Raw genomic sequence first — 144179 nt, 5'->3', positions numbered from 1 at the left:
AGTGTAAACAGCCCCCCTGTGCTCAGTGTAAACAGCCCCCCTGTGCTCAGTGTAAACAGCCCCCCTGTGCTCAGTGTAAACAGCCCCCCCTGTGCTCAGTGTAAACAGCCCCCTGTGCTCAGTGTAAACAACTCCCTGTGCTCAGTGTAAACAGCCCCCTGTGCTCAGTGTAAACAGCCCCCCCTGTGCTCAGTGTAAACAGCCCCCTGTGCTCAGTGTAAACAGCCCCCCTGTGCTCAGTGTAAACAGCCCCCCTGTGCTCAGTGTAAACAGCCCCCCCTGTGCTCAGTGTAAACAGCCCCCTGTGCTCAGTGTAAACAGCCCCCCTGTGCTCAGTGTAAACAGCCCCCCCTGTGCTCAGTGTAAACAGCCCCCTGTGCTCAGTGTAGACAGCCCCCCCTGTGCTCAGTGTAAACAGCCCCCCTGTGCTCAGTGTAAACAGCCCCTCTGTGCTCAGTGTAAACAGCCCCGTGCTCAGTGTAAACAGCCCCCCTGTGCTCAGTGTAAACAGCCCCCCTGTGCTCAGTGTAAACAGCCCCCCTGTGCTCAGTGTAAACAGCCCCCTGTGCTCAGTGTAAACAGCCCCCCTGTGCTCAGTGTAAACAGCCCCCCTGTGCTCAGTGTAAACAGCCCCCTGTGCTCAGGGTAAACAGCCCCCCTGTGCTCAGTGTAAACAGCCCCCCTGTGCTCAGTGTAAACAGCCCCCCCTGTGCTCGGTGTAAACAGCCCCCCTGTGCTCAGTGTAAACAGCCCCCCTGTGCTCAGTGTAAACAGCCCCCCCTGTGCTCAGTGTAAACAGCCCCCTGTGCTCAGTGTAAACAGCCCCCCCTGTGCTCAGTGTAAACAGCCCCCCTGTGCTCAGTGTAAACAGCCCCTCTGTGCTCAGTGTAAACAGCCCCGTGCTCAGTGTAAACAGCCCCCCTGTGCTCAGTGTAAACAGTCCCCCCTGTGCTCAGTGTAAACAGTCCCCCATGTGCTCAGTGTAAACAGCCCCCTGCGCTCAGTGTAAACAGCCCCCCTGTGCTCAGTGTAAACAGCCCCCCTGTGCTCAGTGTAAACAGTCCCCCCTGTGCTCAGTGTAAACAGTCCCCCCTGTGCTCAGTGTAAACAGACCCCCCTGTGCTCAGTGTAAACAGCCCCCCTGCGCTCAGTGTAAACAGCCCCCTGTGCTCAGTGTAAACAGCCCTGCTGTGCTCAGTGTAAACAGACCCCCTGCGCTCAGTGTAAACAGCCCCCAGTGCTCAGTGTAAACAGCCCCCCTGTGCTCAGTGTAAACAGCCCCCTGTGCTCAGTGTAAACAGCCCCCCTGTGCTCAGTGTAAACAGCCCCTCTGTGCTCAGTGTAAACAGCCCCCCTGTGCTCAGTGTAAACAGCCCCCCTGTGCTCAGTGTAAACAGCCCCCCCTGGGCTCAGTGTAAACAGCCCCCCTGTGCTCAGTGTAAACAGCCCCCCCTGTGCTCAGTGTAAACAGCCCCCTGTGCTCAGTGTAAACAGCCCCCCTGTGCTCAGGGTAAACAGCCCCCCTGTGCTCAGTGTAAACAGCCCCCCAGTGCTCAGTGTAAACAGCCCCCCCTGTGCTCAGTGTAAACAGCCCCCTGTGCTCAGTGTAAACAGCCCCCCTGTGCTCAGTGTAAACAGCCCCCCCTGTGCTCAGTGTAAACAGCCCCCCCTGGGCTCAGTGTAAACAGCCCCCCCTGTGCTCAGTGTAAACAGCCCCCCTGTGCTCAGTGTAAACAGCCCCCCTGTGCTCAGTGTAAACAGCCCCCCCTGGGCTCAGTGTAAACAGCCCCCCTGTGCTCAGTGTAAACAGCCCCCCCTGTGCTCAGTGTAAACAGCCCCCTGTGCTCAGTGTAAACAGCCCCCCTGTGCTCAGGGTAAACAGCCCCCCTGTGCTCAGTGTAAACAGCCCCCCAGTGCTCAGTGTTAGCAGCCCCCCCTGTGCTCAGTGTAAACAGCCCCCTGTGCTCAGTGTAAACAGCCCCCTCTGTTTTCAGTGTAAACAGCCCCCCTGTGCTCAGTGTAAACAGCCCCCCAGTGCTCAGTGTAAACAGCCCCCCTGTGCTCAGTGTAAACAGCCCCCCTGTGCTCAGTGTAAACAGCCCCCCTGTTCTCAATGTAAACAGCCCCCCCTGTGCTCAGTGTAAACAGCCCCCCTGTGCTCAGTGTAAACAGCCCCCCTGTGCTCAGTGTAAACAGCCCCCCTGTGCTCAGTGTAAACAGCCCCCCTGTGCTCAGTGTAAACAGCCCCCCTGTTCTCAATGTAAACAGCCCCCTGTGCTCAGTGTAAACAGCCCCCCTGTGCTCAGTGTAAACAGCCCCCCTGTGCTCAGTGTAAACAGCCCCCCCTGTGCTCAGTGTAAACAGCCCCCCTGTTCTCAATGTAAACAGCCCCCCCTGTGCTCAGTGTAAACAGCCCCCCTGTGCTCAGTGTAAACAGCCCCCCTGTGCTCAGTGTAAACAGCCCCCCTGTGCTCAGTGTAAACAGCCCCCCTGTGCTCAGTGTAAACAGCCCCCCTGTTCTCAATGTAAACAGCCCCCCCTGTGCTCAGTGTAAACAGCCCCCCTGTGCTCAGTGTAAACAGCCCCCCAGTGCTCAGTGTAAACAGCCCCCCTGTGCTCAGTGTCAACAGCCCCCCTGTGCTCAGTGTAAACAGACCCCCTGTGCTCAGTGTAAACAGCCCCCCTGTGCTCAGTGTAAACAGCCCCCTGTGCTCAGTGTAAACAGCCCCCCTGTGCTCAGTGTAAACAGCCCCCTGTGCTCAGTGTAAACAGCCCCCCTGTGCTCAGTGTAAACAGCCCCCCTGTGCTCAGTGTAAACAGCCCCCCTGTGCTCAGTGTAAACAGACCCCCTGTGCTCAGTGTAAACAGCCCCCTGTGCTCAGTGTAAACAGCCCCCCTGTTCTCAATGTAAACAGCCCCCCTGTGCTCAGTGTAAACAGCCCCCCAGTGCTCAGTGTAAACAGCCCCCCTGTGCTCAGTGTAAACAGCCCCCCCTGGGCTCAGTGTAAACAGCCCCCCCTGTGCTCAATGTAAACAGCCCCTCTGTGCTCAGTGTAAACAGCCCCCCTGTTCTCAATGTAAACAGCCCCTCTGTGCTCAGTGTAAACAGCCCCCCTGTTCTCAATGTAAACAGCCCCTCTGTGCTCAGTGTAAACAGCCCCCCCTGTGCTCAGTGTAAACAGCCCCCTGTGCTCAGTGTAAACAGCCCCCCTGTGCTCAGGGTAAACAGCCCCCCTGTGCTCAGTGTAAACAGCCCCCCAGTGCTCAGTGTAAACAGCCCCCCCTGTGCTCAGTGTAAACAGCCCCCTGTGCTCAGTGTAAACAGCCCCCTCTGTTTTCAGTGTAAACAGCCCCCCAGTGCTCAGTGTAAACAGCCCCCCTGTGCTCAGTGTAAACAGCCCCCCTGTGCTCAGTGTAAACAGCCCCCCCTGGGCTCAGTGTAAACAGCCCCCCTGTGCTCAGTGTAAACAGCCCCCCCTGTGCTCAGTGTAAACAGCCCCCTGTGCTCAGTGTAAACAGCCCCCCTGTGCTCAGGGTAAACAGCCCCCCCTGTGCTCAGTGTAAACAGCCCCCCAGTGCTCAGTGTAAACAGCCCCCCCTGTGCTCAGTGTAAACAGCCCCCTGTGCTCAGTGTAAACAGCCCCCTCTGTTTTCAGTGTAAACAGCCCCCCTGTGCTCAGTGTAAACAGCCCCCCAGTGCTCAGTGTAAACAGCCCCCCTGTGCTCAGTGTAAACAGCCCCCCTGTGCTCAGTGTAAACAGCCCCCCTGTGCTCAGTGTAAACAGCCCCCCTGTTCTCAATGTAAACAGCCCCCCCAGTGCTGAGTGTAAACAGACCCCCTGTGCTCAGTGTAAACAGCCCCGTGCTCAGTGTAAACAGCCCCCCTGTGCTCAGTGTAAACAGCCCCCCTGTGCTCAGTGTAAACAGCCCCCCTGTGCTCAGTGTAAACAGCCCCCCCTGTGCTCAGTGTAAACAGCCCCCTGTGCTCAGTGTAAACAGCCCCCCCTGTGCTCAGTGTAAACAGCCCCCTGTGCTCAGTGTAAACAGCCCCCCTGTGCTCAGTGTAAACAGCCCCCCTGTGCTCAGTGTAAACAGCCCACCCTGTGCTCAGTGTAAACAGCCCCCTGTGCTCAGTGTAAACAGCCCCCCTGTGCTCAGTGTAAACAGCCCCCCCTGTGCTCAGTGTAAACAGCCCCCTGTGCTCAGTGTAGACAGCCCCCCCTGTGCTCAGTGTAAACAGCCCCCCTGTGCTCAGTGTAAACAGCCCCTCTGTGCTCAGTGTAAACAGCCCCGTGCTCAGTGTAAACAGCCCCCCTGTGCTCAGTGTAAACAGTCCCCCCTGTGCTCAGTGTAAACAGCCCCCTGTGCTCAGTGTAAACAGCCCCCCTGTGCTCAGTGTAAACAGCCCCCCTGTGCTCCGTGTAAACAGTCCCCCCTGTGCTCAGTGTAAACAGTCCCCCCTGTGCTCAGTGTAAACAGACCCCCTGTGCTCAGTGTAAACAGGCCCCTGTGCTCAGTGTAAACAGCCCCCTGTGCTCAGTGTAAACAGCCCCCCTGTGCTCAGTGTAAACAGCCCCCCCTGTGCTCAGTGTAAACAGCCCCCCTGTGCTCAGTGTAAACAGCCCCTCTGTGCTCAGTGTAAACAGCCCCGTGCTCAGTGTAAACAGCCCCCCTGTGCTCAGTGTAAACAGTCCCCCCTGTGCTCAGTGTAAACAGTCCCCCATGTGCTCAGTGTAAACAGCCCCCTGCGCTCAGTGTAAACAGCCCCCCTGTGCTCAGTGTAAACAGCCCCCCTGTGCTCAGTGTAAACAGTCCCCCCTGTGCTCAGTGTAAACAGTCCCCCCCTGTGCTCAGTGTAAACAGACCCCCCTGTGCTCAGTGTAAACAGCCCCCCTGCGCTCAGTGTAAACAGCCCCCTGTGCTCAGTGTAAACAGCCCTCCTGTGCTCAGTGTAAACAGACCCCCTGCGCTCAGTGTAAACAGCCCCCAGTGCTCAGTGTAAACAGCCCCCCTGTGCTCAGTGTAAACAGCCCCCTGTGCTCAGTGTAAACAGCCCCCCTGTGCTCAGTGTAAACAGCCCCCCTGTGCTCAGTGTAAACAGCCCCCCTGTGCTCAGTGTAAACAGCCCCCAGTGCTCAGTGTAAACAGCCCCTCTGTGCTCAGTGTAAACAGCCCCCCTGTGCTCAGTGTAAACAGCCCCCCTGTGCTCAGTGTAAACAGCCCCCCCTGGGCTCAGTGTAAACAGCCCCCCTGTGCTCAGTGTAAACAGCCCCCCCTGTGCTCAGTGTAAACAGCCCCCTGTGCTCAGTGTAAACAGCCCCCCTGTGCTCAGGGTAAACAGCCCCCCTGTGCTCAGTGTAAACAGCCCCCCAGTGCTCAGTGTAAACAGCCCCCCCTGTGCTCAGTGTAAACAGCCCCCTGTGCTCAGTGTAAACAGCCCCCCTGTGCTCAGTGTAAACAGCCCCCCCTGTGCTCAGTGTAAACAGCCCCCCCTGGGCTCAGTGTAAACAGCCCCCCCTGTGCTCAGTGTAAACAGCCCCCCTGTGCTCAGTGTAAACAGCCCCCCTGTGCTCAGTGTAAACAGCCCCCCCTGGGCTCAGTGTAAACAGCCCCCCTGTGCTCAGTGTAAACAGCCCCCCCTGTGCTCAGTGTAAACAGCCCCCTGTGCTCAGTGTAAACAGCCCCCCTGTGCTCAGGGTAAACAGCCCCCCTGTGCTCAGTGTAAACAGCCCCCCAGTGCTCAGTGTAAACAGCCCCCCTGTGCTCAGTGTAAACAGCCCCCTGTGCTCAGTGTAAACAGCCCCCTCTGTTTTCAGTGTAAACAGCCCCCCTGTGCTCAGTGTAAACAGCCCCCTCTGTTTTCAGTGTAAACAGCCCCCCTGTGCTCAGTGTAAACAGCCCCCCAGTGCTCAGTGTAAACAGCCCCCCTGTGCTCAGTGTAAACAGCCCCCCTGTGCTCAGTGTAAACAGCCCCCCTGTTCTCAATGTAAACAGCCCCCCCTGTGCTCTGTGTAAACAGCCCCCCTGTGCTCAGTGTAAACAGCCCCCCTGTGCTCAGTGTAAACAGCCCCCCTGTGCTCAGTGTAAACAGCCCCCCTGTGCTCAGTGTAAACAGCCCCCCTGTTCTCAATGTAAACAGCCCCCCCTGTGCTCAGTGTAAACAGCCCCCCTGTGCTCAGTGTAAACAGCCCCCCAGTGCTCAGTGTAAACAGCCCCCCTATGCTCAGTGTAAACAGCCCCCCTGTGCTCAGTGTAAACAGACCCCCTGTGCTCAGTGTAAACAGCCCCCCTGTGCTCAGTGTAAACAGCCCCCTGTGCTCAGTGTAAACAGCCCCCCTGTGCTCAGTGTAAACAGCCCCCTGTGCTCAGTGTAAACAGCCCCCCTGTGCTCAGTGTAAACAGCCCCCTCTGTTTTCAGTGTAAACAGCCCCCCAGTGCTCAGTGTAAACAGCCCCCCTGTGCTCAGTGTAAACAGCCCCCCTGTGCTCAGTGTAAACAGCCCCCCTGTGCTCAGTGTAAACAGCCCCCTCTGTTTTCAGTGTAAACAGCCCCCCAGTGCTCAGTGTAAACAGCCCCCCTGTGCTCAGTGTAAACAGCCCCCCTGTGCTCAGTGTAAACAGCCCCCTGTGCTCAGTGTAAACAGCCCCCCTGTGCTCAGTGTAAACAGCCCCCCTGTGCTCAGTATAAACAGCCCCCCTGTGCTCAGTGTAAACAGCCCCCGTGCTCAGTGTAAACAGCCCCCCTGTGCTCAGTGTAAACAGCCCCCCCTGTGCTCAGTGTAAACAGCCCCCCCTGTGCTCAGTGTAAACAGCCCCCTGTGCTCAGTGTAAACAGCCCCCCCTGTGCTCAGTGTAAACAGCCCCCCTGTGCTCAGTGTAAACAGCCCCTCTGTGCTCAGTGTAAACAGCCCCGTGCTCAGTGTAAACAGCCCCCCTGTGCTCAGTGTAAACAGTCCCCCCTGTGCTCAGTGTAAACAGTCCCCCCTGTGCTCAGTGTAAACAGCCCACTGCGCTCAGTGTAAACAGCCCCCCTGTGCTCAGTGTAAACAGCCCCCCTGTGCTCAGTGTAAACAGCCCCCCCTGTGCTCAGTGTAAACAGCCCCCTGTGCTCAGTGTAAACAGCCCCCCTGTGCTCAGTGTAAACAGCCCCCCTGTGCTCAGTGTAAACAGCCCCCTGTGCTCAGTGTAAACAGCCCCCCTGTGCTCAGTGTAAACAGCCCCCCCTGTGCTCAGTGTAAACAGCCCCCCTGTGCTCAGTGTAAACAGCCCCCCTGTGCTCAGTGTAAACAGCCCCCCTGTGCTCAGTGTAAACAGCCCCGTGCTCAGTGTAAACAGCCCCCCTGTGCTCAGTGTAAACAGCCCCCCTGTGCTCAGTGTAAACAGCCCCCCTGTGCTCAGTGTAAACAGCCCCCCTGTGCTCAGTGTAAACAGCCCCCCTGTGCTCAGGGTAAACAGCCCCCCTGTGCTCAGTGTAAACAGCCCCCCAGTGCTCAGTGTAAACAGCCCCCCTGCGCTCAGTGTAAACAGCCCCCCTGTGCTCAGTGTAAACAGCCCCCCCTGTGCTCAGTGTAAACAGCCCCCCTGTGCTCAGTGTAAACAGCCCCCCTGTGCTCAGTGTAAACAGCCCCCTCTGTTTTCAGTGTAAACAGCCCCCCAGTGCTCAGTGTAAACAGCCCCCCTGTGCTCAGTGTAAACAGCCCCCCTGTGCTCAGTGTAAACAGCCCCCCTGTTCTCAATGTAAACAGCCCCCTGTGCTCAGTGTAAACAGCCCCCCTGTTTTCAGTGTAAACAGCCCTCCTGTGCTCAGTGTAAACAGCCCTCCTGTGCTCAGTGTAAACAGCCCCCCAGTGCTCAGTGTAAACAGCCCCCCTGTGCTCAGTGTAAACAGCCCCCCTGTGCTCAGTGTAAACAGCCCCCCCTGTGCTCAGTGTAAACCGCCCCCCTGTTCTCAATGTAAACAGCCCCCCTGTGCTCAGTGTAAACAGCCCCCTGTGCTCAGTGTAAACAGCCCTCCTGTGCTCAGTGTAAACAGCCCCCCTGTGCTCAGTGTAAACAGCCCCCCTGTTCTCAATGTAAACAGCCCCCTGTGCTCAGTGTAAACAGCCCCCCAGTGCTCAGTGTAAACAGCCCCCCTGTGCTCAGTGTAAACAGCCCCCCTGTGCTCAGTGTAAACAGACCCCCTGTGCTCAGTGTAAACAGCCCCCTGTGCTCAGTGTAAACAGCCCCCCTGTGCTCAGTGTAAACAGCCCCCTCTGTTTTCAGTGTAAACAGCCCCCCTGTGCTCAGTGTAAACAGCCCCCCTGTGCTCAGTGTAAACAGCCCCCCTGTGCTCAGTGTAAACCGCCCCACGTGCTCAGTGTAAACAGCCCCCAAGTGCTCAGTGTAAACAGCCCCCTCTGTTTTCAGTGTAAACAGCCCCCCTGTGCTCAGTGTAAACAGCCCCCTCTGTTTTCAGTGTAAACAGCCCCCTGTGCTCAGTGTAAACAGCCCCCCTGTGCTCAGTGTAAACAGCCCCCTCTGTTTTCAGTGTAAACAGCCCCCCTGTGCTCAGTGTAAACAGCCCCCCTGTGCTCAGTGTAAACAGCCCCCCTGTGCTCAGTGTAAACAGCCCCCCTGTGCTCAGTGTAAACAGCCCCCCAGTGCTCAGTGTAAACAGCCCCCTCTGTTTTCAGTGTAAACAGCCCCCCAGTGCTCAGTGTAAACAGCCCCCTGTGCTCAGTGTAAACAGCCCCCCTGTGCTCAGTGTAAACAGCCCCCCTGTGCTCAGTGTAAACAGCCCCCCTGTGCTCAGTGTAAACAGCCCCCCTGTGCTCAGTGTAAACAGCCCCCCTGTGCTCAGTGTAAACAGCCCCCCTGTGCTCTGTGTAAACAGCCCCCTGTGCTCAGTGTAAACAGCCCCCCTGTGTTCAGTGTAAACAGTCCCCCCTGTGCTCAGTGTAAACAGCCCCCCTGTGCTCAGTGTAAACAGCCCCCTGTGCTCAGTGTAAACAGCCCCCCTGTGTTCAGTGTAAACAGCCCCCCTGTGTTCAGTGTAAACAGCCCCCCTGTGCTCAGTGTAAACAGCCCCCCTGTGCTCAGTGTAAACAGTCCCCCCTGTGCTCAGTGTAAACAGCCCCCTGTGCTCAGTGTAAACAGCCCCCCTGTGCTCAGTGTAAACAGCCCCCCTGTGCTCAGTGTAAACAGCCCCCTGTGCTCAGTGTAAACAGCCCCCCTGTGCTCAGTGTAAACAGCCCCCCCTGTGCTCAGTGTAAACAGCCCCCTGTGCTCAGTGTAAACAGCCCCCCCTGTGCTCAGTGTAAACAGCCCCCCTGTGCTCAGTGTAAACAGCCCCTCTGTGCTCAGTGTAAACAGCCCCGTGCTCAGTGTAAACAGCCCCCCTGTGCTCAGTGTAAACAGCCCCCCTGTGCTCAGTGTAAACAGCCCCCCTGTGCTCAGTTTAAACAGTCCCCCCTGTGCTCAGTGTAAACAGTCCCCCCTGTGCTCAGTGTAAACAGACCCCCCTGTGCTCAGTGTAAACAGCCCCCCTGTGCTCAGTGTAAACAGCCCCCCTTTGCTCAGTGTAAACAGCCCCCCTGTGCTCAGTGTAAACAGCCCCCTGTGCTCAGTGTAAACAGCCCCCCTGTGCTCAGTGTAAACAGCCCCCTGTGCTCAGTGTAAACAGCCCCCTGTGTTCAGTGTAAACAGCCCCCTGTGCTCAGTGTAAACAGCCCCCCTGTGCTCAGTTTAAACAGTCCCCCCTGTGCTCAGTGTAAACAGTCCCCCCTGTGCTCAGTGTAAACAGACCCCCCTGTGCTCAGTGTAAACAGCCCCCCTGTGCTCAGTGTAAACAGCCCCCCTTTGCTCAGTGTAAACAGCCCCCCTGTGCTCAGTGTAAACAGCCCCCTGTGCTCAGTGTAAACAGCCCCCCTGTGCTCAGTGTAAACAGCCCCCTGTGCTCAGTGTAAACAGCCCCCCCTGTGCTCAGTGTAAACAGCCCCCCTGTGCTCAGTGTAAACAGCCCCCCTTTGCTCAGTGTAAACAGCCCCCCTGTGCTCAGTGTAAACAGCCCCCTGTGCTCAGTGTAAACAGCCCCCCTGTGCTCAGTGTAAACAGCCCCCTGTGCTCAGTGTAAACAGCCCCCTGTGTTCAGTGTAAACAGCCCCCTGTGCTCAGTGTAAACAGCCCCCCCTGTGCTCAGTGTAAACAGCCCCCCTGTGCTCAGTGTAAACAGCCCCCCTGTGCTCAGTGTAAACAGCCCCCCTGTGCTCAGTGTAAACAGCCCCCCTGTGCTCAGTGTAAACAGCCCCCCTGTGCTCAGTGTAAACAGCCCCCCCTGTGCTCAGTGTAAACAGCCCCGCTGTGCTCAGTGTAAACAGCCCCGTGCTCAGTGTAAACAGCCCCCCTGTGCTCAGTGTAAACAGCCCCCCCTGTGCTCAGTGTAAACAGCCCCCTGTGCTCAGTGTAAACAGCCCCCCTGTGCTCAGTGTAAACAGCCCCCCTGTGCTCAGTGTAAACAGCCCCCCTGTGCTCAGTGTAAACAGCCCCCCTGTGCTCAGTGTAAACAGCCCCCCTGTGCTCAGTGTAAACAGCCCCCCAGTGCTCAGTGTAAACAGCCCCCCTGTGCTCAGTGTAAACAGCCCCCCCTGTGCTCAGTGTAAACAGCCCCCCTGTGCTCAGTGTAAACAGCCCCCCCTGGGCTCAGTGTAAACAGCCCCCCTGTGCTCAGTGTAAACAGCCCCCCCTGTGCTCAGTGTAAACAGCCCCCTGTGCTCAGTGTAAACAGCCCCCCTGTGCTCAGGGTAAACAGCCCCCCTGTGCTCAGTGTAAACAGCCCCCCAGTGCTCAGTGTAAACAGCCCCCCCTGTGCTCAGTGTAAACAGCCCCCTGTGCTCAGTGTAAACAGCCCCCTCTGTTTTCAGTGTAAACAGCCCCCCTGTGCTCAGTGTAAACAGCCCCCCAGTGCTCAGTGTAAACAGCCCCCCTGTGCTCAGTGTAAACAGCCCCCCTGTGCTCAGTGTAAACAGCCCCCCTGTTCTCAATGTAAACAGCCCCCCCTGTGCTCAGTGTAAACAGCCCCCCTGTGCTCAGTGTAAACAGCCCCCCTGTGCTCAGTGTAAACAGCCCCCCTGTGCTCAGTGTAAACAGCCCCCCTGTGCTCAGTGTAAACAGCCCCCCAGTGCTCAGTGTAAACAGCCCCCCTGTGCTCAGTGTAAACAGCCCCCCTGTGCTCAGTGAAAACAGACCCCCTGTGCTCAGTGTAAACAGCCCCCCTGTGCTCAGTGTAAACAGCCCCCTGTGCTCAGTGTAAACAGCCCCCCTGTGCTCAGTGTAAACAGCCCCCCTGTGCTCAGTATAAACAGCCCCCCTGTGCTCAGTGTAAACAGCCCCCGTGCTCAGTGTAAACAGCCCCCCTGTGCTCAGTGTAAACAGCCCCCCCTGTGCTCAGTGTAAACAGCCCCCCCTGTGCTCAGTGTAAACAGCCCCCTGTGCTCAGTGTAAACAGCCCCCCCTGTGCTCAGTGTAAACAGCCCCCCTGTGCTCAGTGTAAACAGCCCCTCTGTGCTCAGTGTAAACAGCCCCGTGCTCAGTGTAAACAGCCCCCCTGTGCTCAGTGTAAACAGTCCCCCCTGTGCTCAGTGTAAACAGCCCCCCTGTGCTCAGTGTAAACAGCCCCACTGTGCTCAGTGTTAACAGCCCCCCTGTGCTCAGTGTAAACAGCCCCCTGTGCTCAGTGTAAACAGCCCCCCCTGTGCTCAGTGTAAACAGCCCCCTGTGCTCAGTGTAAACAGCCCCCCTGTGCTCAGTGTAAACAGCCCCCCTGTGCTCAGTGTAAACAGCCCCCTGTGCTCAGTGTAAACAGCCCCCCTGTGCTCAGTGTAAACAGCCCCCCTGTGCTCAGTGTAAACAGCCCCGTGCTCAGTGTAAACAGCCCCCCTGTGCTCAGTGTAAACAGCCCCCCTGTGCTCAGTGTAAACAGCCCCCCTGTGCTCAGTGTAAACAGCCCCCCTGTGCTCAGTGTAAACAGCCCCCCTGTGCTCAGGGTAAACAGCCCCCCTGTGCTCAGTGTAAACAGCCCCCCAGTGCTCAGTGTAAACAGCCCCCCTGCGCTCAGTGTAAACAGCCCCCCTGTGCTCAGTGTAAACAGCCCCCCCTGTGCTCAGTGTAAACAGCCCCCCTGTGCTCAGTGTAAACAGCCCCCCTGTGCTCAGTGTAAACAGCCCCCTCTGTTTTCAGTGTAAACAGCCCCCCAGTGCTCAGTGTAAACAGCCCCCCTGTGCTCAGTGTAAACAGCCCCCCTGTGCTCAGTGTAAACAGCCCCCCTGTTCTCAATGTAAACAGCCCCCTGTGCTCAGTGTAAACAGCCCCCCTGTTTTCAGTGTAAACAGCCCTCCTGTGCTCAGTGTAAACAGCCCCCCAGTGCTCAGTGTAAACAGTCCCCCTGTGCTCAGTGTAAACAGCCCCCCTGTGCTCAGTGTAAACAGCCCCCCTGTTTTCAGTGTAAACAGCCCTCCTGTGCTCAGTGTAAACAGCCCCCCAGTGCTCAGTGTAAACAGCCCTCCTGTGCTCAGTGTAAACAGCCCCCCTGTGCTCAGTGTAAACAGCCCCCCTGTGCTCAGTGTAAACAGCCCCCCTGTGCTCAGTGTAAACAGCCCCCCCTGTGCTCAGTGTAAACAGCCCCCCTGTTCTCAATGTAAACAGCCCCCCCTGTGCTCAGTGTAAACAGCCCCCCTGTGCTCAGTGTAAACAGCCCCCCTGTGCTCAGTGTAAACAGCCCCCCTGTTCTCAATGTAAACAGCCCCCTGTGCTCAGTGTAAACAGCCCCCCAGTGCTCAGTGTAAACAGCCCCCCTGTGCTCAGTGTAAACAGCCCCCCTGTGCTCAGTGTAAACAGACCCCCTGTGCTCAGTGTAAACAGCCCCCTGTGCTCAGTGTAAACAGCCCCCTGTGCTCAGTGTAAACAGCCCCCTCTGTTTTCAGTGTAAACAGCCCCCCTGTGCTCAGTGTAAACAGCCCCCCTGTGCTCAGTGTAAACAGCCCCCCTGTGCTCAGTGTAAACAGCCCCCCAGTGCTCAGTGTAAACAGCCCCCTCTGTTTTCAGTGTAAACAGCCCCCCTGTGCTCAGTGTAAACAGCCCCCTCTGTTTTCAGTGTAAACAGCCCCCTGTGCTCAGTGTAAACAGCCCCCCTGTGCTCAGTGTAAACAGCCCCCCTGTGCTCAGTGTAAACAGCCCCCTGTGCTCAGTGTAAACAGCCCCCCTGTGCTCAGTGTAAACAGCCCCCTTGTGCTCAGTGTAAACAGCCCCCCCTGTGCTCAGTGTAAACAGCCCCCCTGTGCTCAGTGTAAACAGCCCCCCTGTGCTCAGTGTAAACAGCCCCCCAGTGCTCAGTGTAAACAGCCCCCTCTGTTTTCAGTGTAAACAGCCCCCCAGTGCTCAGTGTAAACAGCCCCCTGTGCTCAGTGTAAACAGCCCCCCTGTGCTCAGTGTAAACAGCCCCCCTGTGCTCAGTGTAAACAGCCCCCCTGTGCTCAGTGTAAACAGCCCCCCTGTGCTCAGTGTAAACAGCCCCCCTGTGCTCAGTGTAAACAGCCCCCTGTGCTCAGTGTAAACAGCCCCCCTGTGCTCTGTGTAAACAGCCCCCCTGTGCTCAGTGTAAACAGCCCCCTGTGCTCAGTGTAAACAGCCCCCCTGTGCTCAGTGTAAACAGCCCCCCCTGTGCTCAGTGTAAACAGCCCCCTGTGCTCAGTGTAAACAGCCCCCCCTGTGCTCAGTGTAAACAGCCCCCCTGTGCTCAGTGTAAACAGCCCCTCTGTGCTCAGTGTAAACAGCCCCGTGCTCAGTGTAAACAGCCCCCCTGTGCTCAGTGTAAACAGCCCCCCTGTGCTCAGTGTAAACAGCCCCCCTGTGCTCAGTGTAAACAGTCCCCCCTGTGCTCAGTGTAAACAGTCCCCCCTGTGCTCAGTGTAAACAGACCCCCCTGTGCTCAGTGTAAACAGCCCCCCTGCGCTCAGTGTAAACAGCCCCCTGTGCTCAGTGTAAACAGCCCCCTGTGCTCAGTGTAAACAGCCCCCCTGTGCTCAGTGTAAACAGCCCTCCTGTGCTCAGTGTAAACAGCCCCCTGTGCTCAGTGTAAACAGCCCCCCTGTGCTCAGTGTAAACAGCCCTCCTGTGCTCAGTGTAAACAGCCCCGTGCTCAGTGTAAACAGCCCCCCTGTGCTCAGTGTAAACTGCCCCCCTGTGCTCAGTGTAAACAGCCCCCTGTGCTCAGTGTAAACAGCCCCCCTGTGCTCAGTGTAAACAGCCCCCCCTGTGCTCAGTGTAAACAGCCCCCCTGTGCTCAGTGTAAACAGCCCCCCTGTGCTCAGTGTAAACAGCCCCCCTGTGCTCAGTGTAAACAGTCCCCCCTGTGCTCAGTGTAAACAGTCCCCCCTGTGCTCAGTGTAAACAGCCCCCTGCGCTCAGTGTAAACAGCCCCCCTGTGCTCAGTGTAAACAGTCCCCCCTGTGCTCAGTGTAAACAGTCCCCCCTGTGCTCAGTGTAAACAGACCCCCCTGTGCTCAGTGTAAACAGCCCCCCCTGTGCTCAGTGTAAACAGCCCCCCTGCGCTCAGTGTAAACAGCCCCGTGCTCAGTGTAAACAGCCCTCCTGTGCTCAGTGTAAACAGCCCCCTGTGCTCAGTGTAAACAGCCCCCCTGTGCTCAGTGTAAACAGCCCCCCGTGCTCAGTGTAAACAGCCCCCTGTGCTCAGTGTAAACAGCCCCCTGTGCTCAGTGTAAACAGCCCCCCTGTGCTCAGTGTAAACAGCCCCGTGCTCAGTGTAAACAGCCCCCCTGTGCTCAATGTAAACAGCCCCCTGTGCTCAGTGTAAACAGCCCCCCCTGTGCTCAGTGTAAACAGCCCCCCTGTGCTCAGTGTAAACAGCCCCCCTGTGCTCAGTGTAAACAGCCCCCCTGTGCTCAGTGTAAACAGCCCCCTGTGCTCAGTGTAAACAGCCCCCCTGTGCTCAGTGTAAACAGCCCCCCTGTGCTCAGTGTAAACAGCCCCCTGTGCTCAGTGTAAACAGCCCCCCTGTGCTCAGTGTAAACAGCCCCCCTGTGCTCAGTGTAAACAGCCCCCTGTGCTCAGTGTAAACAGCCCCCTGTGCTCAGTGTAAACAGCCCCCCTGTGCTCAGTGTAAACAGCCCCCCAGTGCTCAGTGTAAACAGCCCCCGTGCTCAGTGTAAACAGCCCCCCTGTGCTCAGTGTAAACAGCCCCCCTGTGCTCAGTGTAAACAGCCCCCTGTGCTCAGTGTAAACAGCCCCCCTGTGCTCAGGGTAAACAGCCCCCCTGTGCTCAGTGTAAACAGCCCCCCGTGCTCAGTGTAAACAGCCCCCCCTGTGCTCAGTGTAAACAGCCCCCCTGTGCTCAGTGTAAACAGCCCCCCTGTGCTCAGTGTAAACAGCCCCCTCTGTTTTCAGTGTAAACAGCCCCCTGTGCTCAGTGTAAACAGCCCCCCCTGTGCTCAGTGTAAACAGCCCCCCTGTGCTCAGTGTAAACAGCCCCCCTGTGCTCAGTGTAAACAGCCCCCCTGTGCTCAGTGTAAACAGCCCCCCTGTGCTCAGTGTAAACAGCCCCGTGCTCAGTGTAAACAGCCCCCCTGTGCTCAGTGTAAACAGCCCCCCCTGTGCTCAGTGTAAACAGCCCCCTGTGCTCAGTGTAAACAGCCCCGTGCTCAGTGTAAACAGCCCCCCTGTGCTCAGTGTAAACAGCCCCCCCTGTGCTCAGTGTAAACAGCCCCCTGTGCTCAGTGTAAACAGCCCCCCTGTGCTCAGTGTAAACAGCCCCCCCTGTGCTCAGTGTAAACAGCCCCCTGTGCTCAGTGTAAACAGCCCCCCTGTGCTCAGTGTAAACAGCCCCCCCTGTGCTCAGTGTAAACAGCCCCCCTGTGCTCAGTGTAAACAGCCCCCCCTGTGCTCAGTGTAAACAGCCCCCCTGTGCTCAGTGTAAACAGCCCCCCTGTGCTCAGTGTAAACAGCCCCACTGTGCTCAGTGTTAACAGCCCCCCTGTGCTCAGTGTAAACAGCCCCGTGCTCAGTGTAAACAGCCCCCCTGTGCTCAGTGTAAACAGCCCCCCCTGTGCTCAGTGTAAACAGCCCCCTGTGCTCAGTGTAAACAGCCCCCCTGTGCTCAGTGTAAACAGCCCCCCTGTGCTCAGTGTAAACAGCCCCCCTGTGCTCAGTGTAAACAGCCCCCCTGTGCTCAGTGTAAACAGCCCCCCAGTGCTCAGTGTAAACAGCCCCCCTGTGCTCAGTGTAAACAGCCCCCCCTGTGCTCAGTGTAAACAGCCCCCTCTGTTTTCAGTGTAAACAGCCCCCTGTGCTCAGTGTAAACAGCCCCCCTGTGCTCAGTGTAAACAGCCCCCTCTGTTTTCAGTGTAAACAGCCCCCCTGTGCTCAGTGTAAACAGCCCCCCTGTGCTCAGTGTAAACAGCCCCCCTGTGCTCAGTGTAAACAGCCCCCTGTGCTCAGTGTAAACAGCCCCCCTGTGCTCAGTGTAAACAGCCCCCCTGTGCTCAGTGTAAACAGCCCCCCCTGTGCTCAGTGTAAACAGCCCCCCTGTGCTCAGTGTAAACAGCCCCCCTGTGCTCAGTGTAAACAGCCCCCCAGTGCTCAGTGTAAACAGCCCCCTCTGTTTTCAGTGTAAACAGCCCCCCAGTGCTCAGTGTAAACAGCCCCCTGTGCTCAGTGTAAACAGCCCCCCTGTGCTCAGTGTAAACAGCCCCCCTGTGCTCAGTGTAAACAGCCCCCCTGTGCTCAGTGTAAACAGCCCCCCTGTGCTCAGTGTAAACAGCCCCCCTGTGCTCAGTGTAAACAGCCCCCCTGTGCTCAGTGTAAACAGCCCCCTGTGCTCAGTGTAAACAGCCCCCCTGTGCTCAGTGTAAACAGCCCCCCTGTGCTCAGTGTAAACAGCCCCCTGTGCTCAGTGTAAACAGCCCCCCTGTGCTCAGTGTAAACAGCCCCCCCTGTGCTCAGTGTAAACAGCCCCCTGTGCTCAGTGTAAACAGCCCCCCCTGTGCTCAGTGTAAACAGCCCCCCTGTGCTCAGTGTAAACAGCCCCTCTGTGCTCAGTGTAAACAGCCCCGTGCTCAGTGTAAACAGCCCCCCTGTGCTCAGTGTAAACAGCCCCCCTGTGCTCAGTGTAAACAGCCCCCCTGTGCTCAGTGTAAACAGTCCCCCCTGTGCTCAGTGTAAACAGTCCCCCCTGTGCTCAGTGTAAACAGACCCCCCTGTGCTCAGTGTAAACAGCCCCCCTGCGCTCAGTGTAAACAGCCCCCTGTGCTCAGTGTAAACAGCCCCCTGTGCTCAGTGTAAACAGCCCCCCTGTGCTCAGTGTAAACAGCCCTCCTGTGCTCAGTGTAAACAGCCCCCTGTGCTCAGTGTAAACAGCCCCCCTGTGCTCAGTGTAAACAGCCCTCCTGTGCTCAGTGTAAACAGCCCCGTGCTCAGTGTAAACAGCCCCCCTGTGCTCAGTGTAAACTGCCCCCCTGTGCTCAGTGTAAACAGCCCCCTGTGCTCAGTGTAAACAGCCCCCCTGTGCTCAGTGTAAACAGCCCCCCCTGTGCTCAGTGTAAACAGCCCCCCTGTGCTCAGTGTAAACAGCCCCCCTGTGCTCAGTGTAAACAGCCCCCCTGTGCTCAGTGTAAACAGTCCCCCCTGTGCTCAGTGTAAACAGTCCCCCCTGTGCTCAGTGTAAACAGCCCCCTGCGCTCAGTGTAAACAGCCCCCCTGTGCTCAGTGTAAACAGTCCCCCCTGTGCTCAGTGTAAACAGTCCCCCCTGTGCTCAGTGTAAACAGACCCCCCTGTGCTCAGTGTAAACAGCCCCCCCTGTGCTCAGTGTAAACAGCCCCCCTGCGCTCAGTGTAAACAGCCCCCTGTGCTCAGTGTAAACAGCCCTCCTGTGCTCAGTGTAAACAGCCCCCTGTGCTCAGTGTAAACAGCCCCCCTGTGCTCAGTGTAAACAGCCCCCCGTGCTCAGTGTAAACAGCCCCCTGTGCTCAGTGTAAACAGCCCCCTGTGCTCAGTGTAAACAGCCCCCTGTGCTCAGTGTAAACAGCCCCCCTGTGCTCAGTGTAAACAGCCCCGTGCTCAGTGTAAACAGCCCCCCTGTGCTCAGTGTAAACAGCCCCCCTGTGCTCAGTGTAAACAGCCCCCCCTGTGCTCAGTGTAAACAGCCCCCCTGTGCTCAATGTAAACAGCCCCCTGTGCTCAGTGTAAACAGCCCCCCCTGTGCTCAGTGTAAACAGCCCCCCTGTGCTCAGTGTAAACAGCCCCCCTGTGCTCAGTGTAAACAGCCCCCCTGTGCTCAGTGTAAACAGCCCCCTGTGCTCAGTGTAAACAGCCCCCCTGTGCTCAGTGTAAACAGCCCCCCTGTGCTCAGTGTAAACAGCCCCCTGTGCTCAGTGTAAACAGCCCCCCTGTGCTCAGTGTAAACAGCCCCCCCTGTGCTCAGTGTAAACAGCCCCCCTGTTCTCAATGTAAACAGCCCCCCTGTGCTCAGTGTAAACAGCCCCCCAGTGCTCAGTGTAAACAGCCCCCGTGCTCAGTGTAAACAGCCCCCCTGTGCTCAGTGTAAACAGCCCCCCTGTGCTCAGTGTAAACAGCCCCCTGTGCTCAGTGTAAACAGCCCCCCTGTGCTCAGGGTAAACAGCCCCCCTGTGCTCAGTGTAAACAGCCCCCCGTGCTCAGTGTAAACAGCCCCCCCTGTGCTCAGTGTAAACAGCCCCCCTGTGCTCAGTGTAAACAGCCCCCCTGTGCTCAGTGTAAACAGCCCCCCTGTGCTCAGTGTAAACAGCCCCCCTGTGCTCAGTGTAAACAGCCCCCTCTGTTTTCAGTGTAAACAGCCCCCCTGTGCTCAGTGTAAACAGCCCCGTGCTCAGTGTAAACAGCCCCCCTGTGCTCAGTGTAAACAGCCCCCCCTGTGCTCAGTGTAAACAGCCCCCTGTGCTCAGTGTAAACAGCCCCGTGCTCAGTGTAAACAGCCCCCCTGTGCTCAGTGTAAACAGCCCCCCCTGTGCTCAGTGTAAACAGCCCCCTGTGCTCAGTGTAAACAGCCCCCCTGTGCTCAGTGTAAACAGCCCCCCCTGTGCTCAGTGTAAACAGCCCCCTGTGCTCAGTGTAAACAGCCCCCCTGTGCTCAGTGTAAACAGCCCCCCCTGTGCTCAGTGTAAACAGCCCCCCTGTGCTCAGTGTAAACAGCCCCCCCTGTGCTCAGTGTAAACAGCCCCCCTGTGCTCAGTGTAAACAGCCCCCCTGTGCTCAGTGTAAACAGCCCCACTGTGCTCAGTGTTAACAGCCCCCCTGTGCTCAGTGTAAACAGCCCCGTGCTCAGTGTAAACAGCCCCCCTGTGCTCAGTGTAAACAGCCCCCCCTGTGCTCAGTGTAAACAGCCCCCTGTGCTCAGTGTAAACAGCCCCCCTGTGCTCAGTGTAAACAGCCCCCCTGTGCTCAGTGTAAACAGCCCCCCTGTGCTCAGTGTAAACAGCCCCCCTGTGCTCAGTGTAAACAGCCCCCCAGTGCTCAGTGTAAACAGCCCCCCTGTGCTCAGTGTAAACAGCCCCCCCTGTGCTCAGTGTAAACAGCCGCCCTGTTTTCACTGAGCACGGGGCTGTTTACACTGAGCACAGGGGGGCTGTTTACACTGAGCACAGGGGGGCTGTTTACACTGAGCACAGGGGGGCTGTTTACACTGAGCACAGGGGGGCTGTTTACACTGAGCACTGGGGGGCTGTTTACACTGAGCACAGGGGGGCTGTTTACACTGAGCACAGGGGGGCTGTTTACACTGAGCACTGGGGGGCTGTTTACACTGAGCACAGGGGGGCTGTTTACACTGAGCACAGGGGGCTGTTTACACTGAGCACAGGGGTCTGTTTACACTGAGCACAGGGGGAGCTGTTTACACTGAGCACAGGGGGGCTGTTTACACTGAGCACAGGGGGGCTGTTTACACTGAGCACAGGGGGAGCTGTTTACACTGAGCACAGGGGGGCTGTTTACACTGAGCACAGGGGGGCTGTTTACACTGAGCACAGGGGGGCTGTTTACACTGAGCACAGGGGGGCTGTTTACACTGAGCACGGGGCTGTTTACACCGAGCACAGGGGGGCTGTTTACACTGAGCACAGGGGGGGCTGTTTACACTGAGCACAGGGGGCTGTTTACACTGAGCACAGGGGGGCTGTTTACACTGAGCACAGGGGGGGCTGTTTACACTGAGCACAGGGGGCTGTTTACACTGAGCACAGGGGTCTGTTTACACTGAGCACAGGGGGTCTGTTTACACTGAGCACAGGGGGGGCTGTTTACACTGATCACAGGGGGCTGTTTACACTGAGCACAGGGGTCTGTTTACACTGAGCACAGGGGGGCTGTTTACACTGAGCACAGGGGGGGCTGTTTACACTGAGCACAGGGGGGCTGTTTACACTGAGCACAGGGGGCTGTTTACACTGAGCACAGGGGGTTGATTGCACTGAGCACAGGGGGGCCTGTTTACACTGAGCACAGGGGGCTGTTTACACTGAGCACAGGGGGGGCTGTTTACACTGAGCACAGGGGGCTGTTTACACTGAGCACAGGGGGGGCTGTTTACACTGAGCACAGGGGGCTGTTTACACTGAGCACAGGGGGGCTGTTTACACTGAGCACAGGGGGCTGTTTACACTGAGCACAGGGGGGCTGTTTACACTGAGCACAGGGCTGTTTACACTGAGCGCAGGGGGGCTGTTTACACTGAGCACAGTGGGGGCTGTTTACACTGAGCAGAGGGGGGGCTGTTTACACTGAGCCCAGGGGGGCTGTTTACACTGAGCACAGGGGGGCTGTTTACACTGAGCACAGGGGGGCTGTTTACACTGAGCACAGGGGGGCTGTTTACACTGAGCACAGGGGGGCTGTTTACACTGAGCACAGTGGGGGCTGTTTACACTGAGCAGAGGGGGGGCTGTTTACACTGAGCACAGGGGGGGCTGTTTACACTGAGCACAGGGGGGCTGTTTACACTGAGCACAGGGGGGCTGTTTACACTGAGCACAGGGGGGCTGTTTACACTGAGCACAGGGGGGCTGTTTACACTGAGCACAGGGGGGCTGTTTACACTGAGCACATAGGTGAGAGGCAGCAGACAATGGTTTCCCTGGGTAAATTACAACCTAGAAGCGCAAACACTAAATTCTGGGAAGAATTAGACACAATCTGGGTCGGACACCTATTACCCCTGAGAGACGTACACCAGCTGGTCAGAGCAGCCTGTCCAGCGGGTAAGTGGAGGCAGGTAGCAGGTGGACCTGCCGCTCCTCCAGCACAGGATTATAGTGGGGGACGGTGGACACATGTAGTTGCCCTAACATCAGAGATAGATGCCCAACAGACACCCTTCACCCAGTTTAAGGTAGAAATTCAGAGAGTGGTAGGGAATGCTCCCACTAACTGGAGCAGAATGACCACAATGAAACAGTTAAAAGGGGAAGGAGCTTCTGAATGTTGGGGATGTTAGAACATAGAACATAGAACATAGAACATTACAGTGCAGAACAGGCCCTTCGGCCCACGATGTTGCACCGACCAGTTAAAAAAAAACTGTGACCCTCCAACCTAAACCAATATCTTTTCGTCCATGAACCTATCTACGGATCTCTTAAACGCCCCCAAACTAGGCGCATTTACTACTGATGCTGGCAGGGCATTCCAATCCCTCACCACCCTCTGGGTAAAGAACCTACCCCTGACATCGGTTCTATAACTACCCCCCCTCAATTTAAAGCCATGCCCCCTCGTGCTGGATTTCTCCATCAGAGGAAAAAGGCTATCACTATCCACCCTATCTAAACCTCTAATCATCTTATATGTTTCAATAAGATCCCCTCTTAGCCGCCGCCTTTCCAGCGAAAACAATCCCAAATCCCTCAGCCTCTCCTCATAGGATCTCCCCTCCATACCAGGCAACATCCTGGTAAACCTCCTCTGCACCCTCTCCAAAGCCTCCACATCCTTCCTGTAATGTGGGGACCAGAACTGCACACAGTACTCTAAGTGCGGCCGCACCAGAGTTGTGTACAGTTGCAACATAACGCTACGACTCCTAAATTCAATCCCCCTACCAATAAACGCCAAGACACCATATGCCTTCTTAACAACCTTATCTACTTGATTCCCAACTTTCAGGGATCTATGCACACATACACCTAGATCCCTCTGCTCCTCCACACTATTCAAAGTCCTCCCGTTAGCCCTATACTCAACACATCTGTTATTCCTACCAAAGTGAATTACCTCACACTTCTCCGCATTAAACTCCATCCGCCACCTCTCGGCCCAACTTTGCAACCTGTCTAAGTCTTCCTGCAAACTACGACACCCTTCCTCACTGTCTACCACACCACCGACTTTGGTGTCATCAGCAAATTTGCTAATCCACCCAACTATACCCTCATCCAGATCATTAATAAATATTACAAACAGCAGTGGCCCCAAAACAGATCCCTGAGGTACACCACTTGTAACCGCACTCCATGATGAATATTTACTATCAACCACCACCCTCTGTTTCCTATCCGCTAGCCAATTCCTGATCCAATTTCCTAGATCACCCCCAATCCCATACATCTGCATTTTCTGCAGAAGCCTACCATGGTGAACCTTATCAAACGCCTTACTAAAATCCATATATACCACGTCCACTGCCTTGCCCCCATCCACCTCCTTGGTCACTTTCTCAAAAAACTCAATAAGGTTAGTAAGGCACGACCTACCTGCCACAAAACCATGCTGACTATCACCTATCAATTCATTACTCTCCAAATAACTATAAATCCTATCCCTTATAATTTTGTTCCAGGTATATCAGTAGTGCTGAGGGCAAGGAAACCCAGGTCGAGGAGATCGAGCATTCATCCAGGCTTTTAACAAGAACAAAGAACAAAGAACAATACAGCACAGGAACAGGCCCTTCGGCCCTCCAAGCCCGCGCCTCTCCCCGGTCCAGGATTGAATCCTGAATCCAGGATTCCCGCCCAATTTTCCAGCCTATCTACATCCTAATATCCTATCCACCGAGCTGTCCCTCACAGCTACGATGCTTTGTTCATCACAACCTATTAACTCACCCCCACCCCCCCATTCCAGACCATGTGATCTCCAGGGAGAGGCGAAAACCCAGAGTGAAAACCCCAGGGCCAATATGGGGAAAAAAAAAAATCTGGGAAATTCCTCTCCGACCCCCTGAGGCGATCGAAACGAGTCCAGGAGATCACACTGGCCCTGATCAGAAAATGCTTCCCAACCCTATTCATTTCCACTTCTGCTTTACGAACACCATCTGAATTCCCTGCCCCCGAGACAGGTTACCAACTATCCGCAGTCTCGCTCTGTACTGGCACCAGCAAGATGATCATAGAATGGAGCCTTGAAACGAGAAACAAAGAACAATTAGCCCGCACCGCTCCCTGGTCCAAACTAGACCACTCTTTTGTATCCCTCCATTCCCACTCCGTTCATATAGCTGTCTAGATAAGTCTTAAACGTTCCCAGTGTGTCCGCCTCCACCACCTTGCCCGGCAACACATTCCAGGCCCCCACGACCCTCTGTGTAAAATATGTCCTTCTGATATCTGTGTTAAACCTCCCCCCCTTCACCTTGAACCTATGACCCCTCGTGAACGTCACCACCGACCCGGGGAAAAGCTTCCCACCGTTCATCCTATTTATGCCTTTCATAATTTTATACACCTCTATTAAGTTTTAAGGATGAATTCTTTAGCGTTCACCAAAAAATCCTTAAAATGGGAATTCTCAGTACCCCGAACTATGATGAGTTGGTAGAATGGGCTAATGGCATACCTGGAGGTGGGTAGGAGAGATCTTAGTTTTTGTATTTCAGTGTGTTTGTGTGATCTGGTTTCTAGTCGAATGTAGGTGGTTGTTGTATTATATTGAGAGCAGGAATTGTTGAAGCCTTTGTTTGTTCTTGTGGAGTGTTTAATGCGGGTAATAAATGACCTTAGTTTTGCCTCAGGAGAGCTGGGGAGGTGTTAAGACTGTTAAAGATTAAAGTGATAAGATTTCTTGAATTTCCTTCTGTTTTGAGTTTTAATTACAGTTTGGAAGAAAGAAGAATAAAAGTGACTGTCTTAATCCAAGTTCTGTATTCTTTTAAATGTTTTACTTACATCTCAGTTTAAGATGTTAAGTTTGAATGAGTGTTGGAAGCTTCCATGTGTGTCTATGTGTGTTTACAAAGTTGTTCGCTTTGTTGTGATCTTACAACAGTGGGTTTGATACAGAGTTTAGATAAAATTAGAAGGTAAATTGAAATTTCAAAATCGAAGTACACAAATTGAAGTTGGAAATAGCCAAGTTGAATTTTGATTAAACCTGTGTTTGAACTTTGTTATGAAAGGATTTAAACCTTGGAGGGAACCATGTGCTCTCTCCTTTGTCTTGAAGTGAAGATTATGAGAGAGTTAGTTGAGAAATTGGGAGAAGAAATTAAGTAATTTTATGGAAAAGTAGATAAGCAAGAACAAAATGAGGTAAATGTACTGTCTATGAGTCAGTTTAAAATATTTTAAGTTAGTGAAATGAATTGTAATTCTGCTTATTTCAAGTTCCAGCAGGAGATTAATCAATTAAATCTTAGTTGCCAATGCAAATTGCCCTTACAAATGTCTGATAGTTTAATATTCTGTAACTGGTTAAAATTATGTACTGCCGTTGGAATTTTATGTGCTATCTATTGTTCAAAGTTTGCCAAATATTGAGCACTGTTAAGCTTAAAATCTAGCCAGTTAAAATCAAACCAAAATGTTTCTGATTAATTAACTAGTATGTATTGTACCTACTTTGGTTTTGATTTGGTGCCTGTTGTTTTCCTCGAGCGGGGGGTGGGGGGTTGATCTGGAGCTCAGTTTAAAATTGGAAACGGCTTGAATTAAAAGGGTTTGGATATCACAGTTATGATGTGTAAAGTGGCATGATACAACTGCCGCTTGATTATTTTTATTATACAGTATAGCACTGCTATATAGACCCGAGAATAAAATAAAATCCTGAAAAGCCTTCACCAATTTTGTATAATATAGTTATATATTATATGTTGTGTATGGATAAAACATAATTCTGTAGGAGCTTCCTGTTTTCCTTGCCATACAAATGATTAAATTAGAGATAATGTCGGGGTACATTATATAAAGATTGGAGCTGTATGGCATGTGATTTAATGGGGAATGCGATGTCTTTTGATTAGATTAAATACAAATGAATGGATGTCCAACTGCAGCTAAAAACCAGTGTAAAGTGTTATTTAATTCACACTAAGCTTTCTATGGAAGGGGGGTGTGTAGTTAAATGTATAATGTACTAGCTAAAGCCATACCGATATCGGGAAATTGTGGACAGAGATATTGCCCACTATACTGATGAGGCTAAGAGTTACCACAAACCGGACAACCGGATTAACCCTTTATGAATTAATGACAGAATGGGCGATGATGTAGATTCACTAAAAAATGGATTCAGGGAATATGTTTTGGAACTAAGCACCCAACTAAAAGGGATGCGCAAATTGGTCAAAGACAATCCGGAACAAAGAGACACAAAGAGAGAGAGAGCTTGAAATGCTCCCTGATGGGCGGGAAGTTGCGTCCTAGTAAAAGCACTACTTGACAAACCTGGGTTCGCCCCTAAATGGGAGGGCCCCGATGAGGTTAAAATTGTGTAGTATGCTTAATTCACAGATATGCGAGACGGTTGACCTCCAAGCAAGCTGAACGGGTACGCGGGCAGTGGCGCGCGGGCGGTATAGCCTTTGGACCATTGTATAACGGTCGCGCGGGTTATTAGTTAAGTGATAGGATGATTTTCTTGCTGCTTCTCACGACCCTTGCCCTGCTAGTTACGGAGGGGAAGTATAGGTGGAATTGTGTAGACTTGTGGATCAGCGGAGGGCTCGGAAGGATCTGTACATTAACACGCGATTTGGTTGATCCAAGTGATCATTGTACCAATCCTCTAAAATCCGACCCTATCACATGAACACTTTCATGTATATGTCTCACTTGTATGTATTGCAGTCAAAATTTTGAGCAAGTGCTGGGTCTGCTTACATATTCCCATGCACGAAAGGAAGGGCGGGGGCGGAAGTCCTTTATTCCCTATCCCTTTGTCAACTCCGGGAATGGTAGAGGGGATTTCGAATCAGAATGGAACCCAAGATGGGACAAGGAAAGTGACATTTGAAACCCCATCAGGCATGTTGTGAAAACCCAACAAGGGGGGATCTATCTGCTTGGTAAGAAACGGAACCATACTTGTTGGCCGTAGCTACTGCACCCAGCAGATTAATGTCACCAGTGGTGCCTGGGCTTTGGCGCAACAGATTACAATCCATTGCCCCACTGCTGATGTCCTGGTCAGCCTCTCCTCTACTTATATGAGCAGCATGACTGCATATAATGGTACCTGTTGTATCTGTGGAAACAATGCCGACCCATGGCTTCCTTGGGATTGGGTAGGATCGTGTTATTTAGTATATGTGGTACCCTATATTCACCATTAGTGAGACAGAACGGTTCTTTATGATAGCTTTCCCACTTTATGGGACAGCAAAAGCAGCTCAGGAACTTATTATACATATGGACTCGACCTTGGAGAGAATTGCGAATGAAACTAGAGACAGGTTTGAGGAGGTGAGCACAGCCTTCTCTGAAGTATCAGCCGAGGTTGTAGCTATCCGGACTGTTGCTTTACAGAACCGATTGACACTTGATTATGTGTTGGCTTTCCAGGGAGGAACGTGCGCTGTAATTGAATCCGAATGCTGCACGTATATCCCAGATGATTAAAATATAACTCGTTTGGCAGATTATATCAAACGAGTAGTGAAGACAATACAAGATGAAGGGAGCCAATATCATAATTATAACCCTCCGGGATGGCTGGGGCAATGGTTTGGGTCGTGGGGATCATACCTGATGCACGGGTTAATTGTATTAATTGTCATTGTTATCGCATGTTGTATTTGTATGGCATTATTGAACGTTGTTGTAAAACGGTAACAGCCTGGATTATGCCGAGTGCAAGTGTACAGGCAGAAAGGGCAGACTTCCTGACGAAGGGGGTAGGCCCATATGCTGGTAACATTTGGCTCTAAATTGGTCATGAGGCCATGTTTGCACTTGGCCTCTGACCAAAAGGGGGGATTGAAGAAGGGGAAGGGTTAATGTTTTTTTTTGTACTCAATGTATTTTGTACCCAAAAGGTTGAACTTTGTACCTGGAATATATCACAAACATAACCCTTCCTTATGGCTAGTCTCCCCTTTGTTCATATTGCTCCTGGTAGTAGTATAAGCCATTTGTTCATGTCTTTCATCTTTAACTTTTAGTAATGTAAGCCATTTGTTCATGGTTCCCTTGCTTGTTTATATCATTCTGATAAAACGGACAGTTAAATGTAGATGTTGGGTTGTAAGTCTTGCTTTTCCGTAGGCTTGTGTATGATTTAAACAAAGGAAGCAGCTACCAAATGGTAGAGTGCGAGAATGGCCATTTGAAGGAGGACTCCCACTGGGACAGCTGCAATCGCACACAGTTACTTCAAAGGAAAGGCCGCGGGAAGAGCGGGGGACCAGAGGTTGCATCTTGACTACAACGACCAGGAGAATTGTGCTTTATGACCCAAGGATACCAGATGGTCTCTAACCATAAACCAGAGTGTATCAGAAGCTGTTAAAGGAACTATAATTTATGATCAAGGACTGTTAACTGGACTTTGCTTCATGACTTGTATTGGGAACCCTGATGTATAAAGGTCCACGCTTCTTGTGTTCAGGGAGAACTTTGGCTTCCGCTTTCAAGGGGTCAGGTTCTCCCGCAAGCTTGTGAGAATAAAGCCTTATTCTATTTTGACTCATACCAGCCTCAGAAGTATTTTTACCTACTTCAGCAAGTAATTAGGAAAGCTAATCTATGAGGGGAATTGAATGCAAAATTCAATGAGGGAGGTTATGCTTCAGTTGTACAGGGCACTGGTGGGACCAGATCTAGAGTATTGTGCACAGTAATGGTCTCTTTATTTAAGGATGGATGTAAATGCATTAACCGCTCAGAAGTTTACTAGACTAATACCAGGAATGGGTGGGTTGCCTGATGAGGAATGGATGGACAGGTTGGACTTGTATTCACTGGAGTTTAGAAGAGCAAGAAGTGACTTTTGAAACATATCAGATCCTGAGGGGTATTGACATGATGGATGTGGAGTGGATGTTTCCTCTTGTGGGAGAAGCTAGAATTTGGGGTTACTGTTTAAAAGTAAGGGGTTACCCAGTTAAAATGGAGATTAGGTAATTCTTTTCTCCGAGGGTTGAGAGTCCGTGGAACTCTCTTCCTGAAAATACACTGGAAGCAGAGTCTGGATATTTTAAGGTAGAGCTAGACAGATTCTTGGTAAACAAAGCGGGGGGTGTCGGGGGGTGGGGGGAGGGGGGGGGGGAAGCAGTGGAGAGATGAGTGTTCGGGGTAGGCGGGATATGGATTTGAGGTTACAATCAAATCAGCCATGATCTTATTAAATGGCGGAGCAGGCTAGAGGGGCTGAGTGGCCACTCCTGCTCCTTGTTTGTGTTAATATAAAGAGGTGATTAAGAACATATAGCAGCCAGCTCATCTCCATGATATAGATTAGGTGAAAGAAGTAAAATGCCAGTCACCGTAACGAAGGGAGTTATTGGAGACAGGCAATGGACTCCAAAGGAAATGCAGTCACTGTTCATGTCAGATACATAGTAACAGTTTTAACAACACCAGGTTAAAGTCCAACAGGTTTATTTGGTAGCAAATACCATTAGCTTTCGGAGCGCTGCTCCTTCGTCAGATGGAGTGGAAATGTGCTCTCAAACAGTGCACAGACACAAAATCAAGGTACAGAATACTGATTAGAATGCGAATCCCTACAGCCAACCAGATCTTAAAGATACAGACAATGTGGGTGGAGGGAGCATTAAGCACAGGTTAAAGAAATGTGTATTGTCTCCAGACAGGAGCTACCAAATAAACCTGTTGGACTTTAACCTGGTGTTGTTAAAACTGTTACTGTGTTCACCCCAGTCCAACGCTGGCATCTCCACATCATGTCAGATACACACAGCAGCCAATTAACACAGCAAGATCCCACAAACAACAAATGAATTAAATGACCAGTCATTTCATTAAACTACCCAACTTCAACACTAGCAGCAGACTGGTTAGAAATATCTTTAATTTGTGTCTCGACATCAGGAAGTGTGGACAATAAATATGATCGTTGTTTTGCTGAACATCACCAACAACCTCAGTGCAATATATGTGGATGTTGTTTGCAAACTGCAATGGTTGACAAGGTCTCCTACATTTCCAACCAGACATAGATAATAAAACAGTGTGTATATATATATATATATAAATATAAATGCAATTAATGCTACATAAGTACAGAGAATGGTCAGCAAACTAAACATGCATACTGAATATTGTTAGTGGGAGGAATTTGATGCATTTAACATTCATTATAAAGGTACAGTCACATAAAAGTGGTTACAATCAACACATTCAACAGGGGCAAAGGTCAACGCATCCAGTGGATGAACACTGTAGCAATTACTTTCTCTTCTTCGTTAGATTTTGCATACATCAATGGGAGGGACTTTGGTGGGGAACTAATTGTTGTTGAATTTGGGAACCATTGTCATTACCAAGCAATTCCAGGTGAAACTGAATGGAGTAAAACCCCTTTCGCACATCTTCATCAGCCCAATCTGCCATCTAAGTGAGATGACAAATTCCTCCCAAATTAGGCAGGTTTTGTGTAATAACCTAATGTCCAATCCCATCTCCATGTGTTAACCTTACAATCTTCAGATAGTCTATACATTAGCATGCATATGGGATTGGTTCCATTGACATTTCTAATGTCAGTTGCATTGGATTGTGTTGTATGGGAATATAAACTACACCCAAAAAATCTGAGCAAATGATAAAGAAAATTAAAATGCAAAAATCTAGTGCAAAACCTACATCTAAAATGTCATATATATTATATTTACCAAATGCACACTCGCTGGTACAGTATTTATTAATTTGTATATAAGGATTCATACCGATATAATACCTGTTATAATAAAAAAGGTTTGAACAAAATAACATTCTGCCTAAGACAGCAAAACATTTTCTTTCAAATGATCAGAAAATATCCCTCCAAATATTTGGGTGTTAGATTTTCATGAGATGAGAGGTCACACGACACTAGATTACCGTCCAACAGGTTTATGTGAAATCACAAGCTTTCGGAGAGATGCTCCTTCGTCAGGTGATTTCAAATAAACCTGTTGGACTATAATCTGATGTTGCATGCCCTCTCATCTTGTCCACCCCAATCCAACACCGGCATCTCCACATCATAGATTTTAATGGAAAGATCTGTTTAAAAGTGCAGTATTTTATGTTGACCCACTTTGGACAAGTCAAGAATCCGGTGTTCTCCATCCATGAGGAATAATCAGAGAACAGTTTCATTCTGATACTGATAGAAATGAGGAAAATGTCCTGGTGGCCTTTGCTGGGGGAGCAGAGAACTGATGTGGTTCGAAAGTCCAGATGTGCACCTTCTTTCTCACACACGTAAACTCCTACTCAGGTGGATCGAAGAAATCCTAACTCAGAGCGGCATTTCCTATTAGTTTGTTAAGCTATTGTAAACACGTGTTTAAGATTGGCAATTTCCTGAGATTGTCACCAGGACATTTTCTCAGCTGATACTGATTCAGCATTTATCTGGACCTCCTCTTGCTTTTAGCCTGAGTATTTGTAAAGTTTACCATTTGTATTTGGTTGTATTTTCATGATACTTTTTAAATTAAGTTTTGTTTGTTAGTGAAGCCAAACTGTCCATTGCATGAGGATTCTTTCGCGCTCTCTCTCTGTTTTATGCAGAGGATGAGGCAGGTAAACAAGCCTGGGCCACAGACACTGTCAATGTCAGGATCAGGATGACATACATGGCTAGGAATGTCTGCAGATACCTGCTCCCCAGGCTGTACGTCACTCTAGCCAGTCTCAATGTTATTAGGTGTATTTCTGCAGTAGGACCCCCTAAACCCCCAACATTAAACATGAGAATAAATTCCAATGGGCCTTTGTGAAGAATTCATTATTTTCTCTGCACTGCCTGCTCTGGTGAACTGTAGCTCTGAACACTGCTCCTGCTTGGTGGGTTTTCTGACTCTTGGTCATCTGCAGTCTAGTCAGAATTGGGGGCAGAGGTTACATTAGAAATTCGAGCTCTGCCTGCACTGCCCCCCCCCCCCCCCCCATCCCCCATCCCTCCACCCCTACTAAGCATTTAAGTGGACCCATGAGTTGGGGTAACAGAAGCCCATTCTTGTAGGGTTTTGGAAACTAGAACCTTCGCTCTATCTTTTGCAAGTGCAAGTACATTTTTAATTGTTTGAATTTTAGTCTGATTATTTGGTTACAACTCCTTATGTGGGTGGCACAGTGGTTAGCATTGCTACTGCACAGCTCCAGGGACCTGTGTTCGATTCCGGCCTTGGGTGACAGTCTGTGTGGAGTTTGCGTGTTCTCCCCATGCCTGCATTTCCTCCGGGTGCTCTGGTTTCCTCCCACACTCCAAAGATGTTTGGTTAGGTGGATTGGCCATGCTAAATTTCTCCTTAGTGTCCAAAGACATACATAGGTTATGAGGATTAGTGGGTTATGGGGATAGGGCCTAGGTAAGAGTGGGTGCAGACTCGATGGACCAAATGGCCTCCTACTGCACTGTAGGATTCTGTGCCTCATTACTATTAATTAAGCAGGAGGCTGGTGGCTGTGATAACAGTGTGACCCACTTAAAGGAATGCGATCTGTCAGTGATTTCTGAAGAAGCCAAGAAAAGGGTCTTTGATCGAGTTAGTCTATCAAAATCCAAAACATCCATTTGGACAGCTGGTCTGCTGATCAACTATGTTGTACATCACACTGTCCTAACGCCTCCATCAACACAGCAGAGGCTGAGAATTCTCTTGTGAATAGGTTGAAGATTTATTTTAGTGTTTATGTGTAATGTGAAGATATTCCAAACAGATTTGATGTAATTTAAACACAATGAACAGGGTATTTCTCAGCAGCCCACACCATTCTCCCTCACCACATCATCTAAGGGTGTTTAACAAATAGCTAAAACCAGTTACGATGATAGGACACACAGGAGAATTTATAAATGAGATCAACAGCTTCCAGTGCTGTTTTATTCATAGAACTTTATAGCTCACAGCTCCTGCCCTCCTCCTGAAACAGTCAGTTAAAAGTCAGCTATTCTGGAACACTTCTTTGATACATGAATGTTTAGGACAAAAAACTTAATGGCAAATCAGAGAATAAAGGGTCCATTAGCATCCGGGAGAAGGGATGACCTCATGTTTAAGACATGGAGCTGTCATGGAATCTGGAACTTTTGGTGAAATGTTAACTACTCTGCTCCCACCATAGATAGTAACCGGCCCACTGAGTATTAACAACATTTTCTGCTGTTTGCAGATTTCCAGCATCTGCTTTTTGAATTTCTTAAGAAGACAATTCAATGGGGTCTCTCAAGTCAATGTGGGCCAACCAAGGCTGCACCTTTAACAAACTATTTCCCTCGAGTATCTCCAGCCTGTGTCCTTCCTGCCTCTAGTTCTGCTTCCGTTCCTGGCCAGTCAGCAGTGTAGAGAGAGTACGATGCAATTGTCTTTCCCTCTTGACCTTTTCATTTGAAAGCAAGGCTTCAAATCCTGACCCAGACTCCAGTGTTGTGGGAGTGCTTGTCTCTGCAAAGATAGCATCGAGTAAGTTCTGAGACAATACTAATCAGTTCCATGGGTTGCAATGTGGATGGGCAGGCTGTTTATTTCCAATATTATTTGTTTCAATTTAAAATTGACCCATTTGACATCCTCTTCCCATCTTGTGTGGGTCTATTCATCACAGAGTATAGACTCCGGCAATGTCCATTCCCAGACTGTACAATAAACACTTTGGGCAAGATGTTCATAGAGTCATACAGTACAGAAGAGGCCCTTCAGCCTATCGAGGCTGCACTGACAAAACTTCACTAAATTTACACTAATCCCACTTTCCAGCACTTGGCCCAAAGCCGTGAACATTTTGATTTTTCAACTGCTCTTCCGTGTACTTTTTAAAGGTTGTGAGGTTTCCTACCTCTACTACCCTCTCAGGCAGTGCACTTCAGACTCCCACCACCCTCTGAGTGAAAAAAAAATTCCCCTCCCCTCTAAACCTCCTTCCCCTCACCTTAAAATTATGCCCCCTCGTTATTGACCCTTCAAATAAGGGGAACATCTGCTTCCTATCCACCCTGCCCACACCTCTCATAATCTTAAATTGTCAGATGAATTATAATGTGGGGAAATTGTGAACTTGTCCTCTCTGACAGGAAAAGCTGCATGTTATTTAAATGGAGAGAGACTGCACAACTCTGAGCTACAGAGGGATCTAGGTGTCCTGGTATATGAATACAGGTAGTGTTGAGGAAGCAGGGGGGGGGCTGCAGAAGGACTGAGACAGGTTAGGGGAGTGGGTAAAGAAGTGGCAGATGGAATACAATGTGGAAAAGTGTGAGGTTAAGCACTTTGGAAGGAGGAATAGAGACATAGACTATTTTCTAAATGGGAAAATGCTTAAGAAATCAGAAACACAAAGGGACTTGGGGGTCCTTGTTCAAGATTCTCTTAAGGTTAAAGTGCAGGTTCAGTTGACAGTTAGGAAGGCAAATGTAATGTTAGCTTCATGTCGAGAGGGCTAGAATACAAGAGCAGGGATGTACTTCTGAGGCTGTATAAGACTCTGGTCAGACCCCATTTGGAGTATTATGAGCAGTTTTGGGCCCCATATCTAAGGAAAGATGTGCTGGCCTTAGAAAGGGTCCAGAGGAGGTTCATAAGAATGATCCCTGGAATGAACAGCTTGTCATATGAGGAACAATTGAGGACTCTGGGTCTGTGCTCATTGGAGTTTAGAAGGATGAGGGGGGATCTTATTGAAACTTACAGGATACTGCGAGGCCTGGATACAGTGGGCGTGGAGAGGATGTTCCCACTAGTAGGAAAAACTAGAACCAGAGGGCAAAACCTCAGGCTAAAGGGACGATCCTTTAAAACAGAGATGAGGAGGAATTTCTTCAGCCAGAGAGTGGTGAATCTGGAACTCTTTGTCGCAGAAGGCTGTGGAGGCCAGGTCATTGAGTGTCTTTAAGAGAGATAGGGGATAGGCTCTTGATTAATAAGGGGATCAGGGGTAATGGGGAAAAGGCAGAAGAATGATGATGAGGGAAAAACATCAGCCATGATTGAATGGCGGAACAGACTCAATAGGCCGAGTGGCCTAATTCTGCTCCTATGTCTTATGGTCTTATGGAATCACAAAAAGTTAGTCTGCAGGTATGGCAAGTAATTAGGAAGGCAAATGGAATATTGGTGTTTATTCAAGGGGATTGAGCAAGAACATTTTGCTACCATTACAAAGGCATTGGAGACCACATTTGAAGCATTGTGCATAGTTTTCTCTCCTTGCTTAAGAAAAGATATAATTGCATTAGGAGCAGCTTAGAGAAGGATCACTCAACTGATTCCTGGGATGGAGGGGGATTATCTTATGAGGAAAGGCTGGACAGGTTGGACCTGTATCCATTGGAGTTTAGAAGAATGAGAGGTGATCTTATTGAAACATACACAATCCTGAGGGGGAATTGACAGGGTGGATGTTGAAAGAATGTTTCTCCTAGTGGGAGAGACTAGATGGAAATGAGAAGAAAGTTTATTTGAACAGATTGTTAGTCTGGAATTCTCTTCCTCAGAAAGTAATAGTGGCTGGGTCAATGAATATTCTTAAGGTTGAGTTAGAGACATTGTTGATTGACAAAAGAGTCAAATAGTGTCAGGGGTAAACAGGAAGATGGAGTTGACAGTCAGATCAGCAATGATCAGCAAATGGTGGAGCAGGCTCGAGGGGCCAAATGGCCTACTCCTTCTAATCTGTATGTAGCAGAATATCTCGATAGGAATGGAAATAGAGAGCAGGATTCTCTGCACCCCACCCCGCACCATGTCTCTTGGTGGCGGGAGGCGGTCCTACTTTAGCCAGCGGTGGAATCGTTTGTCACACCGCTGTCAATGGGATTTCCTATTGAATCCAGTCCCTGTCGCTGGGAAACCTGTGGCGGGGGTGAGCCAGCCATAGGAACAGGAAGATCCTGCTGGCAGGAAAGGCTATGAAGAGAGGCTGGATAGGCACAGGTTTGTTTTCTTTTGAGCAGAGAAGGCTGAGGGGAGAAGAGATTGAGGTGTATGAGATTATTAGGGGTATGGACAGGGTGAAAAGGCAGCAGCTGTTCCCCTTGGCTGAGGGGTCAATAACGAGGGGGCATCATTTTAAGGTGAGAGGCAGGAGGTTTAGAGGGAATTTGAAAATGTTTTTCACCCAGTGGGTGGTGGGAGTCTGGAACATGCTGCCTGGGAGGGTAGTAGAGGCGGGAGACCTCACAACGTTTAAAACGTATGTGGATCAGGACTTGAAATACATTCAAGGCTATGGGCCAAGTGCTGGAAAGTGGGATTAATGTAGATTTAGTGTAGTTTTGTTGGTGCAGACTCAGTGGGTTGAAAGGCCTCCTTCTGTGCTCTATCACTCTAAATAACATAGAAGAAAATGTTGGGCAACACAGGGTTTAGTAGGAGTGAGGAACTGAAGGAGACCAATATTAGTAGAGAAATGGTATGGGGAAAAATGATGGGATTGAAGCCTGATAAATCTCCAGGACCTGATAATCTACATCCCTGAGTATTTAAGGAAGCGGCCCGAGAAATAGTGGATGCATTGGTGGTCATCTTCCAAAATTTTATAATCTCTGGAACAGTTCCTACAGACTGGAGGGTAGCTAATGTAACCCCACTATTTAGAAAGAGAGGTAGAGAGAAGGCAGGGAATTATAGATCAGTCATTGGTACATTGGTAATGGGGAAAATTCTGGAATCCATTATCAAAGATTGTTCAGCCAAATACTTTGAAAATAGAGTCGGACAGAGTCAGCATGGATTTATGAAGGGAAATCATGTTTGACAAATCTATTGGAGTTCTTTGAGGATGTAACTAGTAGAGCTGATGAGGGGGAGCCAGTGGATGTGGTTTATTTGCACTTTCAGAAGACTTTTGACCAGTCCCACATGGGAGATTAGTGTAAAATTAAAGCACTTAGAATTGGGTGTAGTGTATTGAGATTAATAGAAAACTGGTTGGCAGACAGGAAACCAAGTGTAGGAATAAATGGGTCTTTTTCTGATTGACAGGCAGTGACTAGTGGGGTATCACTGGGATCAGTACTGGGACCCCACCTATTCACATTGATTTCGATGAGGGAACCAAATGTAATAACTCCAAATTTGCAGATAACACAAAGCTGGGTGGGAGGGTGAACTGTAAGGGGGATGCAGAGATGCTTCAGTGTGATTTGGACAGGCTACGTGAGTGGGCAAATGATTGGCAGATGCAGTATAGTGTGGATAAATGTGAGGTTATCCATTTGGGTAGCAAAAACAGGAAAGCAGGTTATTATTTGAATGGCCATAAATTAAAAGAGGAGAAGGTGTAATGAGACCTGGGTATCCTCGTACACCAATCGCTGAAGGTAAGCATGTAGGTGCAGCAGGTGGTAAAAAAGCCAAAGGGTATGTTGGCCTTCAAAGCGAGAGGGTTTGAGTACAGGAGCAGGGATGTCTTGCTGCAATTATACAGGGCCTTGGTGAGGCCACACTGGAATATTTTGTGCAGTTTTGTTCTCCTTATCTGAGGAAGGATGTTCTTGCGATAGAGTGAGTGCAGAAATGTTTACCAGACTGATTCCTTGGATGGCAGGACTACATACGAGGAGAGGTCGAGTCGGTTAGGATTACATTCACTGGAGTTTAGAAGAATGATGGGGGATCTCATAGAAACCTATAAAATTCTAACAGGATTGGACAGGGTAGATTCAGAAAGAATGTTCCCAATGGTGGGCAAGTCCAGGGGTCACAGTCTAAGGATACGGGATAAACCATTTAGGACTGAGATGAGGAGAAATTCCTTCACCCAGAGAATAGTGAACCTTTGGAATTTGTTACCATACAAAGCAGTTGAGACCAAAACACTATGTTTTCAAGGAGTTAGATCTAGTTCTTGGAGCCAAGGGGATTGAAGGATATGGGGGTAAATGTGGGAATATGTTATTGAGTTGCACGGTCAACCATGATCATAATGAATGGCGGAGCAGGCTTGAAGGGGCAAATGGCCTCCTCCTGCTCCTATTTCTATGTTTCTATGCTTCTAATGCATAGTGTGTGTACCTACACCTCAGGGATTGCAGCAATTCAAGAAGGTGGCTCATCAGCAACTTCTCAAGAGCGATTCGGGATGGGCAATAAATACTGGCCTAGCCAGTGATAGGGGGGTGGGGGACAATTATCTATCTCATCATCAACCTCCTGAGAATGGGTGATAAACAGCTCAGGAAATGTCATCAATTACATTCAATTTAATAAGGCGAGCAGTTGTACATTTTCTCTGGACCATATCGAGTTAACCTGTTACAATTTGTAGACAAATCATATCCATGAATTGTAGCGAGAGCCCGACATTGCATCCAGTGTGACCAACAATGACGAAAATCTCAACTATTTACCCTTACACTCACTCACCATGGATTCCAATCATGTGTTCCAAAATCAAAACTCTTTCAGCTAATATCTTCAGGGCCTCTCGAAGCTGCTGAATGCCTTCTCTCTGTTGAGAAACAGAAAGAGTGGGAGAAATTGACAAAGGGTCATCTGGACTTGAAACGTCAGCTCTTTTCTCTTCTCACAGATGCTGCCAGAACCGCTGAGATTTTCCAGCATTTTCTCTTTTGGTTAAACATGTACAGTATCTTTGAAATCATTAGTACAAATATATCCACTTACATTTTATATTTTCATATATCTGCATTTTAGGGGTATAGGTTGAAAATAAACTTTTCATAGGTAAGTGGTGTCAGCAGGAGGGGACAGACCACTGGTCAAGGAAGGACTGGAAGCTGGAGCTCGGGAACCCAGAGGAGCAGTCACACTGTAATCCAGTTGGATTTGTTTTACATCTATATAATTACTCTGTTGGCAATAAAGCCTTTATTGTTAAAACTGCATCGAGTAGCCCTCGATCTATTACATTGGCAATTAGGCAAACATCAAAGTCGTCGAAGTCTGCAGTATCTAGCTGGGGGGGGAGCGTTGAGAATGCGATGAAATGAGGTACACTCACTTAGCAATGCCTATTATAGGAAAGATCGAGCCATTTGATCCTGAGATCGATGACTGGGAACGATACGTAGAAAGACTGCGATATTACTTTGTTGCAAATGAAATAACCGCAGAAGACAAGAGGAAGGTTATTTTGCTGACAGTCTGTGGCTCACAGACACAGAACATTACAGGGCAGTACAGACCCTTCGGCCCTCAATGTTGCGCCGACCTGTGAAACCAATCTAAAGCCCATCTCATAGAAATCATAGAAACCCTACAGTACAGAAAGAGGCCATTCGGCCCATCGAGTCTGCACCGACCACAATCCCACCCAGGCCCTACCCCCATATATTTTACCCACTAATCCCTCTAATCTATGCATCCCAGGACACTAAGGGGCAATTTTAGCATAGCCAATCAACCTAACCCGCACATCTTTGGATTGTGGGAGGAAACCGGAGCTCCCGGAAGAAACCCACGCAGACACGAGGAGAATGTGCAAACTCCACATAGACAGTGACCCAAGCCGGGAATCGAACCCACGTCCCAGGAGCTGTGAAGCAGCAGTGCTAACCACTGTGCTACCGTGCTGCCAACCTACACTATTCCAATATCATCCATATGTTTATCCAATGACCCTTTAAATGCCCTTAATGTTGGCGAGTCCACTACTGCTGCAGGCAGGGCATTCCACACCCTTACTACTCTCTGAGTAAAGAACCTACCTCTGACATCTGTCCTATATCTATCACCCCTCAATTTAAAGCTATGTCCCCTCGTGCTAGCCATCACCATCCGAGGAAAAAGGCTCTCACTGTCCACCCTATCTAATCCTCTGATCATCTTGTATGCCTCTATTAAGTCACCTCTTAACCTTCTCTCTAACGAAAACAGCCTCAAGTCACTCAGCCTTTCCTCATAAGACCTTCCCAGCAACATCCTGGTAAATCTCCTCTGCACCGTTTCAATGCTTCCACATCCTTCCTATAATGCGGCGACCAGAACTGTACGCAATACTCCAAGTGCAGTCGCACCAGAGTTTTGTACAGCTGCAACATGACATCATGGCTCCGAAACTCAATCCCTCTACCAATAAAAGCTAACACACTGTGCGCCTTCTTAACAACCCTATCAACCTGGGTGCCAACTTTCAGGGATCTATGCACATGTACACCGAGATCTTTCTGCTCATCCACACTACCAAGTATCTTACCAACAAAGAACAATACAGCACAGGAACAGGCCCTTCGGCCCTCCAAGCCCGTGCCGCTCCCTGGTCCAAACTAGACCATTCTTTTGTATCCCTCCATTCCCACTCCGTTCATATGGCTGTCTAGATAAGTCTTAAACGTTCCCAGTGTGTCCGCCTCCACCACCTTGCCTGGCAGCGCATTCCAGGCCCCCACCACCCTCTGTGTAAAATATGTCCTTCTGATATCTGTGTTAAACCTCCCCTCCTTCACCTTGAACCTATGGCCCCTCGTGAACGTCACCACCGACCTGGGGAAAAGTCTCCCACCGTTCACCCTATCTATGCCTTTCATCATTTTATACACCTCTATTAAGTCTCCCCTCATCCTCCGTCTTTCCAGAGAGAACAATCCCAGTTTACCCAATCTCTCCTCATAACTAAGCCCCTCCATACCAGGTAACATCCTGGTAAACCTCCTCTGTACTCTCTCCAAAGCCTCCACGTCCTTCTGGTAGTGTGACGACCAGAACTGGACGCAGTATTCCAAATGCGGCCGAACCAACGTTCTATACATCTGCAACATCAGACCCCAACTTTTATACTCTATGCCCGTCCTATAAAGGCAAGCATGCCATATGCCTTCTTCACCACCTTCTCCACCTGTGACGTCACCTTCAAGGATCTGTGGACTTGCACACCCAGGTCCCTCTGCGTATCTACACCCTTTATGGTTCTGCCTTTTATCGTATAGCTCCTCCCTACATTATTTCTACCAAAATGCATCACTTCGCATTTATCAGGATTGAACTCCATCTGCCATTTCTTTGCCCAAATTTCCAGCCTATCTATATCCTTCTGTAGCTTCTGACAATGCTCCTCACTATCTGCAAGTCCTGCCCATTTTGTGTCGTCCGCAAACTTACTGATCACCCCAGTTACACCTTCTTCCAGATCATTTATACAAATCACAAACAGCAGAGGTCCCAATACAGAGCCCTGCGGAACACCACTAGTCACAGGCCTCCAGCCGGAAAAAGACCCTTCCACTACCACCCTCTGTCTTCTGTGACCAAGCCAGTTCTCCACCCATCTAGCCACCTCCCCCTTTATCCCATGAGATCCAACCTTTTTCACCAGCCTACCATGAGGGACTTTGTCAAACGCTTTACTAAAGTCCATATAGACGACATCCACGGCCCTTCCCTCGTCAACCATTAGCCCAGTACTCTGTATTCTTGTTACTCCTTCCAAAGTGAATCACCTCACACTTTTCCGCATTAAACTCCATTTGCCACCACTCAGCCCAGCTCTGCAGCTTATCTATGTCCCTCTGTAACCTGCAACATCCTTCCGCACTGTCCACAACTCCACGACTTTAGTGTCATCCGCAAGGTTACTAACCCATCCTTCTACGCCCTCATCCAGGTCATTTATAAAAATGACAAACAGCAGTGGCCCCAAAACAGATCCTTGCGGTACACCACTAGTAACTGAACTCCAGGATGAACATTTCCCATCAACCACCACCCTCTGTCTTCTTACAGCTAGCCAATTCCTGATCCAAACCGCTAAATCACCCTCAATCCCATCCCTCCGTATTTTCTGCAATAGCCTACCGTGGGGAACCTTATCAAAAGGTTATCAGATGTACAGCTTAGTGAGAACATTAACATCACCAGACACCCCAGACACAAAGTAATTTGTCCAGTTCAAAAGTCATTTAAACTGCCATCCCTCAATCACTATGCTGAGGTACAAACTTCATACGGAAATCCGTGAGTCAGGGAAGACAGTCTCAGGCTTCATGGTAAGACTTAGGGGACTGGCAGAACTGCAAATTCATCCTAGTACCAACTGAAATGTTAAGGGACAGAATGGTCTGTGTATAAACAGCTCATTAATTCAAAAGAAGGTTCCTGGCAAAGACAAAAATTACCTTCGAAAAAGGTATGGAGTTGGCCCAGGCAACTGAATGCACGGAGCAGGGCAGCCGGGTTCGAATATCACCAATAGGGAAAACAAAATCTGGCATTCAAAGTCTAATACTGACCATGAAATCATTGTCGATTGTTGTAAAAACCCATCTGGGGTCACTAATGTCCTTCAGGGAAGGAAATCTGCTGTCCTTACCTGGTCTGGCCTACAGGTGATTCCAGAGCCACAGCAATGTGGTTGACTCTTAATTGCCCTCTGAAATGGATGAGCGAGACACTCAGTTCAAGAGCAATTAGGGATGGACTACAAATGTTGGCACAGCCAGCGATGCACATATTCTATGAATGATCTCGAGGGAACAAAGGTATGAATGAAGGTTTCAGCAGCAGATGAGCTGAGGCAGGGATGGGGTTAGGAGATGTTGAGGAGGTAGAAATAAGTGCAGGTGCCCTGTATGTGATTGTAAGCAATCTGTTTCAGTGTCCAGACCTGACTGAGAGAAAAGCACACAGTCTGATGTCCTCACATAGTCCGATGTCCTACTGAAATGAATGAGGACAGTTTCGTAATGAATGAGATCCCTCACCTCTGAATCTTTATCACAGCATTCACCTTTCTGACCTGGTTTACCCTGGAAACAAAGAGAAGCATCAATCAGCCATTGCTTTGACCATCTAGGTATCATTGATTCTCACAACAGTTGTAGAGATTAAACCAGGATATTATAAGCTGTTTAAGAACATATGAACATAAGAAATAGGAGCAGGAGTAGGCCATCTAGCCCCTCGAGCCTGCCCCGCCATTGAACAAGATCATGGCTGATCTGAAGCGAATCAGTTCCACTTACCCGCCTGCTCCCCATAACCCTTAATTCCCCTACTGATCAGAAATCCATCAATCCGTGATTTAAACATATTCAACGAGGTAGCCTCCACCACTTCAATGGGCAGAGAATTCCAGAGATTCACCACCCTCTGAGAGAAGAAGTTCCCCCTCAACTCTGTTCTGAACCGGCCCCCACTTATTTTGAGGCTGTGCCCTCTAGTTCTGGTTTCCCTTCTAAGTGGAAAGAATCTCTCCACCTCTACCCTATCCAGCCCCTTCATTATCTTATATGTCTCTATAAGATCACCCCTCAGCCTTCTAAACTCCAACGAGTACAGGCCCAATCTGTTCAATCTCTCCTCATAAGCTACACCCCTCATCTCCGGTATCAACCTGGTGAACCTTCTCTGCACTCCCTCCAAGGCCAATATATCCTTTCGCAAATAAGAGGACCAAAACTGCACACAGTACTCCAGTTGCGGCCTCACCAGTGCCTTGTATAGTTGCAGCAAGACCTCCCTGCTTTTATATTCTATCCCCCTCGCGATAAAGGCCAACATTCCATTCGCCTTCTTGATCACCTGCTGCACCTGCAGACTGAGTTTTTGCGATTCGTGCACAAGGACCCCCAGGTCCCTCTGCACAGTAGCATTATGTAATTTTTCTCCATTTAAATAATATTCCAATTTACTATTATTTCTTCCAAAGTGGATAACCTCACATTTGCCAACGTTATATTCCATCTGCCAGATCCTCGCCCACTCGCTCAGCCTATCCAAATCTCTCTGCAGACTTTCCTCGTCCTCCACGCAATTCGCTTTCCCACTCATCTTCGTGTCATCAGCAAACTTTGATACCCTACACTCAGTCCCCTCCTCCAGATCATCTATGTAAATGGTAAACAGTTGAGGCCCCAGCACCGATCCCTGCGGCACGCCACAGGTCACCAACTGCCAACCAGAAAAACACCCATTTATTCCAACTTTCTGCTTCCTGTTAGATAGCCAATCCCCAATCCACGCCAACACCTTACCCCCAACTCCGTGTACCCCAATCTTCTGTAGCAACCTTTTGTGAGGCACCTTATCGAATGCCTTCTGGAAATCTAAAAACACCACATCCACCGGTTCCCCTCTGTCAACCGCACTAGTCACATCTTCATAAAAATCCAGTAAATTCGTCAAACACGACTTTTCCTTCATGAATCCATGCTGCGTCTGCTTGATCGAACCATTCTTATTCAGGTGCTCTGCTATTTCCTCTTTAATGATGGACTCCAGTATCTTTCCAACTACGGACATTAAGCTAACCGGCCTGTAGTTACCCGCCTTTTGTCTACTTCCTTTTTTAAACAGCGGCGTAACAGTAGCTGTTTTCCAATCAGCCGGCACTACCCCAGAGTCCAGTTTAACAGCAAATGTCTTTGCGTCTCCTTCCATTCAGCTAAATTTTCTCGGATTATAAAACAAGTTGCAGATAGAATGAAGCTCTATTTACTCACCTCTCAGGACTTTGGTCCATTTTACAGCAGCTCCTTGACAGAACAACCATAGAATCCCCACAGTGCAGGAGGAAGCCATTTGGCCCATCCGTTCTGCACCAATCCTCCTCTTGTAGTAAATGATAGCATTCCATTAACCTTCTTAATTACTTGCTGTACCTGCATACTAACATTTTGTGACTCATTCACTAGAGTACCTAGATCCCTCTGCACCTCGAAATTCTGCAGTCATTCCACAGTCAATTAATATTCTGCTTTTTTATTCTTCCTAGCAAAATGAACAGCTTCACATTTTTCCACACTATGCTCCATCTGCCAGATTTTTGCCATCTCATTCAATCTATCTATATCCATCTGCAACCTCCTTTTGTTCTCTTCACAACATACTCTGCTACTCATCTTTGTGTCAATTGAGCTACCATGCCTTCACTTCCCCTTATTGAGGTCATAGATAAAAATTGTAAAAAGCTATGGCCTCAGCACTGACCCCTGGAGGACTCCGCTTGTCACAATCCTGCCAATCAGAACAAGACATATTTATGCATACTCTCTGCTTTCTGTCAGTCAGCCAATCCTCAATCCATGCTAATATTTTACCCCTATACCATGAGCTGCAATAACTTCTGCAATAATATTCTGCATGGGTTTGCTCCGGTTTCCTCCCAAAGATCCATTCATAGAACATAGAACATAGAACAGTACAGCACAATTCAGGCCCTCGATGTTGTGCCGAGCTTCGAACGAAACCAAGATCAAGCTATCCCTCTCCCTATCATTCTGGTGTGCTCCATGTGCCTATCCAGTAACCGCTTGAAAGTTCCTAAAGTGTCTGACTCCACTATCACAGCAGGCAGTCCATTCCACACCCCAACCACTCTCTGCGTAAAGAACCTACCTCTGATATCCTTCCTATATCTCCCACCATGAAGCCTATAGTTATGCCCCCTAGTAATAGCTCCATCCACCCGAGGAAATAGTGAATTCATTCACTATTTAAGTAATTAATTAATTCACCGTGGTGAATGGGTGGGATTACTGGGATAGGATCTGAATGAGATGCTCTGTCAATAGTGAGTGCAGACTCGATGGGCCGAATGGCCTCTTCTGCACTGTAGGGATTCTATGACATCTACAGGTTCTCCTTTAGATGGTACACATTGCTGTCACTTTGCATTGATGATGGAGTGACTGAACGTTTAAGGTGGTGGCTAGGGTGTTAATCAAGTGGGTTGATTTGTCCTGGATGGTGCTGAGCTGAAAGTCCTGTGGTGAGTAAGTCATTCCCTAACATCCCAAATCCAGTCCATTGTCTACAAGGCACAAGTTAGGAATGTAATGGAATACTCTCTATTTGCCTGGATGGGTGCAGCTCCAACAACACTCAAGAAGCTCGACACCATCCAGGACAAAGCAGTCCTTTTGACTGGCTCCCTATCCGTAACCATACACATTCACTCCTTCCACCACTGATGCACATTTGTAGCAGTGTGTACTATCTACAAAACGTACTTCAGCAACTCACTAAGGCTCCTTCAGCAGCACCTTCCAAACCCCCAATAGTACTACCTAGAAGGCCAAGGGCCACAGACACATGGCAATGCCACCACTACAGGCCGTCCTCCAACCTGACTTGCATATATATCACCATTCCTTCACTGTTACAGGGTCAAAATCCTGGGACTCCCTCTCTAACAGCATGGTGGGTGTACCTACACCACATGGACTGCAGCGGTTCAAAGCAGCTCACCACCATCTTCTTAAGGGCAATTAAAGATGGACAATAAATGCTGGCCTAGCCAGTGACACACACATGCCATGAAATAATTTTTATAAACTCCTGCGGGGACTGGCAAAAAGCAGAGTGGGAGTGGTGACATTTCCCATTCCCACATCAGGATTGGACACCCACCGGTGAAGTTCTGTCCATTTTCCCTCTCAGAGTTTCGCAAGGATCTTTGCTTCTCCACTCTATCTATATGCTGCTTCTTGCTGACGTTAACCTCGGACTAATACATTTCTCAATCGGTTAATAATTATAAGCAGAGAAGAACTGACCGGTAATCCTCTGAAGCCACTCTCTCCGCTCAGGCCTGGTTGGCCCTATTAGAACATAATAACAGATTAGTGAAATAGGTTTGCTATCAGAGATACCAGCCAGTGACAGAAGAATTTACTAATTTCACCTTTTCAAAGGTCACTCAACATTTTACAAGAAGCAATGTTGTCCAATAACTAACCAGTTAAGGGGACCTTGTGACTGAGAAGATTCTGGGAAGGTGCAACAGGATGGAACACTGAGAATAAGGTAAAGATGTTCAAACATTTTCTCTCTTTTTCAAAAACCAGTTGAACGTTGCGATTGACTGTCTTCAAGCAGGTTGTGAATTATTCGGTTCTTTAATAAGCGTCTATGTAGTTCAGAATTTATTTTGTGTCACATTGTCTTTTGTATCACTCTATCTGGCTCTGTACACTCTTTGGTGGGTGCATACTGACGAGTGGCTCCCAGACCCTCATAATATCTGGGATACTATAATCTGTCAGAAGCTTGTTAAAAAGACTATTGGGATAATGGTAATATTCTCAGGGAGGGCTGCTTTACTTTGTGGAAAGATGGATCACTCCCTGAGACCCATTTAGCATCTTTGGGATCTGTCTTTCTCAGTCTAAAGTTGAGAGGAATCATTGGAGAGGTACAGCTGATGTGGGATTGTCCCAAAAACGTTGCTAGGATTATAATCCACCATATAGGTTCACATGGACTAGATTGTACCTGAAGCTTGATACTTGATGGCGTCACCGTGATGCAATGGTTAGCACTGCTGCCTCACAATGCCAGGGACCCGGGTTCGATTCCTGGCTTGGGTCACTGTCTGTGCGGAGTCTGCACTCTTCCTGTGTCTGTGTGGGTTTCCTCCGGGTGCTCTAGTTTCCTCCCTCACTCCAAAGATGTGCGGGTTAGGTGGATTAGCCGTACTAAATTACCCCATAGTGTCTGGGGGACTAGCTAGGGTAAATGCATGGGGTTATGGGGATAGGACCTGGGTGGGTTTGTGGTTGGTGCAGACTCGATGGGCTGAATGGCCTCCTTCTGCACTGTAGGATTCTATGATATATTACGGAATATTGAGGTGGATATAGAACACAGTTCCATCACTAATGAATTTTACCTAAAGAATTAAATGTGGTCACTTGTTTTACTGAAATCAGTGTACACTGCAAAGGTATGTCACTGACTGTGAAGTGACAGTGTCCAGGGGTGGTGAGAGACTAAATCGACTGTTTCTTTTTTAAACAATGGGAAATATCCACAATTGAGAAAGCTTTTCTCTGGTCACTAGCAGCAGTGGAATTAAACAAGAATTTGTAAAGAGATGTATCTTCCCCTCAGTATTTGATCATTTTCTGGAGAACACAGAACCAAGCAGCAGCTAATCAGGAGCTTGTACTTACTTTGTCACCTGGATCGCCTTTCGGACCAGGAAAGCCGGAGCTCCCCGGGCTGCCCTGGAATAAAAACAAATCTTGTTAATTGGATTCTTCATGTTGAATTATCAGCAAATACATTTAGTGATGATAATTCTCAAGTTGAAGGTCAGCTTCTTCCATATTGGTCAGTCCCTAGAACGTAAACCCCACAATCGCTGACATTGGGGTAGGAGGAGGCCACTCAGCCCTTTGAGCCGGCTCCGCCACTCAGTAAGATCATGGCTGATCTGATTTTAACCTCAATCCCACATTGCCAGCTAACCCTGATAACTTTTCTCCCTCGTTGGTCAAGAATCTATCTAGCTCAGCCTTAAAAATGTTCAAACTCTGCCTTTTGAGGAAGAGAATTTCACAGACTCACCCTCTCAGAGAAAATAATTCTCATCTCTGTCTTAACCCCCTTATTTTTAAGCAGTGAATCCCAGAATCTTTCCAGTGCAGGAGTCCATTTGGCCCATTGATTCTGCACTGACTCTCTGACAGAGCATTATACTTCATTCCACTCCCCTGCCTTATCCCCATAACCTTGCACATTCTTTCTTATCAGATAGCAATCCAATTCCCTTTTAAATACCTCGATCGAACCAGTCGCCACCACCCTCTCAGGAAGCTTATTCCCGACAACAAACCTGGGTTAAAAAATGTTTCCTCACTTCACTTCTACTCCTTTTGCCAATTATTTGGAATCTGTGCCCTCTAGCTCTTGATGCTCTCGTGAATGGGAACAGTTTGTGACTGTTTACCCTGTCCATAACCCTCAGGATCTTGAACACCTCTATCAAATCTCCTCTCAGCCTTCTCTTCTCCAAGGAAAACAGTCCCAACCTCTCCAATCTGGCCTCATAGCTTCAATTCTTTATCCCTAGAATCAGTGACCCCTAGTTCTAGATTCTTCCACAAGGGGAAACATTCTTTCCACATCCACTCTGTCACTCTCCTCAGGATCTTACATGTTTCAATCAAGTCACCTCCTCCTCTTCTGAACTCCAGTGAATACAAGCCTAGCTTGTCCAATCTTTTTCCATAAGACAACCCACCCATTCTTTGTATTAGTCCAGTAAGTCTCTGAACTGTTTCCAATGCATTTACATCCTACCTTAAATAAGGTGACCAATACAATACAGTACTACATCCAGATGTGGTCTCACTAGTGCTCTGTACAGCTGAAGGATAACCTCCCCACTTTTGTATTCAATTCTCCTCAATAAATGATAACATTCTATTAGCTTTCCTAATTATTTGCAGTACCTGCACACTAATCTCTTGTGATTCATGCACTTGGACACCCAGATCCCTCTGCATCTCAGAGCTCTGCAATCTTTCGCCATTTAGATAATATGCATCTTTTTTATTCTTCCTGCCAAAATGGACAATTCCACATTTTCCCACATTATTTCTATTTGGTGCTTCTTGTCCACTCACTTAACCTATCTGTATCCCTTTGAACCTCCTTACATCCCCTTCACAATTTACTTTCTTATCTATGTGTTGTCAGCATATTTAGCAACCACACCTTCAGTCCCTTCATCCAAATCATTTATATAAATTGTAAAATGTTGAGGCCCCCCAGCACTGATCCCTGTTGCACTACATTCTGCCAACCCAAAAAAGACCTATTTGTATCTACTCTGTTCCCTGTTAGTTAGCTAATCTTCTATCTATGTCAATATGTTACCCCCTACAACATGAACTTTTATTATCTGCAATAACCTTTGATGGGGTACCTTATCAAATGTCTTCTGGAAATCTAAGCAAAGTACATCCATCAATTCTCCTTTATCCACACCACATATGTAGATTAAAATTCCCCATGATTATCGCCATATCTTTCTGACAAGCTCCCATCATCTTTTCTTTCATAGTTTGTTCTACTGTCTGGTTATAATTAGGGGGTCTGTACACCATTCCTACAAGTGACTTCTTGTCTTTATCATTTCTCATCTCAACCCTAATTGCTTCTACATCCTGGCTGCCTCAACTTAGATCAACCCTCTCTAATGTGCTAATACCAATCATTAATTAACAGAGCCACATCCCCCTCCCCACCCCACCCCCCCAACCTTTACCGAGCTTCCTGTCTTCCTAAAGGTCACATACAATATTCAGGTCTCAATCTCTGTCATTCTGTAGCCAAGTCTTTGTAATGGCTATCAGTTTGTACTTATTAATTTCTATTTGTTTTGTTTTGAATGCTACGTGCATTCAGATATAGAGCCTTCAAATTTTGTCCTTTTATTAGGTTTGTAACCTTTAGCCTCATCTGATGATTTACTCTTAGATTTGTGCTGTCTGCCCCTTCCTGAGATGGTTTGTTTATCATTTCCCACATCAGTACTTTTCTCTACTCTGTGATTTTCCAGAACTTCCAAAAATTTGATCCCTTGCCCCCACTATTTAGTTTAAAATCTTCTCTACTGCTCTGGTAATGCAGCTCGCTAGAAAACTAGTCCCAGCACTGTTCAGGCACATCCCCCACCTTCCCCCGAGTCCTGGTGTCAGTGCCCCATGAACCTACTTCTCCCACACCAGTCTTTGAGCCACGCATTCACTTCTTTAATCTTATTTGCCCAATTTGCCCATATCTCAGTTAACATTCCAGGGGTTATGACTGCATGCTCATGTGAAGGTCAATGATCCCATGACACTATTTGAAGCAAGGGAATTCTGCTTTTCATTCAGGACAACACACTTCTCTCAACCAAATATATTAATTGGCCTTCATCACATTTATGATTTGTTTGTGAATTGGACTTATTGGCTGGAACTCTACCACCTCGCCAACCACAGAATTGGAGTGGGCGAGGATCCAACACCAGAAATCTCCGTTGACTTTGGGTGGGAAATTCCGGTCTTGCTCGAGCAAGGCTGTAAAATCTCACCCATTGTGTCAAATTTCCATCCACTGCATCGTCACAGGGTTTCTGGAAGCTTCCCAAAGTTGTGTCCTCAGGGTTGTTTCAGCAGTAGCTGCAGATCCAATGAGGGAATGTGAAGAGATAGCAGTGATTGTTCCTCCAGTAACCCTCACCTTCTCTACCTCACATCCTTCTTTGGCTGTCTGACAGCTACCCCAACTCTGGAAGAACATGTGAAAAAAGCCAGCAGCAGGGACTGCATCAAGGGTGTGGAGCCAGAGACATTTACAGCACACGATGGAGTCCATTCAGCCCAGTGTGCCCTGCCAGCTATTCAATGGAGCAGTCCAAACTAATTAGCCCTGCTAATTGGATGGGGTGTAAATTGAGATCTGATCTGTTCTCAGTGTGAGTGGAGTGCAATGAAAGAACAGCAAGAACAAATGTCCTCAATGAGACAAAATGAGAACTTTCATAGAATCATCAGAGAATCATAGAATCCGTACAGTGCAGAAGGAGGCCATTTGGCCCATTGAGTCTGCACCGACACCAATCCCACCCAGGCCCTGTCCCCGTAACCCCACATATTTACCCCGCTAATCCCTCTAACCTACGCATCCCAGGACACTAATGGGCAATTTAGCATGGCCAATCAACCTAACCCGCACATCTTTGGACTGTGGGGAGGAAACCAGAGCACCCAGAGGAAACCCACGCAGACACGAGGAGAATGTGCAAACTCCACACAGACAGTGACCCAAGCTAGGAATCGAACCCAGGTCCCTGGAGCTGTGAGTCAGCAGTGCTAACCACTGTGCCACCTAAAAAATCCCTGATCCCTGGGCTCGTCCGGGATTTGAACCCGAGACCTCTCGCATGTTAATGTTATCCTAAGCGAGAATCATACCCCTAAACCAACGAGCCAATTGTCAAAGATAACAGTGAACCTTTGCTGGGTGGACCTGAAGCTGTGAATAGATGGGATCTCACTCTGCAATGTGTCAGAGACATTTGTAAATATGTTTGAATAAAATATCAGCCTTGATCTAATAGTTTTAAACATTGCTATGAGGGCTATTGGAGTGAGTGAGGAATATTTCAGGAAATGACTCACTTGAGGTCCAGGAGGTCCAGGAGGTCCAGGGAGTCCTAGGTAGACAATTAACAACGCAGTGAATTCTTTACCATTGACAGCAGTTTCAGAACATCTGATATTTCCTCTCTGATTTCCTCATGACCCTGTTAGGGCTGAATTCCCTCTTTTCATTTTGAATTGTGGGCATTATATTGACATTCAGCTTTGCACCTCAGTTGCTGCTTTATCCCAGAACATTCTGCATCATCATGACAAACCTTTCTATTTAGCGACTATTCGCCTCGAATGTAACTGCAGCTATTTCAGGGATTGTAGTCAACAGCTCCTCAAAGCCAGACCAGAACACAGGCTAACCAACCATGACCAGTTACAATCCTTTAAAGAGGGTGAGCTCCACCGATACTGAAACTCACCCAGAAATTCAGCTCTTATTATTGGGCAAGTGGGAGATAGTTCCCTGCTGAATGAGGCAAGGATGGGTGTAAATTGCACATTGAGAGTGGAGTGGGTGAGAGGGACAGGGAACAATGAGCTTACTGTGTATCTCCTTATGGAGGGGAACTGCTTGTGAAACTCTGGCAGAGGCATTCTGAAACTGGCTAATAGGAGGGGCTCCTGCGTAACTTGGTCCAGAGGGGGAAAGAACCTTGAGTTTCAGCTATGGTCTCCATTAGCTTTTATTGGTAGAGGGATTGAGTTTTGGAGCAACATGAGGTCATGTTGCAGCTGTACAAAACTCTGGTGCGGCCGCACTTGGAGTATTGCGTACAGTTCTGGTCGCCGCATTATAGGAAGGATGTGGAAGCATTGGAAAGGGTGCAGAGGAGATTTACCAGGATGTTGCCTGGTATGGTGGGAAGGTCTTATGAGGAAAGGCTGAGGGACTTGAGGCTGTTTTCGTTAGAGAGAAGAAGGTTAAGATGTGACTTAATAGAGGCATACAAGATGATCAGAGGATTAGATAGAGTGGACAGTAAGAGCCTTTTTCCTCGGATGGTGATGGCTAGCACGAGGGGACATAGCTTTAAATTGAGGGGTGATAGATATAGGACAGATGTCAGAGGTAGGTTCTTTACTCAGAGAGTAGTAAGGGCGTGGAATGCCCTGCCTGCAACAGTAGTGGACTCGCCAACATTAAGGGCATTTAAATGGTCATTGGGTAAACATATGGATGATATTGGAATAGTGTAGGTTAGATGGGCTTTAGATTGGTTTCACAGGTCGGCGCAACATTGAGGGCCGAAGGGCCTGTACTGCGCTGTAATGTTCTATGTTCTATACGGATTATAGATCCGAGGCCAGATATGAGTGTATGAGCCCAGAACTACTCCTCCATTGGCCCCTTAAAGAGACACATTCACTTGTTTTTTCTCCCTCTGTGTGAGAAGCCTGCAGCAAATATCATTTTATGACCAGGCTGTACACTCAACACATTCACCAAAAAGCTAGCTGTTGCTGCTCATTACTCGACATCCCATTTGATCAAAGGATTTCCTCAGGATAAGAGTTCAGTGAAGAGTGAACAATACCTGGAGTTCCAGGTGGGCCTTGTTCTCCTGCAGAGCTGGGGAGGCCTCTCAATTGAGTATCAGTGAAGGTAGCAGCCAGAGGTATCTCAGCTGGGAAAGACAAGAAAAGTCACTGGGATTTGAATTATTATTCCTCAATCTTCAAACTCCCTCATTAATCTACACCATTAATCATTCCACCTCTTATTTACTCATTTCCTCCCTCCATCGCCCACTCCCTTAATCACTCATTCCGTCCTTTGCTCCCTCAGCCACCCACTCGCTCCCTCAGTCCCATCCTCCAAAGATGTGGAGGTTAGGTGGATCGGCGATAGTAAATTACACCGTAGTGTCCCAAGATGTATAGGTTAGGGGGATTAGTGGGGTAAATACATGGGGTTACGGGAATGGGGTGAGGTGGGCCTGAGTGGGATGCTTTGTTGGAGAGTTGGTGCAGACTCGAGGGGCCAAATGCCCTCCTTCTGCACTGTAAGGATTCTATGATTCTCTGTGGAAGCAAGTAGTAATGACCTACCTATGTGAAAAGAGGTACCCATTTTATTGCAGTTCCCGCTCATTCGCTCCTGTGGGAGCATCTCAGACTACAGAATTACGCTGTTCTATGTGCTCTATAGGAAACAGAAAAACCCCTCAAAGGCTTGATTTATAATTGTCCAACTTAGGAATATAATAATTAGTTAGAATTTGGGCTTGAGTAACTTAGTTTTCAAGATTGTATAAAAGAGTTAAAGGGGGAGGGATGTGGTGATTGTCCCAGCAGAACGGGGTCACCTGGCTTGGGGGACCAATTGAGACCGAGACTGGGTAATCCTCTCTTGGTGGATCCTCTCTTGGGATAGAGGGAAAGTTGGCCGATTGGATAGGTAACTGGCTGTCTGATCGAAGACAGAGGGTGGTGGTGCATGGAAATTTTTCGGATTGGAGGCAGGTTGCTAGCGGAGTGCCACAGGGATCAGTGCTTGGTCCTCTGCTCTTTGTGATTTTTATTAATGACTTAGAGGAGGGGGCTGAAGGGTGGATCAGTAAATTTGCTGATGACACCAAGATTGGTGGAGTAGTGGATGAGGTGGAGGGCTGTTGTACGCTGCAAAGAGACATAGATAGGATGCAGAGCTGGGCTGAAAAATGGCAAATGGAGTTTAACCCTGATAAGTACGAGGTGATTCATTTTGGTAGGACTCATTTAAATGTGGATTACAGGGTCAAAGGTAGGGTTCTGAAGACTGTGGAGGAACAGAGAGATCTTGGGGTCCATATCCACAGATCTCTAAAGGTTGCCACTCAAGTGGATAGAGCTGTGAAGAAGGCCTATAGTGTGTTAGCTTTTATTAACAGGGGGTTGGAGTTTAAGAGCCGTGGGGTTATGCTGCTACTGTACAGGACCTTGGTGAGACCACATTTGGAATATTGTGTGCAGTTCTGGTCACCTCACTATAAGAAGGATGTGGAAGCGCTGGAAAGAGTGCAGAGGAGATTTACCATGATGCTGCCTGGTTTGGAGGGTAGGTCTTATGAGGAAAGGTTGAGGGAGCTAGGGCTGTTCTCTCTGGAGCGGAGGAGGCTGAGGGGAGACTTAATAGAGGTTTCTAAAATGATGAAGGGGATAGATAGAGTGAACGTTCAAAGACTATTTCCTCGGGTGGATGGAGCTATTACAAGGGGGCATAACTATAGGGTTCGTGGTGGGAAATATAGGAAGGATATCAGAGGTAGGTTCTTTACGCAGAGAGTGGTTGGGGTGTGGAATGGACTGCCTGCAGTGATAGTGGAGTCAGACACTTTAGGAACATTTAAGCGGTTATTGGATAGGCACATGGAGCACACCAGGATGATAGGGAGTGGGATAGCTTGATCTTGGTTTCAGATAAAGCTCGGCACAACATCGTGGGCCGAAGGGCCTGTTCTGTGCTGTACTGTTCTATGTTCTATGTTCTAAGACAGTCTGAAGGCATGTAATAGACACGTAGGGACTGGGGTAGCCAGTGGGCTGCTGGCCTCTGTGCAGTTTTTCCTTATTAATAAACACCTTGTGCTCCAGCTGAATTCTGTAGCGTGCATCATTACAGTTAGTGAAATCAGATCAGCTACGATGTTATTGATTGACAGAGCAGGCTCCAATTGGGATGGAGCATTATTTCAAACAAACCAGTGACTGGAATTATTTACACAACATGATACAAGGGATTTGTTTTCAGGTCACATCTTAGCTCATTGCTCATTCACGATACAATGGGACCTTTTTCCATGCCTAGCCTCACACTCTGCATTAAGCAGCAGATTATACCTTACATGCCCAATGTAGAAGCAGTAAGAAAAGACCTACTGGCTTCTCTGCCTGAGTAGGCCAACGTATATCGGATGTCTTGCTGAGGGAAGCCCGGGATTCCTGGTGGGCCAGGGGGGCCTGGCAATCCCGTCTCTCCTGGGAACCCTCTTGGACCTGGCGTTCCTCGAGGTCCCACTGCACCTGAAATGAAAAAGATATTGAAAACTGGCATTAAGTGTAATAAAAGTGCTGAAGTTACCTGTCTAGGTTCTAATTCCTGGCACTGCCCCTTTGGATGGGCCAGATTTGGACCTTGTGTGACTATGTGATGTGGATGATAGAGATTTGGCAACTCACTTGACACTATTTACACTAATGTCCTAAGTCAGGATCAACCCTATCCTGTAGAAATCTTCATTTAAAAATTGGGAAAGATTGTATTGACTGGGATTATTTCCTCGAGAAAAATCTGTAAAGTGCCTTAGTATCTTTAAAGTTTCTTTTAAATTCATGAAAGGTTGTGAATGTAGCTCAATCCATCACGTGAACCAGCCTCCCATCCATTGACTCTGTCTACACTTCCCGCTGCCTCGGCAAAGCAGCCAGCATAATTAAGGACCCCATGCACCCCGGACATTCTCTCTTCCACCTTCTTCCTTTGGGAAAAAGACACAAAAGTCTGAGCTCACGTAGCCAACCGACTCAAGAACAGCTTCTTCCCTGCTGCTGTCAGACTTTCAATGGACTTACCCTGCATTAAGTTGATCGTTCTCTACACCCTAGCTATGACTGTAACACTACATTCTGCACTCTCTCGTTTCCTTCTCTATGAATGGTATGTTTTGTCTGTATAGTGCGCAAGAAACAATAATTTTCACTGTATACTAATACATGTGACAATAATAAATCAAATCAAATTCTGAAGGGATTTGATAGGGCAGATGTTGAGAAAATATTTTGCCTTTGATGGGAAGCCAAAACTGGGGTTATCAACGAAGGTGAGTGACTAATAAATTGAATGGGGAATTCAGCACAAAGCTCTTTACCCAGAGAATGTGGAACTCACTATTACAGGGAATTGTTTAGGGAAATAGTGTTGATTCATTCATTTGGAAGGCAGATGCACACATGGAGAAAGAAAGTGAAGGATATACTCTTCGGGTGGTTGAGTGAAATGGTTTGTCTTTGTGCTGAATCTTGTATAACAGAGCCAATATTAAGTCAGCTTCCACAGCACAGATCCTATACCAGACACAATCTTCCATCCAATACTCCGTGGTGCTATAAGAAATATCTTACCTTGTTTTTTGAGGTCTTATGTCTTTGATCCAAAGTGCAAAAACTGTAATAATTCCCCCTCCTTAATATCTTCTTTCCCCCTTTCAGCTTTATTCATGGGTGTAGGTTATGAGGATAAGGCAGGGGAGTGAGACTAGCTAGGATGCTCTTTCAGAGAGCTTTACAGACTTGATGGGCCAAATAGCCTCCTTCTGTACTGTGAAGATTCTATGGTTGCCACAATGTTGCCACATCCTTCACAGCAAACATCATCATTTCTGGATATGGCGGGTAGTTTTACAGCCTGATACTCTACCTGCCACCGACCCTTTGCATTTAACATAGAACATAGAACAGTACAGCACAGAACAGGCCCTTCGGCCCACGACGTTGTGCCGAGCTCTGTCTGAAACCCAGATCAAGCTATTTCCTCCCTATCATCCCGAAGTACTCCATGTGCCTATCCAATAGCTTCTTAAATGTTCCTAAAGTTTCTGACTCCACGATCCCTGCAGGCAGTCCATTCCACACCCCAACCACTATCTGAGTAAAAAACCTATCTCGGACATCCTTCCTATATCTCCCACCATGAACCCGATAGTTATGCCCCCTAGTTACCGCTCCATTCACCCGAGGAAATAGTCTTTGAACGTTCACTCTATCTATCCCTCTCATCATCTTATAAACCTCCATCAAGTCTCCTCTCAACCTCCTCCGTTCCAAAGAGAAAAGCCCAAGTTCCCTCAACCATTCCTCATAAGACCTGCCGTCCAAACCAGGCAGCATCCTGGTAAATCACCTTTGCACTCTTTCCAGTGTCTCCACATCCTTCTTATAGTGAGGTGACCAGAACTGCATGCAATATTCCAAATGTGGTCTCACCAAGGTCCTATACAGTTGCAGCATAACCCCACGGCTCTTAAACTCAAACCCCCTGTTAATGAACGCCAGCACACTATAGGCCTTCTTCACGGCTCTATCCACTTGAGTGGCAACCTTCAGAGATCTGTGGATATGAACCCCAAGATCTCTCTGTTCCTCCACATTCTTCAGAACTCTACCTTTGACCCTGTAATCCACATTCAAATTTGTCCTACCAAAATGAATTACCTCGCATTTGTCAGGGTTAAACTCCGTTTGCCATTTTTCAGCTCAGCTCTGCATCCTATCTATATCTCTTTGCAGCCTACAACAGCCCTCCACTTCATCCACTACTCCTCCAATTTTGGTGTCATCAGAAAATTTACTGATCCACCCTTCAGCCCCCTCCTCCAAGTCATTTATAAAAATTACAAATAGCAGACGACCAGGCACTGATCCCTGGGCACTCCGCTGGTAACCGGTTTCCAGTCCGAAAATTTTCCATCCACCACCACCCTCTGTCTTCTGTTAGATAGCCAGTTACCTATCCAATCGGCCAAACTTCCCTCTATCCCACACATCCTTGCTTTCTTCATAAGCCGACCATGGGGGACTTTATCAAACGCCTTACTAAAATCCATGTATATGACATCAACTGCACTACCTTCATCTACATACTTAGTTACCTCCTCAAAAAATTCTATCAAATTTGTGAGGCAAGACTTGCCCTTCACAAATCCATGCTGACTATGCCGGATTAAGCTGCATCTTTCTAAATGGTCGTAAATCCTATCCCTAAGGACCTTTTCCATCAACTTACCGACCACCAAAGTAAGACTAACCAGGCTCATTTCTATTCCCTTTCTTAAACAGAGGAACAACATTCGCCACTCTCCAGTCCTCTGGCACCACCCCCATGGACAGTGAGGACCCAAAGATCAAAGCCAAAGGCTCTGCAATCTCATCCCTTGCCTCCCAAAGAATCCTAGAGTATATTTCATCAGGCCCAGGGGACTTATCAACCTTCACTTTATTCAAAATTGCTAGTACATCTTCCCTCCGAACATCTACTTCCTCCAGCCTATCAGCCTGTGACACCCTCTCTTCCTCAAAAACATGGCCCCTCTCCTTGGTGAACACCGAAGAAAAGTATTCATTCATCACCTCTCTGACTCCATGCACAAATTCCCACTGCCGTCCTTGACCGGCCCTAACCTCACCCTGGTCATTCTTTTATTCCTCACATAAGAGTAAAAAGCCTTGGGGTTTTCCTTGATCCGACCCGCCAAGGACTTCTCATGCCCCTCCTAGCTCTCCTAAGCCCCTTTTTCAGCTAATTTCTTGCGAACTTGTAACCCCCAATCGACCCAACTAAACCTTGTTTTCTCATCCTTACATATGCTTCCTTCTTCCTCTTGACAAGACATTCAACCTCTTTTGTGAACCATGGTTCCCTCACTCGGCCATTTCCTCCCTGCCTGGCAGGGACATACCTATCAAGGACACCCAGTATTTGTTCCTTGGAAAAGTTCCACTTATCATTTGTGCCTTTCCCTGACAGTTTCTGTTCCCATCCTATGCTTCCTAATTCCCGCCTGATTGCATCATAATTACCTCTCCCTCAATTGTAAACTATGCCCTGCCGTATGGCCCTCTCCCTCTCCATTGCAATAACAAAAGACACCGAATTGTGGTCACTATCTCCAAAGTGCTCTCCTACAACCAAATCCAACACTTGGCCCGGTTCATTTCCCATTACCAAATCCAATGTGGCCCCACCTCTTGTCGGCTTACCCACATATTGTGTCAGGAAACCCTCCTGCACACACTACACAAAAACTGCCCCATCCGAACTATTCGATCTATAAAGGTTCCAATCAATATTTGGAAGGTTAAAGTCCCCCATGACAACTACCCTGTGACCTCCACATCTATCCATAATCTGCTTAGCAATTTCTTCCTCCGCATCTCTATTACTATTTGGGGGCCAATAGTAAACTCCTAACAACGTGACCGCTCCTTTCCTATTCCTAACCTCAGCCCATATTACCTCTGTAGGCAGATCCCCTTCGAAATGCCTTTCTGCAGCCGTTAAACTATCCTTGGTTAACAGTGCCACTCCTCCACCTCTTTTACCACCTACCCTACACTGACTGAAACATCTATACCCCGGAACTTCCAACAACCATTCCTGTCCCTGTTCTAACCATGTCTCCGTAATGGCCACAACATCATAGTCCCAAGTGCCAATCCATGCCCCAAGTTCACCTACCTTATTTCGGATGCTCCTTGCATTGAAGTAGACACACTTCAACCCACCTTCTTGTCTGCTGGTACCCACCTTTGACCTTGATGCCCTTCCCAGTACCTCACTACACTCACTGACCTCCGGACTACAACTCCTTTTCCCATCCCCCTGACAAATTAGTTTAAACCGCAGCAAGCCATTCCTGCAGTGGGATTCTAACCTGGGCCAGAATTTTGAAGATGGCAGGGGGTTCAAAGGGGGGGGGGGGGGGGGGGGGGCAGGGGGAGGGGCTGGAGAAGGGGAGGGGGGATGGGGGACAGGAGAGGGAGGGAGGGGAAGGGAGAGGAAGGGAGGGGAAGGGAGAGGGGGAGGGGGGGAGAGGGGGGAGAGAGGGAGAGAGGGGGGAGAGAGTGGAGAGGGGAGGGAAGGGCAGAGAGGGGGAGAGGGGGAGGGATGGGGAAGGGGGGAGCGGGGAGAGGAGGCTTGCGAAGGGAAAGGGGAGGGGGAGGAGAGGGGGAGGGCAGATGAAAAGGGGAGGGAGGGGGAGAGGGCAGGAGAGGGGGAGGTGGAGGAGAGGAGGATGGGGGAGGAGGGGGGAGGGAGGAGGAGAGGGGGAGGGGAGGAGGAGGGGAGGGGAGGGAGGGGAGAGGGTAGGGGGCAGGAAGGGGAGGAGGAGGGGCAAGAGGAGAAGGAGGGGGAGGGGGAAGGGGACAGGGAGGGCGAAGGGACAGGGAGGGGGAAGGGGAGGGGGAGGGAGGAGGGAGGGGGGAGGGAGGGGGAGGGAGGAGGGTGGGGGGAGGGAGGGGGAGGGGAGGAGGGTGGGGGGGAAGGGGCGGGTGGGGGAGGAGGGGGACGGGAGGAGTGTGGGGTGGGTGGGGGAGGAGTGGGGGAGGGGGTGGGTGGGAAGGGGGAGGGGGCAGGTGGGAGGGGGAAGGGGAGTAGGTGGGGGAGTAGGTGCGGGGGGGGCAAGTGGGGGGGGGGTGGGGGTGGAAGGGGAACATAATGATGGAACTGTATAAGACACTGGTGAGGCCACAACTGGAGTATTATGTGCAGTTCTGGTCAGGAGGAGATTTACTGGAATGTTGCCTGGGCTGGAATTGTAGCTACGAGGAGAGATTTGGAGAGGTTGGGGTTGTTTTCCTTCAATCAGAGAAGGCTGAGGAGAGACATGGTTGAGATATACTAAATTGTGAGGGATAGAGAGAGAGTAGACAGGAGGAACCTGTTTCCCTTGGCAGAGAGTTCAAAAACCAGGGGTCATTGATTCAAGCTGAGTGGCAGAAGGATGAAGGGGATGTGAGGAAGAACGTTTTTTTACACAGAGGCTGGTGGGTGTCTGGAATTCACTGCCTGAGTTGTTGGTAAGGCAGAGACACTAAACTCTTTTAAAAAGTACCTGGATTTGCACCTTAACTGTTGTAAACTACAGGGCCGGGTGCAGGAAGATGAGATTAAAAAGGCCACCTGGGTGTCTCTGGGTTGGCTTAGACAAGATGGTCTGAATGGCCCCTTTCTGTGCTGTATCATTTCAATGGTTCTAAGTAGCATTTCAAGTGGCCACTTATGAGTCTTAGTTGTGGCAAGGGTTGGCTTCTCCTTCGAGACACTGCCCACCCCAACATAAAATCACAACCATGTCGGGGAGAGCGGGAACCCGAAGGGAATCCCCTCCATGCAATTTCACGTTCCTGCACCTACCTGAGAACCCGCTGGGGTGAGCAGAGTAAAATTCTGAGCCTGGTGTATTCTGGCTCAGAGACAGGAGGTATACCCACTGCTGCTTCCCCTCCTTAATCTCAGCCAATCTTTATCAAAGCTTCAAAATAGATCCATCTGATGTCAGCTGTTACTTCAGAATCGCATTTTAAAAAAAGTATTAATAATGAAGAAAATAAATCACTCCCGAATTCTCGAGGTACATTCCTAACACGAAGAAATCCCTATTGCCTGACCACAGGAGTCACACTCCCGAGCCCAGAGAAACCAACCTCTTTGCTGCTGGTTTCTCCAGCCCTTTTCCGAACACCAACAAGGATCTAAGCGATCCCAGAAACTGCAACCAGGAAGAGACACCAGATATAGATAGGCTGGAAATTTGGGCAAAGAAATGGCAGATGGAGTTCAATCCAGATAAATGCGAAGTGATGCCTTTTGGTAGAAATAATGTAGGGGGGAGCTATACGATAAATGGCAGAACCATAAAGGGTGTAGATACGCAGAGGGACCTGGGTGTGCAAGTCCACAGATCCTTGAAGGTGACGTCTCAGGTGGAGAAGGTGGTGAAGAAGGCATATGGCATGCTTGCCTTTATAGCATGGGGCATAGAGTATAAAAATTGGGGTCTGATGTTGCAGTTGTATAGAACGTTGGTTCGGCCGCATTTGGAATACTGCGCCCAGTTCTGGTCGCCACACTAGAACATAGAAACCCTACAGTGCAGAAGGAGGCCATTCGGCCCATCGAGTCTGCACCGACCACAATCCCACCCAGGCCCTACCCCCACACATTTACCCGCTAATCCCTCTAACCTACGCATCCCAGGACTCTAAGGGACAATTTTTAACCTGGCCAATTAACCTAACCCGCACATCTTTGGCATGTGGGAGGAAACCGGAGCACCCGGAGGAAACCCACGCAGACACGAGGAGAATGTGCAAACTCCACACAGACAGTGACCCGAGCCGGGAATCGAACCCGGGACCCTGGAGCTGTGAAGCAGCAGTGCTAACCACTGTGCTACCGTGCCGCCCCAGAAGGACGTGGAGGCTGTAGAGAGAGTGCAGAGGAGGTTTACCAGGATGTTGCCTGGTATGGGAGGGCTTAGTTATGAGGAGAGATTGGGTAAACTGGGGTTGTTCTCACTGGAAAGACGGAGGATGAGGGGCGACCTAATAGAGATGTATAAAATTATGAAAGGCATAGATCGGGTGAACGGTGGGAAGCTTTTTCCCAGGTCGGTGGTGACGTTCACGAGGGGTCATAGGTTCAAGGTGAAGGAGGGGAGGTTTAACACGGATATCAGAAGGACGTATTTTACACAGAGGGTGGTGGGGGCCTGGAATGTGCTGCCGGGCAAGGTGGTGGAGGCGGACACACTGGGAACGTTTAAGACTTATCTAGACAGCCATATGAATGGAGTGGGAATGGAGGGATACAAAAGAATGGTCTAGTTTGGACCAGGGAGCGGCACGGGCTTGGAGGGCCGAAGGGCCTGTTCCTGTGCTGTATTGTTATATGTCCCATCCACGATAGCACCAGATGTAACTACTTTTTTCAAAGTTAAAGTTGAAATTTATTTACAAATCACAAGTAAGGCTTACATTAACACTGCAAGAAGTTACTGTGAAGATATCCTAGTTGCCAAATTTCGGTGCCTGTTCAGGTCAAATCACCTAACCAGCATGTCTTTCAGACTGTGGGAGGAAACCAGAGCACCCGGAGGAAACCCACGTAGACACAGGGAGAATGTGCAAACTCCACACAGACAGTCACCCAAACCGGGAATCGAACCCGGGCTCCTGGCGCTGTGAAGCAGCAGTGCTAACCATTGTGCCACCATGCTGCTCATTCGTCCATGTAAAATAAACATTGTCGAACATATTCAGAGCAATGCTCCAGAAGATCTAAATATTACTGAATGATGAACAGCAAAACACAAGGTTTGAGGCTGAGATTATAGCTATAGCTGCCATTCAGATGCCTCCGATGAATGATGACTGTGTAATATACTGACAGTCATGCAGTTTTCTTGGGTTGGATGTCAGACACAGCTCTGGTATCTTAAATGTGACTGTGAACAGCAGAGGTCTTACAAATAGGTAAAAAGGAAGAGATTAATGAAGGTATATATCGATCCCCGAGAGGTAGGAAGAAAAGAATTTACAATCGGGAAAAAGGAAATGTCAGAGAAACTAAAGAAATATATTGTGCTGTTTTTACAGTAAAAGGCACAAAAACATACTGGAAACTGAGGGAAAGCAGGGTCTACTGAGATGGAGGAACTTGAAATAATTGTGTATGAGGAAGGACAGCAGAAATGAATAGAACTAAGAGAGAACAAATTCCCTGGGCCTGATTCCTTCTCATAGAAGAAATCATAGAAACCATACAGTGCAGAAGGAGGCCATTCGGCCCATCGAGTCTGCACCGACCACAATCCCCCCACATACCCATCCTACCCCCACATATTTACCCACTAATCCCTCTAACCTCCGCATCTCAGGACTCTAAGGGGCAATTTTTTTTAACCTGGCCAATCAACCTAACCCACACATCTTTGGACTGTGGGAGGAAACCGGAGCACTCGGAGGAAACCCACGCAGACACGAGGAGAATGTGCAAACTCCACACAGACAGTGACCCAAGCCGGGAATCGAACCCAGGTCCCTGGAGCTGTGAAGCAGCAGTGCTAACCATTGTGCTACCGTGCCGCCCCGGATTTAAAGGAGTCTGTCCCCAGATTTAAAGGAGTTGGCTGCAGAGCTAGTGGATGCATTCACTTTCATCTTCCATAATTCCCTAGATTCTAGAACTTTCTTCATGATTGGAAATTAGCCTATGTAGCCCTGTTGTTTAGAAAGGGAGGAAAAGAGAAAACAAGAAACTATAAAGCTAGTTAGTCTGCTTTCAACAGTGGGAGAGCATTTAGGGGACAGTGAGCATCGTATCAAGGTTTAGGTTGGCCATGGAAAAGGACAAGGAACGCTGCAGAGCCGGGATAATTAACTGGGGGAAAGCCAACTTCAATGGGGTGAGAATGAAACTGAGTTGAGTGAGTTGGAATCAAAAGTTGGTAGAAAAGATGGTGACTGAACAATGGGTTTCCTTCAAAGCAAAAGTATTGTAGACAATATCAATTCCCAAGGAGAATATCAAGGGGAATGGTCAGATAATCAATCCGAAACAGCCTGGGTGATGAGACAGCTAGAGGTGAAGATGAAAAGAAACAAGTGCGCATGTGACAGATATCAGGGAGAAAATACAATGGAGAATCAGGCTGAAGATAGAAAGACCAGAATGGAAAGCGAAAAACCTAATCAGAAAAGCAAAGAGAGAGCATGAACCAAGACTGACAGCTAACAGAAACTGTAATCCCGAACTTCTCCATAAGCATGTCAATAATAAAAGGATGATAAATAATGAGTGGGACCGATCAGGGATAAAAACCAGGCTTGAACATGGAGATAGGGGAAATAGCAGAGGTATTAAATTACTACTTTGCACTTGTCTTTACAAAGGAAGAAGATACTACCAGGACAAGGTGAGAGAGGAGGTAACTGGTACAGGAGAACATTGGAAATTGTAGAGGCACCAGTGATAATCTTCAGTCTTCCTTAGACACAGGGACGGTGCTGGAGGACTGGAGAATTGTGAATGTTACATCCTTGTTCAAAAATAGCTGCAAGGATTGATGCGCGTTATCACACACGAAGCTTGATGCTCAGGAAATAAAGGTTTTTATTTGCTGTAACAAGGCAGCTACTAATTATATACACGATCCCAGACTGAGGGGTCCCAGACAGAGCAGGGACCTTTATACCTCTCCCAGGAGGCGGAGCCCGACTGGGATGTACCACAATACTACAATACAAAGGTGTAACAACCCCACCCTATCCCCAACAGCAACAAGTAGAACAACCCATCCCTAACCCCAACAGCAACATATATACATACTTGTAGTACTGGCCAGACCCTGGCTCAGTACTATCTAGTGGGAACCAACGATGGTTCACCACATTCACCCCTCCTTTGAAGACAAAGGCCGGCGGGGTACAAAAACAGAATAATTTGTCAGCAGTCTATAAGTTCAGATGGTCAGGGGGAACGCACCGTCGTTGTGACCTCCTCAATACCGGCGATGACACCGGAGTAGGCACTTGCGGTGGCGTTCTCCCCAAGGCGATGTCCAACTGTTCCTCCACAGACTCACGGGCCGGTTGACCCTGAGGTGACGGTAATCCATGGAGTTCCGACACGCCCTGAAGTGGCGACCATCCTCTGGACTCAGGCAAGCTGTACACGGGAGTAAAAGGGTTAAGTAATGGTCCCGATGCTGCCCGCGCCGTGTCCGGAGGGGAAACAAGAGTTATGGGGTTTGTAACAGGGAGTATGGGAGCGACAGGGGTTGCTACGTCCCCTGCTGGCGCCAGGTCTCGGATCGAGACCGTGTCCTCTCGCCCGTCAGGGTATGCCACATAGGCATACTGAGGGTTGGCGTGGAGGAGATGGACCTGTTCGACCAACGGGTCGGACTTGCGGGCCCTTACATGTCGCCGCAGGAGGACAGGTCCTGAGTACGTCAACCAAGACGGTAATGAGGTCCCAGAGGAAGACTTCCGAGGGAATGAAAACATCCTCTCATGGGGAGTAGCGTTGGTTGCCGTACACAGGAGTGAGCGTATGGAATGGAGCGCATCAGGGAGCACCTCTTGCCAACGGGAGACTGGAAGGCTTTTTGACTTCAACGCCAGTAAGACAGCCTTCCAGACTGTAGCATTCTCACGTTCCACCTGTCCGTTACCCCTAGGGTTGTAGCTCGTGGTTCTACTAGAGGCAATCTCGTATGAGAGCAGGTATTGTCTCAAGTCATCGCTCATGAACGATGAGCCCCTGTCGCTGTAAATGTAGCTGGGGTACCCGAACAGGGTAAAAAGATCACGGAATGCCTTGATAACCGTGGCAGCGGATGTATCAGAGCAGGGAATAACAAAAGGGAATCTCGAGTACTCGTCAATGATGTTGAGGAAGTACACATTCCGATCTGTTGAGGGAAGGGGGCCCTTAAAATCGACACTCAGTCTCTCGAAGGGACGAGTGGCCTTGACTAATTGTGCCCGGTCAGGTCGGTAAAAGTGCGGTTTGCATTCCGCGCATACCCGACAGCTTCTTGTTATGGACCTGACGTCCTCCACCGAGTAGGGCAGATTGCGGGCTTTTATAAAGTGGTAGAGCCGAGTGACCCCAGGATGGCATAGGTCATTATGGAGAGCCTGCAAACGGTCCTCCTGTATACTGGCGCATGTTCCACGCGAGAGGGCATCCGAGGGCTCATTGAGTTTCCCTGGACGATACATGATGTCATAGTTATAGGTGGAGAGTTCAATTCTCCACCGCAAGATCTTGTCGTTCTTGATCTTGCCCCTCAGCGTGTTATTAAACATGAACGCCACGGACCGCTGGTCCGTGATCAGGGTGAACCGTTTTCCCGCCAATAATGGCGCCAGTGCCTGACGGCCTCCACAATGGCCTGGGCCTCCTTTTCCACCGCTGAATGCCGAATTTCAGGGCCTTGGAGGGTGCGGGAAAAAAATGCGACGGGCCTGCCCGCCTGGTTAAGTGTGGCGGCCAGGGCGAAATCAGATGCATCGCTCTCCACCTGAAAGGGGATGGACTCATCAACAGCGTGCATCGTAGCTTTCGCGATGTCGGCTTTTAATTTATCAAAGGCCAATCGGGCCTCTGGTGTTAGGGGAAAAGAAGTGGACTTAATGAGCGGACGGGCTTTGTCCGCGTAATTGGGAACCCACTGTGCATAATAAGAGAAGAAGCCTAAGCATCTTCTCAGTGCTTTTGCACTAGTGGGCAGGGGAAGTTCAGAAAGGGGGCGCATACAGTCTGGATCAGGGCCAATGACCCCGTTTTCCACCACGTATCCTAGGATGGCTAAACGGCGCGTACGAAACACACACTTCTCCCTGTTGTAGGTCAGGTTCAGGCGAGATGCAGTGTGTAGGAAATTCAGGAGATTTGTGTTGTGGTCCTGCTGGTCATGGCCGCAGATGGTGACGTTATCCAGGTACGGGAAGGTAGCTCGCAGCCCGTTCTGGTCCACCATTCAGTCCATAGCACGCTGGAAGACCGAGACCCCATTGGTGACACCAAAGGGAACCCTGAGAAAGTGATACAAGCGACCATCCGCCTCAAAAGCCGTGTATTGTCGGTCCTCTGGGCAAATGGGGAGTTGGTGGTAGGCAGACTTGAGGTCTATGGTGGAGAACACCCGGTACTGCGCAATCTGATTGACCATGTCAGATATGCGCGGGAGGGGATACGCATCCAGCTGCGTGTATCTGTTAATGGTCTGACTATAGTCAATGACCATCCGGGGTTTGTTCCCACTCTTGACCACCACGACCTGCGCTCTCCACGGACTAGCGCTGGGTTGTATGATCCTTTCTTTGAGGAGCTGCTGAACTTCAGATCGAATGAAGATCCGATCCTCAGCACTGTAACGCCTACTCTTAGTCGCAATGGGCTTGCAGCCTGGCACAAGATTCTGGAACAGGGAGGGTGTGGTGATCTTCAGCGTCGAGAGGCTACAGTCGGGTTCCTAGAAGCAGATTTAGGTCGGCACACTTTCGAATAGTGCCCCACCGTACTGTAGGGTTACACTCCTCAAGTGGACCATGAAGTTTAGTCCGAGAAGTATTGGCGCGCAAAGGTGCGGCAACACTAGGAGCTTGAAACGCTCGTAAACTGTGCCTTGCACCGTTAAAGTTACCACGCAACTCCCCAGCACGGTGACAGACCGGGACCTTGATGCCATAGAAATGGTCTGTTTGACAGGTTGAATCCGGAGTCCACACCGCTTCACAGCGTCTGGGTGGATAAAGCTCTCAGTGCTCCCGCTGTCAAACAGACAATAAATCAAGTGGTCGTTTACCTGAATGTCCATCATAGACTTGTCGAGTCTATGAGGCTTGGCCTGGTCCAGGATGATCGGCGCCACCGTTGGTTCATGAGCGCCACTGCAGGCAGCTGAAATTGACGAGGATGACCCCTGCTGGTCGTTCGCGGTCGGTGCCGACCAACATGGCCGCTCCCATAGGTCGCACGTGGGTGATGGTGCCAAACTCAGCGACCCCTGGTGGTCACACATCTCCGACTCCGTCGACCGTAATGGCGTCGTCCTGGCCTCGCACGTGGACGAAACCCTCGACGATTTCGACGACGAAGAACCGGGCTCTGAGGAATCGCAGGCCGCACTGCTGTTCCTAGGAGCAGATTTATGTTGGCACACTTTCGAATAGTGCCCCTTCTTACCGCAGGCGGAGCACAAGACAGCTTTAGCGGGACACCGTTGCCGAGTATGCTTCGCTCCCCCACAGAAGTAACACCGCGGGCCGCCCGGAGCTGCTGCCGTCGTCTGGCCCGAGTGTGAGCACGCCATTACGCAGCATTTCGAACCCGAGGGACGAGGAGGGATTGGCGACTGCTCCTGCCACGTTGCCTCCACGTGGTCTTCAGGATACAATACTAGGCTTTTGGGAGGCCATCTCCAGCATCTCCGCTAGTTCTATTGCCTGGGTAAGGTCAAGGTTACCTTTCTCCAGTAGTTTGAGTCGGATGTACGATGATCCGACTCCCACCACAAACGCATCTCGAGAGAGGTCGTTCATGCTCTGCTCTGCCGACACAGCTTTGCAGTTACAGCCCCTGGCTAGCTGTAGGAGCTCGTTCGCGTATTCCTCCATCGTTTCGCCGGACTGCCGTCGTCGAGTGGCTAAGAGGTAACGAGCGTGTATTTCGTTGGGCGGTTTAATATAACGCTTCTTCAGAAGCTCGAGGGCCTTTGTGTAATCGGTGGCTGCACGGATCGCGAGGTAGACAGTGTCGCTTACCCTCGCATGGAGGACCCGGAGTCTGTCATCATCTGTGGTGACCGCTGCGGAGGCTGCCAGGTAGTCCTCAAAACATTTCAACCAGTGGTCGAAGGTGTTAGAGGCGCCCACCGCACGTGGATCTAGTGTAAGGCGTTCAGGCTTCAGTATCTGCTCCATACTCTCTTTTTTTTTTCTTCTTCAACGAGAGTTTATTTACAGCAAATAAAATTGATGCGCGTTATCACACACGAGGCTTGATGCTCAGGAAATAAAGGCTTTTATTTGCTGTAACAAGGCAGCTACTAATTATATACACGATCCCAGACTGAGGGGTCCCAGACAGAGCAGAGACCTTTATACCTCTCCCAGGAGGCGGAGCCCGACTGGGATGTACCACAATACTATAATACAAAGGTGTAACAACCCCACCCTAACCCCAACAGCAACAAGTAGAACAGCCCATCCCTAACCCCAACAGCCACATATATACATACTTGTAGTACTGGCCAGACCCTGGCTCAGTACTATCTAGTGGGAACCAACGATGGTTCACCACAAGGATAAAGCTGGCAACTACAGCTCAGTCAGTTTGACTTCAGGGATAGGGAAATGTAATAATCTTGCCGAGGTCAGTCTTCCATCACCTTTATTTACAATGTGTATGAAGTACCGCTTCTGTAGCTACAGTGTACAGATCGAGCCCAGGAGTCGTTCGACTGCTGGCCTGAGTGGAACCAGCTGGTTTTAAACCCCTCCTTCTGCTCCTTCCCTTTTGGGCGAGCCTCCACTCCCTTAATAGGGGAGCTCATACTCTACGATACCCATGGGGAGATCTATTGATGATCCCCCAAGGTCATCATAAAATCCCTCCCTCCCTCAAGTCTGTTCCTTCCTCAATGCCCCGCCACTAGGGGTTTTTCCACCACTTCGCGATCGGCCTGTGGTTGATTAGAGGAAAGACTGCATCAGGATGTGTGAAGCGGATTAGAGACCTTTGCTTCTGAAGGGAGCACCATAAAGCCACCAACTCTGGCTCTTCTTGAGGTCTCACTTCAGTGGGGATGCCGATCTCTTCCGCTTCCACCTTTAAATCTGTATCCTCATCACCCAGAAGGACAGGTGCGGAGTTGACTTCTAATCGTGTCTCGATGCTGCAGTGGTTATCCCCATGGCTGGTTATGAGGCCTGCACTGGAGTGGGCTCCCTACTCCTGAGATGGTCCAGGTGTTTCCTGACAATTTTATCCTGCACTTGGACCTTATAAGACAGGGACCCTGTTTTCTCTATCATGATTCCAGTAACCCAACTGAGGCTGTCCCCGAAGTTCCTCACATGGACTGGGTCGTTGGTTTTGAAGATTCTTTCTCTCCTTGCAGATTCATAGTTCTTTTTCGGGTTCTCTCATTGGGACTCCACCCTTGTCACCAGGTTTGGGAACAATAAGCTTAATTTTGTCTGAAGCCTCTGTCCCACTAACAATTCCATAGGGGCAATTCCTGTCATTGGGTGAGGGGGAGTCCTGTAGTCAAATAAAAATCACACCAGTTTGGTCTCCATGCTTCCTCATGCTGAGCTTAAAAATCTGCACTCCTCATTCAGCCAACCCATTCGATGATGGGTGCTGTCTTAATGTGTTTGATTCCATCGGAAAACATGAAGATCTGAAACTCAGTTCTTGTAAAGGCAGTGCCATTGTCAGAGAGCAGGACTTCAGGCATCCCATGCATGCAGCAACTTTGTCGTAGTTTCTCCATGGTAGTATGGAAAGTGGAGGAGTTCATCCGATGTATCTCCAACCATTGGGAGTGCGCGTCAACCATAATCAGGAACATGGAGCCCAAAAAAGGCCCAGCAAAGTCTGCACGCACGCATCCAGGGTCTACCAGATTACAGGGAGGCTGAGAGAGCCCGTTTTTGATTCTCTTGGCACACTGTCTGACCAAGTCGGTAATGTCTGCATCAACATTAGGCTACTGTAGGTAGCTCCTGGCTAGCATTTTCATCTTTGAAATCCCAGCATGGCTATGGTGCAATTCCATAAGTATCGGACATCGCCCTGGGCGAGGGACAGTTATGTGGGAACCCCAGAGGATGATGCCATTCTCAACACTGAACTTTTCTTCCTTCATTAGATAGGGTTTCATTGTATCGGAAGGCTGTCCTCTGAATCCTCCATGCATTCTCGTATGTTGTAATGTAGACAGGACTGGATACTTTTGTGTCCAGACATTGATTTGTCTTGCAGACATCAGCAGGGTGGGCAAAAAATTGAGGGTCATCACAACCTCTCTCACAGCTGGTAATGAAGCTGGGCTTATGGACAATGGCAGACTACTCAGTGCATTGGTGTTAACTATCCAGGTCCTGAGGCGTGCTCTAGGAGGTATTCATAAGCCGCCAGTAACAAGGCCCAATGCCGTATCCGGGCAGAGGCAATGGGGGTATTGCCTTGTCAAGTCCCAACAATGGTTTATAACCAGTTGCTATGATGAAGCTTTTACTGTAGACGTACTGATGAAACTCTTAACACCAAAAACAACTGGCAACCCTCTTTCTCGATCTGGGAATACCTCCGCTCAGTTTCTGAGAGGGTCCTGGATGCATGCGCAATAGGTGTCTCTGTTTCAGCTCTCCAGCAATGTGCCAGTACTGCCCCAGCCCCATTCCAGGAGGCATTGCATGTTTGGATAAGGTCCTTTTTTGGGGTCAAAATTGGCCAATAAATTAGAGGACAAAAGTTGCTGTTTAACACTGTTGAAAGCCTCCAGCTGCGGCGCCCCTTGGATGTTTCTGTAGTAGGGTATGCAGTGGGGGGGCCAGTAAGGAAGCTAAATTTGGAATAAATTTCCTGTAATAATTCACTAACCCCAGGAAGGACTTCAGTTCCATGGGGTTCCATGGAGTTGGCGCCTCCTTAATGGGCCTCACCCTGTCCTCCACCAGATGAAGGCCCTGGCCATTCACTTGATAGCCCAGATAGGTCACAGCACTTGCTTGGAAGACACATTTTTCCTTTTTCAGGCATTCCCCAACCTCCGAAAATTGTTGCAGGTGTTCACGTTCTGAAGTTCCTGTGGCGGAAACGCCATCAGGTATACCACTACCTGAGCTAACCCTTTAGTATGTTCTCCGTGACCCGTTGAAAAATCGTGCATGCAGACGAGACCCCAAAGGGCAGGTGTGTGTATGAGCTTTTGTGCGGTTTAATTGTCACGCACTTTCGGGAAGGCTCGTCCAATTCAAGTTGGAAATGCACACAGCTCATGTCCAACTTTGAAAATGCTTGACCACCAGTTAATCTGGTGTACAGGGGCATCGAGTATCAGTCAAGCTTAGAAACCCTACTGACAGTAAGCTTATAGTTTCCACAAAGTCCGGCTTCAGGAAGGAAAAACCAGTACGGCCCACAATGTGCATTGTACAGATCTTCTGATGCCCAGCTTTTCCAGGCGTTCAAGCTCTGACTCTATTTTTTCCAATAGGGAGTATGGAACCGGTCTCGCTCAGAAATACTTAGGTGTAGCATCAGGGTCGACCTTAGTTTTGGCACCTCCTATTTTTCCAAGCCCTTCCCGGAAGACTTCAGGGTACTTATCGAAGATTTCGTAAAGCCCAGCTTGAAGCTCTCCAGCCATTTCAGTCTGATGCATTGGAGCCAATCTCTCCCCATAAGGGCGAGATCCTTGACTCTACAATGATGAGTGGAAGCTCATTTGACGGCTGTCTGTAAGTCATTGGGGTCACCATGGTGCCCTTTATCTGCAATTGTTCTCTCATGTAGGTGGCCAGCCTGGCTTTTGTGTTTTCTAAGTTCAGGAGCTGAATATCAGCCTGAAGGCGATTATAAGTTGACTACCATTAAGGAGTCCCGCAGCCCCTGTACCCACTTCAATTTTTAATGGGTAGCCATTTACTAACAACCATTATGGGGCGATCTTCATAGTGGAGATGCAATTTAATTGCATTGTGCCTATGCCTGGCAATGCGCAAACCTCCAGAGTACAATATGCTGCCATACCTTGGCCCCTTCTCAAAATAGCATGTGTTTTGACTGTCCCTATATCCTTGCACTGTCAGGATTCTATGAGGATTGTTCAACAGAGAGCTGGCATTGCTCAATGGGTTGAATGGTCTTCATACCATAATGACTTTGACTCTACAAAATCAGAGAGAGTGGAGAGGGTCTCCCTTCAAACCACCTTTTCCCTCTTTCATTTCAGGTGCTGAAAATCTAGATCCTCCTCCCCTGCCATTTCAGGAGGAGGAGCTCGGTGTTCCATATTGATCCCACCTGCACAAGTACCAACTCAGAGAATGGCACCATATTCATCTCAAAGGTGGGAAGTTGTGGGCCAAATTTAAGTTTTAAGGTGGAGATCATCAGATTCCTGTTGGTTAAGTTCATCAAGGAATATGGAGCAATAGGAGATGAGGTTCAGAATAGTTATGTTTTGATTGAATGCGTAACAAGTTGCTGGCTGATCAGCTTGTTCATGTTACAATGGAAGGAGTTTTAGCTGGATTGAGGTGGAGTGGGCATGATAGAAATTTTTAAAGTATGAGTTCTGGTCCAGTGGTAACGTGGCCTCTTTAATGGGTGATCCTTCATCGGCCATGTGACCAGACTGGAACCAATAGAGTGCGAGCATGTGAACCTGGACCTATTGGGAGTGAAGGCACATATTGCCAGGGCTGGAGTCTGCAGTTAGTGTCAGGGCATTGTTAGTAGAAGATTTGGATAGTTGTGCTGTTAAACTCTTCATGTATATAATCCTTTAATTTGTAACTTGCCACATTGGTCGAGATACTACGGATCCCAACAGATCTTTCACTGTGGGAGGTGGAACCAGAAGTGGGCAGTGCTCTCACTCTCAGGAGGCAAGTTGGTGATTTAAATGTTGATGAGGATGTCTGTCTTTGAGTTACCCTGCCTTGCAGTTTTACAGGAGGTGGCTGCATTTCCCTGGCCTTGGAAATCCTGGTGGCTGAGGAAGGCAAGGAGAGCTCAGGAAGAAGTTAAATATCTGTGCAGCACGGCTTGTGGGTCAGGAGGAGCTCCCTCAAGCTCCCCTCCATTAGATATCCATAAACAAAGTCCCATAAAATCAGACCCTCCTACCCGGAAGCTGATCCCCACCTTGATAAAACGTTGCTCTTGGAACACAAGGTCAGAGGCCACGGGATTAGCAATTGGAACCCCCCATTCCTGGGATCAGAGCCCCACCCACAATGCTGAGATTGGGATTGGACCCCTGCCCCCACCCTATCTTTGGACTATCCCCAGGATTGGAGCGTTGCTCTGTCCTGCATTTTCACCAGGGTCGCGAAAAAGCTGTACGGTTAAAACTCCAGAGCGCATGGGGAAACTCAGCTACAAGACAGTACAGTATCTTTATTTGAATTGAAGTAAGTTATTCTTCTTCAGTATTTTCATAGTTTCATAGATGAATGAGGGAGGTTCTCAGAGAGACTTATAAAATTCTAACAGGACTAGACAGGGTAGATGCAGGAAGGATGTTCCCGATGGTGGGCGTGTCCAGAACCAGGGGTCACAGTCTGAGGATATAGGGTAGATCATTTAGGACGGAGATGAGGAGACATTTCTTCACCCAAAGAGTGGTGAGCCTGTGGAATTCGCTACCACAGGAAGTCGTTGATGCCAAAATATTGAATGTATTCAAGAGGCGGCTGGATATAGCACTTGGGGTGAACGGGATCAAAGGTTATGGGGAGAAAGCAGGATTAGGCTATTGAGTTGGATGATCAGCCATGATCGTGATGAATGGCAGAGTAGGCTCGAAGGGCCAAATGGCCTCCTCCTGCTCCTATCTTCTATGTTTCTATAGTTTACACAGTCCACTGTGGAATATTCAATCCAGCTGTGCGAATGTTATTTTGTGTTTACAAAGTGACTTACCTGTCCGCCCAGGTGTCCCTGCCTCACCTACTTCTCCCATCTTTCCGGGGGGTCCAATTGGACCAGGAAGGCCAGCTAGTCCCTGTAAACCTGAAATGGAACAACTCCAATTACTGTTTCACTGATGTGAGTTAAAAACAATTAAACTGTGGAATTGAACAACCTTCATCCTCTAATGAACTCCTCACTGACAAGCTGGATGTCTTCTCACACTTCAATCTCCTCTCTTCAACTTCCTTTCAATAAAAGTGCTGGAATTGATCGTTAATGGTAACAAAATCATAACCTGATTCTGCAGAGTCAACATGGATTCACAAAAGAGAAATGTGTTTATTCTTTCATGGGATGTGGGTGTCGTTGGCTGCGCCAGCAATTATTGCCATCCCTAGTTGCCCTTGAACTGAGTGCCTCACTCGGCCATTTCAGAGGCAGTTGTGAATCAACCACATTGCTGTGGATCTGGAGTCACGAGTAGGCCAGACCTGGTAAAGATGGCAGATTTCCTTCCCTAAAGGACATTGGTGAACCAATTGGTTTTTATGACAATTGATGATAGTTTCATGGTCACCATTATTGAGACAAGCCTTTAATTCCAGATTTTATTAATTAATGAATCAAACTTAAATTTCACCAGCTGCTGTGGTAGGATTTGACTCGTGTCCACTAAACAGAAACCTGTTCTGTGGGATTACTAGGCTGGTGATATTGCCCTATCTTGGTGCAAGTCAAATAACCCAACTAAATTAAATCAAACAAACTGAGGGACAAATTAAAGGCGCAGCCCCTTAAAGGGATAATGCTCGAAACAAAAAACACACCACAAATGTAACTAAAAATGTTAAACCAAACCATGATTTAGAGGGTCGGTAAGGCACCCCAGTCCCCATGGTGCCCACTGGGTAGGGAAGGCCTCGATGGCGCCTGTGGACTCTGCATGCTCCCTCTCCAGGGACACCTGGTCGTGAATGTAGCCATGGCAGAGGGGCAGACAGTCAGGTCGGACTACCCCCTCGGTCGCCCACTGCCTGGACCTGTTGAAGGTAAGTTTGGCTAGGTCCAGGAGCAGGTTCAAGAGGAGGTCCTCCTCCTTCCCCTCTCCACACTGGGTACCATACACCACCATCTCACCACTAAAAATCTATTTGCATTTTTGAGGAGGTAACTAGCAGGATAGATAAAGGGGAACCAATGGATGTGGCATACTTAGACATTAAAAAGTGTACATAAGGTACCACAGAAAAACATAAAGGCTCTTACGTTGATGGTAATGTATTTACAGGAAGACAGGATTGATTAAAGCCTTAAAATAGAGAGCAGGAATAAACAGATCATTTTTGAGGTCAAAGGCTGTGGAACGCTGAAACGGTCGGTGCTGCGAACTCAACTGGAACTGAGCATAATGGATCTAATATTGATGATAACACAAAGCTAGATGGAAAAGGAGGATAGAGGCTGCAGAGGAATATAAACAGTTAACACTTAATGAGTGGGGTGTGGGTAAATAGGTTGGCAGGTGGAGTATAATGTGGACAAGTGGGAGGTTTGTAAGAACCTCACACTTGGTTATAAGAATAGAAAAATAGATGTTTTAAATGATGAGAAATAATTAAATGAGGGTGTTCAAAGGGATATGAGTTTTTGTACACAGATCCATGCAGGTGCAGTGAGAAATTTGGGAAGTAAATGGTATGTTAGCCTATATTGCAAAAGGGTTGGGGTATAAGAGTAAGTGCTGCAGATACATAGGGCTCTGGTGGGATCACAGTTGAGTATTGGTGTACAGTTTTGGTCTTCATACTTGAGGAAAGATAAATTGGCACTGTGAATGTGCACACCACATATGCAGCAATGGTTCAAGAAGGCAGCTCACCACCACCTTCCGAGAGATAATTTCGATGGACAACAAATCTGGCCCCGCCAGATCCATGAAGGAATAAAATTACAAAATATATGGTCAACGTTCAGTAGATTGATTTGTGGGATGTGAGGCTGTCCTGTGAGGGAGGATGAGTGAATTGGGTTTATACTGTTCAGAGTTTTAGAAACTGAAAAGTGATATCATGGAAACATTCAAGGTTGGGAGAGGGTTTTGGAAAAGTGAGGTGAGGAAAATATTTTTAACTCAGAGGGTGGTTGGAGATTGGAATGAATTTCTTGAGGGTGGTGGAGGCAGGTTCAATTGAGCTATTCAAAAGGGAATTGGACTGCAATCTGAAAAGAAAAAATGTGCAAGTTTACGGAGATAGGGGAGTGGGACTTAAGTATCATGCTCTTTCAGAGGATCAGTACAGAATCAATGGGCTGAATGGACTCCTTTGGCACTGTAAGGATTCTGTGATTTTGTAGAATGACAGGATAGAACATAGACATAGAAAGCCACAGCACAAACAGGCCCTTCGGCCCACAAGTTGCGCTGATCATATCCCTACCTCTAGGCCTATCTATAGCCCTCAATCCCATTAAATCCCATGTACTCATCCAGAAGTCTCTTAAAAGACCCCAACGAGTTTGCCTCCACCACCACTGACGTCAGCCGATTCCACTCACCCACCACCCTCTGAGTGAAAAACTTACCCCTGACATCTCCTCTGTACCTACCCCCCCAGCACCTTAAACCTGTGTCCTCTCGTAGCAACCATTTCAGCCCTTGGAAATAGCCTCTGAGAGTCTACCCTATCCAGACCTCTCAACATCTTGTAAACCTCTATCAGGTCACCTCTCATCCTTCGTCTCTCCAGGGAGAAGAGACCAAGCTCCCTCAACCTATCCTCATAAGGCATGCCCCCCAATCCAGGCAACATCCTTGTAAATCTCCTCTGCACCCTTTCAATGGCTTCAACATCTTTCCTGGAATGAGGTGACCAGAACTGCGCGCAGTACTCCAAGTGGGGTCTAACCAGGGTCCTATAAAGCTGCAGCATTATCTCCCGACTCCTAAACTCAATCCCTCGATTAATGAAGGCTAGTACGCCGTACGCCTTCTTGACCGCATCCTCCACCTGCGAGGCCGATTTAAGAGTCCTATGGACCCGGACCCCAAGGTCCTTCTGATCCTCTACACTGCTAAGAATGGTACCCTTCATATTATACTGCTGCTTCATCCCATTGGATCTGCCAAAATGGATCACTACACACTTATCTGGGTTGAAGTCCATCTGCCACTTCTCCGCCCAGTCTTGCATTCTATCTATGTCTCGCTGCAACTTCTGACATCCCTCCAAACTATCCACAACACCACCTACCTTGGTGTCGTCAGCAAACTTACCAACCCATCCCTCCACTTCCTGATCCAGGTCATTTATGAAAATGACAAACAGCAAGGGTCCCAGAACAGGATAGACATCAGGGGTCTGTTACCCCTGGTAAGAGAGTCCAAAACGAGAAGGGATAATCTCACGATAGCAAGCTGTCTAATAGAACTTAAATGAAGAAAAATGTATCCACTTTGGGCTGTGAGTCATTGGAATACCCGATGGAGAGCTGTGGAAGTTCGGTCGATAACATATTTAAGACTGGGAGAGATGGATTTTTGGACACTAAAGGAGTGAGAGGGATATGGAATGGTGTGGCAAAGTGGATTTAAGAACATAAGAACATAAGAAATAGGAGCAGGAGTAGGCCATCTAGCCCCTCGAGCCTGCCCCGCCATTCAATAAGATCATGGCTGATCTGAAGTGAATCAGTTCCACTTACCCGCCTGCTCCCCATAACCTTAATTCCCTTACCGATCAGAAATCCATCTATCCGTGACTTAAACATATTCAACGAGGTAGCCTCCACCACTTCAGTGGGCAGAGAATTCCAGAGATTCACCACCCTCTGAGAGAAGAAGTTCCTCCTCAACTCTGTCCTAAACTGACCCCCCTTCACAAGAAGATCCTTAATTCTACCTGTCTCGTTACACATTACGACAATTTGATGGAGATGATCAGCCATGATCTTACTGAATGGTGGAGCAGGCTTGAGGGGCCAAATGGCCTTCTCCGATTAGCATTTCTTATGTTTTGCTTCCTCCTCTCCCTCTTTCCCTGCATCTTGTTACGTCTCAAACTATCCCCAGTTGAACTGAAGGTTCATTGGCCTGAAGTGCTAACTCTGACTGTACTGAATCTCTAAATGAATAATTCACTTCCTGCCATTTGCCTTCCTCCTTTTTAGAAACAGTCTAATTTCCTCTTCAATGCCTTGACTGAATCTGCTTCCATCGTACTCTCAGGCAGTGCATTCTCAGCACTAACCACTTGCTGCATGAAAAAGATTTCTTCATATTTTTCCTTCTATTGCAAATTATTTTCAATCTGTGCCCTCTTGTTCTTGATCCTTTTACCAGCAGGAATAGTTTCTCTCTATCTACTCTGTCCAGCCCCCTCATGATGTTGAACATCTCTATCAAATCTCCTCTTAGCCTTCCTCTCTCCATGGAGAACAGCCTCAACCTCTCCAATCTATCCTCATAACTGAAGTTCCTATCCCTGGAACCATTCTCGTGAATCTTTTCTACACTCTCCAATGCCTTCACATCTTTCCGACACGATATTCCAGTTGATGCTGAACTAGTCTAATACAGTTTAATATCATTTCCCTTGCTTTTGTACTCTATGCCCCTATTAATAAAGCCCAGGATACTGTATGCTTCATGAACCACACTCTCCACCTGTCCTGCCACCTATAATGACCTAGGTACATGTACACCCAGGTGCCTCTGCTCCTGATCCTGCACCCCCTTTAGAATTGTAAACTTTATTTTATATTGTTTCTCCATATTCTTCCTACCAAAATGAATCATTTCATATTGCTCTGCATTGGACACCATTTGCCACCTGTACGTCCATTCCACCAACTTGTCTATTTCCTTCTGAAGTTGCACATTATCCTCCTCACAGTTCACAAGCCGGAAACATTGAAATTGTGCCCTGTAGTAATAAATATATATAAATATATATAAATATATATAAATATATATAAATATATATCAGGGAAAGCAAGGTTCCCAACAGTGAACGCTGGGAACTCCACTAAAAACCTTACTCCAGCCTATCACTACTCTGTTTTCTGTTGCTCAGCCAATGTTGTACCATATTGCTGCTGTCCCTTTTATTCCATAAGCTCCAACTTTTGTCACGGTTGAGATGTGAACGATAAAAATATATTAATCATCTGCACTATTTTACTGAGTAAGAAGTTTAACAACACCAGGTTAAAGTCCAACAGGTTTATTTGGTAGCAAAAGCCACACAAGCTTTTGAAGCCCTAAGCCCCTTCTTCAGGTGAGTGGGAATTCCGTTCACAAACAGAGTTTATAAAGACACAGACTCAATTTACATGAATAATGGTTGGAATGCGAATACTTACAACTAATCAAGTCTTTAAGAAACAAAACAATGGGAGTGGAGAGAGCATCAAGACAGGCTAAAAAGATGTGTATTGTCTCCAGACAAGACAGCCAGTGAAACTCTGCAGGTCCACGCAACTGTGGGCGTTACAAATAGTGTGACATGAACCCAATATCCCGGTTGAGGCCGTCCGCGTGTGTGCGGAACTTGGCTATCAGTTTCTGCTCAGCGACTCTGCGCTGTTGTGTGTCGCGAAGGCCGCCTTGGAGAATGCTTACCCGAATATCAGAGGCCGAATGCCCGTGACCGCTGAAGTGCTCCCCAACAGGAAGAGAACAGTCTTGCCTGGTGATTGTCGAGCGGTGTTCATTCATCCGTTGTCGCAGCGTCTGCATAGTTTCCCCAATGTACCCCCCCCCCCCCCCCCGGCACCCCAGGTAATTATTCTAACTGCTGCCAAATCTGCTGAGTATGTCCAGCTTTTTCTGTTATACTTTAGGCAGAAACAGGGCATTCCTATTGTCCTGCCAGTCTTGTAATAGGAGCATCTCTGAAAGAGCCTAACTGCAGGGTAAACAAATCAAAGATAATATTCTGCAAATCCTGAGTAACGGAAATAAAGTAAGAAGTTTAACAACACCAGGTTAAAGTCCAACAGGTTTATTTGGTAGCAAAAGCCACAAGCTTTCGGAGCCTTAAGCTCCTTCTTCAGGTGAGTGGGAATTCTTTAATGACTTTAACCTGGTGTTGTTAAACTTCTTACTGTGTTTACCCCAGTCCAACGCCAGCATCTCCACATCATAACGGAAATAAAGCCAGAATGCTCACCAGGCAGTCCAGGATTTCCAATGTCTCCTCTTTGCCCAGGTGGTCCTGCTTAAAAAGATATGGGAGAGTTAAATGAGACAGATACAGACTGATTGGGAACATTTGACTGATCCGATTGTGCTAATTGATAATATTGGTTCTGTTCGTTTCTGCAAATAGGATGTCTCACTGAAAGAATAGTGGCTGTCTTGTCAGCTCAAAATTCTCTGCTATCGCATTGGGCCTAGGAGTATTCTCAGGAGTGAGTGGTGTGGATTCAATAACATAACCACCAGCAGCCACTCTCTCCCTGCACAACCCAAATTGAAACCATACTACTGAAAAATAGTTTTAAATACATGCAGCAGGGGATCAGCCCCAAAGTCAGGCTGAGGATTAGGGCTTGTGATAAACTCATGCCTGTTCCTTGCAGATTTGGTAAGGAGTCTAACAACACCAGGTTAAAGTCCAACAGGTTTATTTGGTAGCAAACGCCACTAGCTTTCGGAGCGCTGCTCCTTCGTCAGGTGAGTGGGAGATCTGCTAACAAACAGCAAACAGGGCATATAAAGACACAAACTCAAGTTACAGAATAATGAATAATGATTGGAATGCGAGTCTTTACAGCTAATCAAGTCTTAAAGGTACAGACAATGTGAGTGGAGAGAGCATTTAGCACAGGTTAAAGAGATGTGTATTGTCTCCAGACAGGACAGCCAGTGAGATTTTGCAAGTCCGGGCAAGTTGTGGGGGTTACAGATAGTGTGACATGAACCCAAGATCCCGGTTGAGGCCGTCCTCATGTGTGCGGAACCTGGCTATCGGTCTCTGCTCAGCGACTCTGCGTTGTCGTGTGTCGTGAAGGCCGCCTTGGAGAACGCTTACCTGAAGATCCAAGGCCGAATGCCCGTGACCGCTGAAGTGTTCCCCAACAGGAAGAGAACAGTCTTGCCTGGTGATTGCAGGTTTGTGCAGCTTTCCATGATGACTGTGTGTGGGACGGCTCTACTCACACTGTTTATTGCCTTTATATGTCAGCAAACCGCTGCATATCATGACTTACTCATGCTTCATAATGCATTACGTAAAGAGTTAATTTATAAAATGAAATTAGAACGTGTTTCCTGGAACTTTTTGTGTTGTGTGAAAGATATGATGTCAGTGATAAAAAAAAGTAAGGTGTCTGGGACTGCTGGTGTAGGTACACCCACAGTGCTGACAGGGAGGGAGTTCCAGGATTTTGACTCAGTGACAGTGAAGGAATGGCGATATATTTCCAAGTCAGGATGGTGAGTGACTTGGAGGGGAACCTCCAGGTGGTGGTGTTTACAGGTATCTGCTGCTCTTGTCCTTCTAGATGGTAGAGGTTGTGAGTTTGAAAGGTGCTGCCTAAGGAACTTTTGTGAGTTGCTGCAGTGCATCTTGTAGATGGTGCACACGGCTGCTACTGTGCGTCGGTGGTGGAGGGAGTAAATGTTTAATATAGTGGTCAATGTCTGGCCTTTGTGTGGCATGAACGTTAGTCAGCCCAAGCCTGTAGGTCTTGCTGCATTTGGACATGGACTGCTTCAGTACCTGAGGAGTCACGAATAGTGCTGAACATTGTGCAGTCACTGATGAAGATGGTTGGACCTAGGATGTTACCCTGAGGAACTCCTGCAGTGATGTCCTGGAACTGAGAGGATTGATCTCCAATGAGCATGATCATCTCCTTTGTTCTGTGTTCCTATTCCCCCATTAAAATTGCACCATTCAGTTGAAATTGACTCCGACAAAAATATTTCACAGCACTAAATTTAATCTACCATGTGACTCCCATTTTAGCTGACTGATCCCTGGGGAGAATCACTGTTAATTTTTTCCAGAACACCTCTGAGAAAGGTTCTGATTTCTGTCCTTTAGCCAGATTGGTATCCAAACTGCTCATAGAACATAGAACATAGAACATTACAGCGTAGAACAGGCCCTTCGGCCCACGATGTTGCACCGACCAGTTAAAAAAAAAACTGTGACCCTCCAACCTAAACCAATTTCTTTTCGTCCATGAACCTATCTACGGATCTCTTAAACGCCCCCAAACTAGGCGCATTTACTACTGATGCTGGCAGGGCATTCCAATCCCTCACCACCCTCTGGGTAAAGAACCTACCCCTGACATCGGTTCTATAACTACCCCCCCTCAATTTAAAGCCATGCCCCCTCGTGCTGGATTTCTCCATCAGAGGAAAAAGGCTATCACTATCCACCCTATCTAAACCTCTAATCATCTTATATGTTTCAATAAGATCCCCTCTTAGCCGCCGCCTTTCCAGCGAAAACAATCCCAAATCCCTCAGCCTCTCCTCATAGGATCTCCCCTCCATACCAGGCAACATCCTGGTAAACCTCCTCTGCACCCTCTCCAAAGCCTCCACATCCTTCCTGTAATGTGGGGACCAGAACTGCACACAGTACTCCAAGTGCGGCCGCACCAGAGTTGTGTACAGTTGCAACATAACGCTACGACTCCTAAATTCAATCCCCCTACCAATAAACGCCAAGACACCATATGCCTTCTTAACAACCTTATCTACTTGATTCCCAACTTTCAGGGATCTATGCACACATACACCTAGATCCCTCTGCTCCTCCACACTATTCAAAGTCCTCCCGTTAGCCCTATACTCAACACATCTGTTATTCCTACCAAAGTGAATTACCTCACACTTCTCCGCATTAAACTCCATCCGCCACCTCTCGGCCCAACTTTGCAACCTGTCTAAGTCTTCCTGCAAACTACGACACCCTTCCTCACTGTCTACCACACCACCGACTTTGGTGTCATCAGCAAATTTGCTAATCCACCCAACTATACCCTCATCCAGATCATTAATAAATATTACAAACAGCAGTGGCCCCAAAACAGATCCCTGAGGTACACCACTTGTAACCGCACTCCATGATGAATATTTACTATCAACCACCACCCTCTGTTTCCTATCCGCTAGCCAATTCCTGATCCAATTTCCTAGATCACCCCCAATCCCATACATCTGCATTTTCTGCAGAAGCCTACCATGGTGAACCTTATCAAACGCCTTACTAAAATCCATATATACCACGTCCACTGCCTTGCCCCCATCCACCTCCTTGGTCACTTTCTCAAAAAGCTCAATAAGGTTAGTAAGGCACGACCTACCTGCCACAAAACCATGCTGACTATCACCTATCAATTCATTACTCTCCAAATAACTATAAATCCTATCCCTTATAATTTTTTCCAACATCTTGCCGACAACAGAAGTGAGACTCACCGGTCTATAATTCCCGGGGAAGTCTCTGTTCCCCTTCTTAAACAATGGGACAACATTCGCTAACCTCCAATCTTCTGGTACTATACCAGAGGCCAACGACGACCTGAAGATCAGAGCCAGAGGCTCTGCAATCACTTCTCTTGCCTCCCAGAGAATCCTTGGATAAATCCCATCCGGACCAGGGGATTTATCTATTTTCAGACCCTCCAGAATATCCTGCACATCCTCCTTATCAACTGTAATACTGTCTATTCTACTCCCTTGCAACCCAGTGTCCTCCTCAGCTATATTCATGTCCCCTTGCGTGAACACCGAAGAGAAATATTGGTTCAATGCTTCACCAATCTCCTCCGGTTCCACACATAACTTCCCTCTGCCATCTATAACTGGCCCTAAACTTGCCCTAACCAACCTTCTGTTCTTGACATACCTATAGAACGCCTTAGGATTCTCTTTAACCCTATCCGCCAAAGTCTTCTCATGTCCCCTTTTAGCCCTTCTAAGCTCGCTCTTCAACTCCCTCTTAGCCAATCTAAAGCTTTCTAGTGCACTACCCGAGTGCTCACGTCTCATCCGAACATAAGCCTCCTTTTTCTTTTTAACCAACAAAGAAACTTTTTTGGTGCACCACGGTTCCCTAGCCCTACCAATTCCTCCTTGCCTGACAGGGACATACCTATCACAGACTCGCAGTAGCTGCTCCTTGAAAAAACTCCACATGTCGGACGTTCCCAGTCCCTGTAATCTCCTAGTCCAACCTATGTTTCCTAATTCTCTCCTAATAGCCTCATAATTACCCTTCCCCCAGCTAAAACCATTGGCCCGAGGTTCATGCCTATCCCTTTCCATCACTAAGGTGAACGTAACCGAATTGTGGTCACTATCACCAAAATGCACACCAACTTCCAAGTCTAGCACCTGGTCTGGCTCATTTCCCAGCACCAGATCCAATATAGCCTCACCTCTAGTTGGCCTGTCTACATACTGAGTCAAAAAACCTTCCTGCACGCTTTGAACAAAAACTGACCCCTCTAACGAGCTAGAGCTATAACAATTCCAGTCAATATTAGTCAAGTTAAAATCCCCCATAACAATTGCCCTATTACTTTCACTCCTAAGCAGGATTGACTCCGCAATCCTTTCCTCAACCTCTCTAGAACTTTTAGGAGGTCTATAAAAGACTCCCAACAGGGTGACCTCTCCTCTCCTATTTCTAATCTCCGCCCATACTACCTCAACAGATAAGTCCTCATCAAACCTCCTCTCTGACACTGTGATACAATCTCTGACCAATAATGCTACCCCTCCCCCTCTTCTACCTCCTTCCCTACTTCGACTAAAACATTTGAACCCCGGGACCTGCAGCATCCATTCCTGCCCCTGCTCTATCCATGTCTCTGAAATAGCCACAACATCGAAGTCCCAGGTACTGATCCACGCTGCAAGTTCACCCACTTTATTGCGAATACTCCTGGCATTGAAGTATACACATTTCAAACCCTGCTCCACCCCACCTCCACCAGTCCCCATCCATGCATCCCTCACTTTCAGCCCCACTACTCAGGATCCCTCCCCCCCCCCGAATCAGTTTAAACCTCCCTGCATGGCCTTAGCAAATTTACCCCCCAGGATATTGGTCCCCTTCTGATTAAGGTGTAGACCATCCTTCTCATAGAGGTCACACCTTCCCCAGTACGAGCCCCAATTGCTTAAGTAACATAGGGTTTGCAAAATTAATATTCTGTGTCATACTTTATCAAGCACCATTTGAAAGTCCAAATACATAATGTTAATTAAGCCCACTATATTTGCCCACTATCTTTGCCCATTACTTCATCAAAGAACACAATCAAGTTAGTCAAATCCACACTACATTTTATTCATTAGCCTGTATATTTGCAAATGTCAATTAATTTTCTCAGGTTATTGTGTCGAGTACTGGGGGTGACTATGAGGCCCTGGGATCCTGCTTTGGGAGAGACCAGGCTGCAAGGGCAGTGTGGAGGTATCAGTGATATGGAGCTGCACTGCCTCATGAGGCATTAAGACCCTCTCACTTGGGAGAGGGTGAATGCAGTGACACCTACAAACCTCACTCTGTCAATGGTGTGAGGCCAGAGGGGATTACTGGACAGGAAGTTCAAATCCACTTCTCTGCATACTTTGACTGTCAGGTACAGCAGTGAGATAGAGAATCTGGTGAACTGGTGCGACGACAATAATCTCTCCCTCAATGTCAACAAAACAAAGGAGATCGTCATCGACTTCAAGAGGCATAGAGGAGAACATGCCCCTGTCTACGTCAATGGGGACGAAGTAGAAAGGGTCAAAAGCTTCAAGTTTTTAGGTGTCCAGATCACCAACAACCTGTCCTGGTCCCCCCATGCCAACGCGATAGTTAGGAAAGCCCACCAACACCTCTACTTTCTCAGAAGACGAAGGAAATTTGGCATGTCAGCTACGACTCTCACCAACTTTTATACATGCACCATAGAAAGCATTCTTTCTAGTTGTATCACAGCTTCTGCTCTGCCCAAGACCGCAAGAAACTACAAAAGGTGGTGAATGAAGCCCAATCCATCACGCAAACCAGCCTCCCATCCATTGACTCTGTCTATACTTCCTGCTGCCTTGGAAAAGCAGCCAGCATAATTAAGGACCTCGTGCACCCCGGACATTCTCTCTTCCACTTTCTTCCTTTGGGAAAAAGATACAAAAGTCTGAGGTCATGTACCAACTGACTCAAGAACAGCTTCTTCCCTGCCGCCATCAGACTTTTGAATGGACCTACCTTGCATTAAGTTGACCTTTCTCTACACCCTAGCTATGACTGTAACACTACATTCTGCACTCTCTCGTTTCCTTCTCTATGTACAGTATGCTTTGTCTGTATAGTGCACAAGAAACAATACTTTTCACTGTATACTAATACATGTGACAATAATAAATCAAAATCAAAATCAAATGAGAGTGCATAGATTGCTCTCATGCAAGGCTGCTTAACTGCGCAGCATTGAAGAGCCTAAAGGATGAGGCTGCCCTCTAGGGAATTGCTTCAAAAGACAATTACAGACCTCTCAGCATTCTGCTATGTCTCGGCAAGATGAATGTCATTGCAAGCGTGACTAACTGACGAATTTTGGAGGAATTCAGCATGCCAGTTGAATATCCCGAGCTAAATCTAGCTACACAGACAAGGATTAACCCCTTGGAACACCAAGCCCCAGTAATGTAGATGTGTCTTTCAATTCAAGCCTTAGCAGCACACAGCTGGCATTGTGGAGAACCCCCTGGCAAGATAGACTGGTGATAACTGGCACCACTCCCCCTGTTCAATATATGATTGGCACCATATGATTTCTATAATTTTTGACGTGCCCAGATAGGGTGCTGACCCTGTTGTCATGCACTCTCGCTGATGCACTTTAGCGCTATGCAAGGCCGCGTGTTATATGGGGGGATGGAACATCAGATTTCATGAGGTAATAGACGCTCATCCTGCTGGAGGACAGAGGAAGCTATATGGGGATGTTGCTGTAGTGTCAGAGGGAGTGGTGTGAGGGAGAGCAGAAATTCACACAGGTAATTGGAAGCACTCGGGTGGAAGTCACAGACGCAGGTGTGTGCCTGTTTCTCAGGGAGTGCCCATGACAGTTACATCTTGGGCCACTCACAAATCCCAGCTGTCTTTGAGGGAGAGCGGGGTCTGGAGGGATGGCTCCTCAGGGACAAGGGGTACTCACTCAGGAGGTGGCTGATCACACCAGTGCAGAGGCCACATACACCAGCGGAGACTCGATACAAAGAGGCTCACACTACAAAGTGCGTGTTGGAGGAGCAGGCGATTGGGCTGTTGAAGATGTGGTTCTGGTGCCTGGACCTTTGGCTTGAGGTGACTGTGGCGTGCGCCCTCTGGGGGACTGGACTTTGAGGCCCCCGGCCTGCTTTTGGACAACACAGGTATTTCAGTACTGGAGGTGTGTCACTCACAGGAAGGCAGGGGGTGGGGATGTTGGGGGGTGGGGGGGAGGGGGTGGGAGGAGTCTCAGATAGGCTGGACACCCCCAGGGTCTCCTGGGTGGAAGGCTCTGGACTTTGTACAAGACAATTCTCATCCCTTCAGGTGCCCAATGGATCCGGTGGTCCTCCATGGGATGGAGGGGCAGCTGGAGTGAGATCCAGAAGCCCACCGTCCTCTGGTGCTGACACTTGTGGATTCCCACCAATGCTTGCACCATGCAGTCGAAGCCCTGCACCGTGGAGTTCATGCCCTCAGACATGGGGGTCATGAGGTGAACCATGCTGCAGATATCTCCTGCCACGTCCTGTGCCAAGGTCTACACCCTCACAGTGTTGGCCTCAGTGCGCTGCAGTAACGGCACCATCTCCTTGGACAGAAGGTGATGGGACTCCTCCAGGTGACCTTGCAATCCAAGGAGGGAGGCTGTCATCCTCTCCTGATGCTCGCCACTCTGCCTTTGCAGCCCCAGCAGCTGTGGGACAACCGGGCCCAGGGGCACATCATTGGGCAGGGGCCCAGCAGAGTCCTGGCCTCTCTCCGAGCGCCGGTTCTCTGGGACGTCTCTGTCTGCTGTGGATCTTCACCAGAGAGTGACCCAGAAGCCTGTCTACATAGTGATCCCACCGAGGTGTGAGTATCTGCGCTGGTGCTGGGTGTGGGTGACATTTGTGACACTTCTTCAACAGTGAGGTTGGAGAAGTCTCCCTCGGAGCCGGATGGTCCAACCTGCTCGGCTGGTTGGCCTGCAATAGCAGGGAGATGGCATCAGTGCATGACAGGGGATACGGAGGGAACATTGCTAACTCACTTGAGACTTGAGGAATGACAGCGTGTCTTGAGGATTCTCACATTTGTCTGCTGCCCCCAGTTCACTATCAGCGCAAGCACACTCTTCCTCCTCCCTGGCCAGCTCGAGGCATCTCTCCTCGAATGATGTGAGGGTTCTGAGCATGGGCATTACTCCGGCTGGGTTTGCTTGCTCAGGCTTGTTGTGACTGAATGTCCTGCAATGGCACAGATAGGGAGAGTGTAGGCGGCAGTGTTGACATTTAAGATGGTGATAAGGTCTGGTCGGCATGGGGCTTGAGTGCAAGCTGGAGTGTGAGGAGCATAACAGCGAGTCCCCGGGGGAGTGGGGAGGGGGGACATGGTGATTGGGGGTGGGGGGAGGAGAAAGGTGCTGGAAAGGACGAAGTGGCTGGGTGAGAGATGAAGATGAAGGTAGGAGGGGTGTGTGAGGGGGTTCCAGGAAAAGACTGATGAGGCTCACTTACCCTGGCTGAGCGAAGATCCTTCATCTTCTTGTGGCATTGCTGCCCCGTCCTCTTCTGCAGGGAGCTGGCACTCACCAGGGCTGCCGCTGCATCCCAGGCAGGGGGTGGTGACCTTGGTGGGAGGCCTTACCCTGGAGGAGGGGTAGAGTGCATCCCGCTTCTGCTGCACTCCATCCAGTAGTCTGGTGAGGGCTCTCTCTGAGAATCGCAGTGCGTGCTTCCTGGCTGCCTTCCCCTGCAATCGCTGCAGAATAAGACTGAGGAGCCGTGTATATGCAGCTCCCCACTGATTGGCATGTTCAAATGGAGCTGGGGCGGGTGAATCAGAGGGAGGCTGTTGCAGAGTGATTCTTCTGACCATAAAAACTTCTGTCAATGAGGCTCAAGATCTGGTTAGAAATCATGGAGCTGTCAGCGCGATTCTCTCCATTTTTCTCGCCAGAACCAACACATTGTTAAATTTTGGTAAGATTTCCCCCCCTGTCTTTGATCTTCACCCTCATGAACCCTCTGTAATGTCGTCAGAGCTTCTTTCATCTGTGACCAGCCGCACTCCTTTCTTGTCTTCATCATATTTGAATCCTTCCAGCCAGGAATATTAAATTCCCACTCCCCTTCCCCTTTCACTCAGATTATTCACACTAAATCAGTTCCTGGAACTGGCTTACTTTATTCACGGTGTGTTAACTGCATTGTGCTAAAAATGGGTGTTGCGAGATCCACTTCACTCCCACAGAATCATACTGCACAGGAAATATTTAACCCGTCATGCCCATATTGGCTCCTTTCTTTAACCTATTCCCCACCTCCACCCCTCCAATCCCAATCCTCCAAGCAAAGTAACCAATCAGATTGAAGATTGTTGAGTGGTGGATGTGGCACTGACCTCTGGGACCTGGTGGTCCTCTCATTATGAACATGTCATTCTCTCGTGGCTTTGGCTGCGTATCAGTTTCTGATGTGTCATTACCCATATGTGGCACTCCAGTAACATCTGTGACATGCAGCTCAAACATCTGGAATGAAAACATTGCTGAAGTTAGTATTTGGCATCTACTACCAGTTTCTTCAAGGTTTATTCCTTCTCAACAATAACCTTCTGTTGGAACAAAGGTGACTTTGAACCAATTGTTCTTTTATTCTTTTATTCTTTGAACCAATTGTTCTTTTATTCTTTTATTCTTTGAACCAATTGTTCTTTTATTGTAATGAGCTGGGACCAGCTGTTGTAGTCGAGCATGAAACATTCAGCGACCTAAAATATCACAGACTATTTTCCGTAACAATATTCCCCAAGATTCACCCGATATTGGATATCTTTTAAAGATTAATCTCAGCCTTGGTTCACAGGTAGCATCCTTACCTCCCACATTACCCACATCAGTGACTTGAGTCTATAGTCAATGCTGACACATCTGTACAGTACTGAGGGATTGCTACACTGTCAGTGTGAAACATTAACACCCTGTCTGCTCTCGCGGGTAGATATAGAAGATCCCATTGTATTCAAAGAAGAGCAGGGGGAGTGTCCTGGCTGTCTAGCTGATCAGTGTCAGTGTCCTGGCCAATATTGATTTTCAATAAACATCAGTAAAACAGATTCACTGGTCATTGTCAGATTGTGTGTGGGAGCTTGCTGTGCACATTTTGGCTGTCTACATTACAACAGTGACTAAACTTCATTGTACTTCATGCCCTAGGTTGTCGAAAGGCTAAACCATTTCAAGTCTTTCTCTTTCTCTTTTTTTCTCATTGGTTGAATTTAAGTCGAGAATCTGCTTGTTGATATGGGGCAGCACGGTGGCACAGTAGTTAGCACTGCTGCCTCACAGCGCCAGGGAGCTGGGTTCAATTCTGCCCTTGGGTGACTGTCTATGTGGAGTTTGCACGTTCTCCCTGTGTTTGCATGGGTTTCCTCTGGGTGCTCCAATTTCCTCCCACAGTCCGAAAGACCTGCTGGTTAGGTGCATTGGCCATGCTAAATTCTCCCTCGGTGTACCTGAACAGGCGCCAGAGTGTGGTGACTTGGGGATTTTCACAGTAACTTCATTCAGTGCCTACTTGTGACACTAATAAATAAACCTCAATGATGTGGGAGCTTGCTCTATATAAACAGACACAGTGTTAGTATTAAAGGGCAGCACAGTGGTTAGCACTGCTGTCTCACAGCTCCAGGGACTTGGGTTCGATTCAAGGACTGTGAAGAAGGTTATCTAGGATTGCAACAGGATCTTGATCAATTGGGCCAGTGGGCCGATGAATCGTATCTGGAGTTTAATTTAGACAAATAAGAACAAAGAACAAAGAACAATACAGCACAGGAACAGGCCCTTCGGCCCTCCAAGCCCGTGCCGCTCCCTGGTCCAAACTAGACCATTCTTTTGTATCCCTCCATTCCCACTCCGTTCATGTGGCTATCTAGATAAGTCTTAAACGTTCCCAGTGTGTCCGCCTCCACCACCTTGCCTGGCAGCGCATTCCAGGCCCATGGAAGGTGATGCATTTTGGTAGATCAAATCAGGGCAGGACTCGCTCAGTTAATGATAGGGCATTGGGAAAGTTATAGAACGAAGAGATCTAGAAGTACAGGTTCATAGCTCCTTGAAAGTAGAGTCAAAGGTGGACAGGGTAGTGAAGAAGGCATTCGGCATGCTTGGTTTCATTGGTCAGAACATTGAACACAGGAGTTGGGACGTCTTGTTGAAGTTGTACAAAACATTGGTAAGGCCACACTTGGAATACTGTGTACAGTTCTACGCACCCTATTATAGAAATGATATTATTAAACTAGGGCAGAAAGAGGGCAGAAAAGATTTACTAGGATGTTACCGGAACTTGGTGCTTTGAGTTTTAAGGAGAGGCTGGATAGACGGATTTTTTTCCTCTGGAGCGTAGGAGGCTTAGGGGTGATCTTATAGAGGTCTATAAAATAATGAGGGGCACAGATCAGCTAGATAGCCAATATCTTTTCCCAAAGGTAGGGGAGACTAAAACTAGAAGGCATAGGTTTAAGGTGAGGAGGGAGATATAGAATAGGGTTCAGAAGGGCAATTTTTTCACTCAGAGGGTGGGGAATGTCTGGAACGAGCTGCCAGAGGCAGTAGTAGAGGCGGGTACAATTTTGTCTTTTAAAAAGCATTTAAACAGTTACATGGATAAGATGGGTATCGAGGAATATAGGCCAAATGCGGGTAATTGGGACTAGCTCAGTGGTAAAAACTGAGCGGCATGGACAAGTTGGGCCAAAAGGCCTGTTTCCATGCTGTAAACCTCTATAACTCTATGATTCCTGGCTTGGGTAACTATGTAGAGTTTGTACCTTCTCCCCGTGTCTGCGTGGGTTTCCTCTGGGTGCTCCAGCTCCCTCTCACATTCCAAAGAGAGAGAGAGAACAAACATAGCACAGTACAGCACAGTACAGGCCCTTCGGCCCTCGATGTTGTGCCGAGCTTTGTCCGAAAACAAGATCAAGCTATCCCACTCCCTATCATTCTGGTGTGCTCCATGTGCCTATCCAATAACCGCTTGAAAGTTCCTAAAGTGTCCGACTCCACTGTCACAGCAGGCAGTCCATTCCACACCCCAACCACTCTCTGAGTAAAGAACCTACCTCAGACATCCCTCCTATATCTCCCTCCATGAACCTTATAGTTATGCCCCCCAGTAACAGCTCCATCCACCCGAGGAAATAGTCTCTGAACGTCCACTCTATCTATCCCCTTCATCATCTTATAAACCTCTGTTAAGTCGCCTCTCAACCTCCTCCGCTCTAAAGAGAAAAGCCCTAGCTCCCTCAACCTTTCCTCATAAGACCTACCCTCCAAACCAGGCATCCTGGTAAATCTCCTTTGCACTCTCTCCAATGCTTCCACATCCTTCTTATAGTGAGGTGACCAGAACTGCACATAATATTCCAAATGTGGTCTCACCAAGGTCCTGTACCATTGCAGCATAACCCCACGGTTCTTAAACTCAAATCCCCTGTTAATAAACGCTAACACATTATAGGCCTTCTTCACAGCTCTAAACACTTGAGTGGCAACCTTCAGAGATCTGTGGATATGAACCCCAAGATCTCTCTGTTCCTCCACATTTCTCAGAACCCTACCGTTGACCCTGTAATCCACATTCAAATTTGTCCTACCAAAATGAATCACCTCGCACTTATCAGGGTTAAACTCCAACTGCCATTTTTCAGCCCAGCTCTGCATCCTATCAATGTCTCTTTGCAGCCTACAACAGCCCTCCACCTCATCCACTACTCCACCAATCTTGGTGTCATCAGCAAATTTACTGATCCATCCTTCAGCCCCCTCCTCCAAGTCATTGATAAAAATCACAAATAGCAGAGGACCCCGCACTGATCCCTGCAGTGCACCGCTGGTAACTGGTCTCCAGTCTGAAAATTTTCCATCCACCACCATCACCCTCTGTCTTCTATGAGATATGATGTGGAGATGCCGGAGTTGGACTGGGGTAAACACTGTAAGAAGTTTAACAACACCAGGTTAAAGTCCAACAGGTTTATTTGGTAGCAAAAGCCACACAAGCTTTCGGAGCTCCAAGCCCCTTCTTCAGGTGAGTGGGAATTCTGTTCACAAACAGAGTTTATAAAGACACAAACTCAATTTACATGAATAATGGTTGGAATGCGAATACTTACAACTAATCAAGTCTTTAAGAAACAAAACAATGTGAGTGGAGAGAGCATCAAGACAGGCTAAAAAGATGTGTATTGTCTCCAGACAAGACAGCCAGTGAAACTCTGCAGGTCCACGCAACTGTGGGAGTTACAACTAGTGTGACATGAACCCAATATCCCGGTTGAGGCCGTCCTCGTGTTGAGGCCGTTTAGGCCGTCCTTGTCCTGTGCCACACGAGGACGGCCTCAACCGGGATATTGGGTTCATGTCACACTATTTGTAACTCCCACAGTTGCGTGGACCTGCAGAGTTTCACTGGCTGTCTTGTCTGGAGACAATACACATCTTTTTAGCCTGTCTTGATGCTCTCTCCACTCACGTTGTTTTGTTTCTTAAAGACTTGATTAGTTGTAAGTATTCGCATTCCAACCATTATTCATGTAAATTGAGTTTGTGTCTTTATATGCTCTGTTTGTGAACAGAATTCCCACTCACCTGAAGAAAGGGCTTGGAGCTCCGAAAGCTTGTGTGGCTTTTGCTACCAAATAAACCTGTTGGACTTTAACCTGGTGTTGTTAAACTTCTTTCTATGAGATAGCCAGTTACTTATCCAATCGGCCAACTTTCCCTCTATCCCACACCTCCTTACTTTCTTCATGAGCCGACCAAGGGGGACCTTATCAAATGCCTTACTAAAATCCATGTATATGACATCAACTGCTCTACCTTCATCACCATACTTAGTTACCTCCTCAAAGAATTCAGTCAAATTTGTGAGGCAAGACTTACCCTTCACGAATCCGTGTTGACTATCCCGGATTAAGCTGCATCTTTCTAAATGTTCATAAATCCTATCTCGCAGGACCTTTTCCATTAACTTACCGACCACCGAAGTAAGACTAACTGGCCTATAATTATCAGGGTCATTCCTATTTCCTTTCTTGAACAGAGGAACAACATTCGCCACTCTCCAGTCCTCTGGCACTATCCCCGTGGACAGTGAGGACCCAAAGATCAATGCCAAAGACTCTGCAATCTCATCCCTTGCCTCCCAAAGAATCCTAGGATATATCCCATCTGGCCCAGGGGACTCATCGACCCTCAGGTTTTTCAAAATTGCTAATACGTCTTCCCTCAGAACATCTACCTCCTCCAGCCTATCAGTCTGTATCACATTCTCATCCTCAAAAACATGGCCCCTCTCCTTGGTGAACACTGAAGAAAAGTATTCATTCATCGCCTCTCCTATCTCTTCTGACTCCATGCACAAGTTCCCACTACTGTCCTTGACCGGCCCTAACCTCACCCTGGTCATTCTTTTATTTCTCACATAAGAGTAAAAAGCCTTGGGGTTTTCCTTGATCTGACCCGCCAAGGACTTCTCATGCCCCCTCCTAGCTCTCCTAAGCCCTTTTTTTAGCTCATTCCTTGATAACTTGTAACCCCCAATCGACCCAACTGAACCTTGTTTTCTCATCCTTACAGACGCTTCCTTTTTCTTCTTGACAAGACATTCAACCTCTGGTTCCCTCACTCGGCCATTTCCTCCCTGCCTGACAGGGACATACCTATCAAGGACACGCAGTATTTGTTCCTTGAACAAGCTCCACTTTTCATTTGTGCCTTTCCCTGACAGTTTCTGTTCCCATCTTATGCTCCCTAATTCTTGCCTAATCGCATCATAATTACCCCTCCCCCAATTATAAACCATGCCCTGACGTATGGCCCTATCCCTCTCCATTGCAATCATGAAAGACACCGAATTGTGGTCACTATCTTCAAAGTGCTCTCCCACAACCAAATCTAACACTTGGCCCGGTTCATTACCCAGTACCAAATCCAATGTGGCCCCACCTCTTGTCGGCCCATCCACATAGTGTGTCAGGAAACCCTCCTGCACACACTGCACAAAAACTGCCCCATCCGAACTATTCGACCTATAAAGGTTCCAATCAATATTTGGAAAGTTAAAGTCTCCCATGACAACTACCCTGTGACCCCCACACCTATCCATAATCTACTTTGCAATTTCTTCCTCCACATCCCTATTCCTATTTGGGGGCCTATAGAAAACTCCGAACAACGTGACCGCTCCTTTCCTATTTCTAACTTCAGCCCATATTACCTCTGTAGGCAGATCCCCCTCGAACTGCCTTTCTGCAGCCGTTAAACTATCCTTGGTTAACAATGCTACTCCTCCACCTCTTTTACCACCTTCCCTACTCTGACTGAAACATCTATACCCCGGAACTTCCAACAACCATTCCTGTTCCTGTTCTAACCATGTCTCCGTGATGGCCACAACATCGTAGTCCCAAGTACCAATCCACGCTCCAAGTTCACCTACCTGATTGCGGACACTCCTTGCATTGAAGTAGACACACTTCAACCCACCTTCCTGTCTGCCGGTACACTCCTGCGACCTTGACACCCTCCTCAGTACCTCACTACACTCAACACCCACTTCTGGACGACAGCTCGTTTTCCCATCCCCCTGACAAATTAGTTTAAACCCCCCCGAAGGATATTGGTGCCCCTCTGGTTCAGGTGCAACCCGTCCTGTTTGTACAGGTCCCACCTTCCCCAGAATGTGTTCCAATTATCCATGTAACTGAAACCCTCTCTCCTACACCATCCCGGCAACCACATGTTTATCTGCGCACTCTCTCCCTGTTCCTCAACTCGCTATCATGTGGCACCGGCAACAAACCAGAGATGACAAAATGGTTTGTCTTGGTTCTAAGCTTCCACCCTAGCTCCCTCAATTCCTGTTTTAAATCCACGTCCCTTCTCTTACCTATGTCGTTGGTACCAATGTGTACCACGACCTGTGGCTGTTCCCCCTCCCCCTTAAGGATCCTGAAAACACGGTCTGAGACGTCACGGATCCTGGCACCCAGGAGGCAATATACCATCCGTGAGTCTCTTTCGCTGCCACAGAACCTCCTATCTATCCCTCTAACTAATGAGTCCCCAATAACCACGGCTCTCCCGCTCTCCCCCTTTCCCTTCTGAGCCACAGGGACAGACTCAGTGCTGGAGATCTGGTCACTGTGGCTTACCACTGATAGGTCGCCCCCCTCAACTGTATCCAAAGCGGTATACTTGTTGCCGAGGGGAACGACCACAGGGGATCCCCGCACTGACTGCTTCCTCCCAGCCCCTCTCACCATCACCTATCTATCTTCATTCCTCAGAGTAACTACATCCCTGAAGCTTCTATCTATGTACTCCCCTGCCTCCCGAATGATCCGAAGTTCATCCAGCTCCAGCTCCAGTTCCCTAATGCGGTTTTTGAGGAGCTGGAGATGGGTCCACTTCCCACAGGTGTAATCAGCAGGGACACTGACGGCGTCCCTCACCCCAAACATTCTGCAGGTGGAACATTGCACTGCCTTCTCTTCCATCTTGAAGTCGGGAATGGGTTAATGAATTCTAATACTCAAAGTGTCAAAGTGAATTCTGTGATATTTAGGGATTGTGTAAGAAACACTGTAGAACTCATGTTTACGTTAGTGTGTTTTCATGTTCATGTATCCAAGAACAGATAAGAGCACAGCTGTTCTCTGTTTTTCTGTTCAAGAATGTGGCTAATCCGCCATTTTGTATTCTTTAATTATGTATTGCTGTGTAACAGTGGAAACCTACATGTAGGCCTTCTGTGACGTATAATGATACCTTCATATATATTCATCATAACCTGTACCGATATACATTATACAAATACCTATGAACGTATATAAATTGTTGTATGCCAATTAACTTGTTTGTGCGAAGACTGCAACCTTGTACGTTAGTAAGATACCCCACCTGTGCTCACAGAGAACAACAACACTCGCGGTCCTGGGATAACCATGAAGAAAACGCCAAGGCAGCAAGGTTCACAAGCAACAGCCTGGGAAGCTGTGAGGCTAGGAAACTGTGGACGTGCAAGGAGGGGTATAAATGTATGTTCTTAACCTGTATTTGCTGAGACGTCTGCGGCCGTGTTAGGCATCGGACGGTCTCCCACAATTGTGAAAATAAACCAATGTATTTTGACCTACGATGAGACCGAGAGGTATCTTTACCTACAACACATCCCCTCTAGATAACTTGCTGATACAACAAGAAAAAGAAAGAAAGAACTTACCTGCCCTCACTCCGGGTTGTTTTTTTAGGTTAGAGGAGGGGGGAGGGTGCGAGACTCTACACGTGTAGTGTCATGGATTTCCTCACCATTCAGATTTATTGGGTACAACAAAATTACCCAGGTCTCCCCACGGCCGACTTCCGGTTTCCTGCTGCTTTTTAAGCCATTGTCAATTGTCATAAAAACCCATCTGGTTCACTAATGTCCTTGAGGGAAGGAAATCTACCGTCCTTACCTGGTCTGGCCTACATGTGACTCCAGAGCCACAGCAGTGATTGACTCTTAAATGCCATTAGGAATGGGCAATAAATGCTGGTCCAGCCAGAGCACCCCCTTCCCATAAACAAATAAAGAAACCCTCTCTGACCAATTATTCCTCCCCACTCTCCATTCATCGTCCCAGGCTTGGATTCCACAGCTTCCTGTGCGCTTTGCTTATAAGGAGGAATAACCCATCACTGCTGCCTTCTGAACAGAAACCTCAACTGCTCCCCCTTCCTCTCTTACTGCCCTTTCTGTTTCTGGGAAGGCCACCAACTTCCTTCCTATCCCAATACCCACTGCCCCCCCGTCCCGCCACACCCACCACTGCACCTTCTGCCAGCTGATCAATAGTAATTATCCTTTTCCCACTCAAATGTCCATTTTCTTCCGAACATGTCCTTTGCTGGCTTCAGCTTTGCTGTATCAAAAACGTGGCTTTGATTGAAACTTGGTTCTGTATTAGAATGATTGAACTGACATTAAAAGTGCATCTGAACATTCACTACATGTTTAACAAAGGACACTACTGCACACTCTATCTGGATTGGCTGGATAGGTTGGGGAACATATAAAAAATATTTCTGAAATAAAACAAGTCTTTTCACCTTATTCTCCAGAGTATTTAATCTCTCCTGTAGTTCAGCAAATTTGGTGCAGTTCATACATTCTGGAAGTAAAACAGAGACTTGTTAAATTTTACACATCAACATTTGTCCATTTATATAAAGCAGACACACTGGGGGTAGACTCTGACTTTGTTAGGTATGTGGAATGGATGATAGCGAATCAGCAGTCTGCCTTACATATCGCTTGATCGTGTTTACGGATTCTCGTAGAAACCAATAACATTAAAAAATATATTTTGAATTTTGAGTGACTTGCTGGAAGGATCGCATAAGGTTTCAAGTTTTAAGACTTTTACTGCTGTTACAATGATAAAGATAAAACTTGGAGTAATTGTGGTGAACCATAGTTGGTTACCACTATGAGTGCTGAGCCATGGATGGTCAGCACTATGGGTATTTGTAGATATGTTACTGTTGTCACTGTTGGGGTTAGGGTTGGGCTGTTCTACCTGTTGATATTGTTCTGTGGTACACTCCAGTTGGCTCCGCCTACCTGGGGAAGTATAAAGGTCACTGCACTGCCTGGTGACCCTTTAGTCTGGGATTGTATTGTATATAGTGTGCTCCATTCTTGTTAGTAATAAAAGCCTTTATTTCCCGGGTACAATCTAGCCTCCCGAGTGATTTAATCGCGCATCAGTAATATAAGGACCCGAGCTGTATGATTTTAAAATGGACACAAGAGGATGAATGCTCCATTAGCCACTGACAGGAATGGCTGCGGTAAGTCTCTCCAGAACAATGGGGAAACCTTCCCGCGCTGCCAGACAGTCCAACTTTCTAAAACTGATTAGCACCTCAGGAAGACAAAGGGATGTAGCAACCATCTCATCCCAAGGTTCCTGGTTATAATGGACTATGATGTGGTCATCAGTAGATTCTTAATTCTAATGGACTTTAATGGACTTCATGACACACGACAACGCAGAGTCGCGAGCAGAGACTGATAGCCAAGTTCCGCACACATGAGGACGGCCTCAACCGGGATCTTGGGTTCATGTCACACTATCTGTAACCCCCACGACTTGCCTGGGCTTGCAAAATCTCACTAACTGTCCTGGCTGGAGACAATACACATCTCTTTAACCTGTGCTTAACCCTCTCTCCACTCATATTGTCTGTACCTTTAAGACTTGATTACCTGTAAAGACTCGCATTCCAACCATTATTTTGTAAATTGAGTTTGTGTCTTTATATGTCCTGTTTGTGAACAGAACTCCCACTCACCTGATGAAGGAGCAGCACTCCGAAAGCTGGTGGCTTGTGCTACAAAATAAACCTGTTGGACTTTAACCTGGTGTTGTGAGACTTCTTACTATAATGGACGAGACAGCCAAGTACAAGCCAGGTGCCACACACATCTGGGGGAGGATCCTATCTATGTCTCTTTGCAGCCTACAACAGCCCTCCACCTCATCCACTACTCCACCAATCTTGGTGTCATCAGGAAATTTACTGATCCACTCTTCAGCCCCCTCCTCTAAGTCATTAATAAAAATCACAAAGAGCAGAGGACCAAGCACTGACCCCTGTGGCACTCCGCTAGCAACCTGCCTCCAATCCAAAAATTTTCCATCCACCACCACCCTCTGTCTTCGATCAGACAGCCGGTTACCTATCCAATCGGACAACTTTCCCTCTATCCCACACCTCCTCAATTTCATCATAAGCCGACCATGGGGGACCTTATCAAACGCCTTACTAAAATCCATGTATATGACATCAACTGCCCTACCTTCATCAACACACTTAGTTGCCTCCTCAAAAAATTCAATCAAATTTGTGAGGCACGACTTGCCCTTCACGAATCTGTGCTAACTATCCCGGATTAATCCGCATCTTTCTAAATGGTCGTAAATCCTATCCCTAAGGACCTTTTCCATCAATTTACCAACCACCGAAGTAAGACTAACCGGTCTATAATTACCAGGGTCATTTCTACTCCCTTTCTTAAACAGAGGAACAACATTCGCCATTCTCCAGTCCTCTGGCACCATCCCCGTGGACAGTGAGGACCCAAAGATCAAAGCCAAAGGCACTGCAATCTCATCCCTTGCCTCCCAAAGAATCCTAGGATATATTTCATCAGGCCCAGGGGGCTTATCGACCTTCAGTTTATTCAAAACTGCCAGGACATCCTCCCTCCAAACATCTAGTTCCTCCAGCCTATTAGCCTGTAACACCTTCTGTTCCTCAAAAACATGGCCTCTCTCCTTGGTGAACACTGAAGAAAAGTATTCATTCATCACCTCGCCTATCTCTACTGACTCCATACACAAGTTCCCACTACTGTCCTTGACCGGCCCTAACCTAACCCTGGTCATTCTTTTATTCCTCACAAAAGAGTAAAAAGCCTTGGGGTTTTCCTTGATCCGACCCGCCAAGGACTTCTCATGTCCCCTCCTAGCTCTCCTAAGCCCCTTTTTCAGCTCGTTCCTTGCTAACCTGTAACCCTCAATCGAGCCATCTGAACCTTGTTTCCTCATCCCTACATAAGCTTTCCTCTTCCTTCTCACAAGACATTCCACCTCTTTCGTGAACCATGGTTCCCTCACTCGGCCATTTCCTCCCTGCCTGACAGGGACATACCTATCAAGGACACCCAGTATTTGTTCCTTGAAAAAGTTCCACTTTTCATTAGTGCCTTTCCCTGACAGTTTCTGTTCCCAACTTATGCCCCCTAATTCTTGCCTAATCGCATCATAATTACCTCTCCCCCAATTGTAAACCTTGCCCTGCCGTACGGCCCATCCCTCTCCATTGCAATAACAAAAGACACCGAATTGTGGTCACTATCTCCAAAGTGCTCTCCCACAACCAAATCTAACCTTATCAATTTGTAATGATAACACAAGTTACAGAATATATCTTGTACTGAATGCTCTCAGTCATGTAAACCAATAGACGAAATGTGGTCAGACACACCACACTCTGAAACCAAGTGATATATGTCACTCAAAACAACTTCCTTGGATTTCTCATCAAATCCCTTAGATGCTTGTCACACTGTGAGCCAACAGGTCTCACTGGACCTCTGACTTCCACACGAGGGCTTCCAACCACCACTCTCAAAGAACACACTGGGAAATCTTCTCTCACACAAGGTTTTCCCTCAGGTACTTCACTGAGGATCTACATCCAGTGTTTCACCCTCTCCTTTCAGTATTCCTCTGCCCTGGATCACCATGTGTAGGGGAGGTGATGGCCTAGTGGTATTATTGCTAGACTATTAATTTCAGAAACTCAGCGAATGTTCTGGGGACCTGGGTGCAAATCCCACCATGGCAGATGGAGGAATTTGAATTCGATAAAAAATATCTAGAATTAAAAATCTACCGATGACCATGAAACCATTGTCGATTGTTAGAGAAACCCATCTGGTTCACTAATGTCCTTGAGGGGAGGAAATCTGCCATCCTTATCTGGTCTGGCCTATATGTGACTCCAGATCCACAGCAATGTGGTTGACTCTCAACTGCCTTGGGTAATAAATGGTGAACACAGTAAGAAGTTTAACAACACCAGGTTAAATCCTAAGAATGAATGAACACCGCTCGACAATCACCAAGCAAGACTGTTCTCTTCCTGTTGGGGAGCACTTCAGCGGTCACGGGCATTCGGCCTCTGATATTCGGGTAAGCGTTCTCCAAGGCGGCCTTTGCGACACACGACGGCGCAGAGTCGCTGAGCAGAAACTGATAGCCAAGTTCCGCACACACGAGGACGGCCTCAACCGGGATATTGGGTTCATGGCACACTATTTGTAACCCCCACAAAGTTTCACTGGCTGTCTTGTCTGGAGACAATACACATCTTTTTAGCCTGTCTTGATGCTCTCTCCGCTCACATTGTTCTGTTTCTTAAAGACTTGATTAGTTGTAAGTATTCGCATTCCAACCATTATTCATGTAATTTGAGTTTGTGTCTTTATAAACTCTGTTTGTGAACAGAATTCCCACTCACCTGAAGAAGGGGCTTGCAGCTCCGAAAGCCTGTGTGGCTTTTGCTACCAAATAAACCTGTTGGACTTTAACCTGGTGTTGTTAAAATTCTTACTGTGTTTACCCCAGTCCAACGCCGGCATCTCCACATCATAATAAATGGTGGCCAGCCAGCGATGCCCATGTCCCGCGAATGAATAAAAAAAATGTCCTTGCAAAAGTTTCCAGTTTTCTCAGTTTTCCAGCCCCCACACCAGCAGACATCACTGCATCACAGTGTAACCAATTTTAAGGTTATATTGGATGTCTGGCTTCTCATCAGCCAACTTCTCCAGGTCTGCAGTTCCATCTTTCACTGGGAGCCTCTCTTTGCCTCTTTCTTTGACTTTAGTGAACGGTATCTTGTTCAGATTCCGGTTCTTTTGTTCCTTTGACTTTGGTCTTCTTGGGCCTCCTCTTTTCACTCATTAGTTTCTGAAACGCCCTGTCCTGGGACTTGCTTCCTGCCCCTTACTTTATTGTCCTACCTGCGTTGGCAGCTTCTGTGAAAAACTTCTCGCTTACAGGTTACCTGGTTCGAAACTGAAAACAAGTGCTCCTGCTCTTCAAGGAGATCTGGGGAGGATAAGTGAGTAGGCAAAAATCTGCCAGATGGAAAACAATGTAGAGAAATGAGAGATTATCCACTTTGGAAGAAAAGCAGAAATAAATTTCTTAAATGGTGAGGGGCTGGGAAATGTTGAACTTCAAAGGAACTTGGCTGTCCTTGTTCTTGAGTCACTGAAAGCTAAAATGCAGATCTGGCAAGCAATTAAGATAAATAGTATCTTGGCCTTTATTATGGGAGGATTTGAGTATAGGACTAAAGACATCTTACTGCAATTATAGAGAGCCTTGGTGAGACCTCACCTGGAGTATTACGTGGAACGATATACTTACCACAGACGGACTACAACAAAAGTTCACTGAATCATTGTATGTGGAAAGGTTCTAAAAGTCTGTTTATGGAGCCTTTCCTGAAAGTGGGTTCCTCTATGGGCATGGCCCAGCCAATAACTAGTCCTGAAAAGGTGGCTGAAGACCTGGTTCTGAAGCATCTATTGCATCTATACATGTTAATCCACGAACCAACCTCTACGCTGACCAGCGTAATTTTAACTTGTTCAGACCTGGAAGTACGAAGCCCTCTAAAGGCTCTCATTACAATTTTCCTTCTTCATAATTGACTCACATTTTGAACAGATGCTTTCATGCTGTGACCACTCCTAAATTGCCTGCAGGTTGTTTAGGCCTTTGGAGGGGAAGCACTGGAACTTGTCCAATAAGGTTTGGTTAAGGAGGCCTTACAATTCCAATGATCCATCCCAAAATGGGATCATTTCATGCTGAATCATAAATAATTCAAAGATTCAATTACCTCATTTGTGGGAACTTGCTGTGCACATATTGGCCACACATCTGCACCTTAAAGTAATTCATTGGCTCTGAGATTCCTGAGGACACAAATCCAAACTTTCTCTTCATGATGTGCTTTTAAAGGGAAAACCAATGAGATTCAGACTACCTTGTCTCACAGTTCCAATAGGCCTACCTCACAATCGTGCTCATTGACATTATATACATTTATTGTGATATTTTCCTGTCTCCATTTCCTCAGATTTTTACATACAAGAATCCAGGCATGTTCCGGATTGCTCACTCATGTTGCAAATGGCAAGACCCCAATCCCATGGAGAACCATTGGTTGATTCTTTTTTTCTGAGGCACCAACTTTCCATGTTTATCATCACATGTCCTTCCAATGCCAAAAGAGCTTCCAATCTATCCTGTCAATCATTCAATGGACTGTAAGTCACTTTGAGGTTCAATGGTGAAACTTTTGATTTGATTTGATTTATTATTGTCACATGTATTAGCATACAGTGAAAAGTATTGTTTCTTGCACGCTATACAGACAAAACATACCGTTCATAGAGAAGGAAACGAGAGAGTGCAAAATGTAGTGTTACAGTCATCGCAAGGATGTAGAGAAAGATCAGCTTAATGCAAGGTAAGTCCATTCAAAAGTCTGTCAGCAGCAGGGAAGAAACTGTTCTTGAGTCAATTGGTATGTGACCTCAGACTTTTGTATCTTTTTCCCAACGGTAGAAGGTGGAAGAGAGAATGTCCGGGGTGCGTGGGGTCCTTAATATGCTGGCTGCTTTGCCGAGGCAGCGGGAAGTGTAGACAGAGTCAATGGATGGGAGGCTGGTTTGCGTGATGGATTGGGCTACAATCACGACCTTTTGTAGTTTCTTGCAGTCTTGGGCAGAGCAGGAGCCATACCAAGCTGTGATACAACCAGAAAAAATGCTTTCTATGGTGCATCTGTAAAAGTTGGTGAAAGTCGTAGCTGACATGCCAAATTTCCTTAGTCTTCTGAGAAAGTAGAGGCGTTGGTGGGCTTTCGTAACAGTAGTGTCGGCATGGGAGGACCACGACAGGTTGTTGGTGATCTGGACACCTAAAAACTTGAAGCTCTCGACCCTTTCTACTTTGTCCCCGTTGATGTAGACAGGGGCATGTTCTCCTTTACGCTTCCTGAAGTCGATGACGATCTCCTTAATTTTGTTGACATTGAGGGAGAGATTATTGTTGCCGCACCAGTTCACCAGATTCTCTATCTCATTCCTGTACTCGCTCATCATTGTTTGAGATCTGTCCCACTACGGTGGTGTCGTCAGCAAACTTGAAAATCGAATTGGAGGGGAATTTGGCCACACAGTCATAGGTGTATAGGGAGTATAGCAGGGGGCTGAGAACACGGCCTTGTGGGGCACCGGTGTTGATGATGATCGTGGAGGATGCGTTGTTGCCTCTCCTTACTTATTGTGGTCTGAGTTAGGAAGTTCAGGATCCAGTCACAGAGTGAGGAGCCGAGGCCCAGGCCACGGAGTTTGGTGATGAGTTTCATGGGAATAATGGTATTGAAGGCTGAGCTGTAGTCAATAAATAGGAGTCTGACTTAGGTGTTGACTTTGTTATCTAGGTGTTCCCGGGTTGAGTGCAGAGCCAGGGTCATGGTGTCTGCTATGGACCTGTTGCGGCGGTAGGCAAACTGTAGTGGATCCAGGTAGTCCGGGAGGCTGGAATTGATTCGTGCCATGACTAGCCTTTCGAAGCACTTCATAATGATGGATGTCAGAGCCACCGGACGATAGTCATTGAGGCACGCTGCTTGGTTTTTCTTAGGTACCGGAATGATAGTCGTCTTCTTGAAGCAGATAGGGACCTCAGATTGTTGTAAAGAGGTTGAAGATGTCTGTGAATACCTCCGCCAGCTAATCCGCGCAGGATCTGTGTGCATGTCCGGGTATCCCATCTGGGCCAGTCGCTTTCCGTGGGTTGACCTTCAAGAAAGCTGCTCCGACACCTGCAATGGTGACCCCAGATACAGGTTCATCCAGGGCTTCCAGGGTGGAGGGCATGCTCACACTGACCTCTTGCTCAAAACAGTCATAGAATTAATTGAGCTCAGCAGGGAGGGGGGGGGGGGGGGGGGGGGGGGGGGGGCGGGGGGACACACACACACACACACACGACGTTGGCGCTTTTACATCTTGTAGCCTGTTATGTCTTGCCATAGTCAGTGGAGGTCTGTGTGGCTAGCCTGGGACTCTAGCTTGGTCTGGTAGTGTCTTTTGGCATCTTTGATGGATCTCCTTAGATCGTATCTGGCTCTCTTGTATAGGTCAGGGTCGCCTGACTTGAATGCCTCAGACACACTTCAGCAAGCAGTGGATATCCCTGTTCATCCATGGTTTCCGGTTGGGGAACACACGGATTTGCTTCTTTGGCACACAGTCTTCTACACACTTACTAATGAAGTCAGTTACTGTAGTGGCGTACTCATTCAGGCTGGTCGCAGAGTTTTTAAATACTGACCAGTCCACTGACTCCAAGCAGTCCCGTCGGAGATTATCCGATTCCTCAGACCAACATTGCACAATTTTCTTTGATGGATTCTCCCGCTTCAGTTTTTGCTTGTAAGCCGGGAGCAGGAGCATGGCTTTGTGGTCTGATTTGCCAAAGTCTGGGCGGGTGATAGAGCGGTAGGCATGTTTGATATTTGTGCAGCTGTGGTCTAGGATGTTTGGGCTTCTGGTGGAACAGGAGATGTGTTGGTGGTAACTTGGTAGTTCGCTCTTGAGCTTGGCCTGATTGAAGTCCCCGGCCACGATGAACAAGGCCTCGGGATGTTTCGTCTGAAGGCTATTCGTAGTTGTGTATATTTCGTCCAGCGCGATCTTCACATCTGCATGGGGTGGGATGTAAACTGCCATCAGGATAATGGAGGCGAATCCCCGCAGAAGGTAGTAGGGGCGGCATTTTAGCGTCAGGTATTCTAGGTCTGGGGAGCAGAAACTTGATGTGGAGATGCCGGTGTTGGACTGGGGTAAACACAGTAAGAGTTTTAACAACACCAGGTTAAAGTCCAACAGGTTTATTTGGTAGCAAATACCATTAGCTTTCGGAGCGCTGCTCCTTCGTCAGATGGAGTGGAAATGTGCTCTCAAACAGGGCACAGAGACACAAAATCAAGTTACAGAATACTGATTAGAGACTAATCAAAATACTAATCAGTATTCTGTAACTTGATTTTGTGTCTCTGTGCCCTGTTTGAGAGCACATTTCCACTCCATCTGACGAAGGAGCAGCGCTCCGAAAGCTAATGGCGTTTGCTACCAAATAAACCTGTTGGACTTTAACCTGGTGTTGTTAAAACTCTTCCTGAGCAGAAAGTTGCCAGTGTTGCTATGTCCAGGCACCACGAGGTGTTGATTAGGAAGCTTTGATGAATGCTTTTGGAAACTCCTAATTAAATACAACCATGAGATTATGCTTGGTACCAACCACCTTCCCCGACACACCCAACCCTCACAACAAATAATTACAACAGGTTTGTTGTTTATTACTTTAAAAGCCATGTTGATTGCTCCCCGCACCCATTCTCTTTGTGCAGTCCTTTCCTCATACTGTGTGTGCTGGGTTATACTGACTCAAGTTTACACTTGTCACCATATTGGAACTATATTTGCACCTTCCTGTCCTCAGCCACTGTATGGAGCTCTGAAAACTATCAATAAATCCATCACATACTTCTCCTTTAAATCCTTGAGAATTCTAGGATTTAGAACATAGAACATAGAACATAGAACATTACAGCGCAGAACAGGCCCTTCGGCCCACGATGTTGCACCGACCAGTTAAAAAAAAAAAAAAAAAACTGTGACCCTCCAACCTAAACCAATTTCTTTTCGTCCATGAACCTATCTACGGATCTCTTAAACGCCCCCAAACTAGGCGCATTTACTACTGATGCTGGCAGGGCATTCCAATCCCTCACCACCCTCTGGGTAAAGAACCTACCCCTGACATCGGTTCTATAACTACCCCCCCTCAATTTAAAGCCATGCCCCCTCGTGCTGGATTTCTCCATCAGAGGAAAAAGGCTATCACTATCCACCCTATCTAAACCTCTAATCATCTTATATGTTTCAATAAGATCCCCTCTTAGCCGCCGCCTTTCCAGCGAAAACAATCCCAAATCCCTCAGCCTCTCCTCATAGGATCTCCCCTCCATACCAGGCAACATCCTGGTAAACCTCCTCTGCACCCTCTCCAAAGCCTCCACATCCTTCCTGTAATGTGGGGACCAGAACTGCACACAGTACTCCAAGTGCGGCCGCACCAGAGTTGTGTACAGTTGCAACATAACGCTACGACTCCTAAATTCAATCCCCCTACCAATAAACGCCAAGACACCATATGCCTTCTTAACAACCTTATCTACTTGATTCCCAACTTTCAGGGATCTATGCACACATACACCTAGATCCCTCTGCTCCTCCACACTATTCAAAGTCCTCCCGTTAGCCCTATACTCAACACATCTGTTATTCCTACCAAAGTGAATTACCTCACACTTCTCCGCATTAAACTCCATCCGCCACCTCTCGGCCCAACTTTGCAACCTGTCTAAGTCTTCCTGCAAACTACGACACCCTTCCTCACTGTCTACCACACCACCGACTTTGGTGTCATCAGCAAATTTGCTAATCCACCCAACTATACCCTCATCCAGATCATTAATAAATATTACAAACAGCAGTGGCCCCAAAACAGATCCCTGAGGTACACCACTTGTAACCGCACTCCATGATGAATATTTACTATCAACCACCACCCTCTGTTTCCTATCCGCTAGCCAATTCCTGATCCAATTTCCTAGATCACCCCCAATCCCATACATCTGCATTTTCTGCAGAAGCCTACCATGGTGAACCTTATCAAACGCCTTACTAAAATCCATATATACCACGTCCACTGCCTTGCCCCCATCCACCTCCTTGGTCACTTTCTCAAAAACTCAATAAGGTTAGTAAGGCACGACCTACCTTGGTCAGTGTCTCCATATTTAATTCCTGTTGATCAGAGTGTATTTAACTGACCTTCCAATGGGCTCTGAGTCACCGAACTCCATTACTGACACAGACTGGAATATTCCTGCAATCCTTCTTTATGAAAATTGATGTGAATATTCAGTCCATACTCTGACCATCTGGAATAGTTTTACCAGTTGAATGTTTAGCAGTCCCACCTGTTCTGTAAGCTTCTTTCCACCGTTACAATTGTTCTCCAGCGTCTATTGGCCCCTCTTGCTCCCTGAGCTGTCCAATGATTGTCAGAAATTCAGCACTTATTCAGACAATGCTGAAAATGGTTTCACAGTTTCCAATCATCTCACTAGAATCAGCTGTTGGATTTCAATTAATTTCAAGGACTTTTGAGCAGAGTTGAAGAGAGTTTGATGCAGAGATGCTCACAATGCTGTGTTACCCAATCCAACAGGTCATTTGTAAAAATTAAACTGGCACTGTGCATTGAGAGATGCTTGCCTTTAAGTACTGGAATTCCCCCAGTGATCGGTAGTGCACAAAGCTGCTGTTTGTCATCCAAATCTCACAGAGTAATGTTAAATATCGTCAAGTGTTGTTCTTTCTTGGAACTGAGACAGTACCACGCAACCCCAGGTCAGGGTCATACAGATCAGATAGAATACCACAATCCTACAATGCCTTAACATACCTTATTCATTTCTCAAACGACCTATTCTCAGACGAATATCAAGTTAATTATTAAATAAGGTCAATTTCACGGTTCGTACTTGAACCGTAGATATGGAACTAAAGTTAAGAGGAACATCAACTAAAAGTTTATTTATTAGTGTCACAAGTAGGCTTACATTAACACTGCAGTGAAGTTACTGTGAAAATCCCCTCGTCGCCACACTCCAGCGCCTGTTCGGGTACACTGAGGGAGAATTTAGCATGGCCAATGCACCTAACTAGCACGTCTTTCAGACTGTGGGAGGAAACCGGAGCACCCGGAGGAAACCCACGCAGACTCGAGGAGAACGTGCAGACTCCACACAGACAGTGACCCAAGCTGGGAATTGAACATGAGTCCCTGGCACTGTGAGGCAGCAGTGCTAACCACTGTGCTACCCTTAAAATAAGTAAGACTCGGCATGCTTGAGGACGGAAGCTTGTTGCAGCAAATCCGGCAGGAAAGTGAATTTTATCACAGTCAAGACAAGGGATTTCCTTAGTTATTGCAGACAATAAGTTGTTACATGCTATTTCCACCAATATTTGCCTGGGATACTTTCAACAAGAATTCTCTGGACTTCCTCTTGACTAAATAAGATTTTTCCCACTGAATGAATCTAGGTGCACATGCAGAGAGAGGTTCCATAAGAACATAAGAAATAGGAGCAGGAGTAGGCCATCTAGCCCCTCGAGCCTGCCCCGCCATTCAATAAGATCATGGCTGATCTGAAGCGAATCAGTTCCACTTACCCGCCTGCTCCCCATAACCCTTAATTCCCTTATCGATCAGAAATCTATCTACCCGTGATTTAAACATATTCAACGAGGAAGCCTCCACCACTTCAATGGGTAGAGAATTCCAAAGATTCACTACCCTCTGAGAGAAGAAGTTCCCCCTCAACTCTGTTCTGAACCGGCCCCCCCTTATTTTGAGGCTGTGCCCTCTAGTTCTGGTTTCCCTTCTAAGTGGAAAGAATCTCTCCACCTCTACCCTATCCAGCCCCTTCATTATCTTATAGAACATTACAGCGCAGAACAGGCCCTTCGGCCCACGATGTTGCACCGACCAGTCTCTATAAGATCACCCCTCAGCCTTCTAAACTCCAACGAGTACAGACCCAATCTGTTCAATCTCTCCTCATAAGCTACACCCCTCACCTCCGGTATCAACCTGGTGAGCCTTCTCTGCACTCCCTCCAAGGCCAATATATCCTTTCGCAAATAAGGGGACCAAAACTGCACACAGTACTCCAGTTGCGGCCTCAGCAGTGCCTTGTATAGTTGCAGCAAGACCTCCCTGCTTTTATACTCTATCCCCTTCGCGATAAAGGCCAACATTCCATTCGCCTTCTTGATCACCTGCTGCACCTGCAGACTGAGTTTTTGCGATTCGTGCACAAGGACCCCCAGGTCCCTCTGCACGGTAGCATGATGTAATTTTTCTCCATTTAAATAATATTCCAATTTACTATTATTTCTTCCAAAGTGGATAACCTCACATTTGCCAACGTTATATTCCATCTGCCAGATCCTCGCCCACTCACTTAGCCTATCCAAATCTCTCTGCAGACTTTCCGCATCCCCCACGCAATTCGCTTTCCCACTTATCTTCGTGTCATCAGCAAACTTTGATACCCTACACTCAGTCCCCTCCTCCAGATCGTCTATGTAAATGGTAAACAGTTGAGGCCCCAGCACCGATCCCTGCGGCATGCCACAGGTCACCAACTGCCAACCAGAAAAACACCCATTTATTCCAACTCTCTGCTTCCTGTTACAAGTTGGACCAATGCTCTCGTCTATCACAGGCTGATTGGACATTTCATTTCTCGGGCAGACAACAACATTTACAGCTGGCAACAAACAATCAGGCTGTCACATTGACTCTCGGGATGATTCAGCTCCACGCAAACAGTCCACATGTTTCCTCAAAATCCTGTCTTGCACACTCACATGGTAAAATAATGGTCCCGTCTTGGCTACAACAACTCTGAAGCCCAGCTTGGGACATTCCCGAAGTTCCTCACATAGTCCAGGTCATCTGTTTCGAATGATCTTGCATCTTTATTCGAATCATAGTTCCTCTTTTGGTTGCACTGTCTTGCCTCTACCTCCCTCGCTAAGTTTGGGAATACCAGGCTTCGCCTGGTCCCTGGGTGACGACCCATCAATAGTTCTGCTGGAGATATGTCAGTGGTTGAGTGCAAGGTTGGTCCAGTAAACCTGGAAGCTAAAGGAAACTGAACTATTTTTGTTTGCAAAGATGCAGTTGACTGTTTCTTTTAGTCGGCCTTGAACTCTGGACTGCCTGCTCCAGTATATTAGATGAGGGATGATACAGTCTGGGCCTGATCTACATTAATGGGGCCCAGACTACATTAATGGAGACGAAGTAGAAAGGGTCGCAAGCTTCAAGTTTTTCAGTGTCCAGATCACCAACAACCTGTCCTGGTCCCCCCATGCCGACACTACAGTTAAGAAAGCCCACCAACACCTCTATTTTCTCAGAAGACCAAGGAAATTTGGCATGTCAGCTACAACTCTCACCTGCTTTGACAGATGCACCATAGAAAGCATTCTTTCTGTGTGGTAAACCACTGTTAAGTTATTGCCTGTGTGCGTGTGTGACATGCCCGGAGACGGCCCTGCCTGAGACTCCCCCTCCCCCCCCCCCCCCCCGGTATAAAGGTGACTGCTCCCAACCCCCCTGCCTCAGTCGCTGGACCAGTTCCGACCAGTTCATCAGCATGGGTGTGCTCCAAGTCTTTTGTGAATAAAAGCCTGTTTGTTCTTGTGTACTAACTAGTCGTCGCATAATTGATAGTGCATCAATTTTATTCACAAAAGTTTGGGATGGAGCAGATATTAAAACCCGATAAATTAGAACTGGATCCTCAAGCCGGAGGAGCCCCTAACAGCTTCGATCACTGGCTGCGATATTTCGAAACTTTCCTCACCACTCCGCCTCCGTCGGTCGGACCGAAGCCGACAAGCTCCACGTGCTCTATGCCCGGGTAAGCGATCAGGTATTCTCGATGATCAGAGACGCTGAAACTTACGAGGATGCGATCGAACTTTTAAAAGGCCAGTACAACAAACAAACTAACGTGGTCTACGCCAGACATCTTCTGGCTACTCGCAGACAACAGCCACGAGAATCGGGCAACCAATTCCTGCGTGCGTTGCGAGCACTCGGCAGGGCCTGCAACTGCAAGGCCGTAGCAGCCGCCCAAAACACGGAGGACTTTATCAGAGACGCCTATGTCACGGGTATCAGGTCAAACTATATCTGACAACGACTGCTGGAACAGGTGGGCTGGACCTACAAAAGACTGTGGCGCTTGACGACTCATTAGAGGTGGCCTTCCGTAATCTCGAGGCCTACACCCCTGACCACGGGAGCGCATCGTGGACGCTGCAGTCACCGCCACCTCTGTACTCGGGAGGGCCACAGGCCTACGCCACGCCACGTCCCACCAATGACCCGGCCGCTGCGGCAGTCTCTGGAGGCCCGAAGTGCTACTTCTGCGGCCTGGGGAAGCACCCCCGACAACGCTGCCCGGCGAAGGATACGACCTGCTCCGGGTGTGGAAAGAAGGGCCATTACGCGAGGGTATGCAAGGCGAAGTCGACCACCAAGCCCAGTAGCGCTGCGTGCGACCCGCCATCTTGGACGCCTTCAACTGCGTGTGAGCCACGTGGGCCGCCATCTTGGACGCCTTCAGCTGCACCGCAAGATCCAACAGTGGCTTCAGTTACGCTGGACCAATCCGGGCCTCACCAACTCGCCAGCTCCATGATGGACATCGAGGTAAATGGTCGCACTACAGCCTGTTTATTTGACTGTGGGAGTACGGAGAGCTTTATTCACCCTAACACAATGAGTCGCTACGCTCTTTCAGTACTGCCAGTGAAGCAAACGATCTCCATGGCTTCAAAGTCCCACTCGGTGGATGTCCTTGGATACTGCGTGACGACCCTGACTGTACGGGGCACAGTGTACAAAAACTTCAGGCTCCTCGTGCTGCCACAACTCTGCGCTGCCGTACTCCTGGGGCTAGATTTCCTGTGTCACCTTAAGAGTGTCACCATGGAGTATAATGGGCCTTTTCCCCTGCTCTCTGTTTGCAATCCCCAGTTCTTAGATCGCCCACCGCGCACCACCTGCAGCCTCTCGACCCTTAAAGTCACCCCTCCCTCACTGTTCGAAAATCTCACCCCCGACTGCAAGCCCATCGCCACCAAGAGCAGACGGTACAGTGCTGGAGACGGGGCTTTTATCAGGTCCGAAGTACAACGGCTCCTAGGGGAGGGGATCATCGAGGCCAGTACCAGCCCCTGGAGAGCCCAAGTAGTAGTTAAGACTGGGGAGAAACATCGCATGGTCATTGACTACAGTCAGAACATTAACCGATACACGCAGCTGGACGCGTACCCCCTTCCCCGCATATCTGACGTGGTTAATCAGATTGCACAATATCGGGTGTTCTCCACCATCGACTTAAAGTCTGCATACCACCAGCTCCCTATCCGCCCGGAAGACCGCCAATTTACTGCCTTCGAGGCGGATGGCCGCCTCTATCACTTCCTTAGGGTCCCCTTCGGCGTCACCAACGGGGTCTCGGTTTTCCAGTGTGAGATGGACCGAATGGTAGACCAGAACGGGCTGCGGGCCACCTTCCCGTACCTGGATAACGTCACCATCTGCGGCCATGATCAGCAGGACCACGACGCCAACCTCCACAAATTCCTCCACACCGCCACTCTCCTAAATCTGACCTATAATAATGAGAAGTGCGTATTCCGCACACACCGCCTCGCCATCCTTGGTTGTGTTGTGGAAAACGGGGTCATCGGTCCCGATCCCGACCGCATGCGTCCCCTCCTGGAACTCCCCCTCCCCACCAGCCTCAAAGCACTGAGGAGATGCCTGGGCTTCTTCTCGTATTACGCCCAGTGGGTCCCCAATTATGCGGATAAAGCCCGTCCGCTCATCAAATACACCTCTTTTCCCCTGATGGCAGAGGCCCGCCTGGCCTTCGACCGCATCAAAGCAGACATCGCGAAGGCCACGATGCACGCTGTAGACGAATCCATCCCGTTCCAGGTGGAGAGCGATGCGTCTGACTTCGCCCCAGCAGCCACTCTTAACCAGGCGGGCAGACCCGTGGCCTTCTTCTCACGAACCCTCCAAGGCCCTGAAATTCGACACTCCTCTGTCGAGAAGGAGGCCCAAGCCATAGTGGAAGCTGTACGGCACTGGCACCACTACTTAGCTGGTAAACGATTCACCCTACTCACGGACCAACGGTCAGTTGCGTTCATGTTTAACAACATGCAGCGGGGCAAGATCAAAAATGATAAAATATTGAGGTGGAGAATCGAGCTTTCCACCTACAATTACGACATCTTATATCGGCCCGGGAAGCTCAATGAGCCCCCAGACGCCCTGTCCCGGGGAATATGTGCCAGTGCACAAATAGACCAATTGCAGACTCTCCACAATGACCTCTGCCACCCGGGAGTCACCAGGTTCTTTCACTTCATTAAAGCCCGTAACCTGCCCTACTCCATTGAGGAAGTCAGGTCTATAACCAGACACTGCCAGGTCTGCGCAGAGTGCAAGCCGCACTTCTATCGGCCAGGCAGAGCACACCTCATAAAGGCCACCCGCCCTTTCGAGCGCCTAAGCGTCGACTTCAAAGTCCCCCTCCCCTCTTCTGACCGCAACATATACTTCCTCAACGTCATTGACGAATATTCACGTTTCCCCTTCCCTATTCCCTGCCCGGATATGACCTCGGCCACGGTCGTCAGGGCCCTGCACAGCCTCTTCACCCTGTTCGGTTTCCCCAGCTATATCCATAGCGACCGGGGATCCTCCTTTATGAGTGATGAGCTGCGACAGTACCTGCTCTCCAAAGGCATAGCCTCGAGTAGGACCACCAGCTACAACCCCGGGGGAACGGACAGGTAGAGAGGGAGAACGCGACAGTCTGGAAGGCCGTTTTACTAGCTCTGAGGTCTAAAGGTTTTCCAGTCACCCGCTGGCAAGAGGTCCTCCCTGATGCACTACACTCGATTAGATCATTCCTTTGCACAGCTACCAATGCTACCCCTCACGAAAGGATGTTTGTTTTCCCCAGGAAGTCCTCCTCGGGGACCTCACTACCGACGTGGCTGACGTCCCCAGGCCCTGTCCTGCTCCGGAAGCACGTGAGGACCCATAAGTCGGACCTCCTGGTCGAAAGGGTCCAGCTCCTCCACGCCAACTCCCAATACGCCTATGTGGCCCAGGGATCACGACGACCCACAACCCCACACCCCCAACCCCCATATACAACACGCCTGAGCCCCAGGAGCCGCCACCACGCACCCGCCAACCGGAAGGGACCACAAACGACTCGAGCGGCTACGGCCTGGCACCTGAACCAGCACCGCGGCCACCGGAACCGACACCACAACTGGCACTATGGCGGTCGCAGACTGAATTTGTAAATTTGTAATTCTGTAAATATCGTTCCACCCACCTCACCCCCGCCAGACTCTTTTTTTAAAAGCAGGGTGTGAACGTGGTAAACCACTGTTAAGCTTATTGCCTGTGTGTATGTGTGACATGCCTGGACACGCCCCTGCTGGAGACTCCTCCACCACCGGTCCAGGTATAAAGGTGACTGCTCCCAACCCCCCTGCCTCAGTCCCCGGACCAGTTCCGACCAGTTCATCAGCATGGGTGTGCTCCAAGTCTTTTGTGAATAAAGGCCTATTTGTTCTTGCGTACTAACTAGTCGTCGCATAATTGATAGTGCATCATTCTGGTTGTATCACAACTTGATATGGCTCCTGCTCTGCCCAAGACCGCAAGAAACTACAAAAGGTCGTGAATGTAGCCCAATCCATCACGCAAACCAGCCTCCCATCCATTGACTCTGTCTACACTTCCTGCTGCCTCGGAAAAGCAGCCAGCATAATTAAGGACCCCACGCATTCCCTCTTCCACCTTCTTCTGTTGGGAAAAAGATACAAAAGTCTGAGGTCACGTACCAACCGACTCAAGAACAGCTTCTTCCCTGCTGCCATCAGACTTCTGAATGGACCTACCTCGCACTAAATTATCTCTACACTCTAGCTGTGACTGTAACACTACATTCTCTATGTACGGTATGCTTTGTCTATATAGTGCACAAGAAACAATACTTTTCTCTGTATACTAATACATGTGACAATAATAAATCAAATCAAATTGATGTGTTTTATCCAATTGAAAGACACAAAACTTAAAATTTGGCGCTTGTAAAAGCCGTTTTGTTACCTATGAGTACTTCAGGTAATCCGGAGAATTCAAACTCCATGGCGAAGGTTCTCAACAGTGACATGTACGGTTTGGGATCTGATCTAAAATATCTCTATCCATTTGGAGTGGGCATTCATCAACAATAGAAGCATGGCATCCAAAAATGGTCAACCTGGCCATTCACAAGGGTGCAAAAGGGTTGCAACTGGTAATCTCTGATGTAACTGGTAATCTCTGATGTAACTGGTAATATAGAACATAGAACATAGAACAGTACAGCACAGAACAGGCCCTTCGGCCCACGATGTTGTGCCGAGCTTTATCTGAAACCAAGATCAAGCTATCCCACTCCCTATCATCCTGGTGTGCTCCATGTGCCTATCCAATAACAGCTTAAATGTTTCTAAAGTGTCTGACTCCACTATCACTGCAGGCAGTCCATTCCACACCCCAACCACTCTCTGCGAAAAGAACCTACCTCTGATATCCGTCCTGTATCTCCCACCACGAACCCTATAGTTATGCCCCCTTGTAATAGCTCCATCCACCCGAGGAAATAGTCTTTGAACGTTCACTCTATCTATCCCCTTCATCATTTTATAAACCTCTATTAAGTCTCCCCTCAGCCTCCTCCGCTCCAGAGAGAACAGCCCTAGCTCCCTCAACCTTTCCTCATATGACCTACCCTCCAAACCAGGCAGCATCCTGGTAAATCTCCTCTGCACTCTTTCCAGCGCTTCCACATCCTTCTTATAGTGAGGTGACCAGAACTGCACACAATATTCCAAATGTGGTCTCACCAAGGTCCTGTACAGTTGCAGCATAACCCCACGGCTCTTAAACTCCAACCCCCTGTTAATAAAAGCTAACACACTATAGGCCTTCTTCACAGCTCTATCCACTTGACTGGCAACCTTTAGAGATCTGTGGATATGGACCCCAAGATCTCTCTGTTCCTCCACAGTCTTCAGAACCCTACCTTTGACCCTGTAATCCACATTTAAATTTGTCCTACCAAAATGAATCACCTCACATTTATCAGGGTTAAACTCCATTTGCCATTTTTCAGCCCAGCTTTGCATCCTATCTATGTCTCTTTGCAGCCTACAACAGCCCTCCACCTCATCCACTACTCCACCAATCTTGGTGTCATCAGCAAATTTACTGATCCATCCTTCAGCCCCCTCCTCTAAGTCATTAATAAAAATCACAAAGAGCAGAGGACCAAGCACTGATCCCTGCGGCACACCGCTAGCAACCTGCCTCCAATCCGAAAATTTTCCATCGACCACCACCCTCTGTCTTCGGTCAGACAGCCAGTTACCTATCCAATCGGCCAACTTTCCCTCTATCCCACACCTCCCCACTTTCATCATAAGCCGACCATGGGGGACCTTATCAAACGTCTTACTAAAATCCATGTATATGACATCAACTGCCCTACCTTCATCAACACACTTAGTTACCTCCTCAAAAAATTCTATCAAATTTGTGAGGCACGACTTGCCCTTCACGAATCCGTGCTGACTATCTCGGATTAATCCGCATCTTTCTAAATGGTCGTAAATCCCATCCCTAAGGACCCTTTCCATCAATTTACCAACCACCGAAGTAAGACTAACCGGTCTATAATTACCAGGGTCATTTCTATTCCCTTTCTTAAACAGAGGAACAACATTCGCCATTCTCCAGTCCTCTGGCACCATCCCCGTGGACAGTGAGGACCCAAAGATCAACGCCAAAGGCTCTGGAATCTCATCCCTTGCCTCCCACAGAATCCTAGGATACATTTCATCAGGCCCAGGGGACTTATCGACCTTCAGTTTATTCCAAACTGCCAAGACATCCTCCCTCCGAACATCTATTTCCTCCAGCCTATTAGCCTGTAACACCTTCTCTTCCTCAAAAACATGGCCCCTCTCCTTGGTGAACACTGAAGAAAAGTATTCATTCATCACCTCGCCTATCTCTACTGACTCCATACACAAGTTCCCACTACTGTCCTTGACCGGCCCTAACCTCACCCTGGTCATTCTTTTATTCCTCACATAAGAGTAAAAAGCCTTGGGGTTTTCCTTGATCCGACCCGCCAAGGACTTCTCATGTCCCCTCCTAGCTCTCCTAAGCCCCTTTTTCAGCTCATTCCTTGCTAACTTGTAACCCTCAATCGAGCCATCTGAACCTTGTTTCCTCATCCCTACATAAGCTTCCCTCTTCCTTTTCACAAGACATTCCACCTCTTTTGTGAACCATGGTTCCCTCACTCGGCCATTTCCTCCCTGCCTGACAGGAACATACCTATCAAGGACATCCAGTATTTGTTCCTTGAAAAAGTTCCACTTTTCATTCGTTCCTTTCTCTGACAGTTTCTGTTCCCAATTTATGCCCCCTAATTCTTGCCTAATCGCATCATAATTACCCCTCCCCCAATTGTAAACCTTGCCCTGCCGTACGGCCTTATCCCTCTCCATTGCAATAACAAAAAACACCGAATTGTGGTCACTATCTCCAAATTGCTCTCCCACAACCAAATCTAACACTTGGCCCGCTGCTGCTGTAACTGGTAATAGCTGCTGTAGCTGGTAATCCCTGTTGCAGCTGGTAATCTCTGAAGATGGTAATCTCTGCTGTAGGAGATAATCTCAGCTGTAGCAGGTAATCTCTGCCATAACTGGTAATCTCTGATGTAGCTGGTAATTTCTGCTGTAACGGGTAATCGCTGCAGTAGCAGGTAATTCCTTCTTAACTAGAAATCCCTTTCTAACTGGTAATCGCTGCTGTAACTGGTAAGTGTTTAATTGGAGTAAGGGGAATTATGAGGCTATCAGACAGGAAATTGGAGGCTTAAATTGGAAAGAGGTTTTCTCGGGGAAATGTACGGAAGAAATGTGGCAAATTTTCAGGGAATATTTGTCTGGAGTTCTGCATAGCAATGTTCCAATGAGACAGGGAAGTTATGGTAGGTTACGGGAACTGTGGTGTACAAAGGCTGTAATGAATTGAGTCAAGAAGAAAAGAAAAGCTTACAAAAGGTTCAAGGAGCTAGGTAATGTTAGAGATCTTGAAGAGTATACGGCTAATAGAAAGGATCTTAAGAAGGAAATTAGGAGAGCCAGAAGGGGTCATGAGAAGGCCTTGGCAGGCAGGATTAAGGAAAACCCCAAGGCATTCTACAAGTATGTGAAGAGCAAGAGGATAAGACGTGAAAGAATAGGACCCATCAAGTGTGACGGTGGGAAAGTTTGTATGGAACCAGAAGAAATAGCAGAGGTACTTAATGAATACTTTACTTCAGTATTCACTATGGAAAAGCATCTTGGTGGTTGTAGTGCAGACTTGCAGCGGACTGAAAAGCTTGAGCATGTAGATATTAAGAAAGAGGATGCGTTGGAGCTTTTGAAAAGCATCAAGTTAGATAAATCGCCGGGACCGGATGAGATGTACCCCAGGCTACTGTGGGAGGCGAGGGAGGAGATTGCTGAGCCTCTGGCGATGATCTTTGCATCATCAATGGAGACGGGAGAGGTTCTGGAGGATTGGAGGATTGCAGATGTTGTTCCTTTATTCAAGAAAGGGAGTAGAGATAGCCCTGGAAATTATAGACCAGTGAGTCTAACCTCAGTGGTTGGTAAGTTGATAGAGAAGATCCTGAGAGGCAGGATTTATGAACATTTGGAGAGGTATAATATGATTAAGAATAGTCAGCATGGCTTTGTCAAAGGCAGATCATGCCTTACGAGCCTGATTGAATTTTTTGAGGATGTGACTAAACACATTGATGAAGGAAGGGCAGTAGATGTAGTATATATGGACTTCAGCAAGGCATTTGATAAGGTGCCCCATGCAAGGCTTATGGAGAAAGTGAGGGGGCATGGGATCCAAGGGGACATTGCTTTGTGGATCCAGAACTGGCTTGCCCACAGAAGGCAAAAAGTGGTTATAGATGGGTCATATTCTGCATGGAGGTCGGTCACCAGTGGAGTGCTCCAGGGATCTGTTCTGGGACCCTTACTCTTTGTGATTTTTATAAATGACCTGGATGAGGAAATAGAGGGATGGGTTGGTAAGTTTGCTGATGATACAAAGGTTGCAGGTGTTGTGGATAGTGTGGAGGGATGTCAGAAGTTGCAGCGAGACATTGATAGGATGCAAGACTGGGTGGAGAAGTGGCAGATGGAGTTCAACCCAGATAAGTGTGAGGTGGTTCATTTTGGCAGGTCAAATAGGATGGCGGAATATAATATTAATGGTAGGACTCTTGGCAGAGTGGAAGATCAGAAGGACCTTGGGGTCCGAGTTCATAAGAACATAAGATAAGAAATAGGAGCAGGAGTAGGCCATCTAGCCCCTCGAGCCTGCCCCGCCATTCAATAAGATCATGGCTGATCTGAAGTGGATCGGTTCCACTTACCCGCCTGATCCCTCTCACCCCTAATTCCCTTACCGATCAGGAATCCATCTATCCGTGATTTAAACATATTCAACGAGGTAGCCTCCACCACTTCTGTGGGCAGAGAATTCCAGAGATTCACCACCCTCTGAGAGAAGAAGTTCCTCCTCAACTCTGTTCATAGGACGCTCAAAGCAGCTGTGCAGGTTGAGGCTGTGGTTAAGAAGGCGGATGGTGTACTGGCCTTCATCAATTGAGGAATTGAGTTGAGGAGTCGTGAGATAATGTTGCAGCTATATAAGAGCCTGGTCAGACCCCACTTGGAGTACTGTGCTCAGTTCTGGTCGCCTCATTACAGGAAGGATGTGGAAGCCATAGAAAGGGTGCAGAGGAGATTTGCAAGGATGTTGCCTGGGTTGGGGAGCATGCCTTATGAAGATAGGTTGAGTGAGCTCGGCCTTTCCTCCTTGGAGAGAAGAAGGATGAGGGGTGACCTGATAGAGGTGTATAAGACGTTGAGAGGTATTGATCGAGTGGATAGTCAGAGGCTTTTTCTCAGGGCTGAAATGGTTGCCACAAGAGGACACAGTTTAAGGTGCTGGGGAGTAGGTACAGAGGAGATGTCAGGGGTAAGTTTTTCACTCAGAGGGTGGTGGGTGAGTGGAATGGGCTGCCAGCAACGGTGGTGGAGGCGGATTCGATAGGGTCTTTTAAAAGACTTTTAGATAAGTACATGGAACTTCGTAAGATAGAGGGTTATAGGTAGGCCTAGTAATTGTTAAGGTAGGGACAGGTTCGGCACACCTTTGTGGGCTGAAGGGCCTGTATTGTGATGTAGCTTTTCTATATTTCTATGTTTTCTATGTAATCTCTGCTGGACTGGCAATCTCTGCTGTAACTGGCAATCTCTGCTGGACTGGCAATCTCTGCTGGAACTGGCAATCTCTGCTGGAACTGGTAATCTCTGCTGGAACTGGCAATCTCTGCTGGAACTGGCAATCTCTGCTGGACTGGCAATCTCTGCTGTAACTGGCAATCTCTGCTGGAACTGACAATCTCTGCTGGAACTGGTAATCTCTGCTGGAACTGGCACTCTCTGCTGGAACTGGCAATCTCTGCTGCCACTGGCAATCTCTGCTGCCACTGGCAATTTCTGCTGTAACTGGCAATCTCTGCTGCCACTGGCAATCTATGCTGTAACTGGCAATCTCTGCTGGAACTGGCAAACTCTGCTGGAACTGGCAAACTCTGCTGGAACTGGCAATTGCCGCTGTAACTGGCAATCTCTGCTGGAACTGGCCATCTCTGCTGGAACTGGCCATCTCTGCTGGATCTGGTCATCTCTGCTGGAAATTGCAATCTCTGCTGTAACTGGCAATCGCTGCTGGAACTGGCAATCTCTGCTGGAACTGGCAATCTCTGCTGGAACTGGCAATCTCTGCTGGAACTGGCAATCTCTGCTGGAACTGGCAATCTCTGCTGGAACTGGCAATCTCTGCTGGAACTGGCAATCTCTGCTGGAACTGGCAATCTCTGCTGGAACTGGTAATCTCTGCTGGAACTGGCAGTCTCTGTTGGAACTGGCAATCTCTGCTGGAACTGGCAATCTCTGCTGGAACTGGCAATCTCTGCTGGAACTGGCAATCTCTGCTGGAACTGGCAATCTCTGCTGGAACTGGCAATCTCTGCTGTAACTGGTAATCTCTGCTGTAAATAACAATCTCTGCTCTAACTGGTAATCGCCGCTGTAACTGGTAATCACTGCAATGGCAGGTAATCTCTGCTGTAACTGGTAATCCCTTTTTAACTAGAAATCCCTTTTTAACTGCAATCTCGGCTGTAGCAGGTAATCTCTGCTGTAAATAACAATTTCTGCGGTAACTGGTAATACAAAGAACAAAGAACAGTACAGCACAGGAAACAGGCCCTTCGGCCCTCCAAGCCTGTGCCGCTCCTTGGTCAAACTAGACCATTCGTTTGTATCCCTCCATTCCCAGACTGCTCATGTGACTATCCAGGTAAGTCTTAAACGATGCCAGCGCGTCTGCCTCCACCACCCTACTTGGCAGCGCATTCCAGGCCCCCACCACCCTCTGTGTAAAAAACATCCCTCTAATATCTGAGTTATACCTCGCCCCTCTCACCTTGAGCCCATGACCCCTTGTGATCGTCACCTCCGACCTGGGAAAAAGCTTCCCACTGTTCACCCTATCTATACCCTTCATAATTTTGTACACCTCTATTAGGTCTCCCCTCATTCTCCGTCTTTCCAGGGAGAACAAGTTTACCCAATCTCTCCTCATAGCTAAGACCCTCCATACCAGGCAACATCCTGGTAAACCTTCTCTGCACTCTCTCTAAAGCCTCCACGTTCTTCTCGTAGTGCGGCGACCAGAACTGGACGCAGTACTCCAAATGTGGCCTAACCAGTGTTCTATACAGCTGCAACATCAGACTCCAGCTTTTATACTCTATACCCCGTCCTATAAAGGCAAGCATACCATATGCCTTCTTCACCACCTTCTCCACCTGTGCTGCCACCTTCAAGGATTTGTGGACTTGCACACCTAGGTCCCTCTGTGTTTCTATACTCTTGATGGCTCTGCCATTTATTGTATAACTCCCCCCTACATTAGTTCTTCCAAAATGGATCACTTCGCATTTATCTGGATTAAATTCCATCTGCCATTTCTCCGCCCAATTTTCCAGCCTATCTATATCCTGCTGTATTGTCCGACAATGTTCATCGCTATCCGCAAGTCCAGCCATCTTCGTGTCATCTACAAACTTGCTGATAACACCAGTTACACCTTCCTCCAAATCATTTATATATATCACAAATAGCAGAGGTCCTAGTACAGAGCCCTGCGGAACACCACTGGTCACAGACCTCCAGCCGGAAAAAGACCCTTCGACCACTACCCTCTGTCTCCTATGGCCAAGCCAGTTCTCCACCCATCTAGCCACTTCTCCTTGTATCCCATGAGCCTTAACCTTCTTAACCAACCTGCCATGAGGGACTTTGTCAAATGCCTTACTGAAATCCATATAGACGACATCCACGGCCCTTCCTTCGTCAACCGTTTTTGTCATTTCCTCAAAAAACTCCACCAAATTTGTAAGGCACGACCTCCCTCTTACAAAACCATGCTGTCTGTCACTAATGAGATTGTTCCGTTCTAAATGCACATACATCCTGTCTCTAAGAATCCTCTCCAACAACTTCCCTACCACGGACGTCAAGCTCACTGGCCTATAATTACCTGGGTTATCCCTGCTACCCTTCTTAAACAATGGTACCACATTCACTATCCTCCAATCCTCAGGGACCTCACCTGTGTTCAATGAAGAGACAAAGATTTCCGTCAGAGGCCCAGCAATTACATCTCTTGTCTCCCTGAGCAGTCTAGGATAGATGCCATCAGGCCCTGGGGATTTGTCAGTTTTAATGTTACCTAAAAAACCTAACACTTCCTCCCTTGTAATAGAGATTCTCTCTAACGGGTCAACACCTCCCTCTGAGACACTCCCAGTCAACAAGTTCCTCTCCTTTATGAATACCGATGCAAAGTATTCATTTAGGATCTCCCCTATTCCCTTGGGTTCTAAGCATAATTCCCTTCCTTTGTCCCTGAGAGGTCCGACTTTTTTCCTGACAACTCTTTTGTTCCTAACATATGAATAAAATGCCTTAGGATTCTCCTTAATCCTGCCTGCCAAGAACATTTCATGACCTCTTTTTGCCCTTTCTAATTCCCTGTTTGAGTTCTTTCCTACTCTCTCTGTATTCCTCCAGAGCTCCATCTGTTTTCAGTTGCCTGGACCTAACGTACGCCTCTCTTTTCTTTTTGATCAGATCCTCAATTTCCCTGGTTATCCACAGCTCTCGAATCCTACCTTTCCTATCCTTCCTTTTTACAGGCACATGCCTGTCCAGCAGCCTTATCAACTGTTCCTTAGAAGACTCCCACATGCCAGACGTGGACTTACCCCCGAACAGCCTCTCCCAATCAACGGCCACCAATTTCTGCCTAATCCGGTTATAGTTAGCCTTCCCCCAATTTAGCACCCTGCCCTTAGGACAACACTTGTCCTTGTCCATTACTATCCTAAAGTTAACAGAGTTGTGGTCACTATTTGCCACATGTTCCCCTACCGAAACTTTGACGACCTGACCGGGCTAATTTCCCAGAACTAGGTCCAGTATAGCCCCCTCTCTAGTTGGGCTATCTACATACTGTTCCAAAGAACCTTCCAGTACGCATTTTACAAATTCCTCCCCGTCCGGACCCCCAGCTCTAAGCACTTTCCAGTTTATACCAGGGAAATTAAAGTCCCCCACTACAACAACCCTATTTTTTCTGCACATATCCAGAATCTCCTGACATATCCGTTCCTCCACTTCCCGTGGGCTGTTGGGTGGCCTGTAGTATACCCCCAGCATAGTGATTGCACCCTTCCTGTTTCTGAGCTCCACCCACAGCGACTCATTACATGACCCCTCTAAATTGTCCACCCTCTGCACCGCTGTAATATGCTCCCTAACTAATATCGCTACTCCCCCACCTTTTTTAGCCCCTCCTCTGTAACCCCGGAATATTCAGCTGCCAGTCCTGTCCTTCTTTTAACCATGTCTCCGTCATCGCAACCACATCCAAATTCCGCGTAAGCATTAAGGCCCTAAGTTCGTCTGTCTTACCCGTTACGCTCCTCGCATTCAAGCAGATGCACTCCAGACCTCCAGGCCCACTCAGGTCATCCTGCTCCAGAATGCTCTTCTTCTTAGCTAGCCTTGCCCTGGCCCCCAGCTCGACCCCAGCCTCAGTACTTACTGACCTACTGTTTTGATCCCCACCCCCTGCCACACTAGTTTAAACCCTGCCGAAACATTCCAGCAGAACTCCCAGCCAGGATATTTGTGCCCTTCCAGTTAAGGTGTAACCCATCCTTTCCGTACAGGTGCCATCCTGTCTTGAAGACTTCCCAATGATCTATGAATTTGAAACCCTCCCTCTTGCACCAGTCCTTTAGCCACGTGTTCAATTGTAGAATCTCCCTGTTCCGAGCCTCACTAGCACTGGGCACTGGGAGCAGTCCAGAGATTGCTATCCTAGAGGCCTTATTTTTTAGCCTAGCACCCATCTCCCTGAATTGCTCTCGTATGATCCCCCAGCTCTTTCTACCTACGTCATTTTCACCAATGTGTACAATTACATCTGTTTGATTACCTTCCCTTTTTAATATGCTTCCTACCCTCTCAGAGACATCCAGTACCCCGGCACCAGGGAGGCAGACTACTATCCTGGAGTCTCGTTCGCGCCCGCAGAACCACCTGTCCGTGCCTCTAACCATCGCATCCCCCACCACTATCGCTCTCCTAAACCCCTTCTTTCCCTTCTGGGCCTCTGAGCCTGTCTCTATGCAGGCGATCTGGTCCTCGTGGCTTACACCTGGAGGGTCATCCCCCTCCACAGAATCCAAAACAATATAACTATTTTGGAGGGCAACCACAGGGGACCCCTCCACTGACTGCTCACTCCCTTCCCCTCTCCCATCTGTTGCCCAGCCCTTACTATTATGGGAGACTGCCACTGGGGTACTTTCTGGTACATCACTCTTCTGACTTTTACCCTTCCTAACTGTGACCCACTTGTCTTCCTTCTGAGGCCCCGGTGTGACTACCTGCTTATAACTTCTATCTATTATTTTCTCATGTTCCCTAACTAAACTGAGGTCATCGAGCCGCAGCTCCAGCTCCCTTACACGGTCCCTCAGGAGTTGCAGTTCCATGCATCTGGCACAGATATGGACCTCCGGGAGGCAAGTCGTCTCCAGGAACTCCCACATCCCACACCGAATGCAGCAAACTGGCCTCTCATACCTGCCATTTCCTTTATAGTTTTGGAAAAAAACAAAAACAACAACCTTCCTTGCCTCCGCCTGCTTTTGCCGAAGCCCTGTGAGCCAAACCCTTATAGCTCTCACTCTGCTCCCTGCACACTCCGCTGCCCGCTGGATAGTGCGGCCTACTTTTCTACCACCCACACGCTCAAAAAAAACAAATTTACCTCCCAGGTCACCCTGCGCCCAGCCTACTTCCGGTTTTCCGTTAAAGTTAGTAACACAGAAAACCCCGCGAAAAAGTAAGGAATAAAAGTCGATCTCTTACCCTGCTTTAACTGGTAATCGCTGCTGTAACTGGAAATACCTTAACAAGAAATCCCTTCTTCACTGGTAATCTCTGCTGTTACTGGTAATCACTGCTGTAGCAGGTAATCTCTGTTACACCTTAACTGGAAGGGAGCAAATATCCTGGCTGGGAGTTTTGTTAGAGTGTTTCGGCAGGATTTAAACTAGTGTGGCAGGGGGGCGGGGAACCAAACAGTAGGTCAGTAAATACTGAGGCTGGGGTTGAGCTGGGGGCCAGGGCAAGGCTAGCTAAGAAGAGGAACACTCTGGAGCAGGATGACCCGAGTGGGCCTGGAGGTCTGGAGTGCATCTGCTTCAATGCAAGGAGCGTAATGGGTAAAACAGACGAACTTAGGGCCTTAATGCTTATGCGAAATTTGGATGTGGTTGCGGTGACGGAAACTTGGTTAAAAGGACAGGACTGGCAGCTGAATATTCCGGGGTATAAGTGTTTTAGGCGAGACAGAGGAGGGGCTAAAAAAGGTGGGGGAGTAGCGATATTAGTTAAGGAGCATATTACCGCGGTGCAGAGGGTAGACAACTTAGAGGGGTCATGTACTGAGTCGCTGTGGGTGAAACTCAGAAACAGGAAGGGTGCAGTCACTATGCTGGGGGTGTGCTACAGACCACCCAACAGCCCACGGGAAGTGGAGGAAAGGATATGTCAGGAGATTCTGGATAGGTGCAGAAAAAATAGGGTTGTTGTAGTGGGGGACTTTAATTTCCCTGGTATAGACTGGAAAGTGCTTAGAGCTGGGGGTCCGGACAGGGAGGAATTTGTAAAATGCGTACTGGAAGGTTCTTTGGAACAGTATGTAGATAGCCCGACTAGAGAGGGGGCGATATTGGACCTAGTTCTGGGAAATGAGCCCGGTCAGGTCGTCAAAGTTTCGGTAGGGGAACATGTGGCAAATAGTGACCACAACTCTGTTAACTTTAGGATAGTAATGGACAAGGATGAGTGCTGTCCTATGGGCAGGGTGCTAAATTGGGGGAAGGCTAACTATAGCCGGATTAGGCAGGAATTGGTGGATGTTGATTGGGAGAGGATGTTCGAGGGTAAGTCCGCGTCTGGCATGTGGGAGTCTTTTAAGGAACTATTGATAAGGCTGCAGGATAGGCATGTGCCTGTAAAAAGGAAAGATAGGAAAGGTAGAATTCGAGAGCCATGGATAACCAGGGAAATTGAGGATCTGATTAAAATGAAAAGGGAGGCGTACGTTAAGTCCAGGCAACTGAAAACAGATGGAGCTCTGGAGGAATACAGAGAGAGTAGGAAAGAACTCAAACGGGGAGTTAGAAGGGCAAAAAGAGGTCACGTGATGTTCTTGGCAGACAGGATTAAGGAGAATCCTAAGGCATTCTATTCATACGTTAGGAACAAAAGAGTTGTCAGGGAGAAAATCGGACCTCTCAGGGACAAAGGAGGGGAATTATGCTTAGAACCCAAGGGAATAGGGGAGATCCTAAATGAATACTTTGCATTGGTATTCATAAAGGAGAGGGGCGTGTTAACCGGGAGTGTCTCGGAGGGAGGTGTTGACCCGTTAGAGAAAATCTCCATTACAAGAGAGGAAGTGTTAGGTTTTTTCGGGAACATTAAGACTGACAAAGCCCCAGGGCCTGATGGCAATATTCTCGACTGCTCAGGGAGACGAGGGATGAAATTGCTGGGCCTCTGACGGAAATCTTTGTCGCTTCTTTGGACATGGGTGAGGTCCCTGAGGATTGGAGGATAGCGAATGTGGTCCCGTTGTTTAAGAAGGGTAGCAGGGATAACCCAGGAAATTATAGGCCGGTGAGCTTGACGTCCGTAGTAGGGAAGTTGTTGGAGAGGATTCTTAGAGACAGGATGTATGTGCATTTAGAACGGAACAATCTCATTAGTGACAGACAGCATGGTTTTGTAAGAGGGAGGTCGTGCCTTACAAATTTGGTGGAGTTTTTTGAGGAAGTGACAAAAACGGTTGACGAAGGAAGGGCCGTGGATGTCGTCTATATGGATTTCAGTAAGGCATTTGACAAAGTCCCTCATGGCAGGTTGGTTAAGAAGGTTAAGGCTCATGGGATACAAGGAGAAGTGGCTAGATGGGTGGAGAACTGGCTTGGCCATAGGAGACAGAGGGTAGTGGTCGAAGGGTCTTTTTCCGGCTGGAGGTCTGTGACCAGTGGTGTTCCGCAGGGCTCTGTACTGGGACCTCTGCTATTTGTGATATATATAAATGATTTGGAAGAAGGTGTAACTGGTGTAATCAGCAAGCTTGCGGATGACACGAAGGTGGCTGGACTTGCGGATAGCGAAGAGCATTGTCGGGCAATACAGCAGGATATAGATAGGCTGGAAAATTGGGCGGAGAGGTGGCAGATGGAGTTTAATCCAGATAAATGTGAAGTGATGCATTTTGGAAGAAATAATGTAGGGAGGAGTTATACAATAAATGGCAGAGTCATCAGGAGTATAGAAACACAGAGGGACCTAGGTGTGCAAGTCCACAAATCCTTGAAGGTGGCAACAAAGGTGGTGAAGGTGGTGAAGAAGGCATATGGTATGCTTGCCTTTATAGGACGGGGTATAGAGTATAAAAGCTGGAGTCTGATGATGCAGCTGTATAGAACGCTGGTTAGGCCACATTTGGAATACTGCGTCCAGTTCTGGTCGCCGCACTACCAGAAGGATGTGGAGGCGTTAGAGAGAGTGCAGAGAAGGTTTACCAGGATGTTGCCTGGTATGGAGGGTCTTAGGTATGAGGAGAGATTGGGTAAACTGGGGTTGGTCTCCTTGGAAAGACGGAGAATGAGGGGAGATCTAATAGAGGTGTACAAGATTATGAAGGGTATAGATAGGGTGAACAGTGGGAAGCTTTTTCCCAGGTCGGAGGTGGCGATCACGAGGGGTCATGGGCTCAAGGGAGGGGCGAAGTATAACTCAGATATCAGAGGGACGTTTTTTACACAGACGGTGGTGGGGGCCTGGAATGCGCTGCCAAGTAGGGTGGGGGAGGCAGGCACGCTGACATCGTTTAAGACTTACCTGGATAGTCACATGAGCAGCCTGGGAATGGAGGGATACAAACGATTGGTCTAGTTGGACCAAGGAGCGGCACAGGCTTGGAGGGCCGAAGGGCCTGTTTCCTGTGCTGTACTGTTCTTTTTTCTTTGTTGTTCTTTGCTGTTACTGGTAATCTCTGCTGTTGTCAGGTTCTTTTTTCAGAGACCCTTACGTACTTGATGCAAAAGCAAGACACTGATCTGTATAAGAAAACCCAGTCCTTTGTTTTAAAGCAAGTACAAGCTTCTTGGAGGATCGCTTTACCAACTCAGCACAGTGTGCTGAACTTCGCCGAGCGATACTCTCCGAACCCGGGGGTGGGGGGGCAATTAGTCACGTACACAGTATAACTTCACCCAGATCACGTGCTTGGCAACAGCAGAAGTAAATACAAAGACAGTATGTGAGTAAAAATATATCGAAAACCCACCCCCGGTTGCCATCGAAACTGCACGTCCACCATTGCTCGAGTGTGAGATAGCAACCGTTCCCATACATCTTGGGACGTTGCTTTGCCCATAAAGTGAATGTTATCTCCTTCAGACAAGCCAGCATTCGGAGTTGTAATTTGCAAGGACAGAATGACATTTTCGAATGGGGAATATGGGCTGGTATCAGCACAAATTGTTCCAAACAACAAGAATTAGTCACAGCTTTCAAGCTAAGTATCCACTTCACTTTATCTTACAGCTTTCAGCTGCATTTGCACTTTTGCTAGCTGAGCTCAGCTTGCACACCTTTTTTACAAATGACCAAGATCCTCGGAGATTCATGGGATGTTAACCCCTTAACATCTCATTCCCTCCTTTTATCATTCCATGATAACACTAACCTCTTTAGAGGGGAACTTGTGCTCTATGATATGCTAGGCATTGGCAGACACCCTTCAATAAGCCTAGCAGTAAGCAAACTACCAGGATAATGACTCCTAGGTGCATCAGCATCCCTCCCCAGCCTCCAAAGGGGTTACTAAAAGGCCACCAGCCAGGAGGATTGTAGTTCTTAAAGTTTTGCCCTTCAGCCCTAATTTTGTTAGCGGTCTTTTTAATATGCTCAGCTAAATCAGTGATATTGTCGGAGGAGTCTGGAATGTATGTACAGCACTCAGAGCCTATTAGGGCACAGGTGCCTTCTGTTGCGGCCAACAAGTAATCTAAAGCCATTCGATTTTGGAGTGCCACCGTCCGTATAGCTACGACTTCAGCTGAAACTTCGGAGATAGCGGTGCTCACATCCGCTAATCCATCCACAGTATCATGAACTATTTTCTCAAGGGCTGATGCCATATTGATCAGCTCTCGAGCTGTCTTTGCTGTCCCATAGGCAGGAAAGGCTATCATCCAAAACCGTTGAGCTTTGGTGATGGCCTGTTTAGATCTGAACAGATGTATCTTGGGGTGGAGATGCAGGGAGTCATAATGTCGGACATAGGGGACCACATACGCTAGATAGCAAGATCCGGACCAGTCCCAGGGAAGCCAAGGGTAGGCGTTATCTCCACAGACAAAATAGGTGTCATTGTACGCTATCATATCGTCTAATAGGCCAGGATTGGCTGGGAAACTGTTGTCATTGGGGCATGTAATTTTTCTCCCTTCCCAACCCCAACCTTCACATTCCTTTGATAAGATGAAGGTGTTCTGCATGAACATCCCAGTTTGTATAGTGGACCAAAAACCTTTTTTTCTTTCTGACTGGGATAGGTAATATTAAACTGCTGAATGCAGTAGCTACAGCCAAGGGTATGGTTCCATTTCTTATTAGGCAGATAGATCCTCTTTGTTGATTTTTTACAACAAAGTGGGGTGGGGAGTCTGATCTATCGTAGTTGGCTTGGTAATGGTTCTTAAAAGAATTCGTTATATTACACCTCTCTGCAAGTTGAGCAATATTTTTGCCCAAAGGTACCCATAGAGGGGCGTCCTGTCCGTTAACTTTTATGAAGCCTAGAGGATCGAACACTGCCCTCATTCCGTTTTTAGTCTTGTTTTGATACAAAATCCATTCCATCATTTCCTGGAGGTTGAGAGGAATAGGAAACAGAGGAATCCCTTCTTTAGCATGTGGTGGAATGTGTGAGCAGACCCAACACCCACTTATATTAAACTTTACAGCATACTCATAGGACATGTACAAAAAGGTGTTAGAGTGAAATTGTCCATTAGTCAGTCCTTCTTCCAAACCCCTCTTCTGTACTGATCCGGAGGGCGGAAAAAGGGCCAAGAGGCCAAGAATTAGGAAACACGCCTTCATGATGAATCACTTAGCTGTAGGAGACTACTGCTTGCAATTTCCCAAATGGATCCAGCGATTCTGTCCTTTAACTTTAACTGCCGTCGGAGTTTGGAGAAGCACTTGAAACGGTCCTTTCCACCTTGGTCCAAGTTTGGGGAATCCCAATCTCGAATAAGCACGAAGTCTCCTATCTGCGGTCCATGGAAGTAATCCTGTGGGTCAGAATCTTGATCCGGTGTCCATGGAGTTGATCCAAAAGTGCACTGTACTTGTGAATGAAGAAACTTTAAAGACGATGTTAGCTGTCGGAAGTACTTCTGCATTTCCTCACCCATAATGTGTAAATCTATCTGGGTGGGCGGACTTGTATTGGCATCCCAGGGTGTTCTACTGGGTCGGCCATAAATTATCTCTGCCACCAAGAGTCCAGTAGTAGAGTGGGGCATTATTCTCATGTGGTACAAAGCTAGGGGCAAAACCTTTAATCAGTTAAGGCCGGTTTTGGACGTTAACCTAGTCAATTTAGCTTTAAGAGTTCCGTTAGCTCTTTCCACTATTCCTGCTGCCTGGGGGTGTAGGCACAGTGGAATTGTTGTTGGATGTGTAACGCATCACACAATTCCTTATTGACTTTTCCTACAAAGTGGGGGCCATTATCTGAACTAATTTGTCGAGGCACCCCAAACCTTGGCATTACTTCAGTTAGCACAATTTTACCACCGTCGAGGCCTTGTTGTTTGTCGTTGGGAAAGCCTCTATCCATCTACTAAATACATCAACAATCACAAGACAATACTTATAGCAATGTACACGCGGCAATTCAATAAAATCGAGCTGGATACATTCAAACGGTCCACCTGGCAAGGGTGTTCTTCCTGGTGAGCATCTCACCCCTTGACCAACATTGTTTTGCTGGCATGTCAAACATGATGCTATACAAGACTGGGCTGCCTCAGCTAGTCGGGGGTGCCATCAGGTACGGAGCATAATACCACTCATTCCCTCCTTGCCAAGGTGGGTATCAGAATGAAGACAATCAATGAGCAAAGGCAACAAAGCATCAGGTATACACACTTGGCCGATTGGAGTAACCCAAAGGCCTGATGAAGCAGAATGCGAACATCTATGGGCCTTCCAAATGTCCTTTTCAGAGGCAGGGGCGTCCCCCTGCAAGCGCTGAACAGTGACAATATCTGGCATGCCCGTCGTGTTTGAAGAAGGCGAGCGATTTATCGCCTGCTTGCTCATAGAGGGCACAATAAAAGTTTGATCTGCGGCAGCCTGTTTGGCAGCCTGATCAGCCCGAGCGTTGCCCTGAGTAACTGCAGAGTTATCGGAGGCATGGGCAGCGCATTTGATAATCGCCAATTGTTTAGGGAGGAGGATTGCCTGGAGAAGGTTTTGGACATACAAAGAATTCTGGATGGGCATGCCCGAGGACGTTAAAAGCCCACGCTGAGACCATAGTTGGCCGAAGTCGTGGGAGATGCCAAAGGCATACCGAGAGCCAGTGTAAATATTTGCTGACTTTCCTGAGGCGAGAATGCAAGCATGGGTGAGGGCAAAATGTTCTGCTTTCTGAGCAGACACCAGGGGGGGGGGGTCAAACGCCGCAGCATCAACAATCGCGTATCCGGAGAGGGGGTACCCAAGGGGGACATAGATGAGCTGCCATCAACAAACAAGTTAAGGTCCGAAGAAGGGAGTGGGACGTCAATAAGGTCTGGCCGGGGAGAGGTTAGAAATTGGTTCCTTAGTAAGCAGTCATGTGGGGGTTCTAAGAACTCATCTGGAGGGGTGCTGTACCATTTTGTATTTAAAGTTGGTCAGTTTGGACTCCTTAGCAGTGTTCCAGTAATACGTTAAGGCCCTTCTCATCAGGGGGCGAGTATTATCTGGCCAATCCATGTTATTAGTATGGATGGCAGTTGCCACGGCCTTAGGTATGCATTGCAGCAAAAGAACTGGAGTGAGGGGTTCCCTGTAATGTAAACAGTATCGCCAGCATAGGTGACATATGTAGAACAGAAGCGATCCCAGAAAACCGAACCATCCTCTCCTGCTTTAGGCTTACATTCTAACACTTTGGTGACATCTACTGGTTGTTGTAATGTTCGCTGGAGTGCATTTCTAATGGCCGTCATCTGCTGCTGAGGCTGACCAACGGCAACCGAAAAGGCCGCCAAGTCCTGGGGCGCCGGATCATTTAAGTGGCCTCTCCATCTGATGCACTCACTGGGAGTAAGGGTCATACAACATAGACTGAAAAGATCTTGGTACATCTGAATAACTGAAAAGGCCTGGTACATCTGAATAGTTCCTACAATATATTCTATAAAATCTTCCGGGCTGGTTTTTCGATTGGGAGCATTTGACATTATCAGGCACATTTCCTGAGGTTTCCAAGGGGTATAAAGCTGCATAGTAAGGTTACCGTTCGGCCCTGGATTTGGGTTGGGAACCGTACGGTTGGGGAATTGACGGTTACGACTGTTAGGCGGCTGGCGGGGATCTGTATTCTTAGTCTTTCCTTTAGGGCGAGGGGGGTCAGGTCTCGTCCTCACTTTCCCACTCACTGTCCTCTTCCTCTTGGGAATCAGGACTATCGTAATCCTCACTGCTCTCAGCGTCACGAGGGAAAGTCACTTGAGGTGTTTTCTGGTTTCCCCTATGGGTTTTAAAAGGATCCTGTCCCTCTCTCCCTGGTCTACTGACAGCCTGTTTCTTTCCCTTCTTCTTCTTATCTTTGGATCTAGTTCTCCCGGCTATTGGACTAGTATGTGTTTCCGGGGCAGGGTCTTCATTGGGAGGACGGCTTTCAGGTTCAACAGGGGGCTGTTGAGGTGTGGATACGGGTGGGGTCGGAGTCGGCACGGCAGAGGTCTGCGTCTGAGCAGGGGCAGTGGTCTGAGGGGAATAGGGTGGCGGAAGTGAGGGCGAATCTGGCTGTTGAGTCTTAATATCTTGGGGTGGGAGTTCAGGCTGAGGTTGAAGCTGGGGTAGGGGTTGAATTGGTAAAGGTGGATACAACGGTTGGGGTGGTGGTTCTAGCGGGGCACTGGATCGATTCAGCCAATCCTCCTCCTCCTGTTCATCCGTATCATTATTTTGGAACATCATCGGCAGACCAGATATGTCAGGAGGTACCTCCGATTTTTTTCTTTCATCAATTTCTTTCATCAAGATTGAGTATGTGGACTTGAACAAAGAGGTTGTGCTGGAATCTTTGATATGGCATCAAGATAGATAAGTTTCCGGGTCCGGATGGGATGTACCCCAGGTTACTGTGGGAGGCGAGGGAAGAGATTGCAGAGCCTCTGGCGATGATCTTTGCGTCGTCGATGGAGACGGGAGAGGTGCTGGCGGATTGCGGATGTGGTTCCTATTTTCAAGAATGGGAATAGGGATAGCCCAGGAAATTACCGACTGGTGAGTCTAACCTCAGTGGTTGGTAAGCTGATGGAGAAGATCCTGAGGGACAAGATGTATGAGCATTTAGAGAGGTTTAGTATGCTCAAGAATACTCAGTATGGCTTTGTCAAAGGCAGATCGTGCCTTACGAGCCTGGTGGAGTTCTTCGAAAATGTGACTAAACACATTGACGAAGGGAAAGCGGTAGATGTGGTTTATATGGATTTTAGCAAGGCGTTAGATAAGGTCCCCCATGCAAGGCTTCTAGAAAAAGTGAGAGGGCATGGAATCCAAGGGGCTGCTGCCCTGTGCATCCAGAACTGGCTTGCCCAAAGGAGGCAGAGAGTATGTATAGATGGGTCTTTTTCTAATTGGAGGTCGGTCACCAGTGGTGTGCCCCAGGGATCTGTTCTGGGACCCTTGTTGTTTGTCATTTTCATAAATGACCTGGATGAGGAAGTGGAGGGATGGGTTGGTAAGTTTGCCGATGACACGAAGGTTTGTGAGGTTGTGGATAGTCTGGGGGGATATCAGAAGTTACAGAGGGACATAGATAGGATGCAAGACTGGGCGGAGAAGTGGCAGATGGACTTCAACCCAGATAAATGCATCGTGGTCCATTTTGGCAGGTCAAATGGGATGAAGGAGTACAATGTAAAGGGAAAGACTCTTAGTACGGTAGAGGATCAGAAGGACCTTGGGGTCCGGGTCCATAGGACTCTAAAATCGGCCCCACAGGTGGAGGAGGTGGTTAAGAAGGCGTATGGTGTGCTGGCCTTTATCAATCGAGGGATTGAGTTTAGGAGTCCAGGGATAATGATGCAGCTATATAAGACCCTCGTCAGACCCCACTTGGAGTACTGTGCTCAGTTCTGGTCGCCTCATTACAGGAAGGATGTGGAAAAGATTGAAAGGGTGCAGAGGAGATTTACAAGGATGTTGCCTGGATTGAGTGGCATCCCTTATGAGGATAGGCTGAGGGAGCTCGGTCTTTTCTCCTTGGAGAGACATAGGATGAGAGGAGACCTAATAGAGGTATATAAGATGTTGTGAGGCATATTTCGGATGGACTCTCAGAGGCTTTTTCCCAGGGTGGAAATGGCTGCTATGAGAGGACACAGGTTTAAGGTGCTGGGGGATAGGTACAGGGGAATTGTTAGGGGGAAGTTTTTCACACAGAGGGTGGTGGGCGAGTGGAATCGGCTGCCATCAGGGTGGTGGAGGCAAACTCAATAGGGTCTTTTAAGAGACTCCTGGATGAGTACATGGGACTTAATAGGATGGAGGGTTATAGGTAGGTCTAAACGGTAGGGATATGTTCGGCACAACCTGTGGGGCCAAAGGGCCTGTTTTTGTGCTGTAGTTTTCTATGTTTCTAATTCGGCTTGCCGCTCTAATCCCTGTTCTCTGTTCCATCTTTCCCGTTCCAGCCTTTCTTGTTTAGCCCTTTCCCTTTCGTTCATTTCATGATCCTCACACTGCAACTTCAAAACCTCCCAATGTTTGGGTTTCCCCTCATTATCACAGGCGCTAATCCCTCTTCTATGTGCGTTATCCACCCAACTGGCCAACTTTGACTTCTCACTTAACTCCTCAGCTCTTTTTCTCCAAGATGACATTAAGATCTTCCATCTATTTCCCGCATTGCATTTCCAAATAGCCTCCTCGGCTTTAATATATTGATCTACATCCCAAGTTCCCCCATGTGACCAATTTTCATTTCCCAGTTTTTTGTTTAAACACCCTGACAAGCGTCTGAGTCGCTCCTTGTCTTTCGGGTTTTCACGACACATGTTATATAAAGGGGTCCCATCCCCTGACTTATCCAAAGTTTGACCCATTGTTAAGAGACTTTGACCACTTGTGCTTCACGATCTGCAGTGCCTTGTTGCCTCTGCCCCCACTTCAGTGTCCTGACCTTCGCGTGGGGGATTTCCCCTCCCAGCAACCGGTCCAAGGCTGCGCGTTTGAGACGGACACCTCCTTTCGATCGGGACAAGCAGTCACGTCTCCAACTTCACCGAATTCCCACCCTTTACTTTTTTTTCTGAAAACAATTTAATAAATATTCCACAAGAACAAACAGGCTTTAACAACTCCTGCTTTCAATCTAATGCAACAACAACCACCTACATTCGACAAGCAACCAGACCACACAAACACACTGAAACACAAAAACTACTCAAATTATCAGGTCAACCTTAGATTTTCTCTAATCAATTTTCCATTTTGCTAATTAATTTATAATATTTCCCTAGCAATTTGAGAGAACATAGTTCCTTTCTCTCAAAATTCTGTAACACACACTGCACACACCCTCCCTTTTTTTGAAAAAAAGGACCACCTTTTAGAGGACTCGAACCTCAATTGCTACCGACCTCGGGATTCGCGCCCCGGCCACCGGGGGACTCAAACCTCCCAGATTTAATAAACCAAAACCCTGGGGACTCGAACCCCGAACTTGGAAACTCTAACCCCGAACTTTTTATATCAATTCTCAACAAACCTGGGGGACTCGAACCTCCCGGTGTAGGACTAGTCAGTGTTCAAGGACATAAGTTCTCCCAGAGTTCCATAAACACAGAGCCTCGGGGGATGAGGGGTTGACTGAGTAATAGGTTCAGTGAGAGAAACCAAGGCTAATCTTACCTTGTGGACCCGTTCGTCTCACGTTACCGACACCCAGGCAATCACTTATTCAGTCCGCCTCAGAGGACAGGTGTATATCTTGGAACCCTGCTCTCGCAGCGCCAAATTGTCAGGTTCGTTTTTCAGAGACCCTTACGTTCTTGATGCAAGAGCAAGACACTGATTTGTATAAGAAAACCCAGTCCTTTATTTTAAAGCAAGTACAAGCTTCTTGGAGGATCGCTTTACCAACTCAGCACAGTGTGCTGAACTTCGCCGAGCGATACTCTCCGAACAGGGGGTTGTCGGGGGGGGGGGGGGGGGTCCCTCCCTTTATCCTCTTTTTACAGCAATTAGTCACGTACACAGTATAACTTCACCCAGATCACGTGCTTGGCAACAGCAAAAGTAAATACAAAGACAGTATGTGAGTAAAAATATATTGAAAACCCACCCCCGGTTGCCATCGAAACTGCACGTCCACCATTGCTCGAGTGTGAGATAGCAACCGTTCCCATACATCTTGGGACGTTGCTTTGCCCATAAAGTGAATGTTATCTCCTTCAGACAAGGACAGCATTCGGAGTTGTAATTTGCAAGGACAGAATGACAGTTCCGAATAGGGAATATGGGCTGGTATTAGCACAAATTGTTCCAAACAACAAGAATTAGTCACAGCTTTCAAGCTAAGTATCCACTTCACTTTATCTTACAGCTTTCAGCTGCATTTGCACTTTTGCTACCTGAGCTCAGCTTGCACACCTTTTTAACAAATGGCCAAGATCATAGGAGATTCATGGGATGTTAACCCCTTAATATCTCACTATCACTGGTTATCTCTGCTATAGCTGGTAATCGCTGCTGAAACTGGTAATCTCAGCTGTAACTGGTAATCTCAGCTGTAGCTGGTTATCTCAGCTGTAGCTGGTAATCGTTGCTGTAATTGGTAACCTCTTCTTAACTAGCAATCCATTTTTAACTGGTAATCTGTGCTGGAACTGATAATCTTTGCTGTAATTGGTCATCTCTGCTGGAGCAGGTAATCTCTGCTATAACTGGCAATCAGTGCTGAAGTGGTAATTTCTGCTATAACTGGTAATCTCTGCTGTAACTGGTTATCGCTGCAGAAAGTGGTAATGTCTGCGAGAGCAGGTAATCACTGCTTCAACTGGTAATCTCTGCATTAACTGGTAATCGCTGCAGTAGGAGGTAATCTCTGCTGGAACTGGAAATACCTTCTCAACGAGAAACCCTTTTTAACTGGTAATCTCGGCTGTTATTGATAATCGCTGCTCTAATTGGTAATCGATGGTGTAACTGGTAATCACTGCTGTAAATGGTAATCTCTGCCTTAACGGATTATCTCTGCTGAGGCTGGGAATTGCTACTGGAACATCACAATAACACAGTGTCCCAACAATAAAATCACATCACCACTGCGACACCACAATAACACTGCGTCACCACAGTAACACTGCATCACCACAGTAACACTGCATCACCACAATAACACTGCGACACCACAATAACACTGCGTCACCACAATAACACTGCATCACCACAGTAACACTGCATCACCACAATAACACTGCGTCACCACAATAACACTGCGAAACCACAATAACACTGTGACACCACAATAACACTGCGTCACCACAATAACACTGCGTCACCACAATAATACTGTGACATCACAATAACACTGCGTCACCACAATAACACTGCATCACCACAGTAACACTGCATCACCACAATAACACTGCGTCACCACAATAACACTGCGTCACCACAATAACACTGCGACACCACAGTAACACTGCGTCACCACAATAACACTGCATCACCACAGTAACACTGCATCACCACAATAACACTGCGACACCACAATAACACTGCGTGACCACAATAACACTGCGTCACCACAATAACACTGCGACACCACAGTAACACTGCGTCACCACAGTAACACTGCGTCACGACAGTAACACTGCATTAGCACAATAACACTGTGACGCCACAATAACACTGCGTCACCACAATAACACTGCGAAACCACAATAACACTGTGTCACCACAGTAACACTGCGTCACCACAATAACAATGCGACACCACAATAACACTGCGACACCACAATAACACTGCGTCACCACAGTAACACTGCATCACCACAATAACACTGTGACGCCACAATAACACTGTGACGCCACAATAACACTGCGTCACCACAATAACACTGCGTCACCACAGTAACACTGTGACACCACAATAACACTGCGACACCACAATAACACTGCGTCACCACAATAACACTGCGTCACCACAATAACACTGTGACACCACAATAACACTGTGTCACCACAATAACACTGCGTCACCACAATAACACTGCGACACCACAATAACACTGTGTCACCACAATAACACTGCGTCACCACAATAACACTGCGACACCACAATAACACTGCGTGACCACAATAACACTGCGTCACCACAATAACACTGCGACACCACAGTAACACTGCGTCACCACAGTAACACTGCGTCACCACAGTAACACTGCATTAGCACAATAACACTGTGACGCCACAATAACACTGCGACACCACAGTAACACTGCGTCACCACAGTAACACTGCGTCACCACAGTAACACTGCGTCACCACAATAACACTGCGAAACCACAATAACACTGTGTCACCACAGTAACACTGCGTCACCACAATAACAATGCGACACCACAATAACACTGCGTCACCACAATAACACTGCGTCACCACAATAACACTGTGACATCACAATAACACTGCGTCACCACAATAACACTGCATCACCACAGTAACACTGCATCACCACAATAACACTGCGTCACCACAATAACACTGCGTCACCACAATAACACTGCGACACCACAGTAACACTGCGTCACCACAATAACACTGCATCACCACAGTAACACTGCATCACCACAATAACACTGCGACACCACAATAACACTGCGTGACCACAATAACACTGCGTCACCACAATAACACTGCGACACCACAGTAACACTGCGTCACCACAGTAACACTGCGTCACGACAGTAACACTGCATTAGCACAATAACACTGTGACGCCACAATAACACTGCGTCACCACAATAACACTGCGAAACCACAATAACACTGTGTCACCACAGTAACACTGCGTCACCACAATAACAATGCGACACCACAATAACACTGCGACACCACAATAACACTGCGTCACCACAGTAACACTGCATCACCACAATAACACTGTGACGCCACAATAACACTGTGACGCCACAATAACACTGCGTCACCACAATAACACTGCGTCACCACAGTAACACTGTGACACCACAATAACACTGCGACACCACAATAACACTGCGTCACCACAATAACACTGCGTCACCACAATAACACTGTGACACCACAATAACACTGTGTCACCACAATAACACTGCGTCACCACAATAACACTGCGACACCACAATAACACTGTGTCACCACAATAACACTGCGTCACCACAATAACACTGCGACACCACAATAACACTGCGTGACCACAATAACACTGCGTCACCACAATAACACTGCGACACCACAGTAACACTGCGTCACCACAGTAACACTGCGTCACCACAGTAACACTGCATTAGCACAATAACACTGTGACGCCACAATAACACTGCGACACCACAGTAACACTGCGTCACCACAGTAACACTGCGTCACCACAGTAACACTGCGTCACCACAATAACACTGCGAAACCACAATAACACTGTGTCACCACAGTAACACTGCGTCACCACAATAACAATGCGACACCACAATAACACTGCGTCACCACAATAACACTGCGTCACCACAATAACACTGCGACACCACAATAACACTGCATCACCACAGTAACACTGCATCACCACAATAACACTGTGACGCCACAATAACACTGCGTCACCACAATAACACTGCGTCACCACAATAACACTGCATCACCACAATAACACTGTGACACCACAATAACACTGTGACACCACAATAACACTGCATCACCACAGTAACACTGCATCACCACAATAACACTGTGACACCACAATAACACTGTGACACCACAATAACACTGCGTCACCACAATAACACTGCATCACCACAATAACACTGCGTCACCACAATAACACTGCGTCACCACAATAACACTGCATCACCACAATAACACTGCGTCACCACAATAACACTGCGACACCACAATAACACTGTGTCACCACAGTAACACTGCGTCGCCACAATAACACTGTGACGCCACAATAAAACTGTGGCGCCACAATAACACTGCGTCACCACAATAACACTGCGACACCACAATAACACTGTGTCACCACAGTAACACTGCGTCACCACGATAACACTGCGTCACCACAATAACACTGCGTCACCACAATAACACTGCCTCACCACAATAACACTGCGACACCACAATAACACTGCGTCACCACAATAACACTGTGTCACCACAATAACACTGTGACGCCACAATAAC

At 48.1% G+C, this 144179-nt stretch overlaps 1 protein-coding gene across 1 annotated transcript; it reads right to left on the bottom strand.

The window, feature by feature from the left end:
- Positions 1-32717: 32717 nt before the first annotated feature.
- LOC144487126 (uncharacterized) lies at positions 32718-114142 on the bottom strand. Its single transcript, XM_078205184.1, has 13 exons — positions 114040-114142; positions 99320-99381; positions 90562-90691; positions 81109-81153; positions 74948-75037; positions 55096-55239; positions 52773-52862; positions 51262-51296; positions 47257-47310; positions 45859-45903; positions 42064-42108; positions 37772-37856; positions 32718-32854 (listed from the first exon to the last, which is right to left on the bottom strand). Exons 1-13 carry the CDS (start codon positions 114140-114142, stop codon positions 32718-32720), a joined length of 1065 nt encoding a protein of 354 aa, XP_078061310.1.
- Positions 114143-144179: the final 30037 nt, after the last annotated feature.

Source organism: Mustelus asterias, unplaced genomic scaffold (assembly GCF_964213995.1).
Source record: "Mustelus asterias unplaced genomic scaffold, sMusAst1.hap1.1 HAP1_SCAFFOLD_602, whole genome shotgun sequence".
Classification (NCBI taxonomy): domain Eukaryota; kingdom Metazoa; phylum Chordata; class Chondrichthyes; order Carcharhiniformes; family Triakidae; genus Mustelus; species Mustelus asterias.
The sequence above is the reverse complement of the archived record's forward strand: the minus strand, read 5'-3'. Positions and strand labels throughout refer to the sequence as shown.

Excerpts from the sequence above, each read along its gene's own strand:
- LOC144487126 (XM_078205184.1), bottom strand. The coding sequence starts at position 114,142 with ATGGCGGCCCACGTGGCTCACACGCAGTTGAAGGCGTCCAAGATGGCG. Across the intron at positions 52,863-55,095 it reads CTACTCAGGCAGAGAAGCCA|CTGAGATACCTCTGGCTGCT; the intron begins GTAGGTCTTTTC and ends TGTCTTTCCCAG. Across the intron at positions 37,857-42,063 it reads GCTGTGATAAAGATTCAGAG|AGAGAAGGCATTCAGCAGCT; the intron begins GTGAGGGATCTC and ends GTTTCTCAACAG.